Raw genomic sequence first — 111,864 nt, forward strand, 5'->3', positions numbered from 1 at the left:
CCAACTATTGTACAAAGCTTAATCCTCCAAGATTAAATTATGTACCACACGGAACATGCCAAACACCACTAAGGCTTGGCTACAACAACTTTTTACCACTAAGGTCGATAACTCAAAAGGGTTAAATCTAAAACACCTTTTAGATACCCTAGACTTTAATGGCGAACTCTCAACATAAACCCATCCCACACTACGCACATGGTTTGAACATTCAACACAATAATCGAGCAACGCATTTGTCAGCCCCTCTTGATAGTACAACTATCGATAGTATAACCCAGTCTTCAACCAAACTCTTTGAGACCGACAAAACTAAAAAAACATATTCTAGTATACCTTTGTCTTGAGCAATCCTATCGGACTTGATGAACACCTCATCCAAACCCTGACGCTTCTCATAGATATTCAAGGCTCGCCATCAACTCCCATTCTCTTGATGATGATGATGATCGTCCTCATTTCCCATCTCGATCTTATCTTGATCTTTTGGAAGCTTGATGAAGTTCACTTGATTGCCTCATATGCACAAAGTGTGGAAGACTTCTCTTTTCATATCATCTTAATTTGGTTCATAAAACATATAAGTTGTCCACTAAACTTATCTTGATCTTACTCTACCAACTTGGTATATTGAATATATCAATTCAACTCATGCCTATTTATGGAACCTAACTCTAACGCACTCTCAAGCACAAAGCACATGAGTTAGTTCATAAAACCAAATTTATAGTTTTATGCCTTAAATCACTTAATCTCCATAAGTGAATTGACCTTTATTCTTTATTGTCAATCTTCATATGGACCTAAGCCCACTTACTCTCAAGCACATGGGTTGGTCCATAAAACTCAATTGATAATCTCATACATTTAGTCACTTAATCTTTACAAGTGACTTAGCTTTCACACTTATTGTCAATCTTCTTGAGCTTCTTCTTCATATCATAAGCATCACTTAGAGTTCATTCATCTTGATGCGTATATCTTTGTTATATGGTATTCCTCAACGAATCAATACTCAATCTTTCATGCATCACATATGAAACAACACACTAATAATTCTCAACACAATTGTTAATCATAGGTTTGTCATTATTACCAAAACCACACTTAGGGGCTAAGATAAACCTTCACTACGTCCTCTTTATTTATGTTACATCATCATCATGGGGTCTCTGCATCTCACGCTGCCATTGAGTACGTTCACTACGATCCATTATATATTAGAGATTTTGTCAGAGATTGTCAGAGCTTGTTCCTTGTGTTTGTTCCTGCTCATGTTATATTTAGGAATTAAATTAAATCTAAAAGTGCATTTTTTTCCAACAGTGACCATATATTTAGATGATTGATACGTGCTTGTTTTTTTCTTCTCTGATGATTTTCTTCAACAATCTGTGCTTGTCGAGCTTAACTGAGACAATCTCGAGCCTAATCGAGCTTCGCTCGAGCTTGAGCCTAACTACAAGCTCAAAGGTTATCCTAGGCTCACTTAAGATCACCACAACTTTGTGTTGAGCTCGAGCCTACGCACGTTGGCTCACTCAAGCTCGACTCATTGACAGCGCCTACTATCAAGTATGGTAGTTACAAAAGAACATTATGAATCTGTGGGGGTTATTAGTTCACACTCTAGCTAGTTCACTAGCTTGTGCCCGATGAACGTCCCCGATCTATATACATGTGCTGATAAAGCTGGCCAAATGGGCTGGCATGAGGCATGATGATTTTGACCCAGCCTAGGCATGACACGACAAGACAAGCCGAGTTGTGCTTGGGACGACTCCTCAGCACGGCTTGGCATGGCACGCGGTGTGCGGGAGAGGCCTGGCCTGGTAGCGGCGTGGGGGGAGGCCCGGCACGGCTCGACACATGTGGCCCAGCAAGTGACACACAGGGCACACCTGGGCATGCGTCGCCCAGCTGGGCACATGGTCGCACAGCCCGGTAATGAGTTAAACAGGTTGTGCTCGGCCTGTTTAACCCATTTACCCAAAAAATCAAAAAAATCTAGTCATTTTTGACCATTTAGGCTCCACAAACTTGTTTTTTTTTTTGCAAAATTCATCATTTTTCACATATAAATAGAGCATCATCTTACCCACTCATTCTGCACCAGCAACAATATTTGCTCTCTTGTTTCCTCCTCTCATTCTTCTCTAAAAAATCTTGATAAATTGTGATAATTTAGGAAAATTAGTTCGAATTATTGCGAAAAATCTGAAGAATTTCCATGCATCATCCTGCTATTTTGAAGAAATCTTAGTAATTTTTTGTATCGATGTTCTTTCTTGTTTATTCTATTCTTTGTAATGTTCTTATTTATCTTTTGTAACCCTGAATATTTGATTTTTTTTATGGTGACATTCAACATTGATCATGAACGGTGATCATCATGATACATCCATTGATCATGATTTTTTTTTTCTTCAAGGACTCACAGGGGACGACGACCTCTTTAATAGCAATGCTGCAGATGAAGAACCCGATGGTGAACCTCTAGCTGCTTCACATACCAGCACCTCCATCATCAGGCTCTACAAGTGCATACACGTAAGCAAGCACCGGCTCCAAAAGATCAAGAGCCACTACTTCCCAAGTTTGGCAAGACTTCGAAAGGATCTACAGAGAGAAAGACAAGGTAAGTATCAGGTATGCAAGGTGTTATATTTGTAAAAGTGAATTATCTGCAAAGTTTTTAGGTGGAACGAGACACTTGAAGAGGCACACCTTAACTTGCAAGCGAAAGAGTGGAGAAGCCATGGAGTAGATGGTGTTGTAGTACAACCCCGATGGCTCTGTTCGTCATTGAGAGTATGACTCCACCAATGCTCGAAAAGAGCTATGCCACTTCATTGCAAGAACGGATCTACCACTCAACATCGGTGAATCTGCTGCATTTGAAGATTATATTAAGCAAGCTCATAATCCTATATTCACGTATGTTTCTAGACAGACAATTACTACAGATATGATAAAATATTATAATGTGTAGCAAGTTTAAAGAACTATTGAAAACATGTACATTTTTAGTTGTTTTGACCTCGAGCATATGGGAAGGTAGGGCTAGAGAGGATTATCTTAGTGTGATTGTTCATTTTGTTAATAATGATTGAGAACTAAAAAAGAGAATAATAGATTTTCGGTTGATTGATAACGTGCATACGGGTAAAAATATTACTAAAAAAATATTTCAATTAGTTGAAGACTTTGGGCTCATAAATAAAATATTGTCTATCACTTTAGATAATGCTAGTGTAAACTCTAGAGCAATGGATAATCTTACGCTATTATTTAGTACATATACTGAATCTTTTTTGTTACATCAATATTGTACTTGTCATATTATCAATCCTATAGTAAATTCTGGTTTAAAGAGGTTGGCGCAATACCAAGAAGATTCTCGTACTGCAATAACTTCTGTGAACTCCTCTAACTAACGAATTATAGTATATAAGTAATATTGTATTGCAATAGGTGTGCACCCACGTAAGTTTGCCGTGAACATGCCAGTAAGATGAAACTCTACTTTCTTGTTGCTCAAAAATATTGTACCATGTCGGAGTATTAGGAGAGGGGGCATCCATACTAACGGGACCCACAAGGCATATGGTAGCCAGTAGGAGATATTTTCTGACACATGGCACATTGCGCAACCAGGTGGAGACTCGCACGACCAGGGCAAGACTTGCGTAACCAGCCTCCTTACGATATTATGCGATCCCACAACCAGTCTCCTTATGATATTGTGCGATCCCACGACCAATCCTTGCTGGTTGTAGGGCCAGTCCTTACCTAACCCGTCTGATCGTATTTATTGTTATCTACTCAAGTGTTTTTCTTCTTCAAACACTCAATCAATGAACAAAATCATGACTGACGTAGTTAGGCATTGCCTCTTCCCGTAACATCAGCTTAATTATCTCTCTCTATATATATATAGCCAAGACCAAAGGAAGGGTAACATGTGCGCTCCTTTTATATATTTTATACAGTAGTAGCTCGCTATAGGCCGGCCATCTGGCTCTCTCCTTATCCGTACTCACCGCCGTTACCTGAACGAGCTAGCTCGGCCACTTGTTCCTCCATCTTCTCAAAATATTTGCTGCTGCTGTCTACGCTCGTTCGTTCCCACTTGTGCATACATGTATAAATATATACACATCTCTCTATCGGCTCATGTATTATATATGGCTGCTGCATTTCGTTGTTTTTTTAATTGAAATGAAGCTGCATGTCGTTGCTGCTGATGCATGAACAGCCTTTATTAATTTTCTGGATTTTTCAGACGTAGTGGCCACTGGCCAGTGCTGCCTCCATTTCTGATCTCTGCAGTACCCGGCCGTGGCCCAGATCTGGAGAGAGGTTTTGAAACGGTCGGGGAGCTAGGGAGCGATGGAGATGAAGGCGACGCAGAGCGGTGGCGATATTGCAGGAGCAGCAGGGAGGAGAAGCAGCACGAGGACGATGGCAGTGGAGAGGAAGGAGATCGAGAGTAAGAGGAGGCAGCACATGAGGAGCCTCTGCTTCAAGCTCGCCTCCCTCATCCCCGAAGAACACCACTCCAAGGTAGCATAAACCAATTACTGTTTTTTCTGACTGCTACCAGCACACACCCATTGATTAATGAAACTATTAATTATTTTTTCTTGAAAAAATATGACTACTAGTTCTTCCGCTTACGTTTTTCCTACTTCTCTGTTCTATTATTCTGAGTAATAATTAACTTATTTTGAGTACGTGATTGCCATTGCTAATTAATACTAGCAGGGTTTCTTTGTTAAACTTTAAGAGTGTTTTTACGGTTTTGGGAGGTACCAAGATGTATCGCCGAATTATATCTTCAGATGTACCAAAATTTAATATCTAGGTAAATTTGCTTTCTCTCCCAAAGGTAGTAAAAAGGTTCTTATATGTTGAGCCCTTCTAGCTAGCCAGCTAGTTATAGTCATTCATCAGTCCTAGCCTTCTCTCATCCCATGAAAGATATTCGCTTCTACGTGAACATCTAGTAATTTCGTTGGAAAATGTTTGTTTCCTCAATTAGTTTAGTTGTTGAAATTATTTTCGCGTATCCTTATTTCTCATTCTGTGGGCCGTGTGTTTTGACTATTTTCAACGGTCGCAAATATATCGAAAAGATGTTCCAAGTAAATTAAGGTTGAGAGAACAAGAAAATAAAAAAGATTAGATGCACTAATTGTATGTGTACATATATGCATCTATAGGGTACGATGACCCAGCTGGGTAGCCTGCACGAAGCGGCAGCGTATATCAAGAAGCTCAAGGAAAGGGTGGACGAGCTGCAGCGAAAGAGGAGCGCTGCACAGCACTTGACTGGCATGAGAGGAGGAGGAGGTGGCGGCGACTCGACGTCGGCGGCGGCGGCGGCGACGACGAGCAGTGGCGCGGGGTCAGAAGAAGGCGACGACGAAGCCTTGGCGGCGCCGGTGGTGGAGGTGCGGGACCACCACGACGGGTCGAGCCTGGACCTGGTGCTGATCAGCAGCATGGAGCGGCCGTTCAAGCTGCACGAAGTGATCACCGTGCTGGAGGAAGAAGGAGCTGAGATCATCAACGCCAACTTATCCGTCGCCGGACGCAAAATCTTCTACACCATCCACTCCCGGGTATGCGTACCATTTTTCTTTCTATCACTTGGTATCATCTGCTCGCATGCACTAATCCTAGAAGAAACAGTGCCCGTATACAATTCGGTCAGTAGTCAGTGTAGCATAGATAATTTGTTCACCCATTATACTGTGTATTATGCGCATAAATTATTGTGACACACACAGCCTCAGGGGCAAGTTTAGCTGTCCAACCTAGAAATGAACTCTCAGGAATATAATAGTAGCGAGACTTTCAGTGTCTGTCTGAAAGCCCCAAACTCAGCCGCTATGTAAATGTCTGTGCTTCCACAAAGTAAAAAGAATAGTTCATTTACAACGTGTAGACTACTAATTTAGTGGGCCAAAAAGTTATTATCAGTATATCTATAGAGTGGTGCAGTGGGTAATGTCAGGCTACGGATATATGCATCTTTGTATAAACAAGAACGAAAAAAATTCGAGAACCTCCTGTGTTATACATGTGCCGTACATTTTTCGCTTCTTTCAGTTTCGGATGAACTCCCCACTAGACTTTTAGAGGTGGTGGCAGCTCTCTTTTGAAAGAGTTTGTTTGCGATCAACTCTCATCGGGAAAATTTGAATCCGCCCATCATCCCTTTTTGCCATTATTTTCTCTCTTCCCAAAGGTGCTCCGATCCTAACTGAAGCAGCATTCCCTTCCACTGTAACTGCAGGCCTTCAGCTCAAGAATCGGCATAGAGGTATCGAGAGTTTCTGAAAGACTAGGAGCATTGGTATGATACCAAACTGGTATGCCTGTATATTGCAAAAGTGTAGAAATATCGCAGCACATTAAGTTTGTACATGCTGCTTATTACGTAAAATTTTCCCATGTCCACATTTCCCAACATGATGTACGAATAAATATTGTGCTTACCTAAAGTTCTGCTTGGTAAATTTTCAGTATAAGCTGTTGTACCGTAGTTTTCTAGTATGGTAGATAAGATCAACTTCGATCGATGGAAGTGAGTTCCACATCACATTTTCATAGAAAAGGAGGAAAATATCCTATCAATTCAGCTCCATGTAGCCGCCCGTCGGATCACATGATCAAGAATGCTACTCACATCTTTGGGCTAAATCTGGTTAGTTCCGTTTTCCTCTCCAGCTGGACGCAAGGAGTTTTTTCATTTCCACTTTTCCTCCTTTTTGTTCCTTTTCTCTCCTTTTGACATGCCCACATGGGTTTGATCTCCCGTGGTTTTCGATCAATTATTCTTCTTCTTCTTTCTTTTTACAATTATATTGTTCCAGATAGGATAACGATCACACGATATATATAAAAGGATACTATATATAAAAATATCAGGTTGCTCAATTTAAGTAGTGCATAAGTAATAGTCACATATCAATTTACTATTACTATTTTACTAACAACTGTCACACTGTGCTCACTTTCCCTTCTTCTTACTCTATGTAAGAGGTGACAAACCAGTGCTGACAAATCGTATCAGTGCATGATTTTCTGTAAGCATGCATGGGTGCCACCTGGTCTCGAATTCTCGATCGGATCGGATCACCATACCACGCATTTGCACCGCTTAAGGAATCAGTGTCACTGCTATAAATTTATTTTCAGAACACTCGGATGCCTTCACTGTCGATTCATATAAAGAATCGTATGTGCAGATATGCATCGCTATTCATTCATTTTTGAACCCTTGCAAAATAATATATATATTATTTAATAATATGCAACTACTGGCCCGAAAAGTGAGCAACTGCGAACACAGCTGGCTGAAGGAAAGGCATTTCGTCACCTACGTATGTGCGGCTGCGGCACTCACTGTATCTTCACGACATATTATACTTCAACTAGAACCAAACGATTTCCATAGTAAATCATGTCCTCTAAGAACATACTTGTCCAACATTGATCCCTCTCCTCGTGTGAATTGAAATTATGCGTTCGTGCACTAGTCACCCATCGTGTGAAATTAATTGCGATTATTGGGGATGAACTATATATATAGCTATTATATAGATACGAACACTTATTTGACTGAAACACGTATTTGTGCATCACACAATGTAAGGTATAAAACACTTATACATCAACACTCAGAGGTAGTAAAATGTGCAGTACAGATTCAGACTCATGCGATGTAAGAGTAAATGTACAACAATAGTCCTCGCACATATTTTGCAGTCTGTATGGTCAAAGCAACAAAGTCCATTGCATTGACAGATTCAACCTTTACCCTATGCAATAACAATCTCATACGTACATATATAACTGATGCTAATATATTGCAAAAAACTACGAAAATTCTTATGTCGCATAAAAAGACACATCACTCGCTCATCCCATGTTATACATGCATTGATGCATACACAAATACTAATGCTATACAGTAGCATGCGTATTGTACAATGGAAAGGAAAGGTGGGATGGTGCAGCAGGAGGTCACTCTGGTAGAGAGGTTAGCTCGTGTGGCAAGGTACTAGGATGGTATCGAGCCGGTCAGGATTCGAGTTCTTAATAAATCTTGCCTCGTACCTGATCATTTGGTCTCAAAATGGTAACCGGATCAGACGGTTACCGAAAAATCGTGATAATCGTTCCAAATTCAGTTAAAATTCGCTCAAAATTCATTCGATAATTTTTTTTTAAAAAAAATATCAAATTCGTCTTTCGTAGATCGGTTACCGAGCGATTTTTTGATAAACCGTACGGTTTTTTTAAGAAAACCGAACGCGCAATAACCGAGCAATTTTGATCAAAAACCGAGCGATTTGGATCAAAAACCGAGCGATTTGAACGGTAACCGGCCGAATTAACTCATAATCTATGAATTTCTACGAAAAACAAAAAAACACAAAAAATCACCAAAAGATCAGAAAAAAATAGTAACAAATATGGCATGAGATTTGCTATGTTTTGTTTAATAAAAAAATTTGGCATGACCTTTGCTATATTTTAGATATTTCTAAGGAAATAAATAGATACTAATAGCAATACGAGCATAACATATAATTGTCTCATCGAATATATACATACATTACATATGTAGCACCTCAAATTAATAAATATATCGAATTGTTCATACAAAAGCTAAAAACACAATTGCATGCCATCCATCAGTACTTAACAAAGTGATGGTCGATGTTTAAAATGTAGTTTGTATAGTATCCACGTCACGTACAACCTATGAGATGAAAAAAATTAGTATAATACCATAGTATGGAAATAAAGTAGTTGCAGAAAGTAAATTATCATCACCTTCAGAACCACTAGCTTGAGGGCGATTAAATTTGGCTGTATTGTACTCCTCCATAGACATGAGCATTATCCGTCGTGAAGATAACAACTCTGCCTTAAATTCTGCACAAGTTTGTCCCGTCCATACAGAAGTGGTTGACCATTGTCCTTGCAATATGGCATAAAACTCAGGGTCTTGTCACTCATAGATCCACTGAATAGGAGGCTCTGACTGAGCATTAGAGATAGGATAGTGGTACATTCGATTCTTGGTAAGTTGGGCTCTTTGGGTCACTATCTGTGCTCTCATCACTTTGCACTTGTCTTTTGTCCTTACCCTTAATCTTCTTGCTCTTCCTTGGCTGCGCCATTTGCTTCTTCCTCTTCCTCTTTCTCGTGTGTGTGTCACCTACCACTTTAGCAGTCCACCGTTGTAAATCTTGTGGGTTCTCTGTGTCTGTCATCAGGTGAGTTGGCAGGGATATGTCACTGTTTGTGTCCTTCACATCAAGCTCTAGGGCAGCATTTAATCTACCAGTCTCCATCCAATCCCGGAGCAGATTGTTCTCCTTGTTTAGTGTGAGCTCCATAAGCTGCTGAAATAGATCATCATCAACAGTCGACTGATGCCTGCATCCAAATTATTCTATATTCTCAGGTTGTAGTTGACATATACCAACTTATGGAGCTTCTTATAGCTTAAGCGGTTGCGAACTTTCGTGTGGATAAATGCAAATGTAGCCAGTCGCATCTACGGACTTGTGAAAAAATGTATGACTATTGCAATATAAAAGGCAAGAATCACACATGATGATCACATCATACTCTGGCCATTCTAGCTTCCACTTGTCAAATATCTTGTTCAATGCAATCTCGTTCTCGTCCAGATACTTACCATATATATCCCAGACAGTTGGAGATAGTACACCCTCGCATGTTGTAGAACATATGGTCATAAGTGAAAAAGAAAGAAATATAACAACAATAAATTCATTACAAACTTAATCACTCACCCCATTTCTGTGTTTATTTCACTACAGCAACAAAGAATGCATCGTCTGCCCTTCTACCAGGAATACTTGAAGTGTGGAAAAATTTGGACCATGCCAAACGAATAGCTTCCTTCGCTTTTTTTCCCTTCGCACTCCATGACCCGATGTTAATCCTCGGCTGCACATGGGCTTTTGCTACAGCAACATTGTAATCTGTGACACTTGTTGATGGCTCCTTGGTTGAAGCTACTCTCCTAAGCATCATCTTTAACACAGTGTCTCCTCTGCCACTTCCACTGCCACCTCCATGCTCGTAGAACTCACATGCCATCCTCCTGAACTCTACCTCATCCCTAGACTAAGCCATGACATGCTGCACCTATTCCTCTTTCGTGTCCTCATTATCGCTTATCAAATCTACCTGAACTCTTGCTGACTCTTGCCTCAAAACCTCTCCTCAGTCTTTCCCTTCCTCTTATCTCTTGCCCTATCCAGCTCACGTCTGAAATAATCACGCACATCTGGAGGCACCCTATTACAATGTATAACATTCGATCCGCGCCCTGCCAAATGTTCTTTCAACTTTGTGGCACTACCACTTTTCTTTTCCTTATTGCAGTAATTGCACCTAAACCACGGGGCCAAATTGTCCCTGTGTTGCCACACCACATCTCTATCCACCATCAATTAGTTTGTATTGTCTCTGTTGAAAGAAGAAAGCTCAATGGTTAACCTACTAATAATTATGTCCATGCATGTTACATTGATAAACATGTGTTGTCATGTTGCTAGTCATGCATAAATGTCTCAAAAAACAATTAACTTGACCAACATTAACAACCCTTGCCCCAGTACAAGGTAACAACCGTGCACATCGGGCTAAAAACCGATGCAATGGGGTCAATAACTGAGCAAATCAACCACTAAATTGTCATAATCGACCACATAACGAACTGCCGACCTCCTAACAATGATTACCGAATAAATTACATGAAAAATCGCTAGTAAATGGTCGATAACCACACGAATCAAGCACTAAATCTTCCTAATCGACCACACAACGAACTACCGACCATGAAAGCATGATTACCGCACGAATTACATGAAAAATCGCTAGTAAATGGGTGATTACCAAACAAGGATCTTCAAAAATCGCTCGGCGTCAGGCGCTCCGCGTTGCTCTTCAAAGGCGGACGGTAACCGCTTAGATGCGGTCAGTTACCTACGCTAATCGCTTGATAATCGAAACTTCAACATCGGATTTCCGTCGGACTGTTGTGGATTTGGCCGGTCAGGCGATGCTTCTTTGCTTTTTGCTGTGGAGAAATATGAGGGGAAAGTGAGTTGTGCACCGACGCGAGTTGAACGTCGATTGCCCTTATTTATTTGAGCTGGGTTGAAACGGGCCGATTTCACTATGCATTCGGCCTGTTTCGGCCTTTTAATCTTTTTCGGCCTTTTTACTAACTACCAATGTTTGAGCAGCTATTTGGTGATGCAAACGATATTTTTTTTGAAAATTCTTTTCGCATATAGTCTTAGAATTACCTCTAGTTTTTATGGAATTTTTTTTCTGAATTTTCTGATTTTTTTTCAAAATCGATTTGAATTTTTGAATTTAAATTTGGTTACTGATCGCATTATGAAACCAAGCCGGACCAGGACAGTCGGTTACCGCGCATTTCGAGCGCTAACCGACGTATTTTTGAACCCTATCTCCAATGCGACCTGCATTATGAAACCAAGCCGGACCAGGACAGTCGGTTACCGCGCATTTCGAGCGCTAACCGACATATTTTTGAACCCTATCTCCAATGCGACTTGGGGTTTTCTATTTCCTACCCTTAAGATGAATAAGAACGAAGAACGAAGAACGAAGGTGTATGTCGTGGGATGGCAATTCTGATGCAAAGTGGACACACACCAATGTGATGGAGGGTAAGACATCTTTAAGGGAGTCTTTTTATGAACGAAAATTACTTCACAATGGGATTTTTGTTTTTTTTTAACGTTTCGACTATTTTACTTTATGATTCTTATCACAAAGAGATTCTCAATAGCATTCCCTTTAGGACGGAATTCTCGCTCTTCTCCCTTCACAAACCACTTCAAATAGAAGTTATTAGAGATAAAAAATAATAAAAATAAAAATAGAAAAAAATAGAAAAACAAAATATGATTCGAGATGATTCACCCATACCCCCCACCTGAGTTACGCGGGAATTTGGTATGGCCTTAGCCCAGTGGGCGCTATGGGCCTGCAGCTACCGAGGTCAAAGAAGGGGGAAGAGTACTACCGTATGCTTTAGTTCAGTAAGTGGATTGTCTACAATAGGAGAGGCACTGTTGTGGGGAGAAACCGACTAAAAGTACTGTTTAATATATTAGAAAAAATATAACTCGTGTGTTTTAAGATCCTCCGACACCTGAACATGGTTCGTACCAACCGGTCACAACTAGTTTATCTTGGAGGGAGCCCCAGAAACTCGGTTTTCGTTGTATAGAAGCACCTTTCTTTGAGAGGACATAAAAACTGAATAGTTGGCGGCAGATATTACAGCATGTAAACGTGCAGAACATAGTTTTTGGGACCATGCAGTCTGGGCATATTTGGTTTGTGCCTCGTCGGCCTATCAAATTTTGGTCATGACCAAGAACAGGTTATGACCTAGATTTTAGTAATTTAGTGACGTTTGGATCGTAACCATGCCAATACTATTAAAAATTTCTTAATTATGTACATGACAGGTAGGCCCCGCATGTCAATAACCATTTTAACATTTAAGTATATTCAATATGGATTTGATTTGTAGATTTAATTACAAGAAATAAAATACATCAAGCGGGTAGTACATCTGATATACACTTTAAGAGAAAAAATCATTTAAAGCGCACCTAGTCAATAGGCTCAAAAATTAATGTAGCTAATAAGTGCCACCTCACCTAGAACCCTCCTCTTAGACCATTTCTAATAGATACTTTAAAATTTGATCCTCTATAATATTATTATAATATCCTCTAATATTATTACAATATTCTTTATTTTTTTTTATCTCCAACAGTTACCTATTTTTTTACTTTCCATTATTCTTCTCTTTTCTTCGGATCCACACGCATACTCAGTGAACAGTGATACAGGGTGCTCGATCCGTCCGCAAGTTTGTCGTTACCTTCCTCCGTCCGTATTACTACGCCGCTAGAAACAGGAGCTGTTGGAGAGCGTTGCGGAGTGTTTCTGTCGGTAAAAGGACAAACCAACAGTTAAGCACAGTATTTTGCCGGATCGATACTGGAGCTATTGGAGATGCCGAAGCAGCCAACTTTTTGGGACCTCTTGGGTGCCCCTCACTTCATTCTTGTTTCGGCATAAAAGACAATGAGCCTGTTTAGATGATGGTGCCCACGCTGGCCATGTCAAAGCGCAGGCTCGCCAAATAATTGGCAGATGAATTCGTCGCCGTCGTCTAAGCCCGTGCGGACGTAAAAATGAACTGCACATGACATGAGCGCTGGCGCGCGGGCACATCAATACCTGGTGTCAATCCAAACGCGCTCGCCTCGTCAGTCAACCTCGTCGGCCAGCGTTTGCTACCATCCAAATGGGTCTAATATGATGTTGTCCATATCGGTTTGGCTAGCCAATTTTTTAGTATCAAACCAAACAACAGCCAAAGGCCCGGTTTTGTTATGTGGGGCCGAAGAGCCGTGAGGAATCCGTTCGTCCATCCAGAGAGCACTCCACTTTTTAATTATTTGTAAGTTGTCACTCTGGCTGTCTAATCAATAGCCACCGCTGCCCACCACATTGTAACCTTTCTTTAATACATAACTGCAACTTTACCTAATGATAATATATATACGAGAGTATTCTACGTCTATATATAGAATAGACCTGCGTTGCACACTATCTGACCGACTGAGCTAGTTTCTTTCTCGCGCGCACTTTGACCTCCAACATGCATAAAATAAAGGAGTCAGCCAACCAACTCGTGCTGCGTCACCTAGCTAACCAGCTGGTATGCAGTGATATTTTGTTGATTTTAATCGTTAAAATATAATATCTTTAGAATCAATATTCGATTTTCATCCGTTTAAAGTATATTGTTGGAAAAAAATATGCTTAACAAAATAAGATCCATGAATACTATATTTTGATAAAGTTTTAGGATCATAACGAAATTACGCCTATATAGTTACACCATAGTAGATACTCTAGCTACAGTATGATGATCATTACAGTTATAACATGGTGAACTACAATGCTAAATGCTCACCAGTTACAATAAGCTAGACACTCTAGTTACAACATGATGAATATTACAGTTATAATATGGTGAATAGCAGTGTTAAGTGACGACTAGTTACAATAAGGTAGACACTCTAAAAATAATATGGTGAAAATTATAGTTACAACATGGTAAATAATCTAGTTATAACATGCTGAACAATACAATTACAATATTGTTGATTGCAACATGGCTATAATTAGTTATAATCAGTCAGATTGGACAGTTAAGTTACAATCTCACTATGAATATAGTTGAAACCGCTCTATGTTTATAGTTGCAACTGATAGTTGCAATCACTCTACACTACATGTTGTAACTCTTATATGCATATAGTTGCAACTGGATGCAATCGTTGCTCACAAGATGTAAACATACTCGGTCATTTAGTGGGCCCGTAGGGTATGTGGTGGGAGCAAGTTCGGTCGTGTGGGGCTGGCGCGCGTCAGAGTCTGGTTGGCTGCTCGGTCAAGCACGCGCGCAGCTTATGCGCATTCTGCAGGTAAGCTGAATGCAGAATATATATGTGTGTGTGCGCGCGCGTGCGTGCATGCGTGCGTGCGTGTGTCTAGGTTCAACTCTAGTTATTATTGTGTCACCCTCAATTACAATATTTAAAAATAGTAGAGTCACAATCCGCAAGACAGGGGGTTAAAACCAAATGTAAATAAAAAAATTGAGTTGCAATTGCATTATGGATGAACGTAACTCCTAACAAATTTATTGCCTAATGATGTACAACCTAAGAAACATAATTGTAATCGTAGCACAATCTATAACATAACTCGTTAGCATCTCGTGTTGCAATTATATACTTCTGGGCGTGCGGTTGTAACTGGTCTACGTAGCGGATTGTAACTGACGGTTGATTGAGTTGTAACTGAAGGGTGACGCAACAATGAACTACAGTGCGCCTATGCGCAGAATAGACTCATCATGTGTGTATATATTGTATATCTATTATGTAGCTAGGTGCACTATAGTTCTCTGTTGCACCACCCTCTAGTTATGATCTCAAAAGCAGTTTAGTTGCGATTCATAAGATAGGTCAGTTACTACAAACATATATGATCGTAACTATACTGCTTTATTTCATATGATCATAACTTGTTCACCTCTGCACACATCCCCAGTTACGATCATATGAGACTAGTGCGTTAGATGTTGGGCGATCAAATATGTATGGTCGTAACTTAGTAACCTTCTCTAGTCGTAATTATGTACTTTTTTGTTATGTGATCGTAACTTGTTCACCTCTGCGTATACCTCCTGTTACGATCCCAAAAACAGTATAGTTACGATGTAAAAGATAGGTCAATTACTATAAATATATATGGTAGCAACTCTGTCGATGTATCAGAAACCGGGGGTCCCCGAATCCCGAGGCTAGGCCAGCCATCCACCACATGGCACCATCCCGCGGGGTCTCTCCTGCAAGATGAGAAAAGATCAAGTCCCAGGAGAAGGCACTCGGGACTACAGTCAGTGGCTCCCGAGTACCCCAGTTCCCCGATGATCCACGGAATCCAAGTACCAGGAAGAAAGTGCTCGGGGGAGTGTACGGACACCCCCGAGCACCCTAGTCCCCCGACGACCAGGAGAGCTAAGTTCCGGGAGAGAGTGCTTGGGGCTGCGTGCGGCAACCCCCGAGCACTCGGTTCCCCGAGGACCCGTACAAGTGTGCCCGGGAAAGAGTGCTAGGGGGAGGTGAACAGTACCCCCCGAGCACTCGGTACCCCGACGACCCAGAAAGGTCCCCGAGGGGCCCACCGATGAGGTGTAAACCAGGCAAAGGCTCGAGGCCGCATTTAATGAGCGTGCATGACCTGTCACCTCCAACTGCTCCCGCCGCGCTCAGCGTCAGTTCCTGCCACGTTCTGGTAGAGAGGCGTGGGGTTATTAATTGCACGGGTCCCGTCCCGTGCCATCCGGCCTGTCTCAGATAACGTCGTAAGGACCAAGGCGTTCCGTCTGCCGCGCTGCTGTGGCAGGGGAACAAGACAGGGCGGGCACGCCGGGCTGCTCTGCGGCTGCCCGGTGGGCCCTCTCCACGGCGCCCGTTGCTAGGGCATTTATTGTGACGGGTGACCGGGTGTGCGACACATTTTCCACCCCCGGTCACTTCGCCCAGAGGAAATGATGACGCCCTTTCCATTTATGGTGTCTCAGAACTCGTGCTCCCCCTTCCGTTCGGGGCCTGCTGCTGCCTGCGGGTACTTTAAGCAGCCGGCGGCACAGAAGCAGGATATACGAAAAAGAGAGCTGAAGAAGACGGTTAGAGGCAACGAAGAGACAAGAACACAGCGCAAGAGAAACACGGTGAGGAAGGCTGAGCCCAGTCCCAACCGAAGAACAAGGAGTCCCAGGCTCTTAGGTAGATCAAGATTCTTGTAACTAGCAACATCCTTGAGGGACTTCCTCAGGACAGTTATAGTATCCATACAGGAGTAGGGTATTACGCCCCCGTGCGGCCCGAACCTGTCTAAATTCCGGTGCATTTACTTCTTCTTGCACTAGGTCAACACCCCCACCACCGGCCGTTGCATTCATTCTCATTTATTTCTCCGTCGAACATATTCAGGATCATCCCCCCTGTCGAATCTCTAAAAAGGGGTCTCTCGGGATCCCTGCGACTGGAATTAATCCTTCGACAGCTGGCGCTCCTGGTAGGGGGGAAGCATCCCTGAATCTGTTTGTTTGTTTTCTTCCGCAGAAAAAATGGCCGGTGGTCACCGCCTCCTGCGTTCCGGCTCCTGTTCCAGCAGGGAAATGCAACCCCTCGCACAGGAGGCTCCAGTCGCTGCTGCGTCCCAGCGGCAGCCGCGATCTGCACGCGCGGCGTTCCCCTCCCAAGGGGACCAGGGTGCTGGGCCCAGCAGGGCCGCCGCGGCCGTCGCCGGTGCACCATCCGACCATCAGCCGGTGGTCGAAACTCCTGCCGCCAGATCCGCGTCTGGACAAGCCGGGCGCCTCTCCAGCGTAGGCTCGCCTTCGGCGAGGCCAGCCCCGGGAGCGCGCTGCTTGCAGCGCACGCTCTCCTCAAACATCCGCCTGTCCAGGCAACGGCGAAAACCCCAGAGGGTCGCTGGCTCCAGGAAGTTGCTGCCCTGGTCGGCACTGCCCGCCGTCAGGTATTGGCCGAGAGTTCTCGCGCCACAACCCAGCGTGGTGCTGCTGGGATCGGCCCATCGTCGGGTAACGTTCGTTCCGGCCGAGGGGTCCCCAGGCGGAGCTCCGCCCCCTGGCCGCGTCCGGAACCCAGGACCTCCGCTTGCACCTCAATGAGCGGAGAGGCGTCGAAGACGCGTGCGTCACTCTCGAGCGCCAGCGGGAGACCCGGCACGAGGCCGAAGCTGAGGACCAGGCTTCCTCTTTGCCGGCCCATGATCGCCGGGGCTCCCCGGCTCGCCGGCGTTCACCGCCCGAGAATGCCACCCGCGCCACAGGGTATGGTACCGGCTGCCGTGCCTTCACTAGCGAGCTCCGCCGGGTCAAATGGCCCTCCAAGTTCCGCCCCGAGCTGCCGGAGAAGTACGACGTTTCCATCGACCCCGTTGAGTTCCTCCAGATATACACAATCGCCGTCCAAGCGGCCGGTGGCAGCGAAAAGGTGATGGCTAACTATTTTCATGTTGCCTTGAGGGGCTCTGCCCATTCTTGGCTCATGAACTTACCCCCAGGATCTATTAGCTCCTGGGATGATCTTTGCCACCAGTTCGTGGCTAATTTCTAGGGCACGTTCACGCGCCCCGGCCTGGAGTGCGACCTCCACGCCGTCAAGCAGCAGGAGGGGGAGACGCTGCGGCGCTTTATTCAGCGCTTCAGCCAGGTCCGCAACACTATCCTGCGGATAACCCCCCACGCTGTCATCGTTGCTTTCCGGCAGGGCGTCCGCGACGAGCGGATGCTCGAGAAGCTAGGTACGTACGAGATCGAGACCACTACGGAACTTTTCGCGCTGGCCGACAAGTGCGCCAAGGCGGCGGAGGCGCAGGCTTGGCACGCTTCGTGCCCCGAGCGCCCCGCTGCTGATCAACCAAGTTCTTCCCGCTCCGACAGGCGGGAAAAGAAAACGAGAAGGAGGCGCGAGGCTGTCCCCGTCGATCCCGACCGCCGGCAAGAGCGCCGGGCGGCCGCCGACAGACGGCCTGCGCCCACGAGAGCCCTGGCCCGGGCCCCTCCTAGGGCTCCGGCTCCCGCTCCGGCAAGGGCCCCTGCTCCTGCTGGGCTCGAACCAGGCAAATGGTGCCCAATCCACCAAACCAGATAGCACGACCTCACGGAGTGCCGTACGGTCAAGGGCCTTGTCGAGCAGCGCCAAAGGGAGCGTGACGAGTCCCGCGGGGGAGGCGACGCTGAGGCCGCCCCCGGCAACACAGATCTCAACTTTCAGGAGCCCGAGCACACCGTCGCCTTCAACGACGGAGGCGCCTATACGCCATCCTCACGGCACGACATCAAGACCATGCGACGCGAGGTATACTCGGCAACCCCGAGCGAAGAGGCCATAAGGCCCCTGAGATGGTCGGACGCCCCGATCACGTTCAGTATAGCCGATCACCCCGCCAGTACTACAGGCGTGGGGCAACTACCCTTGGTAGTGTCCCCCACCATCTGCAATGTAAGAGTCGGCAGGGTGCTGATCGACGGGGGCGCAGGCCTCAACCTCCTTCCCAAGGAGGCCTTCGAGAAGCTGCAGGTGCCCTTCAGGCCCTCGGGCAGGTTGAGCTGCCCGTGACTTTCGGGAGTCGGGATAACTTCCGTACGGAGAACGTCCTCTTCGACGTCGTGGAGCTCCCCCTCCCCTACAATGTGATCCTCGGGCGCCCGGCGCTCGCTAGGTTCATGATGGCTGCGCACTATGTGTACCTCACGGTTAAGATGCCGGGCCCAGCAGGCCCCATCTCCGTGACCGCCGACTCCGGCGGTGCCGTCTCCTGCGCCGAGCAGTCATACCTGGCCTTGGTCTCAGCTCAGGCCAAGGTCGAAGGCTGTCCAGGGGGCCCGGGACCCTCTTCATATAAACCCCGACTCGCTGCCGACGCCTCCGTTCCTACGAAGGAGGTCGTGGTGGGCGAAGACGCCTCCCAGGTCATCCGAATCGGCGGTGACCTGGACGGCAAATAGGAAAGCGCGCTCGTCACCTTCCTCCGGGCTAACGCCGACGTGTTTGCATGGCAGCCGTCCGACATGCCTGGGATCCCTAGGGAGGTGATCGAGCACCACTTGGCTGTGCATCCGGACGCACGCCCGGTGAAGCAGAAGGTCCGACGGTAGGCGCCTGAGCGGCAGGAATTCATCCGGGAGCAAGTCAGCAAGCTCCTTGACGCCGAATTTATCCGAGAAGTCCTCCACCCCGAGTGGTTGGCGAACCCAGTTATCGTCCCGAAGGCCAACGGCAAGCTCCGCTTGTGCGTGGACTACACCGATCTAAACAAGGCTTGCCCTAAAGATCATTTTCCTTTGCCCCGCATAGATCAGATTGTAGATGTAACCACGGGATGTGATCTTTTGTGTTTTTTAGATGCAAACTCTGGTTATCACCAGATTCGCATGGCCGTAGAGGATGAAGAAAAAACTACTTTCACCACCCCGGTGGGGACTTATTGCTATATGTCGATGCCTTTTGGTTTGCGCAACGCTAGGTCTTTTTTCCAGCGCGCTATCCGCATCACCCTTGATTCGCAGGTTGACCGCAACGTCGAGGCCTACATCGATGATCTCGTGGTCAAGTCCCGAGACCGCGCCACCCTGCTCGAAGACCTTGCCGAGACTTTCAATAGTCTCCGCACCACCCGCCTGAAGCTCAACCCCGAGAAGTGTGTCTTTGGGGTACCTGCGGGCAAACTCCTCGGTTTTTTGGTTTCCAGCCGAGGTATCGAGGCCAATTCAGAGAAGATCCGGGTCATCGAGCAGATGCGACCCCCGTCTCGACTCAAGGAGGTTCAGCGTCTCGCCGGCTGCATTGCGGCCCTCGGGCGCTTCATCTCCAAACTTGAGGAGCGGGGGTTCCCCCTCTTCAAGCTTCTGAAGAAGACCGGTCGTTTCGACTGGACGCCGGAGGCCGAGCAGGCCTTCCGCGATCTGAAGAAATATCTCACCTCACCACCCGTGCTGGTGGCCCCGTCCGAAGGCGAGCGACTGCTACTCTACCTATCGGCCACCCCTCATGTCGTAAGCGTGGTGCTGGTGGTGGAGCGCGATGAGTGCACGGGCTCAGGTGCTGGGTCCCAGCTCCCGATCGCCCCCGGGCACTCCCCCGTCCTCGCGGCTCCTTCCGAGCAGGGGGTCGAGCCCAAGCACTCGGCTCTCCCCGACCAAGGAGTAGAGCCTGAGCACCCGGTCAACCCCGACCACGTCACCGAGCCTGGGGGTTGTAGCAGGCCCTCGGGTGAGGCCGTAATCCAGGCCCGCCGGGTACAGCGACCGGTGTACTTCGTCAGTGAAGTCCTTCGGGAGGCAAAAACAAGGTACCCTCAGGCTCATAAGCTGCTCTACGCCGTGCTCATCGCTTCCCGGAAGCTGCGCCACTACTTCCAAGCGCACAAGGTCTCGGTGGTTACCACGTACCCACTAGGACCCATCCTCTGGAACCGAGAAGGCACTGGGCGTGTAGTCAAGTGGGCGGTGGAGCTCACGGAGTTCGACCTGCACTTTGTCAGTCGCCAGGCGATCAAAAGTCAGGCACTCTCTGACTTCGTGGCAGAGTGGACGCCCATCCCTGAGGTCGTCCCAGAAGAGATCTCTACATATCCCGGGCACGATGCGCCCGGGTACTAGATCATGCATTTCGACGGTTCCCTCTCGCTGAAAGGCGCGGGGGCCGGAGTGGTTCTCACCTCCCCAACGGGTGAAGAACTCTGGTACGTCATGCAGCTGCAGTTCCGCGCATCCAACAACATGGCAGAATATGAGGGTCTCATCGCTGGCCTCCGAGCCGCGGTGGGCCTCAGGATTCGTCGCCTCCTGGTCAAGGGAGACTCCCAGCTGGAGGTCAACCAGGTATCCAAAGAGTACCAGTGCACGGATCCTCAAATGGCGGCATACGTGGCGGCAGTCAGGAGGCTGGAGAAGCGCTTCGACGGCCTGGAGCTGCGGTACATCCTGCGCCGTGACAACGCTCTAGCCGACGACCTCTCCCGCCTGGCCTCTTCCCGTGCGCGCGTCCCTGCCGGAGTCTTTGAAGAAAGACTCACACGGCCTTCCGTCCTGCCTGCCGAACAGGACGAATGGGAAACCTCGAACTCAATGCAGGAGACCCCGGTGGCGCCCTAAGTGGGAAGCCCCGTCAGGGTGCCGCCGTCGGGCGAGTGCGCTGCGCTTGCTGATTGTTCTCAAGATGCCTCGTGGATGGATGACATCCGAGTGTACTTGAAGGAAAAGTTCTTCCCTGGGGATGAGGCGTCTGCCAAAAGAGTTGCTCGGCAGTCCAAACGCTATGCCATAGTAGATGGGGATCTCTACCGGCGTAGCGCAGGCGGCATTCTCCTGAAATGCATCACCCGGGCAGAGGGCGACGAGCTTCTCACTGAGATCCATGAGGGCGAGTGCGGTGGCCATGCATCGTTCTGCACGCTGGTCAGGAAGGCCTTCCGACAAGGTTTCTACTGGCCTACAGCTCTCTAGGATGCTTCCGAGCTGGTTCGGCGCTGCAGAGCGTGGCAGTTCCACGCAAAGCAGATTCACCAGCCAGCTCAGGCTCTTAACACCATCCCCCTGTCATGGCCTTTCGCGGTCTGTGGGCTGGACATTCTGGGTCCATTCCCCTGAGCAATCGGGGGCTATGAGTACCTCTACGTCGCCATCGACAAGTTCACCAAGTGGCCGGAGGTGGTCCCAGTCATCAAGGCGACCAAGAACACGGCGCTCCAGTTCATCCGCGGCATCACCAGTCGCTTTGGTGTCCCGAACCGGATCATCACCGACAACGCACTCAGTTCACAAGTGCCCTGTTCGGGGACTACTGCGAAGACCTCAGCATCAAGCTCTGCTTCGTCTCCGTCGCCCATCCTCGGAGCAACGGGCAGGTCGAGTGCGCCAACGCGGAGATACTGAAGGGGCTCAAAACCCGGACCTACGACGTGCTCGCAAAGCACGGGAAGGGGTGAGTCGACGAGCTGCCTGCCGTGCTATGGGCCAACCGGACCACGCCAAGCCGCACTACCGGGGAGACTCCTTTCTTCCTCGTGTATGGCGCTGAGGCGGTCCTCCCCTCCGAGCTCACTCTAGGCTCCCCTTGGGTGCATGCCTACTCCGAAGGTGAGCAGGAGCAGCAGAGGCGCGACGACGTCGACTATTTGGAGGAGTGCCGACGGCGTGCCGCCGTCCGAGCAGCCCGCTACCAGAAAAGCCTGCGGCGCTACCATCAGCACCACGTCCGAGCCCGGTCTCTCGAGGTGGGGGATCTAGTTCTGTCGCACGAAGGAAGGAATAAGCTGTCCCCTATGTGGGAAGGCCCCTTTACCATGATCGGTGTCCCGCGAGAAGGCTCTTTTCGATTGGCAGCAGAAGATGGGCAGCCGCTCCCCAACCCGTGGAACATCGAGTACCTACGCAAGTTCTACCCGTAGATGACCATGCTCGCGGCTCAGGTCAACCAGGCCGGGGGCTTCCCCCCGCCCAAGTTGACCGGGGGCTACCACTAACTGGGTAAGTCACCAACCTTGTAAAAAAATTGTCAATACAGTATGTGTATCAATGTGCAATCATATGTCAATTTCCTTTTTCTGGATTCCATATGTTTAATCTGTCTGGTGAGATGCTCGATTGTGCGAGAAAAGTTCGCTCTCTCTTTTTCCCCGCTGATAAAAGAATCCCGATCGGTATGCGCGCGGGCAGTTGCCGCTGGCTTACGTTTGTTGTGGTAGGCTGTGGTGTTCGGTGTCGTGGCAGGCTCTCGGGCACTACCAAGTCCCTGGGGTTCTCGGGTAATCCTATCGCTCGAGCCGCTCGAGTAGTCCAGAGCCTAGGCCCCAGGGGCGGGCTGTCGGTGCTCGGTCTGGTCTGTCATCCCCAGGCACCACCGAACCATAGGACCTCTGGGTTATGCCTCTGCCTGCTCTTGTCCGCCGGTCTGGGTATTCGAGAGGTCTCAGGTCGAAAACGAGAGCAGTCTATAATGAGTACCGCACTAACAGAGCGCACCAAGCAATGAATTTCTCCATTTTTTCTTAAGTCACAGATCGACAATCAAAAATAAAAGCAGCTCGACCGCGAGGGCCTCCATGCCCAGGTCGCTGCTCTGCCCCAAGGGTCCTCGGGTGGTCCTACCGCTCAAGCGTGAGTGGTCGAGATAGTCTGACCCCGGGCTCCTCATGCGAACCTTGGTGCTCGGGCGCCCCGTCCGTGGGAACCAAGTCCCCAGGCACCCCGAGCTCGGAGCGCGTGCCCCTCCTGGATCGGTTGGCCGAAAGGCCGACAGCTGTCCGGTGAGTGGTTAAATTCAGACGAATTTACATTCAATAATATTTTGTTCCCGAGTCATCCTCGGGGGCCCTCGTACTCTAATCTGCTCGGTGAGATGGTCTCGTCGCGCGCAAAACCCTACTGCGTGTCCGCTTTTTCCTAGAACGACAGAACGGTCCGTAGAAAGGTGTACCGTACGTGCGGTAATGTCCGATCGAAGTCTTTCATGGTGGTCGTGGTGTTCGGTCCGCTTATAGGGCCCCGAGCACTACCGAGTCCCTGGGCGCCCTGGGTAATCCTATCGCTCGAGCCGCTCGAGTAGTCCGGAGCCTAGGCCCCAGGGACGGGCTGTCGGTGCTCGGTCGGGTCCATCCTAAGCCCGGGCACCACCGAACCGTGGGGACTCTTGGTCGCATTCCCGCCCGCGCGTGTCTCCAGTCTACTGGCTGAGTGGTCGCAAGGTGGAAAAGTGTTCACCGGTCATGGCGTGCTCCGTGCTGGATCAATCTATCTCCCGAGCAAGGAAGTTCGTGCCTTTGTCTTTTGACTTAGCCGTTGTGGACTCGCGAGGGCTCGGGGGCTTAACGCACCGAGAAGGACGGTCGGGGCGACTTCGTTCTCGGGGAAGGAAAGGTCGAGGTCGGTCCGACTGAGTACTCCTCGGGGTATCAAGTGAAAACAGCAGAAACTACACTAAACACTCAGAAGAATACTAGAGTTGCGACCCGAAAGAAAGGCCTCCATTATATTCACAAAAGAGGGACAACGTTTCTGAGGGATCACTCCCATATTTACATCAAGTCAAAAATAAAAGAAGAAGAAAAAACTACTACAAAATCGTAGTCGGAGTCGGAGCTTTCGTTGCCTCTCCTCGGGACTGGGGGCGGCGGCGCCTCCCGCTTGAAGCCGGACGCCACCGCGGCGGCGGTGCTCCAAACTGCCTCCCGAGCGGCCTCCTCCTCGGCTTCAACCATCCCTTCCTGAGCTGGCTCCAGCGGGAAGTTCGGGTCCCGGCTCCGGTAGCAAGCCAGGACGTGTTCGGCCACTGCTTGGGCCAAGCCACGCCCCTCCCGGGCGGCGAGTTCCTGGACGGCCCAGGGCAGCGCCTCGAGGCACTCGCAGACCTTCTGGAAGCCTAGGGTGAACCGGCCAGGGCCCGCCCCCTTCTCCTCCACGAGGATTTGCCCGAGCCCGGCCTCCATCACGGACAGCTGCATCCGCCGGAGGGTGTCCTCTAGCATCAGCTGCAGGCTGGCCCGTTCAACTGAGGCGGCCTCGAGCTCCTTCGTCGCGGTCCGCAGCCGCTCCTCGAGCCCCTAACCCCCGGCCGCACCGGCAGAGCCAACGCCGGGTGCCTGACCCGCAACCAGCTTCACCTACCCCGCCAGGACGGACAGGGCTTGCTCGCGGGCAGCCAGCTCCGCCTCGGACTTGGCAGCCTGCTCCTCCCTAGCAGCAATGGCCGCCGCCGTCTCGGCAGCCTCCGCCTCCCGGCGGGCCAGCAGATCCTCCCGGGCGCCCAAGTCCGCCGCCGTCATCTTGGCGTCGGTCTCCCGGATCGCGGCGTCCTCCTCCCGGTGTTGGAGCTCCCTCTCGACGTGCTGGAGTTCCTCCGCCCAGTATTGGAGCTCGGCGCGGGTCCGGTCGACTTCGCCTTTCTGGTGACCTAGGTCGGCCTGGAAGGCCTCTGCTGCCCTCTCGCGGTTCATCGCCGCCTCCTCCCGCTCCTGCACCTGCCTCTCCATGGCAAGGGCCTCGGCAGCCTGCTACCGCGATACCTCGACCAGGCGGGCGACGTCTTCCCGCTCCCGTGCGACCTCCGTGCGGGTGTCTTCCAGAGTATTCCGCTCCCGCGTGACCTCCGCGCGGGCCTCCTCCAAGGCCTTCCGGCCCTCCTCCATGGCGCACTGCTCGTCCTCGTTGGCGACGCGCGCCGCGGCAAGGCGGGAGTCAAAAACGCGCCAAGCCACGGTGAGCTGCGCTCTCTCCGTGGCCAGAGCGGCGCGCTCCGCCTCTCGCTGCGCCATCTCCTCTGCTACGGCCGCCTCCAGCCACCCGATCACCTCCTGGGCGCTCCCAAGCACGACCGGGAGAGGTTCGGCGGGTTGGCTGGGCGGCGGCTGGGCGCTGGGTCCCCTACGAGCCTCCTCCGGGGGGCTCGGGGTCCCCGAAATCTGCCACGCGGTCACCCGCCCCGTGCTCGGCGCGCTCGGGGCGGGCTCGGACGGCACCGAACGCTCAGGTTGCGGCTGTGTCTCTGTCTCGGCCGCCGCATCCGTCGGCCCCGGCTACGCCACCGCGTCCGTCGGCCCTGGCTCCGCCGTCGTGTCCTCCGGCCCCGGCTCCGCCGCCGCGCTTGCCAGCCCTGGCTCCGCCGGTGCACTCAGCTCGGGCGCGCTCAGCTCGGGGGCTGGCGCCGGCCACCCCTGGCTCTCGGCGGCGCCCGTCGGCAGCCTGCAAGAGAAGAATGAGATCAAAATTCAGAACTTAGTCCGGGCAAAGCACGCCCAGGAAAGAATGGAGGACGAAACTTACGTGGTTGTGGGTCTTCGGTACTGCCACCTTACTGCCGGAATCCTGAACTCCGGGCTCGATGGCGTTGGCCCGGAGTCCTCCCTCCTCCTCTTCTGCCGGGGGTTCTGCGGGGCCGCTGTGTAGTCTCCGAGCGCCGAATCGGGCCCAAGCAGATGCCGTCCCCGCCGACGGCCCCGCGCAGGAGACTGGCCGTCCCGGCTTCCCCCCTCGCCTGGCAACGGCGACGGCGGGGACTCCAGCACAGGAATAAAGAGCGGTGCTTCCCCTGGTCCTCCAGCGCCGTCGCCGCCCCGCTGCCGGCGGTGCCTCCTCCTCCGGTGCGGTGGCTGCTGCCCGCAGCAGCCCTACTGCTGGCCTGCGGTTCGTCGCTTGCGGCGCCCAGGCCACCAGTATGCGCCGGATTGCTTGCGGCCTCCTCGTCGGTCGCCTCGTCCACCCCGGGGGTCTTGGTGTCTCGAGACTCCGGCGCCTCGGCCGGTCGACCAACCCCTGGGCGTCAAACTTCGGCAGCTTCGCCTGAATCGCCACCCGGTCAGGATTGGCGCAAAGCGCTATCTCTTTCCACGGGAGCTCCACCCGGCTCAGCTCATCCACCCCGGTCACCACCCGGAGCATGCCCCTCAGCTCCGGCGTGCCCAGATCCCAATCCTCGCCGATCTGGGTCCGGGTGATGTCCTCGGGGCCGGTGTAGAGCCAGCAAGGCCGGGCCCGCTCCCGCAGGAGCGCCAAGCGGCGGCGCAGGAAGTCCGCCACCACCATCACCGAGGTGAGCCCGGCGTCGCGCAGGAACCCGTTGCGCTCCAGAACCGGCTCCAGCCGCGCGTCCATCGGCGGCGGCACCTCCTAGGTCGCCTTCTGGGGCTCCGCCGCCACCTCCGGCAGGATCAGACGATCGTAGGGGTCGACGTCAACGTAGAACCAGTCGCACCGCCATTCCTCCCACTTGCTTCGCAGCACCTGGGGAATGTATTGCTCCCCCAGCCCGTCCCGTAGCCGGAAGCTGCAGCAGCCAGCGACGTTCGCAGTGGAGAAACCCCTCTTCTTCCCGGCCGACTGCAGCGCAAAGAAATACTGGAAGAGTGTCACCGACGGTGGCACCCCCACGAATATCTCGCAGAAGTGGGCGAAGACCGCCAGGATGACTACAGAGTTGGGGCTGAGGTGCACCAACTGGATCCTGTAGGTGTCGAGGATTTGGAGGAAGAACGTGGAGAACGGCGGCACCAGCCCGGTCGCCACAAAGGAGGTGAAGAGGACGATGCGCCCCGGGCGGGTCGTCGCCGGCGGGAAGCTCGCCGGCGTCACCACCAGGGCCCCCTGCTGGCCCTCGGGGACCAACAACTTCCGAATCTTCCCCGCCGCCTCCTCGTTCGACAGGCGGGACTCCGGCAGCACACCGTCGGGAGTCCTGTCGCGGCGGCTTCCTCCTGCTCTTGGCATTTCGTCGGGGCGGGAGATGATCTGGACGGTGGAGAAGGGAAGGTGCTCTGATCGCCTAAGGAGAGTCTAAGGGCTCAAGAGCGCAAAGAAAGCAGGGGCTGGATCACGAGATGGCATAAAGAGGAGGGCGATTCGCTCCCCTCCTCCTTTTATACCCCAGGGAATTCAAACGTCTCCTGCCACAGCACACTCGGCGGGACGGTTTCCTCGATCGACGCAACCGCCAGGCGAGTCTCACACAGGTCGTGCGGTGTCAGCGGTTACCAGGCGTATTTTCCTCGATTTGCGCGACTGCCGCGCGTACCGCCTGCTCCGTCATCACGCGCTGCCCGTCCCGTTGTCACACCCTTCGGAAGTTGTGTGGACGCGCGTCCGTACGGTTTCCCGTTGGGTCGTCCAAAAGACCTGAACCGCGGGACCACCCTCTGGAAGCTCGCCACATGGCGTCGGTATCGGCCTCGGCCTCGTTGGCAACGGAGGGCCCATCCGCAGTCTCTAGGCCATCGCTTGCCAATGGGCCCAGGGGCTACTGTCGGTGTATCAGGAACCGGGGGTCCCCGAATCCCGAGGCCAGGCCAGCCTTCCGCCACATGGTGCCATCCCGCGGGGTCTCTCCTACAAGATGAGAAAAGATCAAGTCCCGGGAGAAGGCGCTCGGGGCCACAGTCGGTGGCCCTCGAGTACCCCAGATCCCCGATGATCCACAGAATCCAAGTACTGGGAAGAAAGTGCTCGGGGGAGTGTACTGTCACCCCGAGCACCCTAGTCCCCCAACGACCAGGAGAGCTAAGTTCCGGGACAGAGTGCTCGGAGTTGCGTGCGGCAACCCCTGAGCACTCGGTTCCCCGAGGATCCGTACAAGTGTGCCCGGGAGAGAGTGCTCGGGGGAGGTGAACAGTACCCCCGAGCACTCGGTACCCCGAGGACAAGGAAAGGCATTCTCGGGAGAGAGTGCTCGGGGAGGTGAACAGTACCCCCGAGCACTCGGTACTCCGACGACCCAGAAAGGCCCCTCAGGGGCCCACCGATGAGGTGTCAATCAGTCAAAGGCCCGAGGCTGCATTTAATGAGCGTGCGTGGCCTGTCACCTCCAACTGCTCCCGCCACGCTCAGCGTCAGTTCCTGCCACGTTCTGGCAAAGAGGCGTGAGGTTATTAATTGCACGGGTCCCGTCCCGTGCCATCCGGCCTGTCTCAGATAACATCGTAAGGACCAAGGCGTTTCGTCTGCCGTGCTGCTGTGGCAGGGGAACAAGACAGGGCGGGCACACCGGGCTGCTCTGCGGCCGCCCGGTGGGCCCTCTCTATGGCGCCCGTTGCCAGGGTATTTATTGTGACGGATGACCGGGCGTGCGACGTATTTTCCATCCCCGGTCACTTCGCCCAGAGGAAATGATGACGCCCTTTTCATTTATGGTGTCTCGGAACTCGTGCCCCCCTTCCGTTCAGGGCACGTTGCTGCCGGCGGGTACTTAAAGCAGCCGGCGGCATAGAAGCAGGATATACGAAAAAGAGAGCTGAAGAAGACGGTTAGAGGCAACGAATAGACAAGAACACAGCGCAAGAGAAACACGGTGAGGAAGGCTGAGCCCAGTCCCAGCCGAAGAATAAGGAGTCCCAGGCTCTTAGATAGATCAAGATTCTTGTAACCAGCAACATCCTTTAGGGACTTCCTCAGGACAGTTATAGTATCCATACAGGAGTAGGGTATTACGCCCCCGTGCGGCCCGAACCTGTCTAAATTCCGGTGCATTTACTTCTTCTTGCACTAGGTCAACACCCCCCCCCCCCACCGGCCATTGCATTCATTCCCATTTATTTCTCCGACGAACGTATTCAGGATCATCTCCCCGGCCAAATCTCTAAAAAGGGGTCTCTCGGGATCCCTGCGACTGGAGTTAATTCTCCGACAAACTCGGTAACCTTCACTAGTTTTAATTATGTACTTTTGTCATGTGATCGTAACTTTTTCACCTCTACGCGCACCCCAGTTACTATCCCAAAAGCAATATAGTTGTGATCCATAATACATGTCAGTTACTATAAATATATATGATTGTAACTCGGTACATTCTCTGGTTGTAATTATGTACTTTTTTTTATCATGTGATCGAACTTGTTCACCTCTGTGTACACCCACAGTTACGATCCCAAAAATAGTATAGTTAATGTTGGTGCAAGAGATCATCTTGTGCTAACATGTACGACGAGAGTTTCTGCTAAGGAGAAGACTCAAGTTTAAAGACGAAATTTGAGAGGAAGGGACATTGAAAATGTATTGATAGTCGAAAAGATTGGTTTAAGGGGAGTATCACTATGTATCTTTGTGTTTGTGTGTATCTATCCTTTCCCCCAGATGACCATGGGCCCATATTTATTGAGTTGTAGGTAGCTTTTGGTGTACAATTATCACCATATACAAATATTTACGACCTAGCTGAATTACATGATTTTATCCTAGATAACTACTTTTAACCCTACATAAAAGATAAATATCTATCATAACAACTATTACGGTACAAGCAACCCTGGGGGTAAGCCGGTCGCTAATTGCGGCCTGGCGCTGCACTACCAGGGGTGTCAGGATGACCTCCATTGCACTGGAGTGTTAGGATAAGCACACTTGTACCGGTATTAATTGCCCGTCACTTCATGTAAGGTCGGTTGCAGGGGGTGTCCTTTCTTCCCCAATATTATCTCCGAAGACCTGCTGCATCTTCGAGCTTTGAGAATGCCACATAGGCACCAGAGAGGTGGGCACAAAGGGGTCCACAGCCTTAGGAGGCTAGGCCTCCTGCTGAGAGTCTAGAGACCGAAGACTCCAGAGGGACCTATGATAGCGATTCTTAATCATTTTCCGTAGGCTGGTCTATTTTCCCCAACAATTACGATCTATAAGATAAGTCAGTTATGACCCCAATTACAAACTGTTAAACGTACAATATAATGTCTCTAGTTGTAGAACACTCACTCTTATACTGGCACATAGTTCATGCCATTGACTCGAGTGATTAAGAATTATCACAAAGCACCATAGTTACCATTACCAAGACACTAAACTAGCTAGCATAGCTAATTTACTAAGTACGCAGCGAAACAAACAAATCTCATGAAGTAATCATACATACTAGCAGCATTAGCGTAGCAGCTAGCTTCATTGGGTGCAGCCGCAGAAGAGGAAGAAGCAGCACATCACGGAGACGAGCGCGATGTCCAGGAGGAGCAGGACATCCGAGATGCGCTCGGGCCCCCGCCTCACCGCAACCCCTAACTGCTCAGATCGCGACCACTGTTGCCACCACCTGCGGAGGCAAGACACGTACAGCTTGGCTGGGCAGGCTGAGGTCTGGTAGCTATCGGAGCATGCACACCAGGCTAGGTAGTGGCGCAACATAAATATGTTATGCGTCTATACACATAATAAACTTATCTCGTACGTATATATATACACACTCGCTGCTCTAGTGCGCCTACAATTTCGTGTCCTTTTTACCATGTCATTGCATCACAAGATAATTGACTTCAAGATGAAATTAATATTGCACAACTAGTGTCTAGTACAGTATAGATTTTGGCAGATCAAGTGGCCACTTGCATATTAAACTACTCACTTGTGTAAAGGAAAAGCATCAACTGCCAAGAGAATCATATAAATAATGAATAAAGTACTGCCACGTATATTTATGTCACGTGCACGGTGTCACTCAAACTGTTGGCTTGCTTTGCACCCAAGCAAAAACTAGTTTTTACGTGTCCCCTTGCAGCAAGCAACTGAATACATATAATGGAGCAGCTGAGCTGCTGCGCGCGGCAATAAACAATCAAGGCTGCAGTGTAGCGTGTGAACGGTCTCCGAGTGCAGATATATGTGTAGAGGCGTTCTTGGCACATTTTGAACATGGCAAATCGTTACATTAATCAAGGATTACTGCAGGTGCAAGCTGTTGCATATTAACTGGGGAAAGTATATTTTATTGCATGTTCAGACACGTACGGTGTAGTCAATCAATCCCATCTTTGGGCTAAGGCCACTTCTAACGCTTTATTTCTTAGGTTATATTTTAGAGAAAAGAGTGTAAGAAATTAAAGTTAAGAAATAAGTTTCTAATGTATATATGTGTTATTTATTTTTAAGATCTTTTAAAATAATTTATTATCTCACAATCATACAAAATTATTCAAAAAGCTAATTTCTTTCGTAAGAAACAAGCTATATCTTTTTTTCTCTTTAAATAACTTATCGTATTAGCTTTTCCTTACGTGTATACCTAATTAGTGTCTAAGAAATCAATCATATTGGAGCATTAGGAGAGGCCTCAGACAGCGGAGCGGACTGAACATAGGGGGGCGAGAAGAGATAAATTTAAATCGGTTCTAGAAGGTATTGAATTGATCTAAAATAGCATGATTTTCTCTTAATATAGATTAATCTATTTTCTATTATTTAGAAGAACAAAATATAGTTGTTACGATAAACCCATGCTCTACTATGCTAAAAAAATTTACAATTGAAAATAACTAATGCTTACGCTAATAAAGAGTAGAGTAATAGAATATGAATCATGACCATTAAGAACAATCACTTTAAACTTAATAAAGTTTAGCAAGAAAAATGTTTTGTTACATACATTCACACATAGTAGCTATGGGCAGTAAATTATACTTGGCAACATTTAATATCTAAAATGTGTTCCAAAAAAGAAGATATATATTACTTGAAACATAGATAATAGAAAAAATAAATTTGTATGCCAGTTAGCTGTTAAGTTCTTTAGCTTTTATACGTTGTGTATGCGTCCTGTGGAACTTCATCAAACATGAAAGAGAAGTTTTTTTTTGTCAATCTCCTTATCAAGCGATTAAAATTTTCCATATGTCTCAGTCACATTTGTGACCATAATAGCTCACCCCTGCAAAAACTACACCGATTTTTACGATTATGGGATGGTTTTTACAGTCACGGTTCCATGGCCGTAAAAATACTGTTGCGGGGATAGCTTTTTATGGTTAAAGTATGAATGAGACATAAGCAAAATCTAAGGTGGACTTAACAAACCTGTTTTTCTTTTAAAAAAGCAACCAGAGCTTGTTTGGAGAAAAAGAGTGTTACACGGGAGATCACCAAAGATTATTGTCTTCAAACGGGCCTAACTACACACTTAAGAAAAAAATATTCAAGAAGGGCCCCATCTATCCTCTCTCATATTTTGGGTTGTGACTCCAAAACACTATTTTTCAATTGGCTGATCCAAATCGAATGTGACGCGTGTTTCTTCTTCCTTCAACTTTTTTTTACATACAACTCTTCCTCCTTCCGATCCCTCTTCCCCTGCCCGATCCATCTTCTCCCACCATCATCTATCTTCTTCATAACATTGTTGCCTCTGCCTACCCTCTTGCACCCTTCTTCGACCGCCCTCTTCCATGCCAACCCATCTTCAACAGACCACCGTTGAGTCGTTCACGTCACCAATCCTACAAAACATTAGTTCTCCATCCATCACGATTGGGCCTCAACGCCTCCCCGGGGCCAACTGCCTCCCTGACCATCTATCTAAGCTGGGGGACATGGTGATCTCACCGAAATTGAAGATGAGAGTGAAGGGAGGGAAGGGGAAGGAAAAGATAGAGAAAAATGATTGTTGAGAGACTAAAAACATCCTATTACGATATATCATTTCCTTGTATAATAAGAAAATTAAAATTAGATAAGTGAGGTGAAAACTATAGTGAAGATAGCCATTTTTTGGTACCCATCCACTCCATATACATACGAATGGATTGGCGCCGGTCTTACCTGAAACCGCGGTTTCTCATAACTTCCATCGATGTTCAGATTCCCCACTCCCGAGTAAGAACGTGATGAGATGGGACGGCGAGATCTATCTCCCGATTAAAAAAAGGGGGAAATATTAGCAGTGCACAACGTGCAGCGCGGCAACAGTACTAGAAGCACTCCGTGGGCCCCACACGAAAACTCGACTCGGGGGACGCGGCTCGGGTGGAGTTGACTGCCACGATCCCCACCCGCCCGTCCACTCCCCTTCGTCTCCTTCCTCCGTCCACACTCCCTCACGTCACCTGTATAAATGAGCAGCCAGCCACGGTGAGGTTCCTGGCAAAGCACGGCCGCACACCTAGCCAGCTCAAAGCTCCACAACTGATTCGCTACATCTCACCTTGTCTCTCGATCGCACCCGTCGTCTCCAATCCCTCGCGCTTCTTCTCTCTACTCTCCTCCTCCCGGGGAGCTTCCTTGCTGCTCCTTGAGAGGGCTGAAATCCAGAGGGAACAGCAAATAACCGAAGAGAGATGAAGAGCAGGAGGCAGAGCTGCAGCGGCGGCAGCGCGGCTACGGCTGCAGGGGAGGGGAACACGCACAGCAGCGGCGGCGGCGGCAAGATGGAGAGGAAGGACGTGGAGAAGAACCGGCGGCTGCACATGAAAGGCCTCTGCCTCAAGCTCTCCTCCCTCATCCCTCCCGCCGCCAAGCACGCGTCCCTCCTCTCGGAGGCGGCGTCAGCAGCAGCAGCATCCAATCCCAACAAGGTAAACCTCTTCTCCTCCAATTCTTGCTCTTCCCGATCCCAGCCATGGAAGCTAGCTGAATTTTTACTTCGAAAAGAAGCCAACTGAACAATACATCTGTCTCAAAAATGAAGAAAGAGAATCTGAAGCATACATCATCCGGACAAAAGGTATCACAGCAGGGTTAGGGAATAATTGCACAGTAAAACGCCCTCGTTCACCTGGAATCCACTTAATCCATGTCATGTCGCATTCTGTATTCCTGTGGCTCACTAAAGTATTACTACCGTTGTTTGAATCCTTCTAAAAGACCAGCGATGGTAGATCTGTTAAACGATCGTCAGTTTTAACCGCTAATTCTATCCGGGATCACCAATCGATAGTTTTAATCGTTCTTGATTGTAGTTCTAACCGCAAAACAAAAGGTGAAGAGAAGGATTTGAAAAAAATGGGTGGAACAGTCGAGACTGATGCCATCGATGAACAGAAGAAAGCAGCAGGGCTCAAACAGTGATTTCTACACTGATTTGGTTGAATTAATGGAGCTACCGCTGCACTTTCCGTCACGCTCCATTCTGGGGTGAAAAGCATCCACCTAATGTTTCCTTTCTCAACAAGAAGTCCAGTCCAGTCCAGTCCAATACTGAGCTTTCGTTCATTCAGCCACGTGCTGCAAATGCCCTGCTCTGCTCGCTGCCATTGGTGGCCCTCCCCTGTGACAGAGACGTGCCCGCTCTGGGTGACATGTCATGTCACAGCATTGGTTACTACTAGTATATAATTATAGGCACGAGCCGGAGCCGGTAGCAGCTCGGGGGCAACAGGGACCTGTTTGGCGCACCTGTTAGACTAGTTTTTGGCTGAAATGAATTAGAAACCGTGGAGTTGAAAAAATAGTTGAACCTCCATCACACGAGCTGCAGCTGGACAGTGACTTGCTGTCTTATGCTAGTAGCCACGTGTTCTTGCATCTCTGAATAAAATTTACTGCTCACTCCATTTGAAGGGGGAGAAAGGAATAGACAGAAGAATATCACTAGTATTGATCCGTCTCGTAATATTATGGATTTCTTTTCGGCAAGATGGATTTTATTACTATCTGATAGTAAACATTTCCCCGTGTTGAAAAATGAAATTGAAAGTGGTTGGTTTATTGTCGCAGGACACGGTGACGCAGCTGGATCACCTGGACAACGCGGCGGCGTACATCAAGCAGCTCAAGGAGCGGATCGACGAGCTGAAGCGGAGGAAGGAGAGCGGCGGCCACGGTGGTTTCCGCAGCTCCAGCTACGAGGGGACTTCTGCGACGGCGGCCACCACCGGCGCCGTGCGCATGCCGGTGATCGAGGTGCGGTACCAGCACGCCACCCTCGACGTGGTGCTCATCAGCGAGGCCGGGCGGCCGTTCAAGCTGCACGAGGTGATCACGGTGCTGGAGCAGGAGGGCGCCGAGGTCGTTAGCGCCAGCTTCTCCGTCATCGGGGACAAGATCTTCTACACCATCCACTCGCAGGCGCTCAGCTCCAGGATCGGCCTCGAGCCGTCCAGGGTCTCGGAGAGGCTGCAAGACCTGCTCCTCGCCTGAACCTATTCACTGTCTCTGCAGCTAGCCTCGAGTCAGCAAGCCGGAAACCAAGAACAGTTTTTCTAGCCACTGATAGATCAGTGCATTGTTTGCGCTGTCATGATGATCCAGGAAGGCCTAGCAGCAGCAACAGCAGCAAGAAAATGAGATGGACTAATCAAGCCATTGCTGTAGTTATGCCCCTAGGACACTAATCAAGACTGAGCGCAGTGGTAGAACCAATCGGTTTGAATCAGTTTTGCTGGAGAAGGTTTGTTCAATACCACTATAAACTATCGTCTTATTTTCGAGCGCTTGAGAAATAACAACTCTCGTAAGAACATACGATGCTGATTGTGCCGCTGAAATTTGGACCTCAGATGTCTGAAATTTGAATGCGCTTTAAGAAATCCATGGAACGGTGCTCACAGTCGCAGAAAAGGAAATCCATGGAGCATCGACCTCTGGGTATCTGTAGTTTTCTTTTGCCGGGACAAAAAAAAAAATTCATGATTGACCTCAGATGTGTCCTTCGTACCACATGTTAATCACTTGTGTGGTTCCACACTTTCGCTCACGTTTCTAAACGCGAAATAATATTTATTTACTACAAGTAAAGCTTCGTCTTTACCCACGTGCGGTCTAATTCGTCATTGCCTGGCTGGTGGACGTTTCAGCCGCCCTGCTCGAGCCGGAAACCTCGCTACCAACCGTCTCCCAACCTGTCATGCTAACCAATTAAGCACGTCAATTAAGCACGTACCAGTTAGTACTCCCTCCCACTGTAAATATATGTCATTTTAGATTTTTACTCAAAAATTAAAAAAATAGGTCAAATAATTTTGTTACTTTTTATTTATTTTGTATTATAAAAGATAACTTATTAATTTGTGAACATGGTAGTATTCATTAAACAAAGATAAGAAGAGAAAAAAAAGAAAAAAATACATAAAAATTCGAAAATAACTTATATTTATAAAATAATTAAAAAAACTAAAACAACTTAAATTTACTATCAGAGAAAGTACTAACAAATTTGCTAAAAGACGGCAATGTACTTACTACTAACATACCTCGTGGTAGTAATTCTTTTGAGCAATCAAACAAGAGCTCTACTGCTCCGATAATTAACGTTCGTTGTCTTGCAACGCTGAACCTTTTTATTTTTTATTTTTAAAATAAAGATTATAAATATATGTGACCGTTTAAAAAAATTTGCAAACCTAGACTTACGTAGTCTGTTGGAATTACGACACGTGACAGATTTAAAAATAAAAAATTATTATATTTCAATCCTCTCAAAATTCAAAATACTATTAGAATAGTCATGAAAAATTATGTGGTGTAGATGTTGCTATAATCTGGCTCTTAAAAAAATCAACTCAAACAATTACTTATGCAGCGAGGACAAAAAAGACAAATTTCATGATCTTCCAAATTTGTCTTTTTTCTCATTGTACATATCATATTTTTGTTTGAAATATTTGAAGAGTGATATGATAGCATCTTCTACCTAACAAAATTTTTCATAATTATTTCTATAGTGTTTTAAATTTTGAGTACATTGAAACACAATATTCTTTTATTTTTAAAACTGACACTCGTTGGAAGGGTGACAGGCTTCCAGTGGGAGACATGAGTCTAGATTTATAATTTTTCAAAAATATGTATTGCCGTTGTATAAAATAGGGATCCTCATTCCGAGGGCTCCCACCAGTCAATATCCAGTTGGCAGAATTTTATTTCCCGGACCAAAGTCCCACTGTACGGCCAGTCTGTATCTTCGCGACCAGGATCCTTATCACATAAGCGATTCCTGCGACCAGCCTTCGCTGATCACGAGGCAGGTACTCACTAGACCAATCTATTCTGATTAAATGCATTTCCCTCAAGTGTTTTCCTTCCCTAAGCACTCCTCCTCAGCGGACAAATCGTGACCGATGTAGTGGTGCCATGTCCAGTCACATAGCATTAAACGTAACGGACAAGCTTGCAGGCGTGTTAGACTACTTCATAGGAGCACGTGCGAGATCGATGATCGGACGAGCCATACCGGTTGACCGGGGTGGCAGGCATGGAGGTGTCAAGCGGATGAGATGAGCTCAGGTGCTTCATCAGAGCAAAAAGTGGCACATACACCGCCCATTTTAAATAGTCTAGAGGTGGGAGATTTAGCTAAGGTATGGGTCAGTAGAAAATGACACATTTGTAAGTTCTTCTTCTCTCTAGTATATAAACAAAGGAGGACTTGCTTTGTAGAAGAGGGGGATAACTAGTTCAAAAAACTCTGATAACAGAATACACAAGACGTAGGGTTGTTAGCGAGGCCTGAACCTGAATAATCCCTGTGTTCTTGAGTTCATCATAAACACATGCATACCGCAAGCATTGTTCACGCGCCCATCGATCAGTACACCTCGGAATCATTGTCATGAACTAACCTTTGATTTTTGGCGTGTCAGGTTGAGGGCGTGAGTTTCTGTGTTTCGGTAAGTGTTGGAGATTAGATTGGGCTACCCATGGCCGAACCCACCGTAACCGCTGAGTCCCGTTTCGAGGACCCTGCTCACCATGAGGTGTTCGTCATATGATACAACCCAGATAAGCCCGGTGTGCTCCAGAATGGGACACCGAATCAGAGTCTGAGGGCTTCGAGGCTCAACAGGAAGTTTACATGATAATTCATGCAACAGGGAGTGCTTAGAGATCCTTGCCGCATCGGGGCAGCTAACCCTCGACCTGTACAACTCCCTGCACCAATGCGACCTCTATAGCATGATCCAAAGCCATTAGTAAGGCAAAATCCCCAAACAGATAAGAGGGTACCGTGAAACTAATCGGGCGTGTGGCTTGTTTGGGCAGGATCATCTCGAGTACAGGAAAAAGGATCTTTCGCTCTTAAAGTTTCGAATAGAAAGAAGGACCACTTTCAGCGGATAGTAGGAACGAGGGAAGTCATTCAGGATCTCAACAGGTGACCCTTTTTCTCCTCTTATACTGACCACTCCTCGACTAGACGATGAGTCGTTGCCCTATTTGCAGCTACCCCCCACAGGTCGCAGGAGGGGTACAGGTCATCGAGCGGTGCTGGTTTTCTGCAACCAGAGACGAACAGGCATAGGACCATACATATCGATAGGTCATGCATGCTGAATGGACTAGGGGCCGGAGTGATCTCAACCCCACATGCTAGCGACACCTTTAGGTACACAATTCAATTAAATTTTCAGGTAAAATAATGTTACAGAGTATGAGGGCCTCTCATCTCGAATACGAGCAGCATCCACACGAGTGGTAAAACACCCACTAGCGATGAGGGACTCGTTACTGGCCATAAACCGGGTGCGGAGGATTTCCTGTGCTAGGACCAGACAATGGCGACATATCTCTTCGAAGTGAGAAATCTAAAGCGACGCTACTTCAGTTGTGAAGTCTAGCACATCCCTCGCAAGGGCAACTTCCTAGCTAATGAGCTGGTCCGTCAAGCCTCTTCTTGCGCACATGTCCCAGTTAGAGTCTTTGAAAAAATATTCACATGACGACCCATCGCAGTCTCGGGCCAACGTGGAAGGGATGCTCCGCTTGAAAACGGAGCAACAGAGGCAACGCCTCCTTCAGTGCCGTCGACCTGGGGTGGCCATCATGTGGTCGTCCTGCTCGATTTGGGTACGATCTGGATGGATCAGATCTTGGACTACCTTCAGAATCAAGTAGCCTCTGACGATGATGGATCAGCAGAAAGGACCATGTGTCAGGACCACAAATTCCCCTAGGTAGAGAGATGCCTCTACCGCCAAAAAGGCAATGACCTTTTACTGAAATACATCATTCAAGAAATGGGGAGCATAGCATTCCCCAACATCCTCAGAGGCGTATGTGATAGCCACACTTCATATCGCACTCTGGTTGGAAAAGTGTTCCGGTAAGAATTCTATTGGCCCACGACCCTCCAGGATGCTGGCGAGCTGATGAAACGGTCAGGTCATGTCAGAACTATGGCCGATATGCCAAACTATCTACCCAAGCACAGCAAACCATACAACTCTCTTGTCCTTTCACTGTTTAGGGGCTCGTTATCATAGGATGTTCCTTAAAAGCCCTAGGCGATTTTGAATTCTTGTTCGTGGCAGTAGGAAAATTCAATATGGGAATCGAGGCCAAGCCTGTCAGGAATTCTCTACCATACCAGCGATTAAGTTTATACGAGCAGTGATAGTGCAATTTGGCCGTCCGAACCACATAATTATGAGTAAACGAGACTCAAGTCCCCAGTCAAAGAACACACATCGCCTCGTACCACTAGGAGGCGCGATGAGAGGACAATACAAACTCGAGCGAAGAGCCTCGCGAACGTGCTCAAAATTCGGGCAACCCGATGCCAACAGAGCCTCAGGCACTACTGCGGCCATAAGGTGCAGAAGCAGACACCGATCATAGGCGACCTCGACCTCAGACAAGTCTAGGAATATGGCAGGTCGTGATATGCTCTTCCGTAAGGGGGAGGGTTCCACAAAGTTGTCTGCTTTTCCTAACCTGGCGTGATCGACTTGGCCAGAGGCCGATCATAAATTACATAAACTCACGGAACACGGTATCTATGTGTAAGGCTGCTCGAAAACGAGCCTGTTTTTCTATATTGTTGATCTGCCGGAAGAGCTTGGAACATGGCTTGTTAGTTTTTTCAAATTCAAAAATAGACTCTATTTTGTAGGATAACGCAAATATGAACAGTCTCACCAAATGGTATGTTTTTTCTATTCATAGGCTTGACCGCCAAGTCAGTAGTTTTTCGGCCAACCTGACGGTCGGGGGCTAGAGCTTTTAGGATCTGTAGTTTGTTTTGGTGCAGCGTACATGTTTTGTTCTACCCGATCGATCACATTGTTGGGATGTGATAAAAAATACTACTCGCGCAGTGTCAAAGGTATGGGTGTCCGAGGAATAGTGACCACGAGGCCACGAGTCCTAAACACTACTTCAGAACACCACATATGTAGCGCCTCATCAGTACCGGTTCAACGGTAACCGCTATTGAAGACGTATCAATGTCGGTTCTTAAACTCCCATGCATGAATAACGACTGATGAGCTACAAACTAGCACTTATAGTCACTAATGTATCAGTACCAATTCTAGCCACAAACTGGCATTGATACATCAGGGTCGGTTCTATGAACCAGCACTGATAATCAGTATCAGTGGTGGTTCTAGCCATAATCCTTCACTGATAGTAAGAATCAGTGCCGGTTCTATCCACGAACCATCACTGATAATTGCTACTGTCACAGCTTATCTTATAAAATTCATAACCTTTTCATACGAAGTCTGATGGGGAAAAACTTTATATAAAATTGTAGAACTCGACGAGATCTACAATTTTGTAGTTGAATTTTGTTTAATTTGAGGCTATTAAGTGCCTAAATCATCATAACAAAGTTTCAACCGACCGTCATGATTAATTGACACCTTATCTTGTAAAATTCATAACTTTTTTTATACTAACTCGGATGAGAAAAAACTTTGTACAACTTTGTAGTGGATTACGTTTTGATATAACATCATCTAGATTCCCAAATAGTTGTTCAAACATTCGATCAGAAGATTTCAAGAGGATTGATTTTGCTATTATAGGCAAGAACGTATCAGAGGTGAGGTGGTTAGATGGTCACGGGCGCGAGAGGGGACCTACTGTGAGGTCAGATGAGCAGTGACTGGGTGAGCGCCTTTGGTCGTGATTTTTTTTTTTGCATTTTTTGACCGCAAAAATGTTGAATTGGGGACCGACTATCAGCGCCGATTGGAGCCACCAGCCGGCACTGATAGTGATTGCAGTACCGATTCCATAACTGGCACTTATAATTTATGACTATCGGTGCCTAGTAATCAGTGTCAGTTCAAAACCTGCCACTGATGGCGATTTGAACCGACATTGATGAGGGTTTCTGCAGTAGTGAAATCGGATCAAGCGTTGGTCGCTCCCAACGGGCTCATCGTGCTAAGGACCATCCTAAGTGCCAGGAACCTTGCTAGTGAGCGCCTCAAACCTATTCCCCACAAGAACAGAAGAAAAATTTACACAAAGAATAGTCCTTCCATTACAAAGAGATCACCCGGATAGCTCTCGGGGGCTAGATCTAAATAGTCTATTCAGTACACGCGGGACCCAAAGCACATGGCAGTGGATTGAACCAGACAGACCATACAAGAGAGCGAACAACAGGCAGATATGAGTTTGCGAGTTCATGGAGCTCCTCAGTGGTCTTCGTGGCGCTGGCAAAGCCTTCGGAGATTGCTAGGAGGAGGTCTATATCCGCAAGGTACTCGTGGACACAGGTGAAAGTGCATCTAGTCCTTATTGGTAATTAATGATAATATCTATAGACTAACAATGTTGTTGAAGAATTTTTAGTAGATTATTCCATAGGTCATGCATGGAGGAGAGATATGCATCAAGATTAATGAGCTCTAGGTGATACTGAGAAGGAGAAGCTCAAACAAGATTGATAATAAACATTAAGCTACGTCGCTTATCGAGACTAAGTGACTAAAGGTACAAAGATGTAAATTGAGTTTTAATGGACTAACTCATGTGTTTTTGTATTTGAGAGTGAATTGGAGTTAGATTCCTTAATAAGGCATAAGCTGAATTGAGATATTCTGTATGCCAAGAGTGCAGAATAAGATTGTACTCTGTGAGGATCAGTGACGTCCTAAGAGTGGGTGAATTAGGACACTTAAAACTATTTCAGATCCAAAAAATAACACAAGATAAACTTATATCAGTTTCTATCTACATATGCTCTAGCTTTATCTAGTGTGTCTAGTCTACTGATCAAAGCGCTTGCAACCTATCTAAGAAGATAAGCTACAATTAAGTAAATGTGGAAACATAAATAAGGTAAAGAGAGCAAACTTGGCACAAGGATTTTTTTCCCGTAGTATGGATGGCATGAATACCACCCCTGTTCCATGTTGGAAATCCACAAAGGATATACACCCGGTCGGCACCCGGTCACGGCCTTTGAGCCACCGAGTCACAAAGACAAGGCTTCCACACGGATGAGTCACCAAACTACCAAGGCAAGGTCTCACCATTAGCCTCTCTTCCAGTTCACCACTGCTGTCGGTGATATGGGATCCGGGGGTTCCCGAGTCCCGAGGCCAGGACAACGTAGTGCCACGTGGCGTCTTCCCTCGGGAACCACCTCCCCGAGGGCGCGAGGGAAGCCAAGTCCGAAAGGGGGTGCTCGGGGCCAAGAACAGTTGGTCCCCGAGTACCCAGAGTGCCCCGAGGACCCGAGAAGAGCCAGGTCCAGGAGGGGGTGCTCTGGATCAAGAACAGTTGGTCCCCAACTACCTAGAGTTCCCCAAGGACCCGAGAAGAGCCAGGTCTGGGAGGGGTGCTTGAAGCCAAGAACAGTTGGTCCCCGAGTACCCAGAGTTCCCCGAGTGGCCGAGAAGCCCCTTGCCCGGCAAGAAGGCGTGGGAACAATTAATGCTATGGGTCCCATCGCATATCCCTTCGCGGGGCCCATGAAGAAAGACGGCTTGAAGATATCTTCGATGGGCTTGAGGCTTATCGCCTATTGCCCTGTTGCATCAGATCGTGTCAGACCTACTCTGACCAGACGGGCATGAGAGAGTATTCAGAGGCTAGCCGGTGGGCGCCCTTGCACCTGCTAAAGCTGAGATGTGAAGACCGATGGGACCGTCCGAGGGATGCATTTTCAACCCTCTGTAACATCAATTGTAGACCCATGATGGTTGTTTTTCATTTATTGTTTACGAAAACTTGTGCCATCATTCCAAGCACACCCTAAAGGGTCTCCCCCCGGTAGATAAAAGGGGGGGAGCACTTTGTAGAAGGAAAAGACTTGACCTAGACGGGAAACGGGAAGCTCAAGACTTCACACAGCCGATAGAATGGCAACACCTTGTAACACAGAGAAAAATGAGAGTGCTAGAGATTTAGAGAAAGACATTTGAAGAGCATCGATAATATACTAGACACACAGGAGTAGGGTATTACGCCTCCGAGCGGTCTGAACCTGTCTAAACCTTTGGTGCATTCATTACTACTAGCCAACAACGATTCATCCCGCTTAAGTCCCACACGCATTAACTCCACGTACGAGATAGATCCAGAATGAGCCCCCCCCCATCGAATCTCAAAGGTGGTCCCTCAGGATCCCCTCTTGCGGTGTTCATCCACCGACAACTGCCGTGATCACTTCGGAGCTTGAGTCACAAAGGCACAGGTCTTCGTGTCCCTGCACAATCGCCTTGCCGCTGCTCCACACCAAGTTGGAGAGTCAAAAAGCTTGCTGACGAGTTACCAAGACTCCAAGATGCGGCGTACTAAGAGGTACACTATTGGATCACTCCTTAATCCAGTCTCGCAGCAATCACCGAGCAACTCACTGCCTAGGCCTATAATCACTAATCATTCACTAATCTTGTGCTTAATCGTTTTGGATCATCGGACTATCCAGCGGGGTCTTCTTCTTCATCGTCTTTACACTGTTCATTGTCCGGTGTATTGTTCGGTGCACTTCTCTTCATCAACGGACCTTCCGGCATGTTGACCTTTAATCTTCAGCAATTGCAACCTTCTCTGGTGAAAATGCTTCGGTGTGCATCCTCCTTTGAGCACCGGATCATCCGGTGAGGTCAAATGCCTCTGGACACAATGCTCTGGTGTGTTAAAACACGTGATCACCGGACCATCCAGTGAAGTCATTTCTCCTGGAATTTTTTCCAATTTAATCAAGCTTTGTCCCAGCTTCAATGGCTTCTTCATGTATTGCATCCATGAGATTTACTAACATATATGTTTGACGGACATGTTTGTCCTATTGATTATGTTGTCATTAATCACCAAAATCACAATCATGGCCTAATAAGAGACTCTATATATGACAAAATGAATTTATTGAAGATATCTGATACAAAATGGTTTTCTATGGCAAGACGGTGAAGTGCAAGCAAGACTCGACTGCGATAGACCACCCGGTGGTGAAGGTAAGCAAACGGCTCGGCGCCGAAGGACCAAGGCGGTTGTGAAGAGTGAGTGAAGGGATTGCATTAATACCGTGCGAGGCCATGAGAAGCTATGAGTTATTCGCATCAATCACATGAATACTCAAGAACAGATGGAGTGAATACGATATAAAAGTTAACAACCATCAATGTTTCAAAGAAAGAAGTGGTACTTGAAGGTATTCAAATGTTCAAATTAGTTCAAATGAGTTTTACATTTGAATTTGAGTATAGGTATGATGTACTATTAATAGGGATGCAACGTATAGCTATTTGTCGTGTCTCAGTGCACTAGAGTTCCTAATCCGCCTAAAGTGAGGTTCGCTTTAGGAATCTGGTGCGAAAAGTATGAAAGTGTCCGAATTGGGTTTCAGAGTGTTCCTAGTTTGATCAAATGTGTCTGGGATGATGAATTCAATTGAGATGTGTAACCCTCTGAATAAGCCTTCCGTAGAGTCTAAAATCGTCAAAATTGGACTTCAGGGTCAAAAGTTATCGCCGTTTTGAACTCGGACACTCCGAGCTAACCCGGATACTCTAGGTTGGCTGAAATCTCCAGGTTTAGCTCTAAGCCGGGTGGTCTGTTAAAGCCTAAGTGTTGACCCGGAGACTTTTGGTTCCGGTAGTCTCCGGACCATCCTAGTTGTACTCCAACTAAGGTTTTCGGTTACACATTCAAGTGCCAACTTGGATACTCCGGATCAGTACAAAAAGCTGTATAGCGACTAATTTTTGGGGGAAGGATATAAATAACCCCTCACCCTCACCCTTATTTATAACTGCTTGGGCACGAAAGAAAAACATTCTAGAGCTAAAAGAACTCTTTCTCACTCCATTTTTGTGTGAGATTTGAGAAAAAAAAGTGAGCTGGATTAAGAGATTGGAAGATTGAGTGCAAGTGAACTAAATCCCATCTTGAGCACTCGAGTTCATCGGTAAGAAGTTCATTATCGCGTTTGTTACTCTTGGGGATTCAATCCCCTAGGCGGTACCGGTGAGGACCTAAGGTTGTGGTGTGCCATGGGAAGTTTGTGAAGATTTCGAGTTCACCACCGAAAGGGAAGAAATCAAGAGTGGAAACCCAAGCTCAAGTGTGACCGAGCTCCTCAATGGAGATGTAGGAACCTCTAGAGAATGTGTTCGAACTTCAGGAACAGATCTTGTGTTTCCTGTCTTGTGTCCTTGTTCTTGAGTTCTTGCTCAACATTTATACATAATGCTCGATCCACTTGCCCGCGTGAAATTGATTGTAGGTTCTCGGTGGATCTATTTAGAATTATCAATTGGAACATACGACTTCATTTGGTTTGAGTTAGAACTCTTTAGGCGTACTTTAATTTTAGTTTCAAGTTCATTCATTCTTGAACTCAGAAGTACCAAATTTAACCCAGATACTCCGGATATTGTACAATCAGCTATGAACCTAGAGGTTCCGGATTCAACCCACAGTATTTGGTAAATATTATTTTCAAGATTTTTAACTAGAGTTTTCTTGCAGTTTTGAATAATCTTTGTCACCCTAGGATTGTAACTTTTAGACTTATTTAGAGTGATTATGCACTAGTTGAGCCTAACATATTTAAGATTTTCACTTGTGAAAAATATGTTAGTTTCTTTTCCACTGCAAGTTTAGGCCAATGGTAAAATGTGATAAATTTTTGTAAAAATGCATATTTACCCCCTCCACGATATCATTGTCCTTTCAGCAGGCCACGACAAGACAGGCGTCGGTGGCTCCGACATCTAGCAAGTGGTCATCCACCGCCACACGTAGCATGTCCTCAAGACCACTCACCTCCTCAGATGCTGCCAAAAACCAATCGACGTGACCAGTCACAGTGCCTCCAGGCATTGGGAGAACCTGAACACCGACAGACCGCAGTAACAAGTTGAAGGGTGTAAAAGCTCAACTGAGGCGATCATAGAAATATTTCCACCGCTAGTCATTTTCTCTGGCCATCTTCTCTAGGTCTCTTCGCGTTGCGAGCAACTCCTCTCGACAAGCTGGTCATTAAAACAGGTCACAAATCACAAAGTCGCGAGCCGATCAGGTCTCACTCGGCTAGCTTAGGACTAACGCATGGCGAAATGGTGCTAGAACTGACGCACCTCGAAGATCACCCTGCAGTCTCTCTCTCTCTCTCTCTCTCTCTCTCTCTCTCTCTCTCTCTCTCTCTCTCTCTCTCTCTAAAAGTTTAAAACCTCCCCTTGGGATGTGGTTTTGTAGTCCCACCACGAAAGTGCACTGCATTGATAAACACTCCCAGGGTGAACTCGTGTTGACATGGGGCCCAAGTGGCACGACCAGGTCCATCAATGACCACGAAACAAATTACTCAGATCACCACATCCGTGAGGGAGCTTAGGGGCTATTGTCCGTGTATAGAATAGGAGTCCCCTATTGTGAGGGCCCACACCAGCCAATATATAGTTGGCAAAAGATTCTTTTCCGGGATAGGGTCCCACCACGTGACTAGCCTGTATTTTTGCGACTAGGATCCTTACCACATAAGGGATTCTCAAGATCAGCCTTCGTTGGTCGCGGTACAGGTACTCATCAAACCAATCTATTCTGATTAAATGTATTCCACTCAAGTGTTTTCCTTCCCTAGGCACTCCTCCTCAGCAGACAGGTCGTGGTCGGTGTAGTGGTGTCATGCTCCTTCCCATAGCATTAAAAAATACACAGGACGAGCTCACAAGCGTGTCAGACTGCTTCACAAACGCGTGTGTGAGACTGGTGATAGGACATGGCATACTGGCTGACCAGGGTGACGTAAGCGTGGAAGTGTCCAACAGATGAGATGGGCTTGGCTGCTTCATCAGAACAAAAAGAGACGTGTGCGCTACCCATTTTGAATAGCCTAGGGGTGGGAGGTTTAGCTATGATATGGATGAGTAGAAAAAGGACCTGGGACGTGGGAGTGTTATCCTTAGGGAGGCCTGAAACTAGATAAACCCTGTGTTCTTGAGTTCTTCGCAAATACATGCACACCACAAAGCATTATTCACGCGTCCGTCGACCGGTACATCCCGGAATCGTTATTAGGAACTAACCCTCGACAAGCACATATATTTGCATTTTTATTTAAAAAATATAAAAATAAAGAAATTATTCCATTGCTAGTTCGGATGAAAGCCCAACCCAATTCAAATGCTGCGATGAATTCTAAACATGGCCTAAAGGCCCAACAACAAGTGACAGAAGCCAGACCAGACGACAGACGGTTCGTGCCCGAGCTAGCAGGTGGTGGGGAGGGCTTCACGTCAAGTTTTTTTTTATATTTTATAACATTAATATTTAAATAAATAGACCCCTTATGAAAATATTTGTAAGAATAGATATCTACCACTCTATATGTGAACAGTGCTGCGCTAGAAGTACTGTTCATGGCTCTATTTTTCTCTCATCTTCTTTGTACAAATTAATGGTCTTTTGCAACTCCAAAAATTTTAGAACTTTTGTACAAGTTTTACAATCAATGTGCAATCCATTTCAATTGGATTCAGCCAAAAAACCCATGTGAAATTTAAACTAAAATTCTCAAAAATTGGCTACTTTATAACTTTTAACTATTATTAGGGCCTCAAATAATTTTTCAAAATTTTTAAAAAAATCACTAATATTCTTATTATATGATGTACTAATTTCTAAAATTATTTTCAGTCCTACGTTATATGGTGAAAAAGTGAGTTCCTTTGTAATGCTTTATTTATATGCATTTTATCATTTCATGTGATATTCTTCTTTTTATTCAATTTGAATTCAAACATATACACCCCTTCACTGCACCAGAAGTACTGTTCATAGCTCTATTTTCCCCTTCCATCTTCTCTCTGACCTGATACGTTGAAATACCAGTCAGTTTCATTTATTTCTCATTACATCAAGATTTAACATTACACTGCATGTTACATCTGAGAAGCCTTGCATCCTAGCCATCATCCAGATCATACCAAGTATAAGCACAAACATTATTATCTTAGGTGGTTCAGACTTCTTTCCATTTCATTCATCTTCATGGGCACTTCCTTTAGAGCAGTCATTTGCAACCCCATGTCATGTAAAACTTCTATCTTGTATATTTTGTATCATGCATCTGCATTCTGGTTCATCACTTCCTTGACAGTGTGGCTTTTGTTGTCCTCCAACACATCCTTCCACATGAAAATGTTGCATTTTTGAAACAATAAGAACCTTCAAATCCAACTAATGTTGCACAGCATATGAGGAACACCCTACCATAGTTAGCTAGAGTTTCAACCCTCCAGTTTGTAGCTTTGCTCTTGCTCTTGCAATCATAACAAAATCTACACAAGTATAAATACGAAGAGCTCTTGGATCCGCTGGAAGCACTCCTCTCTCTCTCTCTCTCTCTCTCTCTCTCTCTCTCTCTCTCTCTCTCTCTTATCTTCTATTTTGTAGCCATATTCCCACCCTTGTTTGGCTATTTATAGCTATGCAAGGGTAAAACAATCTAGTTTCTGGTCAAACTCTCTGAGTTGATGTCATTAATTATCCATTGCAAAGTAGGGGCAAGTCAATGGCTTCAAATCGGAAAGGCAGGGGCACTGGCGCTTTTGGCCCATTAAAGAAACTAGAAGAATTAGGGAAATGAGTTCAAATGGAGGATAAAAATCATTTGCTAAACGAATCCCAATTTGTTGAACGTTAATTATGAGACCATGTTCTACTATTTGGTTTGATCTTGTAGTCCAAAGAATTCCATATCATGACGTATCTGGGATAGTAGTCATTAGTGAAAAAAAAATAGTTATACAAACGTTGAAGTAAACCCATCTTCAATAGTCCAATAATTCTTATATTTAGATCACTCTGAGTTGTTTACAAACGAGTGAAGTAAAGCCATCTCCAATAGCAACCGTCATGTGGACTTAGGTGCTTGAGTCTATAAAAGCACATGCATGTGTTGAGGTAACTCTATAAAAGCCGTTTACAACTCATGCATAAAATGACTACCGCTTTCCAGCAAATGAACCCCTGAGTTGTCATTTCATGCTTAAAGTTTTGTCGTGTGGTCACTTCATATGTGAAGCTTTAGTCAGGTTAGAGATGTTGACATTTAATTTATGATTAAAACTCTGTCGTGTGGTCACTTTTGTATCTAAAGCCTAAGTCAGAACATATGTGTTGTCATTTCATGATTAAAGCTAAGTCTTGTGGATACTTCATGTCTAAAGCCTGATGCACGATAGAGTGTTGTTATTTCATGCCTAAAGTTATATCATGTGGTCACTTCGCGTCTAAAGTGTAAGTCACGATAGGGATGCTCTGTTGGCAACAATGTGTTGTTATTTCATGTTTAAAGCTGAGTCGTATGTCCAGTTGCTCTGTGACGCACCTGTTTGGTGGAGACGTAATAGCCAAATTCACAAAATTGAAAATAATTTTAGAAATTAGTCCATCACATAAGAATAATATTAGTGAATTTTATTAGATATTGGAGTAATAAAAGTTCTCTATTTTGTACGGAGAAGATGGAAGGGGAAAATAGAGTAATGAACAGTACTTCTAGTGCAATCAAGGGGTGTATATTTTGAATGCAAATTCAATAAAAAGAAAAATATCACATAAAACATATAAATAGAGCATTGTAAAGTAACTCACTTTTCACCATATAACTTAGGGCTGAAAATAATTTTAGAAATTAATCAATCACATAAGAAGAATATTAGTAAATTTTTTGTATTTTTAAAAAATTATTTGAGACCCTAATAATTATTAAAAGTTATAAAAGTAGTCTTTTTAAGAATTTTAGTTTAAATTTTACACAGACTTTTTAGATTAATCCAATTAAAATAGGTTGTATATGGATTATAAAATACGTATAAAAAATTCTAGGATTTTTAAGCAACAGACGACCACTATTTTGTATAAAGAAAATAAAAAAAATAGAGCTATAAATAGTACTTCGAACATGTTACACAATAAATCGTTATCACCTACCATGGATTCACTAAAAAGTAGGTGTAAGAGTCTAATCAAGGTATAAGAGAAAGATAGACATCTATTTTTATAAAAAATTTATCAAATATCTATTTATTTAAATATTAAAATTTATAAAATTTAAAAATTTCAAAGAAAACTCGCTTCACGTCCAGTGTGTGGTCACGCTCACAACCTGCCCACTTCGATTCTTCTCTCTGAGCTTGACAAGACGGCCCCCGGTCTTGTTGACATCGAGACGTCGCTGCAGTTGCTCAGCCTCGCCCTCTCCGGTCCATCTCCAGCTACAGCGTATGGCTTCAGGCCCGTCTGACGTGGCGTGGTCCCCTTGTCAGGGCAGCTCCAATGCCTAGCTAGTTCTAATTATCATAACCTATTTCTAAAAAATTATTTAGATTCTGTCATCCTTAATTAGTTGTAGTTTATAGAGAAAAGATATGCTAAACTGAGACATGTTTCGTACTTAATAGCTCTCCAAAATTTCTTTTTATATCTATAAAATAAGTACTAGCAGCTGGTTTTTATTCTATTTTTCTCAATATCTAAAAAACCAAAAATAGCCACTAGTTCAACCATCATCTCGAAAAGAGGTCGCACGGGGCGGCGGCGGCGGCGCCACCCAACCCGCTCCGCTCCTCAACCCGACCCGATCTCACCCCAGTCGACCGTTGGGCTCTGTAACGTTACAAATGTCACGTGATCATCTCTCATCCTTTCCCACCTCCCCTTCTTCTCTCGCCTCACGCGCTCCTCCTTCCTCCTCCTCGTAGTTTACCGTTGGTGCGAGGGCGGCGCAACCAAACCAGCTCAGGGTTACCTCATCTCGAGCTTGATCACACTAGCGCCTGGGACTTCATTGGGAGATCGATTGCTTTCCATTTGTCAACCATCGGGAGAGCTTCCGTTTCTTGCCCACGCCCCAGGTAAGGTAAGCTCAATCTCTCCTTGCTGCTTTGGTTTCGGATCGCGTTCCTCTCTCTCTCTCTAGTTAAGTCAGGATCCCCTGCATCTCAATTCGGGTGCTCCGATTCTTGGTTGCCTTGCCTTGCCTGGGTTCTTCTTGATGCGTAAGGTTCTGTCCCGAGAAATCTTGTGGAGACAAATTCTCGCAATTTTTGTTATTTAGGTGCGAAATAGGCTCCGATTTGATCGAACATTTCTGTTTGATTTCATTTCGTTTAATCAACAAGAGGGAAAACTCAAGTTCTTGATGTTTGAGGCAAAGAGAATTTATGTGCTTAATTTCACCAAGAACCACACACCTTTCTTGCGAGGAATTTCTCTGATTGGTCGCCCGCAGGTTGCCGGTTGCGGATCAAATTCAAACATGACGACGCTGTCGTCCGGCGTCCTCCTCAAGCTGCTCGATGGCATGAAGACCGGCGCCGCCAAGCCCGTGGGCGAGCACCGGACGGCGGTGCTGCAGGTGACGGACATCGTGCCGGCGGAGATGGACGAGAAGGACCTGTGGCCCAAGCACGGCCAGTTCTACGTCAAGGTCTCCGACGCCTCGCACTCCATCTACGCCATCCTCCCGCTCGCCCAGGCCGATCTCGTCCTCTCCAACAAGCTCCACCTTGGCCAGTTCGTCCACGTCGACCGCCTCGACCCGGCCTCCCCAGTTCCCGTCATCGTCGGCGCCAGGCCGCTCCCCGGCCGCCACCCCCTCGTTGTTGGGACGCCCGACCCAGCCGCAAGGGCAAAGCCCGCCGCGCCGCGCAGAGGATCTTGGGGCCCCGAACAGAACACCAGCATCAAGCCCACTACGCTCAACTTCGACGCCGACAGGACGCCGGGCAAGGAGCGGCCGGCCTTGTCTACGCCGGTAAAGGAGCGGCCGACCTTGGCGACGCCTGTCAGGGAGCGGGGGCTCGCGGCGTCACCGGCGTCGGTGAGGAAGAGCAGCAGCGTGCTGCCCAGGCTGACCAGGAGCAAGAGCTTCGTCGCAGACAGGGACAACCATCCCAAGATCCCCAAAAGCCCATATCCCGCTGTACGGTGCACATCAACTGAATAAATTAGGGGCAAATTGCGCCTTTTTTTTTCGAATGTGTAATTCTTGATTTCTGATGGTTTGGTTGCACTGTATGTATGAGTGTTGTGCAGGAGAAGAGCTCAGTAAGCTGCACGGCCTCGCGGGTGATGAGGAGAGTGGTGAAGGAGGAAGAGCCCTCCTCACCTCCTTCCGATGACGAGCTCGGCAGCTCGGCGACATCCTCCAAGAAGCGATCGTCGACGGCTGCTCGCGTGCCGGTGCCAGGGAAGCTCAGTGTACTCGGGAAGGTACTATCGAATCGAGCAGCAAGCCATGGATCAATTCTTGTTTGCCAAAAAACCTTGATACATGTGTGACTTGGTTGATGCGTGCTGTCTGTCATTCAGGAAGCCATGGAGCAGAGGGAGCAGGCTCAGAAGGCGGCCCTCGAGGCGCTGCGCAATGCCTCAGCCACCGACAACGTGGTTAGGATCTACAAGTATGTGTGATTTCCGTCGCAATTTGACAGTGATTGTGTGTGTAGACTGTAGAACGATGTCGCTTGTCAAAGTCTGATCTGATGGTATGCTCTGCTGTTGTTGAACATGGCAGGATCTTCTCTGAATTGAGCAAGACGGCGAGGCCGGACGCGCCGGCCACCTGTTTCGACAGCTTCCTCAGCTTCCACCAGGAGGCCGTGCAGGCCGTCACCGACATCGAGGCCATCCAGGCGGCCACGTCGATGGCCGCCGCCGTGGCGAGCGACGAGCAGCCCGAGGACGCGCCGCCGGTCTTGCAGGAGATAGCTCAGAACAGGGCTGCCGTGCGGCGGAGAGGCCTAGGCAGCGGTGGGGTGTCCAAGTCAGTGTCGTTCGCGCCCGGCACGTTGGATCCGAAGCAGGACGACGGCGGCGGCAAGACAACCCGGAGCTCGATTGCCAGCAAAAAGTGCCTCGCCATGGACAAGATCGGCGAAGACGGCGGCGACGAGAAGAGATCAACTTCTTCAGCTACCACTGCACATTCTGCTCTGGGCTCGTCGCTTAAGCTGGCGAAGCAGGTACAGGCCGAAGCAGGGAGCTGGTTCATGGAGTTCTTGGAGGCCGCGCTGGAGACCGGCCTGAAGAAGAGCAAGGCGTCCGCGATGGCGGACGGACGGAAGCAGAGCAGCTGCTGCTGCCCGCAGTCGCTGATGCTGCGGGTGATCAACTGGGTGGAGGTGGAGCAGAGCGGCGGCGACAGCAGCGGCAGGAAGCACGCCCACCCGAGGGCGGCTGCCATCGCAAGGAAGCTCAGAATAAAGGCCAAGAATCCATGATGCCCCGCTAATGACGTGTTACGATCTGATTCTTCTAGGAGGATAATTTGTTGTGGTAGAATGTGAAGAAGAAAGTGAATGCTTCAATTGTTTTACAGTATAGATTGTTTCAAAATTTCATGAAGCCTACTTGAGCGGGTGCTGTACTGAAGTTACCATATTGTGTGTGTGTTAAGTACATTGTTCATTATTATTCTTGCTTGTCTGTTGCATTTTGCTGTGATTCATTGTAATTGTACAGCTGTTGCAGACGACTTCTGTGGGGTTGTGTAGGTAGGTAATTGTGCAATCCGGTCGGCCGCCAAATCGACATGGAGATTCAAAGCGTATTCGAGATGCAACTTTTGAATTTACTCTCCTCAAAATGTATGGTCCGTTTGGTTCGACTAATTTTACCATATATTATTGACTTAAAAAAACTAAGTACCAAACTTTAGTAAACTTTAATAAAATATTATATCTATGACAAGTAGATCATGAGACTAAAAAGTTTAGTAAACTAGAATAGTGGTAGTAAACATTGGCTAATAAAATTAAGTTTGACTAAAATTTAAACGTGACAAATATTGTTACAACCTAAACCGGCTCAGAAAAATGATTAGTATTGTACTTGAATTCATGCGAGATTACAGGGGTGAGTTTATCAGACAAAGAAATGTTGGCAACCTCGCTACTCCTTAGCTACTTGGACCATAGGTCTATGTATTCTATAGGCGTGAATATGGAACAGAATATTCTTTCCAGATGTTGTGCTGCTGCTTCCGCCTCTTTCCTTCCATACATACGGCACCCTTACAGACGTGACGGATGTCCATACCCTCTGTACGAGTGACAGGTGGGCCTAGATAACGTTGGCCCTACGTGTCATAGGCCTACAAAATTAAATGCTGTCACGCACGGGAACAAGGTCCCTTGGCACGGCACCAGCAGCGTCCGCCTGGCACGCAATAGTTCGAAAAGAAGAAGAAGCAAAGCAACCGAAGGATGCCCGGCCCCACACGCAGCCGCTTAATAAAAGTGGAAATTAAGCAAAATTCCATTCTCTTTTAATCACCCCCGGAAAACCAATCTAAACTTGTCCAGTCCCGCCGGAGTAACCCCCATCGGCCATTAGACCCTTTTCGCATGAGAAGTCTTTTTAGGAGTTTTGGAAAATATTATGATTTTACAAAAATTATAGTATCTATATCCATCTATACTTATAAAATACACACGTGATAATAAAACCGAACGATCTTCACCATCCATTCGAGTTGATAAAATGATCACCATATAAAGATTCTTCATATTTATCTTTCCAAAAATACATTTAAATCATATTAATTGTCTTCTATATCTTAGACATCAAATATTTACCTTTACATCTAGATGTCCAATATTTACTTTGCATGTATTCTAAAAATACATTCAATAGCTCGTTATTTAACTTCTATACATATACATCTAATATTTAGCTTCTATTGTTGGTGTGAATATTTACTTTCTATATATTACTATATCATATATTGTTACATGCATGTGAAACATGTGTGCAGTTGTTAGTTCTGTATAATTCACTAATTGTAGCGAATTCAGACAATCTTCACGGTCTATTCGAATTGATCAAACAGTCAATGTGCAAAGTTAGACCTCATTTCTCCCATCATTTGTCTTTCAAACCTAGACGTTCAATATTTATCTTTTGTACATTTTAAAGATACACTAACTCTTTTATTATTTAACTTTCATATTTTTTCAAATTCCTTTATACTGGATTGATTTCACGTGTGCAACATGTGTAGTTACTGGTTTAGATTTATATATAATAGAAGGCATTTTGTATTTTTGAAAATCGTAGTATTGTTAAAAATATGGTCTTTCTGAAGAAACTCCGTCCAAGATTTGTTTTCTAAACCGTGATATTCGTGACTTTAGTTTCTATAATCTATAAAAGTATAGGGTGTCGTTACGTGTTTTTGGAAACTCATTCAAACAGGCCCGTAATCTTCTTCCCTTCAGTTCCGTTAATCCAATCCTGTATTGCTCTCGCCCTTTCCTTTTTCTTTCTTGTCCTCCTCGCTTCTTCAAGTTCCAGCCTTCCATCCATCCCCCGCATCCAAAGTACAACCCGACCCGACCCCACCTCGCGCGCGCCGCACCACACGCCGCACGCGCTCCGAACCGTCTGGAACGGTGGAACCAGGAGCGCAGCGGAGGCGGCGGGAGAGGCGGCAACATGGGCGAGTACTGCGCCGCCGCGGAGGCGGACTCCGCGCTCACGACGGCGGCGTCCGCGGTGCCGCCGACACGCGCCTCGCAGTCCCCGCCGGCGGCGGGCAACCCGCGTTACGGGAGCTGCGACCGCCGGTACATGAAGCAGGTCTTCGACAACCTCCACGGGAGCATCTCGCTCGACCCGGTTCGCTCCGCTGCTCCTTCCCTCCCTACCCGTACTCCTCTCCCCAACCGCTGCTCCTTCCTTGCTTGTTTCGGTGCTCCTCCTCCTACCCCTGTTGTTTTGGAAGTGGAGGAATCAATGAACGGTGCGTTCCTTGCTATCCGATTTGCCGTTTGAGTTGGCCCCAATTGGGCTCGCTTTTTGTTGGGAACTGCGCGCTGGACTATGCAATGTCGTTTCGATTTTGCGACGCGTCTGTTTTATTTCATTCTACTACGTACCACAGTTTACTCCGTTGATGCTATCATTTTTAATCGTTTGAAAGCAACAATTTGCCACCCTTGGAGGGCTTGCCTCCGTCCCTAAAATTCCTTGGTGATGCCTTGATGATTTCAACCGACTATAATTCCATCTCTTTTGTTTATAGTTGCAATGCATGTGCTACTTTAATTTTCTAGTGTAAGTATTCGAGCCACTTCATGTTGCATCTGATGTGGCGCACCGACTGCTTATTGCATGATTAACTATACATGTGCCGTGTTGCTTTCAAAATAATAAAATCAATGGGGGCAAAAATTCAAAAATAGACAACAAACATCACCGTATTTACCAAAATAGATAACATATCAGTATATTTGCAAATCTAGTATCTGTATTCAGCACCTCAAACACCGAAAATCCGATTGTGGTACCTAAGGTGCCGAAAAAGGATGGGCTCGGCCTATATTCGGCACCTCAAGTGCCGAATACGGGCTGCCGTGCATCACCGCTCCCGTTGTGTGATTTGTTTAGATAACTTTTTTGTGGAAGTAGTTGTGTAGGGAACTTTTTTGTGAATGTTGGGATGATGCAAATTATAATTTGTCGAACAATAATATTTGTGAAGTACAATTATCATATAACCCGATATAGAGGTTGCATACGCTGATAAACATTACATGAGATATGTGGTTTTTCGTCACTGCGTGAATGGACGTTAACCATAAAAAGATAATAACAATAATCGTTGGTATGTACGGTACGCCTAAAGACTAACTTAATAGCGTGCTGCTGCTAAACCAAACGTGACTTAGGGAATAAAAATAAACCGAGTTACAATAAATGCTCTCTATTGAGTGTATCTAGGATATTCGTTCTTTCGCAGGGCATCGGGGCCCTCCGTTTTAGCGTGACGGGCCCTCTCCCGCTTTCCTTCTCTCTTTGCTTTACGTGTCTCAGCCGTACATATAAGACACTAACCATATACCCATCAAACTAAACTAATAAAATGGAAAGGTAAACAAAATAAATAGTCATGTCTTACATTTGCATAGTTCATAGTGCATAGATATTGAATACCTAGATAATCTTAAGATAGCGGAGGAAAGTGATGACGCAAATTAGCTGAAGCATGCCAGCTGTGCTAGTTAATGCTATTAGGGTGAGATGTTTATCGTCTCCGATGTGTTAATGAGAAGTTGTAAAGATAGATACTAGCAAATTCACCATCATTTTCAGGGTCATCAATATCCTTCGGAGAGGGAGGCCTTGGAGGGAGGGGTCGTTATGGCATGAAATTGTCGTCATCGTCGTTATCTTGAGCTATCACGGTAGTAGCACATCTTATTTCCTTGTCGGTTGTACGTCATCTCGATGTGCTGCGTGAACGTCCTCTTGTAGTGATCATTGAACTTTCTTCTATATTGCTGCTGAAACGTCGAGGCATTAGGGGCATGAAATTATCATTCTCATCGTCCACCTCATTTTTTGGATGAGTAATAGAGGACGCCCCTGTACCCTTTAGATTCGCTGATCGTCATCGTTTTCTACGCGAACCAGGCATGACACCCTCACTAAAGAGCATATACATCACCAAGAAGTTTGTGATGTCTCTATTGATCAACTATGTGTCTTTCGGGAGCGCCTAATGCAAAAGAGGAGCATTCGAATCAATAGAAAAAAGATAAGTAGGGTGAGCACATAAGAAATTGCGAACCTGAATGTGGAATGCATACTGGTCGGGCAATATCATTATCGTTCTTTGCCTCCTAAAGAAACCTAGAACGGAAGGATGGCCAGTCACTTGGCACACCCTTAGATACGTTTGATGCTGCTCGTGCAAGAGGGTCCTAAGGTTCTTGGTGGTTACATGTTAGAGCGAAACGGTTAACGTAGAACAGAAAGGTCTTGTATGCAATTTGGTCATAGCTTGGATTAGGTTCTCCTTGAAGGGGTCATTCATCCATTCACACACAACCTGTACTCGAAGATCTCTTCATAGATTTATTAATCCTTCACTGCAACGTTATAGTGTTGTACCAAAGCACGAATCTCTGATTATTTAAGAAACATTAAACAAGTATTAAATATTATAATTAATATGTAACAAAGCTTAATAAATAAGTAAAAAATAAAGTTATGTGCTAGAATTATTTGACAAACATTACATAATTAAAAATAATTAAATTAACAATACAGTGAATATTACATAATATGAATGACTACGACAATAAAATCAATAATACATGTGTCGTTAACAAATACAAGTGCACATCACTATTAATTAAAAAAATTTAATGTGACAATTTCGATGCATTGTGATTTTAATTGAATCTTTCTCTCCAATCCAATTATTTTGAATCTTTCTGATTTTTTTCTTTTTCCTTTCTTTTTCTCTCTTTTCTCTTATTGCACTGACACCCTACTTACACCTATGAAGAGCATGCATGCACTAGGCCATCACCCTATGCCACCACTAGCATAAAGTGCTACCACTATACATCATGTTATTAAACTAATTAAATAATCTAATTATACTGACTAATTAAATTCACGCTACTTACTATTATACGATTTAATTACTCTGACTAAGCAAATAATTACTATTATACAGATTCGCGCTAATTATTATTACACTGTCTAAGCAAATAATCAATCTAAGTAAATAATTATACAAATGTAATTGAACGAATTAAACAATCTACTTATTCTAATTACTTTTATTGCTATAAGTATTAATTAAATATATCATTTAATTACTTATTCTAACTCGCACTGCTGCTGCTCCTCGCCTCGAGCTAATTCTCCTCTCCTGGCGCTGCTGTTGCTCTCCTCCTTTGCTCGCGCTGCTCGTATCCTCTCTTCTCGCAGTGTTGCATCTCCTTATAGCGAAACACGCCTGCGCGAGGAAGCACAAGGGGACAACAGCGCGTGGGGTGCTATCAAAACCAACAAAAGCAAAACCGGCTGGCACACCGAAAGCGGCGACATGACACGACGTGAAGGGACGCACCACCACGCTGGCCCATCCTTTTTCGGCGCCTCAGGTACCGAAATTGGATTTTCGGTGTTTGATGTGCCAGATACAGGTGCTAGATTTACAAATACGCCGATATGTTATCTATTTTCCCAAATACGGTGGTGTTTGTTGTCTATTTTTGGATTTTTGCCCTTAGACTACGTGTAACATTCTTCTTCTAATGTAATTGTAGAATACTACTACTAACCTTGAGAACGAGATGTTTTATTTTTATTGACTCATTGGGCCATTAAAAAAAAATCTTGGGCGGCTTTTGTGGTTTGACTATTACATGTGACTTCAAAGTATTAGGTTATTGTAGGTGGATCTAACGTGAGGTGTTATAAGGGTAATTAAAAATTGAAACTGTTTTAGCATTTCAGTTGACTATTTTTGTGTGGGCGGGCTGTTTCACCTTGGGTGCATTACTAGTATTCACTCCACTGTAGTGGAAGAGAAACCGTTGGTGTACATGGCAAGTCTACGTTGGCCCGTTCTGATGTAGTTGACAAGTTAAACTCTACTACTTCACATTCTCACATTTGTACTTGTGACGTTTTACTTGCGACCGCAGATAGCAACTTGGATATTCCTTTAATACCAGTGTTTTGAATAGTCATGGACCCAATGTTGTCTTAACACTGGTGGCGTTACCGCGTTAGCATTGGACCCATTTTCAGTGATAAGTAAAACATATGATGATTCATACTTGATATATTCATCTAGTTATAAAATTTGGACCTATGCAGATTCCACTATGAGGGTCAATGTGAAATTTATTTGTTCTATGGCTTGTAATTGTTGCTAGGGCTGTTCAAAAACCGGTTGAGCAGTAATAAGTAATAATCCAACAATAATACTACATGAGCATGCATGCTTTTGCAGCTGCTGAAGTTTGTGTTACTGCATTTGTTTGTAACCCTATTGACCCGGTCTGCATAACCCTAATGGCCATGCCTGGATACCGCTGTTTTCATGCTGCTGGCAATTTGGGTAATCACTTTGAGTTTCAACGCTTTGCATCTGTATTAAGGCTACGACTGGTTTTTTTTTTTTCGAGAGAGAAAAGCCTACAACTGTTTTGAATCTAGGATTCACAGCAGTGCTTTATCAAATCATTTACTTGTGAATTTTTATGACCTGGTAACTAGGGATTACTCAGCAGTCACGATTTGGATGTGTTGACACTAACATCTTATATATAGTTTTCTCCTGAACTGGCTATGGTACCATTCAAGTAATTTCTGCCGCTCAAAACATCCCCATATAAATAATAATTATTACCATCTTTGCTCTGCAGTTGGCTCTGCAGTTTGTGGATACCGAGGAGTTTCAGAGGTGGCTATGGTTCTCCTAAACAATTACTGTTCATTTATCTATTCCTTGATTGCCTAATATGGTTTCATTTCAATGTATCGTGCCATTTAGGTTGCGGGACCTAAAACAACTCGGTGAGTTCAGTTTCTTTCTCACTTTGTGGAATTGTGGTAGTTAAACTTGATAAAAGTTTCCAAAACTAAATGTAATTCCATTGCTTGTTATTTGTTGTTTGGCATTCTAGTGAAGACGTATTTGGCAAATGGCATTCTAGCCAAGACAACAATTTGTCCAACAAGATTCATGTTTGTTGTTAATCTATCCATGAGAGCCAAGATATTAATGATTTCAATGTTTCATTATCGCTTCCTTATTGAATTGACCAGGCTACAGTGCATTTACTATTTGTCCAGAAAATCATGCAGTGGTTGAAATACATAGCGTTTTCATGATGTCCCTGAAATCCGCTTAGTTGGCTGTTTATTTTTGTGCAACCCCAATCTCTGTTTTATCATTTACATAGACACTTGTTTTCAAGTTTTCTATGGCTAGAAAGAACACATCTGATAGCTCTTTTCTTATTTGTGAAATCCAGTTTAGATGGACTTTACAGTATCATTTGTTTTTTATGTTTCCGTAACATGCTTTCAATGTTTTTCAGGTCTTACATATTATGTCTACCCTGGAGCTGTCCACACACGCTTTGAACATTCATTAGGTGTTTATTCGTTGGCTGGGGAGGCTATGAACAATCTTAAAATGTATCAGGTCTGTACAACATAAATCTCAAGTTGATTGAAATGCTGCAACTGATAGGTGAATAGTTAAGGTAACGCTTTCTTTCAACAGGGAGAAGAGCTTGGAATTGATCACGTCGACATGCAAACTGTAAAGCTTGCAGGTTGGTGCACTCATCCAGGGCTCCATTAAGTATTGAATATACTTTTTATCTTTGTTTTAATCGTATTCAGGCCTCTTGCATGATATTGGTCATGGCCCCTTCAGTCATTTGTTTGAGCATGAGTTTCTTCCTCGTGTTATTCCTGGATCAACCTGGTAACTCTCTTTGGCAATTGGCATGTTTTCATATTTGCTGTTATTTTCAAGTTTCTATTTATGTTGACCTAGAATAGAAGATTTGAGCTATATATATCTCTAAGTTATGTTTAGATTCCATGACTCAAAAGACAGGGCCTAGGTCATTCTACTTGTATAGCTGTTTTCTGTGTATGCATATATCTGTTCCCTTCTCCAGTGGTCATTACGTATAGTATGTTTTGTTTTGGTGCTACTTTAGTTGTTAAGGTTTTATGCCTTTTGATCACCTGACATTAAAGTTACATGCTGTTTATATTCACATTCTGGACAGACATTGATTGTGCTGCTTCTTGGCATGATGATATAGTGTGATCCTTCCACCACTCGTCTAGACATGCATGTTACCATCTTAAATCTATCTTAGGACTCCGGTTGGTCTATTAGTACCTTCTTTACACTTTTCTTCATTCAGGTCCCACGAAGAGATGTCTGTACTTCTGTTGGACAGTATTGTTGACAAACACACAATAGATATTGAAGCTGATTATCTCAAAATGGTAAAGGTAAGCTGCATTTTGCTTTCAGCCCTTGTGTGGTACGCACTAATGGCCATCATTTAGCTGATTCTCCTTTCCTTCATTAAGAGGATGTTTGAAGTCTTTTAACTTGTGAATATTGGAGAATTATGTTTAACATGTTATGTGATTTATCATTTTTCTTTGCATACGGAATAAGTGGAGGAAAAGAGGGCAGGGTTTACATGAAAAGAAAACTAAATAATTGCATATAGCTCGTTGCAGTACCAAGCTTTAATATTAATCTTTAAAATGCTCTGCAGGAGATGATACTTGCCAGCTCTAAGTTTGCCACCACAAAAGTATGTATCTTGTTCTCTGTTGCCATCTTAGTTATTTATACATATTGAATGCATTGGCTTACTTTGGATGCATATTGAATGCATTGGCTTACTTTGGATGCATATTGAATGCATTGGCTTACTTTGGATGACTTCGAAACTTTTTTCTTCAGAGTGCAAAGGAGAAGCATTTTCTTTATGACATTGTTGCTAATGGTCGCAATGGTATAGATGTTGACAAGTAAGGGCCATCTTTGAATTGAACTTATGATATTTCCTGCTTTATGCCCTCAGTGGTTTCTACCATCATCTGGTTATGCTATAATGTAGAGTTACTGTGCAGGTTCGACTACATTGGCCGTGATTGCAGAGCATGTGGTCTTGGCTGTAATTTCCAGTATTGGAGGTATATTTCCTTTCTTTTGCTGCACCTATGTTAAATTCTTCTTGTTGTTGGCCCTGTTAGTTGAGATTAGGAACGTGAGAATCAATATAAAGAACCTTTGTAAAACATTTCACCTCAATCTGTTCCTGTGGGATTTCTGCTTGGCTTCTTTTTTTAATTTTATTTGGTCATTGTAGTGTTTGTCTCCCACACCTTTTCTTTTCAGGTGGCTTGCGTCATAGATTATTTGGTTAAAAATGAATATAAGGATGAAAGGCTGTATAGCAGACAAACTAGAAACGTGTTAGAAAATAGGTAGAGGGGCATAATTTTCCTGTTCTGTCAGATTCTTGCTGTGTCAGTTTCCCTTTGGTATCTTGCTGAGCAACACTTGAAGTGTATGTCACTTATATCAACACGGAAAGAAAGGAATCTCAAACTGAAAGGTCAGACAAGGCTTTATAACTCTTATGATCAAATACTCTTGTCCTGCAAGCTTTATATGAGACTTGGCTAAATGATTGCAGAAAGTTTTAGGCATTGAATACAGCACGGCTTGTGTTTGTACGAAGAACTCAGATTGACCTTTTCTTTTGATATATTTACTGCTGCGGCACTGCCACATAATTATTACATCTTGTAAATCTATATTGCCTTTTTCCTGAAGGTTAACAGAAGGCATGCGAGTGATGGGTGACGAAATTTGTTATCCAGCCAAAGATTGTAGGTGGTTCATATATAGTTCACCTGTTCAAATTTTATCTGTGCTATTTGTTCCATTTTTTTAAAATTATCAAAATGTAACTTATCATGTCTTATTGGGAACTATAGACCTGAGCATCCATAAATTGTTTACAACACGTGCTGATCTGCACCGGACTGTTTACACCCATGCCAAAGTAAAGGTATGGATGATTATATAGCCTTACCTTTTGTCGTTTCGACATAACTTTGTTTTGTTTGCATACAAAAAATATCATGTTACATCATCTAACAACATAAAAAAGGAAAAAAGAACCTATGAATAAGTCCAGCTTGGAGACAATATTTGTGTTGCTTCTAAATCAATGAGGATTCAAATACAGCCCTTGACTGGATTTCCTGTGACCACTGGTAAATCGTTGGTTTAAATGTTTGTTTTTTCAATTCCTACGGTGAAGGTCTATATAGTGCTATATTACAGAGGTGTTGGATGAAGCCTTGTAGTTATTTTGAATTGGCCTTCCTTTTAGCTTTAAGTAAACAGGTTTCATGTTTTAAATTTGTTTCTCATATCAATTTCATTTGTGGGTGCCTTTAAGTTATTATACCATTAACTTTTTTATGCACCAGGAGTCTACATTATTGTTATTGTATTATCTAGTTCTTTTTCTAACAGTCCTCGATCATTAGGCTGTTGAACTCATGCTTGTGGATGCGCTCATTGAGGCTAATGATTACTTGGGAATATCATTGCATGCAAATGACCCAGAAGATTTTTGGCAGGTGTGGTGTCAGTCATTGTTATTTTATTATGTTCACAGTTGTTTTCTAGTTTATCCATCTTACTTCCCCTGCAATTCCAGCTGGATGACACAATCATTAAAAGCATTGAAACTGCTCCCAACAATGAACTGAAGAAAGCAAAAGAAATCATTCAACGTATTCGCCGAAGAGAACTCTACAAGGTAGTACAGTTTTTGTCAATATACTGCTTCTATACATGTGCTATTTTGTCATGTCATTTGTCACGTCTGGTATAAACATTTGCACTTAGGAGGTTCTGTTTTTTGGCCATCTAGTCGTGTCCATATCCATGAAATTCATTTGAATGAATGAACTCTGCTCAATTTTATACATTGAAATCCTGCATATTGTTGATGTCACAGCTTCTTAGAGCATTCTTTTGCTGTAGATACGGTAATTCTAGCTTGTGGTTGAACAATCCGAATGCTTGTAAATAAATAAAAAAAACTTGACCAACCTAGGAGGACTAGGTGGCATTGTAAATAAGAAGAAATAGGCATCCAAATTCAAGTCGAAGAAGACTCTAACTTGGGTGGTCTAGACGTACATCCAGACCCTCAACCAACCAAATGCTTGTAAATACTGGTGACATTTCTTAATGAGTAGTCTGTTTTTCATCAGATTATATTCTGTTACTATTATGTTAGCACACAGGATGGAAAAAGTTGTTTTTCATCTTGGGAGATCTGCATGATAATGCCTGCATGAAAAAAAAAATGGACTCACAAAACCTGGTTATGCATCTTGTAGACTGTAGTATAGCAATTCCACTCCTAGATTGATTATTGAACTTTTCTGCTTGAATGAGTTTGAAAACTTCTTTTCTGTTGAATAATTGCATAATGTAGCATCAATGCTGTACTTATTGTTTCATCTAATCTCCCTTTTGTGGAAGTATTAAGTGATTCTATTATCCTGAGTTGCAGTTTTGCAATCAGTATTCTGTTCCAAAGGACAAACTGGAGCATTTTAAAAATATAACTGCACAGGACATTGTTTGTTCGCAGGTTTGATTCTACTCTGTTCATTTTGAGTTGGCTGCAATAACCTGACCTCTGTGAAGAATCCATATTTTATTTTATTTTAATGTTGACTCAACTGTCTTCAGAAATCTTCTGAGGTGCTGCTGAAGGAAGAGGATGTTGCAGTCAGCAATGTTAAGATTGATCTGACCCGCGGAAAAGATAGCCCCCTTGAAAGGTTTTTGATGTTTGAATGCTAGTTAGTTTCTTTTATTGATTTAGTATGACATATCACAATTCTAACCAGTTACTTTTCTTGGCGTGCCTAACAATCTTTCCCCAGCATCAAGTTCTTTAAGGTAATTACTTGATTTTGGTAAAACCTTTGTGTCCTGATTGATACAGCTGTTTATTCAGTAACTACTGTTTTCTTGCAAAACCATGAATATATGTCCACCCTCCATCCATCCTGTTTCTTTTGTGGTTTTGTAAAATCTCAAATTCGTGTCAACCTTTGTTAGTGCTTACATGGTATTGATGGAATCAAGTTTCACCATTGCCTTCTCTCACTCATTTTGTTGCTGCTACTATTTTTGTAGTTATTGAGTCTACATCTTATGTTTTTTGAAACTCTTTTATTATAAAGGTAGCACCTTCTTTTCTGAAAATGTTGAAGTAAACCTGTCGAATGCTGAAACCGAGCCAGATGGAGGCGTAGAGCTGTGCCTGTTTATCTTGTTATTTCTCTGAGGCAGATGATCATTAATTTATTGATTATTATGTCATGTGAAGCTAACTATAAATTCCTATGATAGATGATCTTCTGTTGAGATGATTTGTGAATTGAGATATGTCTAGGCTTCCTGTCTGGCCTAAGCAGAATTTTTTGTGTTGCACCAGGACTTCGGATGCGATCAGAAGTTCCCCATCACAGATGATCGGGTCAGCCACTTGCTACCTGCCTACAATGAAGATAGAATCGTGAGGGTCTATGCTAAGAAGCCCGAGTTGGTGAGCGAGCATGCTGTCAGTACGTTATTGCCATCAATTACAATCAGTTTCGTTTTGTTAATGAAATCTTTGGCTGCAGGTCGAAGCAGTGTCAGAAGCCTTTGAAAACCTCCAGTTGAGAATATATGGCGAAAAGACTCAAGTGCATGATACGCCCAAGAAGAAGCGGACTAGACTCAACTAACCAGTGGATTTTGTCAAATATCAGTCTTAGATAGTATACGACACAGGAAAATAGCTTGACAAACAAGAAGAAAGCAACCTCTTAGCTAAAGCGTCCCGGTATTCACAGGTTTTAGATGGTAATCTGCACTGGGAAGATGTGGATATTTTGTACAGGTGGCATACAAACAGAATAGTCTGGAGTGTAAAAAACTCTTGTTAACGATGCTACCGTATGTTGCCACAGGATGGCCAGCGAGCTAAATACTACAAATGGAAGTAGCCATATATTTGGCAGGTTTTTTAATGTACCTAAGACGTAGGCTTAGCTCTAATGGCGATGGTATTGCTAGCCCGTGTTCCCGTTGTGAAAGAAGAGCTGCGGCTGTGGAATGCGAAATCGTACTACAGAATTAAAATTGTTTAGGTAGTTAATTACTTGCTAATCCAAAAATCATGAAACCAATCTTTTTAGTTTTCTTACATGATCCTCTATCTTCTAAAAATACATAAAATTATGAAATAGTTATTGTAACATGCAAGTTTAAGTAAATGTGTTGTAACTAGATTAATTTATAACTAATCTATCACACCTCTAAAATTAATGAAACCATTTTTATTAGTTTACTTAAACAATGATTTGTGTAAGAAAATAATGTTAGACATGACAAAATTAATTATAGTGATTTTTCTTAACATGTTCATTTTATGCTTGTGAATTTGTAAAAACGATGGAGAAATTAATAATGGTGCTCTCTCTCTCTCGCTCTCGCAACATACTGGTGCTGCTGAATTTATCAGTGTCCCTTAGTCCAGGACGGTCTATTTACAAGCGCCGCTGGATGCAAGGAGGATGACGGCCCAAAAGAGCTCTCCGGCGAATCATATTGTGCAACCCAGCTGCATCCGCCCAACTCAACACCACAGCGTTGGCAAGATGAGTACTTTATATAACTAGCTGGGTAGCCCGGTGCCATTCCCTGGAATTCCTACTGCAAATCGTCAGCAAGAATCACGTCTGCTACTGGCCAACCATTGTGTGCTAGATGGCACTAGATGTTGACGAAGGATGGATGCCAACCCAGGATGGTCACAAGCGTAAAGCAAGTAGCATACATGGGGACAACATGTCCAGGCAACCACAGAATATTGGGACGGAGAGCACCACTCAAAGGCACAGCGAAATTACGGTATCTGTCTGGATACCCAGAGGAAGACTACATAACTGTTGATACTGGTTTCAATTGTGTCTACATATCTGGAATGGGAAATGGACGGCCAAAAAAGAACAGAAGACCTATACCAACAGCAACAAATGATGATTAGTTAATACTTGACAGAATCCTCCTACCATCGAAAACCAGTAAACTGTCACCGAAACAAACATGTTGCCAATACATATATATACACATCTTCACATCTTTTGGCACAACAGAGTTGACTGCGGCGGCCTACATGCTTGCTTCGCTTTGGTGTATTTACCCTATGTATCTTCCAGTCCGCTATCCCAAAGGGCATGCTGTGGCAGATTGTCAATGGAACCACCATCGTCACTCTCCCCAGACTCTCATTGTTGAAGCAAAGCAGCTGGTGACCCCAGCAACATCTCCAGGTTTAGATACAATGACTGCAAAGGGGGAAAAGACACCAGTTGTTATCCAATAGGAAGCTATTAGGCCTGAAACAATAACTGCATAAACCGAGTCTGGAAAAGGGCACATAAGAGTTACCCATACATGAAAAACAGACACATGGGTTCGAAGGCTAATGTGCAAATTTGCATGAACGACAAATCATCCTCTGCACAACTAGTGACTCAATGCTTGTGATTGATGCAACCAAACCATCATACTCCCTCGAAAACATCATAATGCAATATAACAGAACAAGAAATCACAAGGCTTAAGCCAGAAAAAAGCATCACAAGTCGGCTATTCAACAACGAAGCATCACACTAAAATCAAATAATGCATGGGTTGGAAGCTATTGGAATTACCAGGATTATGCCAAATGGCCCTAAGGTTTGGATATGAATCTATTGAAGTGCTGCGCTTTTGCAGCATATATTTTTGAAATCTGCAACCTATCAGGCACATTCCCACCACATGAAAGTTTCCTCCTCTTCCGTAACCGAAATAAGAAATCTTCGGTGTCAAGGACATATGAGACCTGCATACATGGCATCACAAGATATACTTCATTCTCGACTAAAATTGTATGTGATGGAAATGTCCAGTTAGATAAAGATGCACACCTTCGAGGTCTTGCAAGATATCTTGCATTCAAGACCATTCACAACTTTGATACCATCCATAGCTTTCAAAGAATCCGAAGGCTCGTCATTATTTGAATGCTTCCGCTTATTCCTGGGAGAACAACATGAGATCAGGCACAAACAGGGGAAATGGTATCAGAAGCTTCAATGTAACTTGGGAAAAATATCACCTTCCAAGGAAGACACCTTCAGATAATTTCTTGTCTGCCATACTAGACAAATACTCACTAAAAAGGTACGAAGAAAAATTTGGATCAATTGATACTGCGGTCACTTCTGGCTTTTCATGACCATATTCCATCAGCTGAATAGACAACCTTGTTGGATTTGAACACTGCCATTGACAGCACAAACTAATCAATATCATTCTCCACAAAAAGAGAAAGCACTATTAATTGTAAACACAGCAGTAGAAGTGAACCAGTTTGTAGTACACAGCAAGAATGAACAATGGAAATTATAACGCACATCAGAATGATGCTTACACATTCAAATCGATATATGCTCTCATCATGGAGGAGGACACGGGCATTTTCATGATAAACTAGATCAAAGAACCTCCCAGGAGATCTTGATTTTTCATATAAGTATAGTTGCAGCAGCTTAATGTCCATTTCGTCTGTCGCTATAACTTGAAGCTGGTATCAGGGAAAATGAAAAAATGAATCTGCCATCCAACCCGGACAAAAATAATACAACACAAGGGATGAACCAACCTACCTGCTTCACGACTTTGTAAATCAGTTTATCTAAAGTAAAGAGAACATATGATTGAGTCCCGATGATAGCTCGGCAGTCGTCCTCAAACTTGGTATTGTCAGAAGAGCCATCAAGCAAGTTGTACAGCGCACTTATAAACCTTCATAGGAAAGACGGATTAGTTATTCGCCATACAATATGATGCATTGTACAAACTGCAGAAATGCAATATTACTTCGCATATAGGTCAGGAGGGTTTGTATCCTTGGAATTTCTCCATTTCTTTTCAGCAGTGAAAGAGTTTGTCTTTGCTGAAAGTAGTCTCTCATATAAGATCTGCAAATGACGCTTCTTTAGCAAAAGAAAGTGTATGCAGAGGTATAAAACCAAAGGGGTACTGGAAAGCTGACCTGGTGTAGCCTGAATAAGACATAAAACGAATCATTCCCATAAAATATACGGGAGGACTTCTCATCTCGATCATGTAAAGCTGTAGGTACATGCTTGGCTAGTGGTTTTACTGAGTACAGAAAGCGTTCTGAAAGTGGTAGTGATGTTCCTCCTTCCACATCATGTGCTTCAGTTGTTCCTTCTGCCTCACCCTCACTTTCAGCCTTCGCATCCTGATCATCATGATCCATATCCTCCTCTTCCTCATCATGGTCTTCACGAGAACATTCCTCACCATCACCAGATTCACTGCCCGATGCATCTTCACCAGCCTCAGAGGCATTTTCACTGTCCTCAGTAGACCTCTGAGCACTTTCCTCACCCTCATCATCAGCATCAGCATCATTCTCACCAGCTGCCTCAGCACAAGATGGTACCACTTCCCCAGGCCTACCCTGGAATGGTCTGCTTGTAGAACCTTCTTTTGCTTTAGATGCTCCATCTTCAAAAGGGACAAAATTGTCCTCTTCAAAATCTCCATTAGGAGATAATTCACCCTCTTCTCTTTCAACTTTTAAAGTATTATGGGGTGCAGAGCCTTCATTATTTAGGCGCCCTTTATTTCCCTCATTGGTACATCCACCATTTAAAGATGATCCCAACCTTCCTGTTTCCCCGGTCTGTCAAAGAGAAATAGAACCATCAAGCTCGAGGTCACAATGAGTTTTTTTTTTTTCAAGAACAAGAAAAAGGTGAATGTATATCACGTCTCACGTGAATGGTAAGATTTAGCAACCACATAAATATCTCACTATTGCCAGCATAGATGGAAAGTAAAATGTTCTGGTGAAAGATCTTGCACCTCTGCAGAAGGCAATGTTTCGTTGCCAGCCCTGGCTTCACCAGCCATCTCAACTCCATCATGAGAACTTTTAGATGCATTCACACCTAGTAAACAATACAAACCATAAGAACTGGCAATAGAAAACCTATCCAGCTTATGAACTACAAAGAACAGCCAAGAAGCAGAACAAACCAGGTGTAAGTTCCAAATTCGCCTTAAGTTGCTCAGTCCTAACAACAGGAGCGTCCTCTGCTGATCGCTCCGTAGACATGTTTTGGGTACTTAGGACAGGAAGTTCATCTGCGGCAGAGGCGGCACCGTGCGCTCTTCCATTTTGCGCAGCATTTGATGGTTCCTCACCTCTACGGGCAGTTCGATCAGCATCATGGAAACCATTTTGAGTGTCTACTGTAACTCCATTCACCAATCTAGCCCTAGACGATGGTCCTTGTTCACGTGGAATGCTTTCATCACCATGGCCTTGCTTGGCAACAATCCCTGATCCAGTATTGCTTTCCCCAACACTTGTAAGACCAGATTTTGTTGTTCGGCTCTTGGGCTTAACTAGGTCTCGATCCTCGGCACCATGGGTTTGAGGCTGAACACCCAAAATTGGCTCTAGAAAAGTAGCCCATATTCTCATCACTTTGTCTAGTTGATCCGAAGAATTGCATACTTCGCCACAGGAGTACTTAATGATCTTATGTAGATCTTCATGGATTTCTGAATCTACATACTCGAATGACATATTGGGAACTATAGGCCGCCTATTTCCAGCAGCAATAGCAAGGAGTACATCATCTTCCTTCCTTTTCTTCTCATTAATTTCTTTAATCTCAGTCAGTAGAGCTACACAAGGAATAAAAAGAGTATAATTTAGCGACCATGCAAGGATGGAACTACAACCAGAAGAAACATTCGCATGTAATAAAACGTTTACATACATTTCGTGCTCAGGTTCTTTGTATCTTGCTGCTTGAAATAGAAACTACGATGGTCAAGTGACTTGTGATAATTCTTAGCATATATTTCGGCCCAAACTTTATTGAAATCTGACCGGCACCTTGACCATTCCTCTTGCTTTTGTTTGAGCCTAGTTAAGATAACTGGCAGAGCAACACTAGAATTTTTTCGGAGAACATCCATCACATCCAGACCATGGTCACCATACAATCGTTCAATGCACCTCAGATTCAAAGCTGTTAGACAATGGTGAATAACCCAAAAGGATAGTCAAGCTCCATTCAGTTCAAGCATTACCAAATATTATTAGCCTATGCCTAAACATATACTTACGAGTTAAATGCTCATCAATGCGAATAGGGCTCTCAGGTTTCACTGAGTTGTCTTGCATCTTTTCTATCAACTCTTCAACACGCTTAGTTGCTGCATGAACTGATTCCAACAGCATATCCAGCTCAAACCTGAAAACGTTCAGACCAAGTTCCGACCAGCATTAAGAGAAGAATCGACATAAGTGGTACTTATAGAGGATAATAACCGACAAATGATATTAATTAGTCACGCACTGAAACACAGTTCACTGGATGCTGGTTAAATGAGCTTAATTGCAGAAACTTATTTAAGGAATGTATGCACGCCTACCATATGCAGCACGTCTAGAATTGTAAACATGAATTCTGTCCTTAATGTATTCAAGCTTAAAAACACATATCAGCGCAACACATCAACTTCCGCGGCACAATAACTTCAGTTCAAGTGCCCAATTAATATATTAGTGCAGGAACAGATGTTTTCCACTTTGGTTGCAAGCTAACAATTTAACCTTTCTGAGAATCAATACCACCAAGAAATACAGAAAATAGAGAAGTTATTCTGATTCTTGTTAATGGTGTACATCAAGTATTTAGAACACAATTGATCAGCAGGAAGAGAATGAGATTCTCGCAACCATAGTCACTAGAAATTCGGGTCAATAAGGTTGAGGAACGGGGTCGCGGAATGCGGGTTGACATCTAACAAAAATGCGGTACGGCTTGGGACGACAAACTAACAATGCGGAACGCGGCCCCAATTCATCCGGGTCTATGCCTTAATTACTTAATGCCTTATTTGGCAACACAATAATTTCAGATGGACTGAAGAGGGAGAGAGATTTCCCTTTGTGCAATATTCACCGAGGAACCCACCCATCAATGGCTCATCTCTCCTTCCTGTTCTGTCGCCGCAGGAGAGTATCGCCACACAGCCAGTCACATGTGGTAGCGTGGCCTTATCTCCTCCCCGGCCTCCTCTCCTCTCTCATCCTCCCTCATTTCCCCCTCTCGCTCAACACCGTATTGAGCGAATCTCGTCAGATCCCCACCTCCACCCCCAAGATGAGCTCGAGTTGGCGGTGCCGGCAATGGGGTGCTCCTTCTCGGGGCTGAATGCGTTGTACATACGCTTCGCAGGCTCAGTGATGCCGGCCCTGTCGGCTCCTCCGTCTTCCTCGTCAAGGAGGTTGTCGCCGCCGCCGCTACCGCCATCTCAGGTCTCTCCCTCTCCATCCCCCTCTCTGCCTCTCGGTAACGTCCCGACGACAAACTAGACCCGTGATCCGGGGTCGTGGATCGTGGCATCGACCCTATTTCTGGTGATTATGCTCGCAATGACGGACCCCGGGGAGGGGGGGGGGGTCAAACAAAAAAGGCAAGAAAAAACACATCACTAAAATATCCAATTTAGAATGGTCCAAGAACAGAAGCATGCAATGCATGGAATTTAAGCATATCAGGCTACCGCATGGCTTGATCAAACTAGTGGGACAAAAATGGAAAGTACTACACCCCCACCCTATCATGACCTAGCCTGAAGGAAGAACGTAAGTTTCCAGCTGTCAACATGAGGACTCAAACCATGCAACAACCAAATGTATAAAACCACTACTTATCCAGCACTCACATACAAAATATAGACGCTAGCCAGCAGCAAGTCACCGGATATCGATGATGGGTCTCTAAGCACTAATTAATGTGAATGGTCAAAGGCTGTTCTCATCACAGTTCAAACATGCATCGTATGTCCCATTACTATGAAGCTTAACGCCATCTGTATGACAAAGATAGAGCAGCACCTGTCATCTTCGCATCTAAATAAGCTTTCTTCATACTGATTCTTCCGCATGTGCTTAAATGAATAATCTTCACTTCCTGATGTCACTGATACCCAGTGATCATTAAGAACACAGACTCCAATATCAGTTCTGTTGCTTGCAGGGGGCATGGGATACTGAAAACATGGTTGAACCAAATGTCAAATGAAACACAGTACACAAAGAACTACAAGATCTGAATTAGCTTACATTTTTGGGTAGAAGCCGGTAACTTGGAGTGCATCGTTGACAGTTTGAGAGATCAAGCTCTGATATTGGTTTGGATAGGTTATACTTCTCTTTGCCAGGGTACATAGAAGGTTTCTGGCTAGCACCTTCCTTCGGATATGTCGACCTTTCCCTTTCCTTTTCTTGATCTCTGTCCCTATCCTCCCTCTCCCGCTCTCTATTTTTTTCTTTATCCTCAGTTTTAACAGTCCTTGCAGTTTGCCCTTCATTTCAGATAATTAATGTTCACATGATATTTTTTCAAATAGATTAGAAAAGTGCAATACAAAGTCCAAGCTAGTAATTCATACTTTTATTGAAGACCCCAGCCAGAAATCCATCTGCGACAAGGGGGAAAGAACTTTAGAGATAAAAACATGAAACTTAAAATTGGTGAAGTCATACAAGATGATCATCCATATCTATTAAGTGTGTAACTTACCTATATTTTCACAATGCTCTAAGAATTCATTAAACCCATCCATTAGATCCGGATATTGCTGAAGTATATCATTCACCTGCAAATCAGTGCCACTTATTTATGATTTACCTATTATTAAGTAAAGTCGCACAAGTACTCAGACAAATTATTAAGCACAGTTAGTAAATGATGAAAAAATAAATATTAAGCATAAATAAATAAGAAACCAACCAAGTTCTTCAATTCACTTCTCGTAATAATCTCTTGGCTGTAAATGTGCAGACATTTCAAAAACTCCTGGTAAGCTTCATGTTCCAGCTTCTCCTTCACTTTCTCACAGAAATTGAACTCCTGTGTGTATACACCTGACATTGCAAGGAAAAGTGTGGGTTTAAGTGACAAGCAGAGAGCACACGAATTTCTTCAGACATACAGAAGATACTGATGGTACTTGACAGCTAAATTTAACCAAATAGTAAGTGATCAAAAAGTGGAAAGAAAACAAGTTCTTCAAGCATGAAAGAATCTGACGGAACTTGACAGCATAATCACCCAAATAATAAACATGTCTGTGCATTGTTTATCAACATGCCATGAGGTTGTAAGTAATTAAAATGGCATGCAAAAGAGACCAACGATACTTGAAAGCTAAATTCAGCCAAATAGTAAGAAATATATATGTGCATTGTTTCAACACCTGTAAGCATGCATATTTTACGGTCACGCATTTTAACTTTTAAGGATGGTGTAAGAAGGATTATATAAAGTATCAAATATGCAATACTGTGCATAAATATAATGTATAATTATTAATTAAATATTCCAAAAGACTTACTCTTGAGCGCATCCTTATCGTCATATGATGAAGCAGATATGCTATGTACTCCATGATTCTCAGTGGGGGCTCCTTGGTGTGTCTCAGCACCAGCAGTGTCCTCCATCTTCCTTGGAAAAGGTTTGCGCTTACGCTGTCCAACATCCAGCTCCCTGCTGTCATGTTCACCATCCTTGTCGTCTCTCTCATACTCTCTTCTATCCCTTTCCAGCTTCCGTTCTTTTTCCTTCTCAAGACGTCTTTTCTGGCGATCATGCTCCACATCAGGACGATCAACACTGAAGTCACGGTCAGCATGCGACAGATAAGACCTATCCCTCTGAAGAAAGAGAGAAAAGGTGGCATGTCAGCTAGATTTGTAGCATAAGAGATGATGTTTAGACGCAGGAGCAAAGCCAATGTTACGCTACAATCAGGTTTAGTTCTTCCTACTTCATGATCCTACTTTCTGCAAGTTATGTAAGGATCCGTCAAATTGGAATCAGCCCACAAAACTGCACATCACTCCTACCTTATCATTGTGTGGAGTCCTATTGGCAGGAGGCATTAGAGAGCTCCTGTCCTCCCGCTTAACCAAACCACCCCTTGACGCCACCGCTTGTGGAGCCACTGAGGTATCAGGCAAAAAGTGCTGGAATTCTTCAAGCAAATCTTTATGGTCACTGAACAGCATAGCAACCTGCCCAAAAAGACACGCTAACTCACAAACTCTAACGGAAGCACACATATACAAGGCCAAAACCAGCAAGAGAAAAAGGTACCTCGTGGTAGACGTCTTGAATGGACTTATTATCCTTGCGGTACATGTTGAGGATGTCTAAGAATGCCTTGTAGACATGCTCATCGTGCTGGAACCGATTCTGTGGAAGAAAAGCAATATTGTAGTAAATCGTTAGTTCCCTGCGTACCACAACTTCGTCACGTGATATATCACCCTATATGTGTAGACATGTATTTATACCTTTATCTTGTTCACAAAATTGATAGCTTCCACAAAATCGACAGGCTTCTTCTCCTTCTCCTTCTCCTCCTGTAGCTTGATGGCATAGCCCTTGGGCAAGAAGGCGTTGAACCCAAGGATCAGCTCAGGGTACCCGTTGAACAGTGTTTTCACACGAATAATCACTCCATTGGTATCGATCCTGCATCCAATAGTTGCACACAACACAAGCATAACGAGTAGAAACGTCAATATTTCGCTCTGGGGACATATGGGAAACGGTACGGATCGGATAGACCAAAGGGCCGGCACCATGGACCAACCTCTCGCTCTTGAAGTCACGCATGACCTCAAGGAATTCCTCGTACTTCTCCCGCTTGTCCTGAAACTTATCCTTTACGGCCTTAAGGTAGACGAGCGCGTCGTTCGTCGTCAGCTTCTGGCTGGCCGAGTAACTGGCCGTGGCACCGGCGGGAGGCTGCGCCGGCTGGGCGGCCGCAGGGGGCGCCGCCGCCGCCGCCGCCGACGCTGAGCCAGGCAGGGGCATGTGCTGCGGCTGCGCCGCCCTGCGCCAGGAGGAGACCAGACCGTTAGATCACAGGATAAACCGTAAAAAAAAAATCGCACCAAAAAATTGCATTTTTACATCCTAGACTTCGAATTGAGACGAACGAACACAAACTCGGCAGTAGAAAACAAGATATATCCCAAATTCATCAGGCAGATTCAAATATTCTTACTCTCTCGCCTCGCCGACTCCATCAAGCAGGAAGGAAACCCCAAAAATTAAAATAAACGCAACCTCGAAAAAATCAACCGGGCAAACGCATGCCCGGAACACGAAAGCCAACCCGACGGCACCGAGGAACGGAAGCGAGGCGGCGACTCACGGATCGGATCGGGCAAGGTTGGGGCGCTTGAGCTGTGACCCCATGAGCGCGTCGTCCTTGGCGCGCTTCATGCCCCCATGCACCAACCGCCTTTCTCCTCCTCCTCCTCCTCCTCCTCCTCCCCTCAGCTAGCGAACCAAAACCGGCGGCGATTCCTCCCTCGAAGCCTCCCACCCTTCGCCGCCGCAACGCCGATCCCACCTCTCAGCCTGTCCGACGCCGGATCTACCCACCGCGAGCGCCCGGGAACCCCTCGCGGCGCCTCGAGACGCGGCGCGAGGACAGCTCGAGGCGGCGGCGAGCGCGTGGAGCGAGCGGGAGAGGGAGCGGGAGAGAGAGCGAGAGCTAATCGCCAGGGTAGGGGAGAGAAGCAAACGAGGCGGAGGGGAACGGCTCGGGCTCGCTTTAGAACGGGGGTGAGGGCTCGCTTAGTAAACCTATCGCGGAGAGGACGCAGCCGCGGCCGTTGTTGCGCCCATCGCCGCCGCCGGATCAGGGATAAGGGGCACGTGGACGGTGGAGATGTGCAGGGCTAGGGTGGGCCGTGGTTAGCATGCGGTGATCTCACCGAGGGGAGACGGTAGCTTGTGCTGTGGGTAACACAACACACAAAGGCACCGGCTGTGGTGCGAATACCACCACGGCACCACCCCTTGGAAATTTTGGGCGGTGTGGATTAGCACGCGATTAAGCGGAAGATTTAGGCCTTGGCGTTCGGTTTTTCAGTTTAGTTTTTTCGGTTTCTGAAAATTTTGGTTTTCACAATACGCAAACAAAGTCGCTAGCAAATATTGGAAAACTGTTAGTTCGATTTCATTTTTATAATTCGATTTTCAATTTTTACAGAAATTCACATTAATTAAATATGGAATGGGTTGTGGGTCGTGAATGATAGGTGGGCCCTGGGTGGGTGTGAATGTGGGATGAATAGGTTTTTTCAATGGTTCTGTTTTTCAAACCTTAAAATCGAACCAAACACCATAAACCATATAGTTTAGAAATAGAAATCGAACCAACCAATAATTTGGTTAACAACATAAACCATATAGTTTAGAAATAGAAATCGAACCAACCAATAATTTGGTTTTTGGGTTTCGGAGAATCTTTGCCCAGCCCTTGGAAGATTAGAGCGGTGATGATGGGATTAGTGCCACACCGGACCACATATCAGCCGTCACACACATGCCTACGCCCTGCAGGTTAACATAAATACTTGTTGGTAATATACGCAAAATTCTAATTCCAGATTCTATACAATGGTATATTTCATAAACTATAACAGAAGAATAAACTTCTAACCCTAGCAGCAAACAACAGTAAAAAATCCATCAGGTTCATCAAGAATTTACAGTTGAGTTGATGAAGGGATGAAATTGACGATGTGTCGATTTGTTGCCGTGCAGATCATAGATGAAGCAGTGCAAAGCGGTCGCGCAGGTGCGCTGCCCAATAACCTTATTGTTGTTCCTCGTGCGGGCTTCACGACGGCAGATGCTCAAAGATACCACTCACGCTCCACCCTTGTGCACGCCAAGGAGAAGGGCCAGCTAGATCTGGCAGCACAGCACACAAAACAATGATGTGGATGGATGGAGAAAAAAATATAGAGCAGAGTTTTTTTTTCTGAAAGCCTAGACGTCTCCAGGATTTATATGGAATTGGTTGCCCTCTTGGAGCCGTTTCATCTCATAAATTGCCCACTAATTAACTATCTCCATAACTAACCAATTACTCTCAGGATTAAGATATTGATCACGATTAAAAGGGCTGATTATGATATTGATCATAATTAAAAGGAAGAGCAGCAAAAAAGACTTGCTATTTTGTGCTGCCACGTGGATATTCATACGAAAAATATGTGAATACGTGCGCGTGAATATAGTAAAGTATACTCTCTTTTTCTCATTTTCTCTATTTCAAAGAATGGAGAGAACTCTATTATTTAAATTGATCTACATTCCTCTTTCCTTAATAATATAGGACTAAAATTTCTTACTTTGTATTCTTATGAATGAACTTTATATGGACCACATTCCAACAATACTCACCCATAGAGCCCCGTAGTGTTTGTGTATTTTTTTTCTTTTTAGATGACAACTTCCTTTCCATTTTTTCTTTGGAAAGAAATAAATGTACGTAAAAAGTTCTCGTAATGATTACTGCTGTGTAAGCGCAACAAATATACAAAAGATGTATGCGTATGGGCTCATGGATGCAATATACCTTGTTCTTTTCTAGGGCTAAGAAGCCTAACATTGTGTTAGGGTTTACTGTTGAGATCAATTTAAAAATCAAACTAATCTCATCTACGTGCTGAGCTCAAAAATCAATCTTAATACATAGTAATTTTATTGATAATGATTATTATAATATTCATACCTTAATCGATTAATCGTCTTACAAAATACCTCCAGAGGTCGAAGAATTGAAACACTGCAGCGGATTCTAAACATAGTTTTCATTTTCACTGATAACTCCACAGAAAAAAAAAATCAATGTAGAACTCCTCCCTAGATTTCACCTCCATGAAGTATTCTAATTTTTTTCCGACCGAGTGTTTGATTATAGAAAGTGTGAGCATATATTGTACTCAGCAAGTTGTGATGTAAATAATATGCATATGAAGGATTTAACAAAATATGATTAAATGATTCTTTTACATAAAACAATATTTAAGTAAAATAATTTCAACAACGATAATAATTAAGTGAATAGCAAATCACCTTAAGATTCCATCCATCTTGACCTAACCAACTGACCACCTCAACCAAAGTTCTAACCATCAAGGTTGAACAAAAAACACATCAACCATGACTCCCACCGTCAAAGTTGAACTGCTAACCAATCACCTCAACCACGATTCCCACCATCGTGACTGGCCCATACCTCAACTATGGTTCCCACCACCACAGTTGACCACACTAACTAAACCATCAAGTTATAATCATGGTAGTTTTTTATGTCGCTCATGACCATGAACACGGCTGAATATTCATTTTTAATTTTACAGAGGTTATACATTACTCACAAGTCATGATTTCATCACCCGTAAGCAGATGACTAAGTCTCCATTTTGCTCGTACTTATCAAGCACACTGCACACTACCTAAGATGTGTGGCCAGAAGATCATTACAAAGCCTTTACAATGTCCCTCTCACCATATGTCTACCCGCTAAGATTTCATTGCCGCGTGATTTTACCTCAATAATGGAAGCTCTCTTGAGCCTTTCAGATCCTAGGACATCGTCCATTCACCGCTCTTTTGTCTGGTCTATACTATGCTAAGAGTAAGTAAATTACTTGACTAGATGCGTCACATACCATTCTTGTGATTGTACTATAAACATAGAAATATCACTCCACGAACCGGTCATTAGATTTTAGGAAGACTACCACTTCAGTAACCATACATTTCATCATACCACATGTTCAAATCCCTATACCATATTGCTACAAAAATTACTTCATCATATTTTATCATTATTGCATAGGACCATTATCAAGTTCATAGAACAATTATCATGATTACCATCCTAAAGTAAGGTTAGGCATCATCTACCCTTCTATAACCCAAAATTATATTAAGGCGATAAAAATGATAAGAGAAAACTAAGGTAAAACTTAATACTTGATATTCCTAATAAATTATTAGCATGCATGTTTGTAAAACAAAATATTTTATAAAATCAGAATAAATATGATCAAGAACATAACTTGCCTTCACTGTACTCAATTGGGTCTTCCAAATCTCGATCTTGAAGTCCTCGTAGCTCATTCAAAATGTTGATCTCTACTCGTAAAAATAAGCGAAAAGACAACACATAAATATCAAGATCCAAAAGAACCAAATATCACATAACAAACATCGTCATCACAATATTACACTATTTCAGACTATTCGACGAAAGAACGGAGCTACAATTTACAAGTTATGATTTTATAAAGATTAAAATGGGACTGAAAAGATTATCTACAAAATAAATTATGTTGCTAGGAATTTTTCAAGATTTTTCAAGGTCATCTATAATTTTTTGGGATTTTTTTGGAATTTTTAGCATTTATTTGAATTATAAAACTATTAAACAGAATTAAATAAACCTCTAATACATTTTTAGAAATTAATTTCCTATTTATTATTATTATTTGTATTATTTTATACTAAAAACTATTTATGCGTAATATTCAACTATTATACGTCATCAAAGCAATTAAAATAATTAAAAAGAAAAACAACGTTGATTGAACACTACAAGCTAATGTGGCTTGACATGTAAGAAAAACACTGATGTGGCTGGATGACTTGGCTCGGTGACGTGGCGTTTGGCTGACTGGGATTATGACTTGACACATGGTACTGATTGGCTATCGAAAGGCTACGAGGGACTTCTAATATCTTCTCTTAGTCTCGGATCGGACGGCTCACATAATAGAGGCAGCGTCGACGGCTTCCGTGGCGGCGCAACGCCAGAATCTCGCCAGAATGACGCTCCGGTGACTTATCTACTGCGAGCGGCGGAACAGGGTCTGGGAAGCACAGGGAACTCACCTTGGGCACGTATCAGCGTCGACGAAGCTCCAGGGATGCGGGCTATGACACATGGTGGCAAACCTCCTTGGAGCTCGGTCCTGGGCGATGATTGGCGGTTGGGATTGCGTCGGGAAGCTTGCTTGCGCCCTTGCGATGCTAGAGAACTCCTCATTGGTAGCTTTCGAGCTATGGTGGTCGAGATCGACGACAACAACTTCCTCTTTCGATGTGGCGGCAAAATCACGGCTCTGGATCGAAGGCTTGGTTTGGGATGCTCTATGAGAGGGGTCTATGGTGCTATTTATATTCGAAGGAAATAGAGTTGGAGGGCTGCTCGGGTTTGATTTGACCGGCGACGGCATCTACTCCGACTCTAATTTGAGCTCGGTTCCAATTGGAGATAGGGCGTACTCGTCCGGGACTTTTACTTATCCGTGAGCTAGCAAGCTTCTAGAAGCTCCTCTCCATCGTATCCATGTTAGGCTTCATCCTTGGCTCGTGGCCGGCTCGGTCTTCTCAGCTGTGTAACACGATGACGGGAGAGAGCGGGAGAGAGAGAGAGGCTAGAGGTAGGGGATGAGCTCGGCGAGCCAAGCAAAAGAAGTGGGCTGCAGCCCAGAGAAAGAGAGAGGAGGGAAAGATGGTGGCGGGCTGGGCTAAAACCGAGAGAGGGAGATGAGCTTAGCTCAAAAGCTTTTCTATTTCTTCTCTAATTTCTCTCATGTATATACGCTTGTATAATTATGGTACCTATAAAAATACATTAGCTTGCATAATCAAGCAATCAAACAAAGCAATCAAAAATATATGCATATATATATATATATATATATATATATATATTCTTTATAAGAAAATATCCTTCAATGTATATATGTGTTTATATATATAACACACATACTTACATATATGTATACATGAATAAAGACACACATACACACCTAGGAATTTTGTTTAGTTTTTGAAAAACTCTTTTATCTTCTTTGAAATAGTTTTTAATTTTATTAGTTTTGAAATTTTGGGCTGTTACATTGCTCAGAGACGATTGCAAAGCACAAAAACTCAGAAGAAAGTAGGAAGGGAGATGCATGCTATGTGGATAGCTACGATACGCTGACGTGCAAATACAATACATAGAAAGTAGGGAGAGGAGATGCATACTATATGGATAACTATGATATGCTGACGTGCAAACACAATACTATGGAAAATAGGATTCTAAGAAAATACATATTGATGCCAATATTCAATTTTGGTACCTATGGCTTATAGAGTTTGCACCGACAACACTAGCTTTCCTCCCGCTTCTCTTGACTTCCGCTCATCCTTGTTCTCCATCGCTCCCCTCCTTTCCTCTTTTGCTCACATTTTGTTCCACGTAGTTGTCTCCATCCCCTCCCTTATGTAGTATCTTGTCCATGTGATGCCTCCTTTCAGCAATTTTCTCAGCTCCCGTATGCCTTACCAACCAACCGCAACTGTCGCCATGACCTAGGGCCACTAACAACAAGAGAACTTCGATTTGTGGGGTAAAAGAAAATCGAGCTCCCATCAAACCCTATTTGATTGACGCTAAAGTTCCTAATATCTTTATTGTGATGCCCATTTTATCATCTAGTTGGAGATCCAAAAGCCCGTGTCCGAATGAGTGAAAGTTCCCAAATTTGAACCAAAATCTTCGCATCCAAACATTTTGCGGAAACAGAAAGCCCCGTTTTTTAAAGCCTTGAACCGATGAACCTAAATTTCAGTTTGTATTTTCTAAAAGAGAGGTCATGATCATAAATTTTCTAACGCAAATAAAAAGTTCTCTTCAGCTAAGAGCATGTTCGTAGTTCGGAAGTTGTAAGTAACAGTTTGAAAGCTTTCATCCCAACTTTTTTGAAAGATTCTTAACCTTTTGGGAAGCGTTTCCTTTTTACATCCATCGAGGGAAGTATTAGAAAGGAGGCGGAGTAGCCTTCGATTTAGGGAAGCAAGGGACTCTTGTTAGTTAGCAGCCTTTATTAAATTAAACTTCCATTTTTGTTCGACTACAAGCACCTGTGACATTTGTCTTCTTGCCGTGGAAGTAACCACATGGTTAATCTTGCTAAGAACTACCAGAAAACACATGATTCGTAATCAATTATACAGACAAAAACTAACTTATAGAGGAGGTTCAACGGGAATTTTACCCATGAATAACCACATCCACAATTCAACGTCCAACCATGAGATACACAAAATGTGTCACACGTGCGTTGTTGTGGGCATGCTTGGGGTCTTTGGGTGAGCCATCTTCTCAACTCCATATCCTACAAGAATTCAGATATTGGACTCTCCCAAATAGGCCCTAACATTGAGTGCAGCGAATTCATACTGGCTGCTATTCAGAGCTAATCTCGTTTCTCTCTGTACTGTTGTATCGAGTCTAAGGTCTCAGCTCTGCATATATGAAGTGTACTGTGGCTGCTATGCCAATCAACAGAGAGCGGGCAGCATTGACCGTTTATTTGTGATTTTCTGGGTGGAATTGGGGATCATACAACCAACTCAGGCACAGTGCGTTGTTGATCGCTGTGAAGGAGAGCACACACCTGACAACCTCCTTCCACACGTCTCCAAGACTCCTAGTACAAAGCGTCATGGAGAGAAGGAAGTTTATCTTGGAATCCCTAGCTTGGAGAGCGGGCTAGTCCTCATCTGTAATGCCGATGCGTCCTGGTTTCGTTTGCAGAGCATTGGGGCAGTAAATAGAAACAAATATATATATCGTGATAAAAGGTAAGACCATCTCTAAAAGTTTTTCCTTCGCGAGTTCCGCTTCCTTTATAAAAGAATTCTCATTATTTTTAACGCTCCAACAACTTTTTTTAATTCTTTCTCATTATCTTCACTTAAAATTTTCTCCTTTCACTTCACGAATTCCTTTAAAAATAAACCGTTAGAGATGAGAGACTAAATAACATGAAAATAAAAAGGGGAATCATAAATATAATGAATAGAGGGAATATGATTGGAGACGATTTTAACTTCCTCTCTTTTATGTGTTTTCCATAGCATCCATAATACTTACCCTTCTTTTATGCAAGGTATGTAATACGCTAGTAATTATTTAATAGGTAGTTCTAGATTACTATTTACTTTATTTTTTAAGTAAAATTAGGTGAAAGTGAATTTTTAGTTGAATTGAGTGAGTTTCCAATCAACTCAATGATTAAAAAAATACAAAACTTACAACCCCAATAATGTAAAGTCTCGTTTTGAAGTAGGGTGATTTGCGCTGGTTCGTATAATATTCAGCCTAATTCACGTGAAATTCCTGCATTCCAAACCGGGATCGAAGCTGCAGAGAGCAAGCAAGGGTTTACCAACCAAAAGCTGTGTGCTATTCGTTTCGTCTCTTCCTTATCCGGTTGTGGCATTCTGCAACGAGTCGGAGCAGAGCGGAGGTCAAACGAGTGGGCCGACCGCGTCTTCCATTCGAGACTACTTTACGTAGCGTGTTGGCGCCTGCTGGTCAACCGACGGGATCTGCGTGCGCGTCCGAGACAAGTCTGACTTTGACGCGACAATCCAATGGACTGAAACTTTATTTCTCCAAGTAAACATTAGTGCATTACCCTTCCTTTTCTGAATGTTCCTGAGATAGGAAGGGCTGTTTGGTTTGCAATTATATTTGTCACTCCTAAGTTTAAACAGCTTTAGTTTTGTTAGGTAATATTTGACTGCTGTCATCATTCCAGTTTATCTAATTTTCTAGCTTCTACCTCATTGTCAGAGTTTGCCTAATGTTAGTTAATCAATTTTCTTGCCCAAAAAATGTGATAAGATTAACCTTACTTAGACAACCGTATATGAAAAAATTAGCCAGAAACTTCCTAGTTCCTACTAGTAAGTCTTTGCGAAGCCCTAAATTTTGCTCAACTTGTGAAGCAGCATCAGGTTCACTGTTAGTACTTGCTAAGAGCATCTCCAACCGACTACTCATATTTGACCCCCTATTTCTTTTATTTAGGGACTCCTCATCCAGATTTCATCCCCTATTTCTCAATGCGTTCCAACCGACCCCTCATATTTGACCCTCTATATTCGAATCACCTTTATTTTATTAATATTTGGTAACTCTCTCTCCCCTCTCTCCCTCTCTCTCTCCCATCTCTCCCTCTCTCTCTCCTCTCTCCCAAATGAGGGGTTGGATGAGGAGTCCCTAGATGTAGGAGGTGAGGGATGAGATTTGAGGGTTCCTCAAATAAAAGGGGTCGGATAGGGGGTCGGTTGGAGATCGTTTTTCATCGTTTTTTCCTCAAATATAGGATAGGGGGTGAGAAGAGGGCTCGGTTGGAGATGCTCTAAGTGATGGCTCAACTCATAAATCCGGAATAAAGTGCAGTCGCGTATATCTTGCTGAGCCGTACCAGATTAATCATGTTCGTTACCGACAGAGCTATTTACTCCTTGCAATGCAATACCACCAAGAGCTAACGATTTTAACTTCGACTTCGAATGGCGTTCAAATGCTGCAGCGTCACTGACAGACCATAACAACAGATTGAATGAAAGTTCAACTCTGATATGGAGTTCTATGCCATAGAGGGCTACTTGTTCTTGTGGATTTTCGATCTGGAACTTACTGAAACCCAATTCACATCCTTAGTGCTCGTTGCGTTACTGCAACTTGCCACTAAATCTCTCAAGTGCTTCTTTATTCCTAAGCACACCAATTTCCTTCCAGAATAACTATACATATTCATGCATCACAGTATAACAAACAGTACTGATCTTACTTAGTTATAGCAGGGAACTGAGATTCCAAGGAAGCTTGATTTTGCACTTCAACACAATTCAAAATCGTAATGTTTGACGCACCTGCACCCCTACAAATAGTGACCAAATTTCTCTCGAGTGCAACTTGGTAACCACAAGCACCAGTTCCCTTCCAGAATGCTACTCTAAATATATACACATAGGATAATATTAGTTACATTATTGATAGAATAAATGAGGAGGTCAACCACTTATATAAACTGCAGTGGTTGTTGGATCATGCTGCCATTTTCTCACCAATCGTCTGTTGAACGAACCACAGTACTGGGTTTCCAAGCGCCGGAATTAGGCTTACCGCAACAAATGGAACGGCACACACAATAACCCAGGGCCAAATGTTGTTTGTCACGTGTTTTGTAGGCACAGGTGGTCTGAACTTTTCAAGCTCTTCACACAAATCTGGGTGATTTCGCAACAGCAGCTGTAACTGGAGAACAAACAGAGAGAAGGTTCACTGATAGTTTCAAAATGTGTCGAGAAGGGGAGAGGATGACATTCCATACCTCTCGGTAGGCCTCGAGCTGGGACAACTCTGTTCTGCCAAGAATATCAAATAGCGACAAATACAACATGTAATCACAAGCCTGTGAAACAAAGATGAGAAGGATGCGTAACTGAGACATTGCTGAGCAGATAAAATCAGCATTTATCTGGTACAGAGAAAAAGGCAAGAAAAATATAATTTTGCATAAACTATGATATAGGACATAGTTCAGATGTAAGCATCCTAATTAGAGTCAGATTTGTGGGATGCCACTTGTATTAAGTAACTTGTATATTTTGGGGGCTGCTCTGTGCACATATTTCTATTTTCTAGTATCCTCTATCACAACTCGCAGCTAATGAGCTAAGAGACTACATGGTGGGTAATCATTCATCTGAAAGCTGAAGAGTCACCAGCAGGTTAGCACGCTGATCGCTATCTAATCCCCATGCAGAATTCCAGAAACAAGGTCTGATTCAGCAGCAAGAAAATACAACAGGAAAGACAAAATCTAGAAAATCACCAAGGGAGCCTGCAGTTATATTCCTTATAGTTGTAGCAACAGAAGTTTGAATCAAGTCTCATAGTGAACAAGATCTTTTGACTGAGTCTTGGACTTTCCAATGTACCTTTGCATTTTAACCCCCTCTCCATACTTCCCAGTTTTTTTAACGGAAAATTGTGGGGAGTTCCCCACAGCAAATATTATATATAAAAATGCCGGTATTTAAAAAGAGAGGAAGAAAAATAAAACAGATACGGTCCTATCAGACTGTCTAGCCAATGGAAAATATTGGGTCTAATATCTTCTTTCACCCTATGCAAATGGAGTGTTACTTGCTCTTTGAACTTCAAGGTCCAAAGGTGATTAATGGGGTTGCCTCTCTCAAAGATTTTATCATTTCTATGCTTCCAAATTTCACAGCCACAATAATGAAGACTTCCATAAAGTGATAAAGAAAGAATGCTGAAAATTCCTTCTCGTCTGGTGTATCATACTGAAAAGAAAAAAAAATCCAAGGTTGTGTTCCAATGAATATTCAGGGTCCATCGACACCTGTTGCTGAATGGGCACTCAAAGAAACGACATTGTTTTGTCTCCTCCACTTTTCCAGCACACATTACACAATTGCAGTTCGATTTGACATGAAAATGTTTTTCTTCAGAGTACATTTCTTGTATTGAGCCGATCAACACAAAGAATTTCATTTCCCAGTTAATCAAACGACCTGTATACTTTATGGGATGCTCTAGTGCACTTGTTTTTAGTATCCTCTACTATTGCGATTCCCGTTTAAAAAAATGAGGCAATAGACTGCATGATTGGTAATCACTCATCAGGAACCTGCAGAATGGCTAGCAAAGTAAAATGCTGATTGCTAACTTCTATAAGCTAAATCAAATCTCGAAGTATTGTTCATTTTAAATTTTACAAACTGGGTCACCCACAAGATGGAACACTTGCAAGCACCAAAATTGGATAGTTGATAACTTTACGTACATCAAATATGTGACAAGAAAATTCAGTAATAGTTTTTTCTCAAAAAAATCAGTATTACATTGTAACGGCACAGTATCAGCCAATTTATGGCTACTTAGTAGACAGGTGAGGTAGTGATACTGATCCAAGATAGACACTCTAATCATACAGACGGCAATCATGTAATAACACAAAATATTGTTAGAACATTCAAGTCACCTTCACTTTCTTGATAAATCTGAGGGATTCTTCAAATGTCAGTGGCTCCGGTTTTGATGCAAAGGCACCAAAGACCACCATCATCCTCGATTCTGCCCTGATCATCTCATTTGCACTAGACATCGTACCTCCCCTGTCTTAGAGCTGCACATGACACACTAGCTACCATCATTACACTAGTTTCACAACAGACATTCTCAGATAACAAGCAGTCTCAACTAAAACCAACAACTACATAACAATTTGCCTCTGAACTACGACCAATAGAATACCGGAACAACATCAGCTACTGGGAAACGCCATCAAGTTTGCAACAAACATCATCTGAATGATTGACCAAAGCCACCAGTCACCAGATTAGGGAGGAATTTCAGTACAAGCCAACCAAAATGACCAAATACAATAAGAAAAGCACCAACAACGTTTGCTTTCCATTAATGATGTAAGGGCATTCTGCCCATACGCTAAAATAAAGAATTAGTCTCAAGATGGGAAACGAACAGCTTAGGTAAAACGTGTGAACCAAGTCATTTCGTTAGGACGAACAAATCAACTGAGCACAGTACGAAGCAGGGGAAAAACCAAGCAAATAGCAGCTTTGAACATCTCAAGAAATAAGTAAAAAACCGAACGGTATTAGAACCATTTTAAGAGTTCGGCAAACCTGGAAGAAAAAGGGATTATAAAAGAACGAATTGCTAGTGATATTGAACGTCGAAGCAACATAGCAGCGGCAGCGGCACAAACTGAATCACAATAATGCTGGCAACATTTTGCCGTCGCAGCCGAATAGCGGCCATTGCATTGAAATGCACCTGAACGGTATAAGTTACAAGTTATATGGCCAAAATCGGAACGCAGGTACGATTGGATAAGAAAAATACAGCCTTGGAAAAACAACTCGCGAACCACCTCATAAAGCTACAAACCAAATGCAAACGACTGGCATTTAGCTTGAAGCAGGCACAAGGCAAGGAATTGGGCAGGAAGCACCACTAGAGAGTTGGAAGAAACGCACCTCGGATCGCTGGGCACAGCACCCCCACCCGGCAACAGCTACGGCTAAAATGCCCGTATATAAGGGTAAAGAAGCAGAGAAGAGGAGGAAGAAAGCGGCGCACCTGTGAGCAATCGGCGGAAGCAATTAGGGTTCAGTGCTCGGCTCTCCTCTCCAGTCGTCCCCCTCGCAATCGCAAGCTTGGAATATTCGAACGGCGGTGGTGTGGTGCGGAGAGGGGAGGGGAAAGGGGAAGACGAAGCGGTGGGGAATCCTTCCGCACAACGCACGTGCCTAAAGCAATCCTCGGTGCATGACGTGTGGGGCTAGCAGTGGGAAGCCGATTCGTACCCCACATGTCAGTGATGCTGAACTAAGGAGAAGTGGGAGGTGGGTGGTATCTTTGCTACCAGGGGATGCTTCTATGATGGGGGTCGACGAGGAGTTGGGAATCGAACGGGTCATTTGGATCCTGACCCGGTAGTTGCTCGGGAGTCGTGACTCAGACCTGTGCGACCCGGCCCACGCCCAGAACGGAGCTGAGACTCGGGAACAAGGCCTAAAGCCCAGGTGTGTGTATATATATATCAACTATTATATACTAAAGTGTCTAAGGCTGTAATCTTAAATTCTCAGGACTCCTCCTACTGTAGCTAGGATAGCAATGGGTTGTGCGTATGTATACATATATATGTATATATACATATGTAATTTTTTTCGAATATTCTAGAAAAATGTCAAAATGAATATTAGTTAAATTAATAAATCGGCTGAAAAAAATCTAACATGTAAAGAAAAATATCTAAAACTTAAAAAATATGAAACAAATTATTTTAGATTAGTATTATTTCCACCTACCTATTAAAACTATGTGCATGTATAAAAGTACTACTATTTTCTCTATAATTAATTGAATATGTTTAACATTAATAATTTTATAAATAAATATCGAAATATACAAAATTTATTAACATAATTTTTTAATCTTCTTTTGTTGTACTCTACACAACAAAATAAAAACAGACGCGACGTAGACGTGCCAATCAGACTAGTATATTACTAAAGATCCGGGACTCCACAAGTTCCTAGCACCTTGGTGATTGTAGCTTGTATACGTGAGGCTGCTTGTGGGGGCCTAAAAAAGAATATCGCATGCATCCCATTTCTAACCTCAGTTATTGTAGGACTCACCCAGATATGACTATGGTTATACCAACCTGGAATTCTAGAAACTCTGGTCGTCGGCCCAGCTATGCGGATTGCACCTGCGTTGCTATGTTTCAGCTAATGGTCACCTCGTTCCTCAACCAAATCTAATCACAAGTATTCACCAGCTTCCTGCCTCCCGTCGGGATCCCTAAAAGTACCGATGCCTTTTTCTAGCATATCTGATCGAGAGTAACCCCCTCCCCTATCCTCACCATCTTTCACCGTCACCCACGTGGTTGCCATTCTCGCCATTGCTGCTTCTGAAGACCTATTTAGGCAAACGACAGCTGAAGTAAACCATCACCATCACTCTTTTTTTTCCCATTCCTGCATACACCTCCTTCCTTACACCATTTTTCATAGTGATCCAACAAATAATTTTCCCTTCCCCTATTTCTTCCCTCTCCCCTTGCCCCCTTTGCTGCCCTCATCCCGCTGTTGTTAGTATTGATAATCTCTGTTTTTTTATTCTATGCAGGAAATCAGGTGGGGTAATAATCAGCTCTACGGGGTTTTAGGAGTTGAATTATCAATGTAATTTTCTATCTTCTATTTTTCCACATTCCTCCCGTATACCTCCTTCCTTTCACCATTTTTCATAGTGATCCATCTAATGATTTCCCCTTCCCTATTTCTCCCCCTGCTGTCCTCCTCCCGTTGTTGTTAGCATTGACAATCTCTGTTTTTTTAAGAGTTGAATGATCAAGGTAATATTCTATCTTCAGTATTTAGGATACAATAATATATATTACTGTAATATTCTGCATACTTGCCTTTGCTTCCGTGACTTGCTAGGATGGCTTGCTAACTTTTTTCCCCAGCAAATTTATTATGTTGCTAATATTTGGTGATTTGGTTTCCCAAACTCTCAACCCTTCAACTTAGCCCTTTGTACTGTTCTGCTTCCACTTTCTTTATTTTTGGTTCGTTACACAATTGCTGCTACTTTTTTCGTGTAATCATTACATTATTCTACAACATGTTATTGTCGATAATATATTTACCTTTGTTCCATGTTCATTAGCTACATGCATGTCGTCGAGCCGTAAATCTCTCACGTGAAACCGTTACGTTACAGAAGAATAGTTATGTCAGGAATGAAAAAAGTGGGCCATGAAAAAAAATGTGCTACGTTACAGAAGAATAGTTATGTCAAGAATGAAAAAAGTGGGCCAAAAAAAAAAAGTACACACATCATGAAGTATTTGCCCAGAATTAGAATGCATTTGATTTGTGGACAATTTCATGAATACTTTCGCTTTCTGATATTAAGTTTTTGATAAAAAAAGAAAAAAAAGAATAAAGTGACAACAATCTTCTGGTGCAATATGCCCTCCTTTTGAGATTGGTAAGTCTATAGCATAAACCATACATACATGACATCTTAATTGTAATTACTCTGCTATTACTCTTTCTCATATTCACTTGCTACTTCTATTTGTTATAGAGCCACCTATATCAATCTCATTTGTGGAATCAAGTCAACAATGTTTATCAAGATCAGTAAGAAGTGAGCTCTTCATAAATCCACAAATTCATTACATTTGTTACCCCCTAGATATTTTCACATATATATAGTTCCGTCGTATATCGTTGCGCAAAATCGTGCTAAAAGAAGACGCATTAATCATTTCAAAGCGCTCGCACGCCAAGGTTCAATTAATATATTCAAATTAAAGTGTATTTAAACAACATAACAAAATGTGCTTGTACCCTTACTAATTAAACTATATTCTTTACAATGAATTAATTCATTTTTGCCTTTATATTCTTAATAGGTGATGCGTTTTTAACTTCTCTAGAAGACAAGTTCAAGTCATGCAAGGAATTTATATATTTTCTAAAAGTTCCTAATGCTATAAAGCTCTCTATTTTTTTTTTATTCTATACGCTCACCTCAATGCCATCTGATATATTTGTTTTGATTTATAAATATCTTTTTATGCACATTATTATTCTAGAAACATACAAGGGACGATCATATTATGGAGGCCTAGATTATGTTTGTGATAAATATGGTGCTATATTCTTAGTTCCAAAAACGTGTAGATTATTTCAATTCATATATGCACAAAAGAATTGTCTATAATCTATGCTATCGTGGAGGAAAAGTGTCGTTACCATTATTTCAACCTAAACCAGATGTACTTCAAGATCTGATTTGTTTTGATGGAGGATCATGAAGCAGCAAATTCATACGTCATATAAGGCAGTATAATTCTTTGTTTGCTTTTATTTCTATGAGAGTTTATGTGGATCAAAGCATTAACATAGGGGACGATCCATATGTATTTTGTATCAATGGAGTTGTTCATCATCGTATAGGATCTTTGCTACATGAACCTGGTCATCCACCTTAGTATGCCCAGCTTTATATATATGACATTGATAATGAGGTCTCTAACATGCTAAACATTTTTAAGCACGACAATTCTTCAGGAGATTTAGATTCATCAGTAATAGCAGACATCATAAAAATATAAGATGCATGCAACCCCTTGGTTAAGCAATTCATAATGGCTAGAGATTATTTATTGTTACCAAATGCACCAAATATTTCTATTAAATTGATTGGAACTACTACATTTTAGGTGATATATATAGTTTACCAGTTGCATTTGAGTTAGATGCTTTAATAGTTGGTGATTCTTATTATGTAGCCAGAGAATTCAATATCATTGTTGAATGTCATAGTGGCGAATTCAAACATATTCACCCTAATCACCTAACACTTATGGCTCTTCAGTATCCTCTTTTATTTCCGTATGGTGAACCAATCTTTCATTTGGGCATCAAATACAAAGAGACCAATGGTCAACCATTGAATGGTAGACAAGAAGTTACTATGTTTGAATACTTTTGCTATTATGCTCACTATTGAAAACATGAGCCTAATCCTTACATATGTTGTGGATGTTTATCTAACCAAGCTTTTGTTAATAGATATTCTTGCGTTGAGAGCGGACGGTTAACATTTCATATTTCCATCAATCTGAATCAAGATATGAGACTTACCAAGGCATTACAGAGGCCATCAAATATGAACCTGGTCAGAAACCAAACGACTGAAACAACATTATTGTTCGGATTTTCCACCTGAAAATGCATGAGATGCTAGATGATATCGAAGAAGGCTCTATTTTTGGGCTAGTCCTCGCAGGTAATCCATATTCTTACCATAAAATATATATAAGTAGGACATCCATTCGTGCAGATTTCTGCCCCCTAAAATAAGAATATATGATATTTCCATGACATTTGTTATATATAGTTGCACTTTTTTTTGTTTCTAATGAATATTAATATGATACTTTTTATTCCAATCATTCACACTAATGAGTTTAAAAAACATGGCTTTCTCATTCACATATTTTAACATGGTTAGCTCATGAAAGATTTGAGTCTTCACATGCTTCTATTGACTTATTTGTTTGTGCTAAAATCCCTGATAAAGAAATAGATCCTTTGGGTTTTCACATGGTCGAGGAATTTATGGTCCATGGACCACGTGGAAGGTATAATCCAAATTCCCCATGTATGAAAAATGAAGTATGGTCAAGATTTTGTAAAGAAACATATATTGATCAAGATGGTTTTCCAATAAATCGTTGTCATAATGATGGTAGAACTATCATCAAGAATGGAATAGAACTAGACAATCATTGAGTGGTTCGTTATAATATGATCCTACTGAAAAAAAACACCAACCTCATATCAATGTTGAAGCCTGTAACAATACTAACTTGACAAAATATTTATTCAAGTATGTAATGAAAGAACCAGATTGTGCTAAAGCTTCTTTAGTTAACCCATCATCAAATGATTCTTCACATGGAGACACAGATCAACTAGAGAACAATTATGGAGTAGATGAAATTGTTGAATACATTAAATCAAGATATTTATTAATCTATGAAGCATTTTGGAGACTTTTCGCGTTTGAAATACATGGTAAGACTCCTGCTGTCGAATGCCTCTATGTTCATTTGCCTAGGATGAATATTGTTACATGTCATAAAGAAGAAGATTTGCAAGATGAAGTAGATGATCCTCATTCCTAGAAAACAATACTCACGGAATGGTTTTTTACTAATCAACAAAATCCTAATGCAAGAGATTTAACCTATTGTGATTTTCCAACAAAATGGACATGGCACACAAATACAAAAATATGGACCAAAAGAAGTGTAAAGATGCCTAGAATAGGCAGGCTGAGATTCATACATCCTAGAACCGGTGAAGCCTTTTACCTACGAATGCTACTTATGGTCGTTTGTGGTGCTAGATGCTACGAAGATATTCACACTTATCAGAATGTAATGTACCCTACATATCGTGAGGCATGCAAGGCTCGTGGTCTAATTGAAGATGACAATTAATGGTTTAGTTTATTTGAAGAAGCAATCATATGGGCTACAACTTATCAGTTGAGACATCTATTCATGAAAATCGTTGTATACTGTGGTGTCAGTGACATACAACTTTTATTCGATAAATATTGGCAGCACATGGTTGATAATATCATATACCAACTTCGTAAAACACTCAACAACAATTCCTATAGAATACCTATGGAACATCTAAAAGTATTACTATTGCAAGAATTAGAATGTTAACCAAGAATGGACTATCATTATCAGTTTACAATCTCTCAGTCCCAATAGACATGCCAATCAATTCTTCTAGGAACATGTTGGTCATTGAGGAATTCTCTTATGATAGAACCTCTCTTCAACAAGAAGCAGATAATATGTATCAAGCCCTGAACCGCGAACAAAAAATGTCTTTTAATGCAGTCATAACTAATTTCGAAGGAAACACTAGCTTCCTTTATTTTGTATCAAGTTTTTTTTGGCTCCCTTTTCAATGCGCCCAATGAGATTTGTTCAATTTCACATATGCAAGTAAATAAGGAACTACTGAAACATATATTTTTTAATAGTTTTTGGAGGGACTGGGAAAACATTTCTGCAGAACACCATTATCTTCAAACTTCGATCCCAAGGTAAAATTGTATTGGTTGTAGCTTCATGTAGTGTTGTTGCTCTATTATTATCTGGCGGTAGAACTGCACATTCAAGATTCTGAATTCCACAGGATTTAAATGAGACAAGTACCTATAACATTCGTCGAGACACTAATCTATCAGAACTCCTCAACAAAACTACATTAATATTATGGGACGAAGCACCAATGGCTCATAGATTCTGTTTTGAAGCACTAGATCGAAGCTTAAGAGATATACTCTCTATTGAAAATCCTGACAATAAATCCAAGCCATTCGATGGTATGAATATTTTATTAGAGGAGATTTTAGACAAGTTCTACCCGTAGTAAACACTGCAACATCTACTGATGAACTTTCAAATGTATTGGTTCACCGTCATTGATCCTTACTTCAAGTTAAAAATTTGTTAGCCTTCATTTCCATTGTCCTTTATGGTACGTGGTATTTCTGAAACTCTTCACAGAATTCCTCTCAAGTGATGGTTTTGACATCCATTGATGCTTCGCAGTAGTTCTCCCACCATTCTGCTGCTGATCCGATGAGTTGATGGGATGTTAGATTCACCCCGTCTTGACCCTCATAGTTGATGATTACCTTGAGTTTTTTGGTGATGGCCCTAAGCCAATCATCGGCTTCTAAAGGGTCTTCGGTCCTATCGAAGGTTAGATTTGATCCTCATGAACTCTAACAACTTGTTCTGAGGTCCAACCATAACCTCGGTTGTTGTTTTCTGCTTGTGCTATGGCCTCCAGTAGGCGGGTTTAATTTGCCATTACTGCCACCAGATCATTTTCCAGTGGTGGGGGTAGTTGGGTTCCTTCACTGTTGTGGCGACTTTGGTGGACTTCCTGGCTGGGTTGAGAGTCGGTGATCCTGCCTCTGCCTCTACCTTGGCTCACAATGGTTCTCGCTCGATATCCTATTGCATCTCCTATTTCAGATCCACCCTCGGGGGCTACAATGGCGATGGCCCTTTAGCGTTATTGCAGAAGGTGAGATGACTGCTCGGAGGACTCCATCTATTCTCTAAGGATAAGAGAAGAAGCAAGAGTTTAGATAAGGCCATAAGATTAGGGCAAGCAAGATAGAAGCAAGGGAAATCTTGCCATTCACACAATCAAAGATACAAACAAGAAGCAACACCACACAAGCATACAAGTAACATGTATCAAACAAACATAGGATTATCTCCACTAGATCACTAGTACAAAAGTTCTCAAACTAACAACGACAAAAATATGCTCACAAAGCATCAGACTACAGGGTTATCTACAACAAAAGCTACTAAAGAACCTACTCCTACTACTAACTCACCACGACGCGTCGTCCTCAAGCGTCATCTATGGTGTTGTTAGCAGCTAACTCAACAGGTGAGAGGGTCCCTGCTGGTGTCAGGGTAGAAGTGGGGTCAAAGATCCTATCGACGCCATTGTCATCATCTGGTCACTAATGAGTTTACGCTCGCTAGGGTCCTCCTCCCCTGAGTCATCGATGGTCATTGCCATGTCTCAATCCTCAATAGGCTCGACGGGCACTAAACCTCCTCGGTCTGCTGGGACTGATGAGGGGCTAATCCTACCATCTGCTATGGCTACTGCAATATGCGTTGGTAGGAGAGGAATGCCTGATATGACAATGTGACGGGTCTGACTCGCAAGTAACTGGAAGGTGCTCTTTCTAGCAGTCTATCTGACTCGGGAGCTATTCATAGCATTCTGCATGTTGAGATCCCTGAGATGCGTCTGTATGGCTCTTTGCCATCCTCGGTGGTTCCTCACCGCGGTGTCCTCAGTAGATGCGGCCTGGACTCAGACCTGGTCTAGCATCACACGTAGAGATCTCTCCTATGTCTCTAACTCCTCTGTCCTCTGGCGACTAGCCTGAAACAGTTGGTAGCTCGCAACATGCATGTGCTCCAATGCATGGAGATACTGTGCTATAACAGCTGTGGTGGTGTCGTCCACCTCTTACTCTAATCCTACATCCTCCATGGCACTTAGGCGTGCGCACCAAGCAGCTCGCTAGCCACCGGTAGCTAGAAAGTGCCTCGTAGGAGTGCGTGCCATGACTGCCAACTGGGGTGCCTCGGGCAGTCGAAGATCAGTAGAAGAACATGGCACTTCTAGTAGCCATTATCATCGTACTCACACCCAATGTACTCTGGGTACCGGTTGTATCTCAAGTGGCAACAAGCTTCCCACAACAGCTTGGGAAAGCCTTTCACTTGCAGACAATGAAATATATTCTAGTCCTCGTCTTCTATCTTTCAGGGGAAAAGGGACAGCTTAGAACCAGCATAACAAGTTTTCAAAAGTAACAAGACTGAAGGTAAGTACAGAAGGAGTTTTTGCAACTTAGTTTTTTTTTTCCAGAAAATAGGTAAACATGAGCAAGTCTATCATAAGATCATGTTCTACAGCCAAGCATAGCTCTGATACCACTCCTGTAAGACCCCAACTTCCTGGGATCTTATATGCCTTCTGTATTTGTCCCTGGATCAAGTAGCTGATAGCATAGTATAACAATTATGGCATCACAGTCAAACTTCATACATAATATATTAAGGTTCAGAGTACAAAATATTTACAAACTATATGGTATATTACAAACTTGGCCTAACAGCCAACAAAAGTACAGCGGAAAGAACTACCCAAGACACAGGTAGCTAGAGTGCAAACGTGACTTCCAACTCTACTCTTCATCCACGCCTCCATCCTCGACGTAGTCGACAGTGGCTTCCTCATCTGAATGATAGCAAGAGTGAGTATAGAAGGTACTCAGCAAGTCTTATACTACTTCAAATGATTGATAGATGTATAAAGGGTATTTCAAGGATAAGACTTTACGGTTTAGTTTTAAGCGTAAAGTAATTTTTATGTAGTCATTCATTTGTATTCTAGGATGATAGCTCTAAAATAGTTTGAAGTAGTTTAAAGCCAAGAAACAAGTCATATTTGGGGATTTTTGGTCATGGGAGGGGCTACACCCCACTCCGCAGTCCCTATTATCATATATGGTATAATTCTAGAACCACACAGATCTTGGCGGATTGAGTTAGCAATCTCATCACACGGACATCTAGTTCACACACTCACTCATCAAGACACACACACCCATAGTCTAATCAAGTGTAACCATGCATTCGCATGTCTATGATCGTGGACACGGCTATTCGAATAAGTTTACACACTTTAGAGGTTGTACACTGTACCCACGTGATATGCTCAGCCTCCAACCGTTGCAAGCGGAGGAGCGAATCATACCGAGGCACTTCAATCACATTTTTTGCTGGGCTTTTCTATGAGATACCCCAAGTACCAGAGGCCTTGTACTGAATGTCAGTCCACTTTTTAAGCCATTGGCCAGTTCTCGAAACATTCAAATAGAGGTACAAATGGTCACCGGAATCACACTCGCGCTGAGGGCCCTCGAAAGCAAATGGTCACCGGGCCTCTACACGCGACAACTAACCTGTCTAGGGGCTTATCGACGGTGAACCATGGCCAGAGCAGCGCCAGACGACGGCCGGAGTAGGTCTAAGTGGTAGCACAAAAATTGGGCAGCACCTCCCCTCTTCCAGAGTGCCCCGGGCCATTGCAAGCTTACAACTAAGCCTACGCGGCTCACACAGCATGAAGGCCAGCTCAGGAGAGGGCTATGGGTTACCGGTGGTGAGCAATGGTGATGACGACAAGGAAAAACTCACAGCTGCACGACGGCAGGCGATGGGAAGCACAGGAATGGTGACATGCTAGCTAGGAGGTTGCGTGAGGGGACGGTGATGCTCGCCGAGTGCAAGAACGGTGATGGGTAGGATGGAAGCTGGTGATGCGTCGAAGTGACAACGGCGGTGCTACTCGGCCCTTAACTCAGGTGGGCTCTTGTCAGGTTTCTAGTCGATGGAGAGTGGAACATGGATGACAGTGTGCTTGTGGGGCTTCTTGGCAGCTTGTTGGGGGAGAAACCATGGTGGCAGAGTTGCGAAGGAGAGCAACGACGTGGCGACGGTAAAAGGGGGAAAATGAAAGGAGAGAGGTAGGGGCTACACCTTTTATATCCCTTCAGCTTGGCTTGAGGCGGTGCTGGGCTCGTGACGTTGTGCGGTCGTCGGTGAGGTGGCGTGGGGGCACCCACCTTAATCCCCGCGGCATGGCCACACTTCGTCGTCCATGAGCGTGCGTGGGCGCGAAAGTCACATGGTTGCAGGCACATGGGCAGCTGTCGGAGGGTGAACTCCTCAAGCAGGGATCCAGAGGGACCCCCTTTGAGATTCGGCCAGGGGGATGATTCTGAATCTGTTTTGCGGGTGGAATAAATGGGCGTAAATGCGATGCAGGTGGAATGGAATGATCGGATGCTGAAGTAGTAAATGCGCAGGAGGTTTTTAGACAGGTTCGGGCCGCACTAAGCGTAACACCCTACTCCTGTGTGTATGCTATAAATGCTCTGAGAATGTCTCTCAGAGATGTTGCTGGTTACAAGAATATTTGTCTAGTCTGGAGCTTCGGGCTCCTTGTTCTTCAGTAATCTGAGCTTCTGTGCTTGTACTGAGCCTCTGTCTTCTTCCTCTGAAAATCACCTCAATCCTCCTTTCTCCAGGGAGCCTGCCCCGCCTTAAATACCCGCCGGGCGGTAGCGTGCCCAGAAAGGGAGGGCGCGAGTTCCGAGGCGCCATAAATGGAAAGCAACCATCATGGGCTGCTGCGCGAAGTGACGGGAAGGGTTGAAAACGCGCCCCCATCCGGTCTTGTTCGTCATCATGCCGTTCTTCAACAGGCACCGCGGGGAGGGCCCACCGGGCAGCCACCGAGCAGCCCGACGTGCCCGCTTGGTCTTGTACACCTAACACAGCAGGGCGGCAGGCGGGACACCTTAGGCTTCGCGATGTTATCCCAAGGCGCGCCGGATGTCCCGCGATGGGACCCGTGCATTAAATGTCCCCACGCCTCCCTGCCAGGTCGTGGCAGGGACTGACAGCGAGCGTGGAGGAGCAGTTGGAAGTGACAGGCCACGCGCCCTCTTAAATGCGGCATCGGGCTTTTCACTGGTTGACACCTCACCGCTGGACCTCTCTGGGGGCCACCGGCGAAGGACTTCTGAGGCCGTCGGGGAACCGAGTGCTCGGGGGTCACTGTTCACAGCCCCGAGCACTCTCTCCCGGATATGCCCTTTCTTGTCCTCGGGGAACCGAGTGCTCGGGGGCCACTGTTCACGGCCCCGAGCACTCTCTCCCGGAACTAACTGTTCGGGTGTCCTCGAGGAACCGAGTGCTCGGGGACTACTGTTCACGGCCCCGAGCACTCTCTTTCGCAGCCCCGAGCACCCCCTTCCCGGTACTTGACTTTTCTGGTTGTTGGGGGACTTGAGTGCCCGGGGGGGCACTATTCACGGCCCCGAGCACTCTCTTCCCGGCACTTGGTCTTCTCGGGTCATCGGGGAACTCGGGTACTTGGGGACCACTGTTCATGACCCCGAGCACCCTCTCCTGGGACTTAGTCTTCTCGCACCGCGGGGAGATGATCCCCGCGGGAGGGCACCACGTGACATACTGCTGATCTGACCTCGGGACTCGGGGACCCCTGGTTCCTGTGTCACCGACAGCAGCGTGTTGTGAGGGCAGAGAGAGAGAGAGAGAGAGAGAGAGGAGAGAGCGAGAGAGCAGAGGGCTTCGCAGAGCAATCAATGCGTCGACCGTGATATTTTCCAGGGGGATGAGCGGCAGTTGCGGTGGCGGTGCGCGAACAGAGCGACATGACGATGTGTTGGAGGAGGGAGACGATGCGAGCGACGAGCGGATGGGCGACACATGGACAACCGTGCTCAAGTGTGCGCGCAGAAGCTAGGCCAACAGCGTGGCTATGGCCCAGGTGCGGGAGAAGGAAGGGGGAAGGGAGCCTGGCTGGATGGGCTGCGTTGAGAGGGAAAAAAGAAAGGTGGCCCGAAAAGATAAAGAGATTAGCCAACCTAATATATATGAATATATACATACTGATATATATATATATATATACTCATATACACTTTTACTTAATGTTTATTTGATTTAATTAATTAAAAAGTTTAATTTGAAGTGAATTTTGTCATTAACTAATATGCTAAAACTTAGGACGTTACAGCTAGTATGTGCCCTTTGTACTTAAAAAAACAACCTAGCTTAGTGGTGAGCATTGCCGTTGTGTAAGCCACCCGCCTGGTTTGATACTCAGCATCGGCAACCCGGGTGTCTCACCAAGGTCCTGGGCTGGCCACCCGTGCGTTTCCCATGCATTGGAGGTTTAGGACATCAACATCCTAATCTCTTTCTTGGTGTAAGTGTAGTGTAAGTAGGTCTGGTGTGTTCTCAAATGTATTCTTAAAAAAAACTCTAATTACAAATAGCCGAGTCTTTTGACTTTACTATTCAATGTTTGAACGTTCGTCTTTTTGCAAATATTCATACAAATAGCCAGAAATATAAGACATGCTTAAAGTACTTTTGATAACAAATGTGGTGATACTTTCTCTACTTTACTCAACTAAATATTTGAACAAATATTGTTAGTCAAAATTTAAACAATTAAAATCAAAAGTGACAATTATTTATAAACAGAGGGAGCATGGAGTATATGCGTTATGCCGTGGAGGGCATTGCATTGCAGATTGCATGGTTCAGCTAGATATATATTCCTAGGCTTGTTCCTGAAGAGAATCAGATTATTCGAAGCATATTACGATTGGTTCCACTCTCTACAAACAAAGCTCTACTTTTAGGGACAAAGCTACGAAATGGATATAAGAATTAATCCGCTCTTGCTCCATAGTGGGAGTGCTCTGAGATACCAACACGGCATGGCAAATCTTATCTCCAGAGTTTTTGCATTTGATCATGCAGGTACGTGGAGGCATCGCATATTTGCCGAATTTTTCGGGAAATAACCAGAATAATTGCTATTGCTGACTATATAATCGCGACAGTGTAAATGTTCCATTCAGCATCGCTGGCTAGTGCGTTTGCTTTATTTTTTGATTGCGAATTAAAATATTAATTTATTCAAGCCCCCAGGAAAATTCATCATCGTTCCTTTGGAATCTAGCTAATATGATATATTACAGTTCAATTTTTTTTTTTTTTTTTTTGCAGGAGTGCATTGCTACTTATCATGCATCTAGCACATGCACTAACCGGAACGTGCTTGCATTTGCTTGGTGCTCCTCAATAAAACAAATGGGAATGTGAGTATTTTGTACAATGTAATTACCGTTCTAATGATATCCTCATTGGAAGAAAACTTTGGTAATGTATGCCCTTAAAAGTATGTAGCTAGACACGACACTGACACCAAGGTCCCATGTCGAACGTAGACACAATGCCTCCAATGCATGAGTGCATGACATCAGACAAACTCGTGTACGTAGTGCTGATCTTCAACTGTTACCTTTTTAATTCTAAGGAGAAATTTCGAAATTATTCTGGGACAAATTAAGCAGTGCATGGAGTCAAGCATGTACTTGGATACCCTGCTGCTACGTGCCAAGGCAACAAGATCATAGAGCGCCCTCTCAGGAATCAGGCCGATGCATGCATGGGCCTGATCGAGGCCTTGTCAGCAATCCATCGAGAGATCTCTACCTCTCCCTGCAGGCTACGTAGCTTAGTGCTCACCTTATCTCCGAGTGTGACCTAATCGATCGATCAGATTCAGAGCACATCTGCAATTTTGTGTGTGTGTGTGACCTATCTGATCGATCAATTAGGTAGGCCTGTATTATTGTGCTCTGAATTGATCGATGGATCGCTCTGATGCTGCTTCCATGGCTAGAGTGAATTTGCGAATGAGATGCAGCAGGAATTTCACTAATCTATGTGCATTATTTGTTGATCGATCAACGACTCTGAAGCATGCGCCAAGCATGTGCACGCAAGAATCCAATACCGGAATCGATGAGATGACGGTGCATGCTGCAGAAAGATTGGGCGATGACGTGCAGGTTGCAAGGAAAGAAATATATGTACCATGCGGATATTACTTTTTTGTTTTCTCTGCTTCGTTTCTAGGTGTATAAAAGGAATCACTGCGCACGGATAAATCCGCAAATTAAGCCACACCGAGAATACGATTGATTAAGGAAATAAAATTATCCACCTAGCCGCCTAGAAACGAAGCAGAAAAACAAAAAAGGGCCTAACTAGCTGGAGTTATGCATAAAGAAAAGCAGGGGGGGGGGGGTGTAAGAGAAGATAAAGGTGGAAATATGACAAGTATCACACTACTAATATACTACTTTCCTTTTTGTACCAGCTGTCAGTTAAGCGGACAACGAATCACAATTCCATAGGTGGGATGGGAGGAAAGTTTGGGGGAGCTTGCGTGTCATTGACAAGGAAAAGGGTGCGAGATCTTCAAGATTTTCTGACTTTTTTTAAAGCAAAATTGGTTATGTGACCCCGAATGATTATAAGTTTACAAATATACCATCGAACAGTTCTGCACTTCAATATCATCAAAAGGACGCATCATTTAGAAATTTACCACTCCGATCACTTCTGTCATTGTTTTTCTGATTTTTCATTTTTTATTTTCCAAATCGGTAAGGAAGATAGACTCAAATACTCCTGCTGCTCTCCTACTTTCTCACATAGCCGCTGCCACATTGGAGCATAGCTTGTGGACCTCCACCATCGCGGCATGCTCTTCTCGTCACTCGCTAGCCTCATTCCCCACCGCTCTTGACCTCCACTGCCGCTCACCATTGGATCCAGGTACCGGGATATTGGACACTGCAGCCGGCGTCGTGCTCATGAAGGCGCTGGAGCACGAGGTGGAGGGGGAGCTGGGAGTCGTGTGCTCTACGAAGCGAGGCATTGAGCGAGAGTGTGGAGGTTGCCGTCAATATATCCCTCGACGAGGTCAAACAAGTCGGGGCTCCGCCACACATCGTGCTTGCTGGGTAGCACGATGTGGACCACCTCCTGGTTCATGTCGAGGAGATAGCCGGTGACCTCGTGGAGGGAGCCCATAGACAATGACCGCACCTTAACCCTCGATGCCACCGCCAAGATGGCGTGGCTCGTACGCTGTCGCAACGTCACATCGAAGGTCCACAGCTCTAGTATGCGCAGCACGTCGCCTTGTACGAACCCGACTCCTCCTTCTATTTCTCCTCCAAGAACAACACTGGGGCAAACACTCGGTACATGGAGCAACGACCAAGAGCAACAGCTTCTTAAAGAAGAACCAAGAACCAGTGAACACAGGAGTGAATCGAGCTATCTCAAATCGTGTTGCTACACTATGGAGATGGACAATTGCTCGCATCTAATGCGGATTTGAGTAAAGGATTTGATGTGGATTTGAGGGTGGAGCCAGGCTAAGGGGGAGCCTCCCGCCGGTGGGCAGCCATCAGGCTGAGGCATCGAATTGTTAAGGAAAGAGGTGCGAAGTGAGGAAGGAGGGGCAAAAATGTCACTATTGATACTGTTTGTGCTTAAAATGGATGGAATGGTAAGTTTCTAAACGGTACAATCTTTCAATGGTATTAAAATGTACCGGAACGGTTCGGTAGTATATTTCTAAACTTATGATTTTTCGGTGTCACAAAACTATTTTTTTCCTTTTTTTACGAATGGACAACGGTTTTGTAAACAATTATTTCAAGAGGATGGGATTTTCTAGTCAAATTTGTATGTTTTTCAAGGGGAACACAAATTAGCAAAAAAAGTCGCCGTCCAATAATTTATAAAATACCACCGCCGGCCATTTACTATAACACTTAGAAATTGTCCATGGAAAATTTTTGGTGTAAACTAGCAAATTGGTGCAAAAACATGCAAACAGTTAATGTCATTCTACAATCTCTATCAAAAGGTTGCGATTGATCTCACTATCGCACCAGTGGAGGGATTATTTTGCAAAATTACATAGCCGCATGAGAGATTTTTGAAAATTAACGTCTCTACTAGTGAGATGGTGGGATTAATCATAGCCTTTGGATGGAGATCGGACCGACGTCATTTGTTGTTTGTACGTTTGCATCTATTTGCTTGTTTGCATCAAAGATTTTTCTAATTGTTCAAATAGACTAAAAAAACTCCCGGTCATTTGAGAATTTTTTTTAAAGAAGAATAATAACCGTCGGACATTCGCAAAAGACACTCGAAAGTCTTGGAGATCTTTTAGTGTGAAGAACAAAAGGCAAACCAACATGCATGTAGAGTGACTGATCGGACCATGAAGTAATCAACTTTCTTAAACAAATGAAAACCAGAGCGTAAAAATTCACGAGTTTTTCCTTAATGTCGTTCGCTCTGCCAACGCAGTTTCGATTCGATAAACCCACATTAGAAGATCACCGATTGACCCTTTTTTCACTACATTGGGACATGTGCTTCGCCTTCGTTTCGTGCTTTGGCCTGAAACAACAATAAAACATGAGCTCTCGCACATTTGGAAACCAGGGCGTAAAAATCATGAGATTTTTTTTAAAAAAAATCTTGACATTATAATGTCCTAATAAATTTGTTACTTACATTTTTTAATCAAGTTAAGTTTACTAATGTACAATAGACCGATAAAAAGAAGCAACGACTAATGGTCAACTATTTGCTAGAAACCATGCATGTCGATGTCCTACGTATACACGAGAAATTAGCTTCATGCTTTCCATATATCAGACCACCAGCTGAAGGCCAACTACTCTAGATTGACGTGCATTCCACCACCTTGGATGCTGGCCATCTAAGCTACAAAAGATGTAAAAGGACGCATCGCACCCAATGCGAAGTGGCGACCAGTCGGTGCATCCATCAATGACGGATTAGTGTATCAACAAGCATTGTTGTAGGCAAGCAAGGCTGCACATCATGCATGGCAAAGTTTGGGGCAGCAGCATGCAAGGAATGTGTAGCTTGAAGTGCAGGCCCGAGGATCATGCATGCATGCATGCAAGGAATGCGACCAGTTCAGCTTTGCATGCGTGATTTTGTCTGCATAACGATCAGCACCTTTTACATGGGATATATATGTATATGTAGGCAAGGCACTGAAGAGTTTGTCAGTGCGCAATCATACCCGGAGCACTGTCTCATACCTCCATCTTTCCCTACAGTTTTTTAACAGGTGGCTGGCAATTTTATGACCCTTTAGTATTTTTCTTGAGTGACCTACAGTTTTTGTAGTATAATTTTTTACCGTTCTCTACACTTTTAACAAATCATCAATAACATTATTCCCTAGTCCCCACAAACACATTAAGTATCCACAGTTATGGTAGATACTTATTATAAGAACGAGGAAGAAGCGGCGGGTTCGGTGTTATGAATGGCAATTGCGGTTAATAAAGAGTAAAACGATGGGTACTCTAATAAAGGATGGAATTATAAGCTGAAATAAGCACCTCTTCTACAGCTTATAGGATTATTATAATCTAGACTACAGTTTCTAATAATCTAGGAAAATAATCTACCTGTTTGTTTCCACTTGCACAAATAAGTTGGCTTATTATAATCTTAAGTGCAAACAAACAGGACCTAAATATTAGTCATTTGCAAAGAAACTGTTGGTAAAGTTTGTTAGTCATGTAGTGAGAATGATTGATGAATTGCTTCTTGTCTTCCGGTCTTCCCAGAGTAAGTCCTGTCTCATTTCTAATTGGTAATTCCGTTTGTTGATCATGTTAGGTGCCCACTCATTAAGAGATTCAAACTTTATATTTTTTACTAATTAATAGTTAGACCAACAATATATATGTTTTGTATTTATGTGACATATAAAACTAGTATAAATACACCAGTAATATTTGAATGCACTTTTATATTATTACAATTTGTTGTGTTCATTAGTCGTGTATCACAGAAAAAGAAATGAGAAAATGAACTCAAAGTTTAAGGACCGTGTGCCAAGCAAGGTTCAACATAAGGGTTAAGAAATTTACTGTCGCGGGTGGATAAGACCAATAATCGGTGTATCGGTTTTTATCGGGACGGTATATTTGTGTTTTTGGGTGATATATATTTGACTCAAACCTACAAAAGGATTACAAACTCAACAAAAAATTGTCCAATCTAATGAGACGAAAATCAAGTTGAAATATGACTGGTTTATATGTGATAAGGAATTGAGAAGGTCGTAGATTTGGTTTGATAATTTTTGAGATTGCATGAGTTTATGTATTGTAGTTATGATGATGACTAACTAAAGGTGTAGATAAAATGGAGTTGATATTTTTGTCTCTGAGTCCAAGAAAGTTTATCTCACTGGATGGTCTGGTGTTGTAGCATCTAGGTCCTCAGGTAAGTGGTAAGTATTTTTGTGATTAATAACAATCGTATCATTATGACTAACATGTGTGTTTTGAAGGGTATTAAAAATTTAGTTCAAAATGATGAGTGGGTTTCTTAGTTTTTTTATCGTACTACAAAGAAGTTAAGAGTTGTAGCTTGAACTAGTTGAGTCTAGATAAGGTTGAATGTACACTTATAGCACTAAGTAGCTCAAAGAAGTATATGGTTAAGATATCGAAAAGTTAGAGATCAGGAGTGCCTGAATCGGATGAGCTTAGAACTTTTTAATACACCGGATGGTTCGACGATTCTAGAGATAAACACGCCGGAATATTTCTTAGATCAAGACATAAAGATCTTAAATGCACTAGATGGTCCGACGATTTAAGACTCATTAACACCAGAGTTTTTTTTTATGTGATGACATAGCTCAAAAAAGTTGAAGTCCATACCAGATGTTTCGACGTGTAAAGAAGGCTACACTGGAGCATTTATTGCAGGGATAATTTCAATAAGGTGTTTGAAGAATATGCATGCCGGAGAGAAGAATTTCAAAGTCTGGATTTCATGGTTCTACACGTTGGATGTGCTCGAAGGTTTCGCTGGAGTGTTTAACAGACTTAACTGCTATTGGCAGCTGGTAGTTGAGAGTGGTTGAAAAGGTACACGCCGGTTGTTCCAGCATGTATGAGCAAGTGTACATCGGATCTTCTGGCATTCACATAAAGTGGGGTAGTTAGTAAACGACTAGATTTGAATCTCTAGCCTATAAATACCCCATTATTGGGTCTCACTCAGAGGAGCCTATACACTATGTGTGTCATCAAGAAGCAAGAGAGAGCACTTAAGTGATTTGCAAAGTCACTAATTAGAAGATTAAAAACATCATTAGTGTTTAGAGAGTAGCAAGTGTGCATTTAGCTGTAGTTTAAGCGTAATCTTGGTCAAGTAAAGCTATTGACTTGTTACTCTTGGTGGTAGTCAACATCTAGCTGGTCTTAGGTGATTGGAGTTGTCTCGGTGAGCTCTTGAAGTTCTTGTGGGAAACTTGAGAAGTGTGATATACTTGGTTTGATGCCTAACAATTCAGAGATGGAGAAGTGGCAATTATGAGGGAGCACTTGAGTCATGGTGACTCAAGAGGGAGCGATATCATTAGTAGATGCTCTAATGAGGACTGGAGGAGTGCTAACTCTTTGATACCTAAAAAAAAATCGGTGTCATCTTATCCATATTTCTACTTTCCCATATTTACTTTAAGTATTACATTCTTGCAAGATTTAATTCTGTAATTTTCTTAGTATCTTTGCTTTCTTATTTTAATGCCTTGTTCTAGCTTGTTCGCGTAGTTGCATTATATTTCATCTAGGATCGTGTTGCTACTTGTTTTAGTTTTTGGTAGAAGTATTTTAATTAGAGCCCAATTCACCCCCTCTTGGGTCATTCAATCCTTTCAAGCATCTAGTGAAATGAACATGTCGGATAGTCTAGCGCTCAGGAAGATTTCACACTGTAGGATTTTGACTCAGTAGAGAAAATTTATTGAAATGCCGAATGGTTCGGCGATGGGCAGCATAGCACAATAGACTAATTTTTTCAGAGAGATTGCAAAACGTGTCTGGTGTGATTCTATACGCCAGATGGTCCGACAATAGAGGATGTGCATGCTGGATTAATTTTTTCAGAGAGGATGCAAATCTTGTATGGTGAGGATGTACACGCCAGATGGTCTGACGATTGAAGGTGTGCACACTAGAGGGTTTTCCAGGAGTGTGTCAATGAAGGAAGTATTGCACACGCAGATGGTCCAGTGATCAGAGGGCAATACACGCCAGATCATTCGGTGTTCACGGTTTTTCTGTGATGTGCTTTTAACTGAGGATTTTGCTTTTAACTAATCTATAATGGAGTTGGATATACGTGTTTACTTGTCTTATAATGTGTAGGTGATGGATGTAACTTGGTGGTCGACGTTAGGATGATTGGAGCTAAGCAGGGTGTTTGTGCCGGACGATCAAGGAGGTCGAGTGAAGTCAAATATGATCCTAGTTGTACACGTGGAGAGCAAGCAAAGCGTGAGAAAGTGGATGAAGACGGCGTGTTGACAAAGTCAAGCAAAAGGGATGCTGGTGCAAGTGACAAGACGACCCGAGAGATTGGGAGTGGGAGAGACTTGCTAACGGTTAAGATCATAAGATGGAGTACATACGTCGACATCGGATCGCTTGCTTAAGGTATAAATAAGTGGTGGTGAGTCACGCTTTGAGAAGCGTGCAAGACGGTTTCACGGTTTGGTCTCAAAACCGTGTGAAGGAGGAGTGCATGTGGTATCATCGCAAAGTTTACGTCGAGACGAAACTAAGTGATAAAGGTGACATGGTCGTCCAATGGATGAGGAAAAAGATAGACAAAAATGTCCTAAGTGGTAGGTAGGAGTGTATTGGAAGAAAGGGATATTTTAGAAATAATCTAGAAAACTTAGATGTCAGGGAACCTAGGATATAAATAGAGAGGAGTGCTGGATGAGTCATGTGAGCCATCCATTTGAGAGTTGTGTGCTAGGATTTTATGAGAGAGATGAGTGCTTAGCCTATGCATTAGGTGAGAGCCTTTGTATGAAAAACACTTTGTAATCCATTGAAAATAGGGTCTTTTTCTGCAAGAGATGAAGTTTATGTTCCCTCTTGTGCTTGTGTTTATCTTCTTATAGTTTACATCTATTGACTTCCTTATTTGGTTGCAAGTTTCTCGATTTTTATTGTATTTTTTGTTTTTTATGAAACTGAAATTTTTCATCTTGTTAAAGTTGTTCTTCTGGTTACCAGAGATATAAAATCCACATTCAGAATTGGTCTTAAATTCTCTTGCCTCTTAATCATCAATTTGAAGAGTTTCTTCACCGGTGATTATCTCATTGGATTTAAGTGCTTCTTTCTCAAATTGCAAGCATTTGTGTGCGACAACGTATAGATTGATTTTTAATAAAACCTAGTGTTCAATTCTATCTACGAGAGTCATATTTTCCTTAGAGATTTTTATTCTAACTTGTTTCTGTACTTTATGTTAGAGTGAGAAAATAGAAAAAGATTATTCATTTTAAAAGAAATTAGTTAATATAACTGCTCACCGTTTTAATCGTCATTCTCAATCCTGTACGAGGGCAGCTGGTAAAACAGACAATCGGACGATTTTCAGCGATAACGGGTGTCAGGCGTCAGCTGCCAAGCCAAAGCACGCCTTACCAAGAAGACGGAATGGGAATTAAAGGAGAGTGTATCCCACAATTACCTTGCGTGACCGTTTAGGCTGTATGCATCCTTGACGTTTCGACATCTTTATTGGTGCAAAGTCCAGTAGTTATACCTTTGTTATCTAGACATCAGACCATTTAGTGTGAATCGGCAACAGACAGGTTGAATCGGCAAGAACAGACACGTACGTGCATCTCCATCACAAGTGCACAGCAATCACTACGGCCGAAGA

The 111,864-nt window shown here is 44.2% G+C and overlaps 6 protein-coding genes across 12 annotated transcripts; 4 read left to right on the forward strand and 2 right to left on the reverse strand.

Moving 5' to 3' along the window:
• The first annotated feature begins 3,976 nt into the window (after positions 1-3,976).
• On the forward strand, positions 3,977-6,527 carry LOC133895273 (transcription factor bHLH168-like). 2 transcript variants are annotated; one of them, XM_062335459.1, is made up of 4 exons: positions 3,977-4,144; positions 4,286-4,566; positions 5,226-5,627; positions 6,305-6,527. In XM_062335459.1, exons 2-4 carry the CDS (start codon positions 4,393-4,395, stop codon positions 6,368-6,370), a joined length of 642 nt encoding a protein of 213 aa, XP_062191443.1. In that variant the 5' UTR covers positions 3,977-4,144; positions 4,286-4,392; the 3' UTR covers positions 6,371-6,527. The 2 variants fall into 2 exon arrangements, with proteins under 2 accessions (XP_062191443.1, XP_062191434.1); XM_062335450.1 differs by lacking the exon at positions 3,977-4,144 and having other exon boundaries at positions 4,188-4,566.
• Positions 6,528-33,548: 27,021 nt separating this feature from the next.
• LOC133895281 (transcription factor bHLH167-like) lies at positions 33,549-35,889 on the forward strand. The gene is made up of 2 exons (XM_062335474.1): positions 33,549-34,038; positions 35,180-35,889. The coding sequence occupies exons 1-2, from the start codon at positions 33,802-33,804 to the stop codon at positions 35,600-35,602; spliced, it is 660 nt and encodes a 219-aa protein (XP_062191458.1). The 5' UTR covers positions 33,549-33,801; the 3' UTR covers positions 35,603-35,889.
• A 15,398-nt stretch (positions 35,890-51,287) lies between these two features.
• Positions 51,288-54,082, forward strand: LOC133895282 (uncharacterized). 2 transcript variants are annotated; one of them, XM_062335487.1, is made up of 5 exons: positions 51,288-51,515; positions 51,888-52,580; positions 52,694-52,870; positions 52,970-53,061; positions 53,175-54,082. In XM_062335487.1, the coding sequence occupies exons 2-5, from the start codon at positions 51,915-51,917 to the stop codon at positions 53,878-53,880; spliced, it is 1,641 nt and encodes a 546-aa protein (XP_062191471.1). In that variant the 5' UTR covers positions 51,288-51,515; positions 51,888-51,914; the 3' UTR covers positions 53,881-54,082. The 2 variants fall into 2 exon arrangements, with proteins under 2 accessions (XP_062191471.1, XP_062191481.1); XM_062335497.1 differs by having other exon boundaries at positions 51,288-51,510.
• Positions 54,083-55,851: 1,769 nt separating this feature from the next.
• Positions 55,852-67,082, forward strand: LOC133895289 (uncharacterized). 2 transcript variants are annotated; one of them, XM_062335511.1, is made up of 19 exons: positions 55,852-56,278; positions 60,835-60,872; positions 60,963-60,985; positions 61,513-61,619; positions 61,701-61,752; positions 61,823-61,907; positions 62,362-62,452; positions 62,728-62,766; positions 62,919-62,986; positions 63,089-63,151; positions 63,798-63,853; positions 63,962-64,035; positions 64,523-64,615; positions 64,696-64,797; positions 65,563-65,643; positions 65,745-65,836; positions 65,942-65,957; positions 66,499-66,609; positions 66,689-67,082. In XM_062335511.1, exons 1-19 carry the CDS (start codon positions 56,096-56,098, stop codon positions 66,791-66,793), a joined length of 1,479 nt encoding a protein of 492 aa, XP_062191495.1. In that variant the 5' UTR covers positions 55,852-56,095; the 3' UTR covers positions 66,794-67,082. The 2 variants fall into 2 exon arrangements, with proteins under 2 accessions (XP_062191495.1, XP_062191504.1); XM_062335520.1 differs by lacking the exon at positions 65,563-65,643.
• An 874-nt stretch (positions 67,083-67,956) lies between these two features.
• LOC133895301 (paired amphipathic helix protein Sin3-like 3) lies at positions 67,957-77,784 on the reverse strand. Its single transcript, XM_062335528.1, has 23 exons — positions 77,388-77,784; positions 76,821-77,063; positions 76,519-76,699; positions 76,319-76,417; positions 76,069-76,236; positions 75,558-75,876; positions 74,954-75,087; positions 74,744-74,819; positions 74,613-74,642; positions 74,284-74,525; positions 74,056-74,210; positions 72,276-72,403; positions 71,924-72,178; positions 71,172-71,828; positions 70,998-71,083; positions 70,156-70,815; positions 69,981-70,081; positions 69,767-69,905; positions 69,532-69,684; positions 69,217-69,380; positions 69,026-69,137; positions 68,768-68,940; positions 67,957-68,398 (listed from the first exon to the last, which is right to left on the reverse strand). Exons 1-22 carry the CDS (start codon positions 77,456-77,458, stop codon positions 68,788-68,790), a joined length of 4,326 nt encoding a protein of 1,441 aa, XP_062191512.1. The 5' UTR covers positions 77,459-77,784; the 3' UTR covers positions 67,957-68,398; positions 68,768-68,787.
• An 8,924-nt stretch (positions 77,785-86,708) lies between these two features.
• On the reverse strand, positions 86,709-90,183 carry LOC133895311 (uncharacterized). 4 transcript variants are annotated; one of them, XM_062335547.1, is made up of 5 exons: positions 90,030-90,183; positions 89,573-89,723; positions 88,909-89,052; positions 87,229-87,309; positions 86,709-87,152 (listed from the first exon to the last, which is right to left on the reverse strand). In XM_062335547.1, exons 3-5 carry the CDS (start codon positions 89,029-89,031, stop codon positions 86,943-86,945), a joined length of 414 nt encoding a protein of 137 aa, XP_062191531.1. In that variant the 5' UTR covers positions 89,032-89,052; positions 89,573-89,723; positions 90,030-90,183; the 3' UTR covers positions 86,709-86,942. The 4 variants fall into 4 exon arrangements, with proteins under 4 accessions (XP_062191531.1, XP_062191549.1, XP_062191524.1 ...); XM_062335565.1 differs by lacking the exon at positions 89,573-89,723 and adding an exon at positions 89,927-89,970 and having other exon boundaries at positions 90,030-90,160; XM_062335540.1 differs by lacking the exon at positions 89,573-89,723 and having other exon boundaries at positions 90,030-90,180.
• Between the last annotated feature and the right edge of the window lie 21,681 nt (positions 90,184-111,864).

This window comes from Phragmites australis, chromosome 2, assembly GCF_958298935.1.
Source record: "Phragmites australis chromosome 2, lpPhrAust1.1, whole genome shotgun sequence".
NCBI lineage: Eukaryota > Viridiplantae > Streptophyta > Magnoliopsida > Poales > Poaceae > Phragmites > Phragmites australis.

What these genes read in the sequence shown, in the direction of transcription:
- LOC133895301 (XM_062335528.1), bottom strand. Translation starts at nt 77,458, where the DNA reads ATGAAGCGCGCCAAGGACGACGCGCTCATGGGGTCACAGCTCAAGCGC. An exon ending in CGATAAGGATGCGCTCAAGA is followed by an intron (nt 75,088 to 75,557) that starts GTAAGTCTTTTG and finishes TTGCAATGTCAG; the next exon opens with GTGTATACACACAGGAGTTC. An exon ending in TTTACAAAGTCGTGAAGCAG is followed by an intron (nt 69,685 to 69,766) that starts GTAGGTTGGTTC and finishes CCCTGATACCAG; the next exon opens with CTTCAAGTTATAGCGACAGA.
- LOC133895273 (XM_062335459.1), top strand. Translation starts at nt 4,393, where the DNA reads ATGGAGATGAAGGCGACGCAGAGCGGTGGCGATATTGCAGGAGCAGCA. An exon ending in CCGAAGAACACCACTCCAAG is followed by an intron (nt 4,567 to 5,225) that starts GTAGCATAAACC and finishes ATGCATCTATAG; the next exon opens with GGTACGATGACCCAGCTGGG. An exon ending in TCTACACCATCCACTCCCGG is followed by an intron (nt 5,628 to 6,304) that starts GTATGCGTACCA and finishes CTGTAACTGCAG; the next exon opens with GCCTTCAGCTCAAGAATCGG.
- LOC133895311 (XM_062335547.1), bottom strand. Translation starts at nt 89,031, where the DNA reads ATGTCTAGTGCAAATGAGATGATCAGGGCAGAATCGAGGATGATGGTG. An exon ending in GATTTATCAAGAAAGTGAAG is followed by an intron (nt 87,310 to 88,908) that starts GTGACTTGAATG and finishes TTTGTTTCACAG; the next exon opens with GCTTGTGATTACATGTTGTA. An exon ending in AGCTCGAGGCCTACCGAGAG is followed by an intron (nt 87,153 to 87,228) that starts GTATGGAATGTC and finishes TTTGTTCTCCAG; the next exon opens with TTACAGCTGCTGTTGCGAAA.
- LOC133895281 (XM_062335474.1), top strand. Translation starts at nt 33,802, where the DNA reads ATGAAGAGCAGGAGGCAGAGCTGCAGCGGCGGCAGCGCGGCTACGGCT. An exon ending in CAGCATCCAATCCCAACAAG is followed by an intron (nt 34,039 to 35,179) that starts GTAAACCTCTTC and finishes TTATTGTCGCAG; the next exon opens with GACACGGTGACGCAGCTGGA.
- LOC133895282 (XM_062335487.1), top strand. Translation starts at nt 51,915, where the DNA reads ATGACGACGCTGTCGTCCGGCGTCCTCCTCAAGCTGCTCGATGGCATG. An exon ending in AGCTCAGTGTACTCGGGAAG is followed by an intron (nt 52,871 to 52,969) that starts GTACTATCGAAT and finishes TCTGTCATTCAG; the next exon opens with GAAGCCATGGAGCAGAGGGA. An exon ending in AACGTGGTTAGGATCTACAA is followed by an intron (nt 53,062 to 53,174) that starts GTATGTGTGATT and finishes TGAACATGGCAG; the next exon opens with GATCTTCTCTGAATTGAGCA.
- LOC133895289 (XM_062335511.1), top strand. Translation starts at nt 56,096, where the DNA reads ATGGGCGAGTACTGCGCCGCCGCGGAGGCGGACTCCGCGCTCACGACG. An exon ending in GGAGCATCTCGCTCGACCCG is followed by an intron (nt 56,279 to 60,834) that starts GTTCGCTCCGCT and finishes TTTGCTCTGCAG; the next exon opens with TTGGCTCTGCAGTTTGTGGA. An exon ending in ACCCAGAAGATTTTTGGCAG is followed by an intron (nt 64,616 to 64,695) that starts GTGTGGTGTCAG and finishes CTGCAATTCCAG; the next exon opens with CTGGATGACACAATCATTAA.